General features: G+C 36.5%; 15 protein-coding genes across 26 annotated transcripts; 6 read left to right on the forward strand and 9 right to left on the reverse strand.

Annotated features, from left to right (window-relative positions):
* Positions 1-268: 268 nt before the first annotated feature.
* On the reverse strand, positions 269-15,614 carry LOC128672958 (armadillo repeat-containing protein 8-like). The gene is made up of 14 exons (XM_053750499.1): positions 15,477-15,614; positions 15,174-15,387; positions 14,537-14,743; positions 13,625-13,865; positions 12,782-12,916; positions 12,212-12,314; positions 11,521-11,736; positions 10,861-10,932; positions 5,813-5,948; positions 5,368-5,459; positions 4,753-4,932; positions 3,890-4,036; positions 3,261-3,430; positions 269-2,827 (listed from the first exon to the last, which is right to left on the reverse strand). The coding sequence occupies exons 1-14, from the start codon at positions 15,498-15,500 to the stop codon at positions 2,788-2,790; spliced, it is 1,977 nt and encodes a 658-aa protein (XP_053606474.1). The 5' UTR covers positions 15,501-15,614; the 3' UTR covers positions 269-2,787.
* An 879-nt stretch (positions 15,615-16,493) lies between these two features.
* On the forward strand, positions 16,494-18,063 carry LOC128672798 (ankyrin repeat domain-containing protein 54-like). The gene has a single exon (XM_053750199.2). The coding sequence runs from the start codon at positions 16,742-16,744 to the stop codon at positions 17,528-17,530; it is 789 nt and encodes a 262-aa protein (XP_053606174.1). The 5' UTR covers positions 16,494-16,741; the 3' UTR covers positions 17,531-18,063.
* Positions 18,064-18,090: 27 nt separating this feature from the next.
* On the reverse strand, positions 18,091-34,668 carry LOC128672797 (sphingosine kinase 2-like). Its single transcript, XM_053750198.2, has 3 exons — positions 33,775-34,668; positions 25,829-25,928; positions 18,091-22,534 (listed from the first exon to the last, which is right to left on the reverse strand). The coding sequence occupies exons 1-3, from the start codon at positions 34,647-34,649 to the stop codon at positions 21,683-21,685; spliced, it is 1,827 nt and encodes a 608-aa protein (XP_053606173.1). The 5' UTR covers positions 34,650-34,668; the 3' UTR covers positions 18,091-21,682.
* A 1,094-nt stretch (positions 34,669-35,762) lies between these two features.
* Mt2 (Methyltransferase 2) lies at positions 35,763-37,264 on the forward strand. Its single transcript, XM_053750200.2, has 3 exons — positions 35,763-36,055; positions 36,139-36,617; positions 36,800-37,264. The coding sequence occupies exons 1-3, from the start codon at positions 35,995-35,997 to the stop codon at positions 37,256-37,258; spliced, it is 999 nt and encodes a 332-aa protein (XP_053606175.1). The 5' UTR covers positions 35,763-35,994; the 3' UTR covers positions 37,259-37,264.
* Positions 36,138-38,844, reverse strand: JTBR. The gene is made up of 4 exons (XM_053750201.1): positions 38,666-38,844; positions 38,360-38,511; positions 37,903-37,996; positions 36,138-37,618 (listed from the first exon to the last, which is right to left on the reverse strand). The coding sequence occupies exons 1-4, from the start codon at positions 38,719-38,721 to the stop codon at positions 37,453-37,455; spliced, it is 468 nt and encodes a 155-aa protein (XP_053606176.1). The 5' UTR covers positions 38,722-38,844; the 3' UTR covers positions 36,138-37,452.
* A 1,035-nt stretch (positions 38,845-39,879) lies between these two features.
* Positions 39,880-54,184, forward strand: LOC128673294 (maternal protein tudor-like). Of its 2 annotated transcripts, XM_053751045.1 has the most exons (13): positions 39,880-41,984; positions 42,102-42,302; positions 43,366-43,544; positions 44,090-44,167; positions 45,080-45,226; positions 45,819-45,977; positions 47,020-47,286; positions 47,585-48,306; positions 48,503-48,651; positions 49,062-49,223; positions 49,697-49,863; positions 49,974-50,209; positions 50,805-54,184. In XM_053751045.1, exons 1-13 carry the CDS (start codon positions 40,080-40,082, stop codon positions 53,651-53,653), a joined length of 7,221 nt encoding a protein of 2,406 aa, XP_053607020.1. In that variant the 5' UTR covers positions 39,880-40,079; the 3' UTR covers positions 53,654-54,184. The 2 variants fall into 2 exon arrangements, with proteins under 2 accessions (XP_053607020.1, XP_053607021.1); XM_053751046.1 differs by lacking the exon at positions 45,819-45,977.
* Positions 54,185-54,303: 119 nt separating this feature from the next.
* On the reverse strand, positions 54,304-56,025 carry LOC128673297 (KRAB-A domain-containing protein 2-like). The gene has a single exon (XM_053751049.1). The coding sequence runs from the start codon at positions 55,982-55,984 to the stop codon at positions 54,515-54,517; it is 1,470 nt and encodes a 489-aa protein (XP_053607024.1). The 5' UTR covers positions 55,985-56,025; the 3' UTR covers positions 54,304-54,514.
* Positions 56,026-58,292: 2,267 nt separating this feature from the next.
* barr (barren) lies at positions 58,293-65,429 on the reverse strand. Of its 2 annotated transcripts, none has more exons than XM_053751048.2 (12): positions 65,136-65,429; positions 64,404-64,571; positions 63,931-64,131; positions 63,246-63,405; positions 62,786-62,894; positions 62,385-62,558; positions 61,880-62,004; positions 60,988-61,197; positions 60,220-60,454; positions 59,595-59,781; positions 59,053-59,145; positions 58,293-58,927 (listed from the first exon to the last, which is right to left on the reverse strand). In XM_053751048.2, exons 1-12 carry the CDS (start codon positions 65,250-65,252, stop codon positions 58,625-58,627), a joined length of 2,082 nt encoding a protein of 693 aa, XP_053607023.1. In that variant the 5' UTR covers positions 65,253-65,429; the 3' UTR covers positions 58,293-58,624. The 2 variants fall into 2 exon arrangements, with proteins under 2 accessions (XP_053607023.1, XP_053607022.1); XM_053751047.2 differs by having other exon boundaries at positions 64,404-64,574.
* A 1,448-nt stretch (positions 65,430-66,877) lies between these two features.
* Positions 66,878-74,304, forward strand: tral (trailer hitch). 8 transcript variants are annotated; one of them, XM_053750245.2, is made up of 9 exons: positions 66,878-67,117; positions 67,752-68,171; positions 69,302-69,408; positions 70,028-70,280; positions 70,601-70,812; positions 71,141-71,286; positions 71,551-71,691; positions 72,326-72,473; positions 72,873-74,304. In XM_053750245.2, exons 1-8 carry the CDS (start codon positions 66,997-66,999, stop codon positions 72,471-72,473), a joined length of 1,548 nt encoding a protein of 515 aa, XP_053606220.1. In that variant the 5' UTR covers positions 66,878-66,996; the 3' UTR covers positions 72,873-74,304. The 8 variants fall into 8 exon arrangements, with proteins under 8 accessions (XP_053606220.1, XP_053606219.1, XP_053606216.1 ...); XM_053750244.1 differs by having other exon boundaries at positions 70,610-70,812; positions 72,311-72,473; XM_053750241.2 differs by having other exon boundaries at positions 66,879-67,117; positions 72,311-72,473.
* Positions 73,891-78,437, reverse strand: LOC128672823 (15-hydroxyprostaglandin dehydrogenase [NAD(+)]-like). The gene is made up of 6 exons (XM_053750252.2): positions 78,227-78,437; positions 77,400-77,523; positions 77,011-77,117; positions 76,308-76,481; positions 75,848-76,002; positions 73,891-75,609 (listed from the first exon to the last, which is right to left on the reverse strand). Exons 1-6 carry the CDS (start codon positions 78,317-78,319, stop codon positions 75,504-75,506), a joined length of 759 nt encoding a protein of 252 aa, XP_053606227.1. The 5' UTR covers positions 78,320-78,437; the 3' UTR covers positions 73,891-75,503.
* Positions 78,438-78,695: 258 nt separating this feature from the next.
* On the reverse strand, positions 78,696-83,540 carry LOC128672820 (kelch-like protein 10). The gene is made up of 7 exons (XM_053750240.1): positions 82,623-83,540; positions 82,344-82,525; positions 81,386-81,597; positions 80,754-80,902; positions 80,173-80,359; positions 79,837-79,959; positions 78,696-79,542 (listed from the first exon to the last, which is right to left on the reverse strand). The coding sequence occupies exons 1-7, from the start codon at positions 83,463-83,465 to the stop codon at positions 79,352-79,354; spliced, it is 1,887 nt and encodes a 628-aa protein (XP_053606215.1). The 5' UTR covers positions 83,466-83,540; the 3' UTR covers positions 78,696-79,351.
* A 600-nt stretch (positions 83,541-84,140) lies between these two features.
* On the forward strand, positions 84,141-85,966 carry RpL18 (Ribosomal protein L18). The gene is made up of 4 exons (XM_053750253.1): positions 84,141-84,247; positions 84,376-84,462; positions 84,586-84,847; positions 85,741-85,966. Exons 1-4 carry the CDS (start codon positions 84,245-84,247, stop codon positions 85,938-85,940), a joined length of 552 nt encoding a protein of 183 aa, XP_053606228.1. The 5' UTR covers positions 84,141-84,244; the 3' UTR covers positions 85,941-85,966.
* Positions 85,967-86,118: 152 nt separating this feature from the next.
* On the reverse strand, positions 86,119-90,039 carry BHD (Birt-Hogg-Dube). Of its 2 annotated transcripts, none has more exons than XM_053750251.2 (7): positions 89,519-90,039; positions 89,026-89,211; positions 88,641-88,776; positions 88,058-88,320; positions 87,577-87,778; positions 87,010-87,112; positions 86,119-86,347 (listed from the first exon to the last, which is right to left on the reverse strand). In XM_053750251.2, the coding sequence occupies exons 1-7, from the start codon at positions 89,783-89,785 to the stop codon at positions 86,344-86,346; spliced, it is 1,161 nt and encodes a 386-aa protein (XP_053606226.1). In that variant the 5' UTR covers positions 89,786-90,039; the 3' UTR covers positions 86,119-86,343. The 2 variants fall into 2 exon arrangements, with proteins under 2 accessions (XP_053606226.1, XP_053606225.1); XM_053750250.2 differs by having other exon boundaries at positions 86,119-86,352; positions 89,519-90,038.
* An 819-nt stretch (positions 90,040-90,858) lies between these two features.
* LOC128673111 (cytochrome c1, heme protein, mitochondrial) lies at positions 90,859-95,852 on the reverse strand. The gene is made up of 7 exons (XM_053750727.2): positions 95,696-95,852; positions 95,339-95,389; positions 94,734-94,882; positions 93,500-93,626; positions 92,578-92,695; positions 91,824-92,005; positions 90,859-91,421 (listed from the first exon to the last, which is right to left on the reverse strand). Exons 1-7 carry the CDS (start codon positions 95,762-95,764, stop codon positions 91,191-91,193), a joined length of 927 nt encoding a protein of 308 aa, XP_053606702.1. The 5' UTR covers positions 95,765-95,852; the 3' UTR covers positions 90,859-91,190.
* Positions 95,853-96,253: 401 nt separating this feature from the next.
* Positions 96,254-102,134, forward strand: Art7 (Arginine methyltransferase 7). Of its 2 annotated transcripts, none has more exons than XM_053750709.2 (9): positions 96,254-96,414; positions 96,483-96,721; positions 96,882-97,127; positions 97,510-97,688; positions 98,149-98,374; positions 99,014-99,789; positions 100,415-100,563; positions 100,763-100,922; positions 101,630-102,134. In XM_053750709.2, the coding sequence occupies exons 1-9, from the start codon at positions 96,353-96,355 to the stop codon at positions 101,741-101,743; spliced, it is 2,151 nt and encodes a 716-aa protein (XP_053606684.1). In that variant the 5' UTR covers positions 96,254-96,352; the 3' UTR covers positions 101,744-102,134. The 2 variants fall into 2 exon arrangements, with proteins under 2 accessions (XP_053606684.1, XP_053606686.1); XM_053750711.2 differs by having other exon boundaries at positions 96,262-96,414; positions 96,497-96,721.
* The last annotated feature ends 41,106 nt before the right edge of the window (positions 102,135-143,240 follow it).

The following is a 143,240-nucleotide window of genomic DNA, read 5'->3' on the forward strand; positions in this document are numbered from 1 at the left end:
ATTTTTGGCATGGATGTTACGTTCGGGTTGAAATAAATCTTCATGTCCTTCTTGACTTGTTTAACAAAAGTTGAGTGACGATACACAGGGCTGAGGCAGACGGAGCGGCGAAAGAGTTCGCTATAAATAAGCCCCGCTCTTTACGTGACGTCTGTGCGCTTGGAATTTGTGTTTTTAACAGTTTTTATCAATATTCAATTCGAATTTAGGCTATTGTATTTTCTATTATATATTATAGAATTTTAATTCCGTAAATAAAACAAAAATATCTTGCACATTCGTTTGTATTAACATGAAAAATGTTGACAACTCTTTCAGTAATGCATAATATCGAGAGACATGTCCGAATATACATACAGAAGCAATACAGAAAAATCACAGAAAATATCTCAGTAACCATGATATTCGTATTTTTGTGACTAGAAAGTTATTCCTGTCTCCTTTCCTAGCACATTTTAGAGCAAGAATACTCATTTATAGTGATGAAGAAATAAAATCAAATAATCACAAAAATACTTGCAAATAAATAAAGGCTTTTGTATTGATAATTACTAAATATTTTCAAGTCAGAACATACACTAATAAGGCAAATGCAGACGAATCTAACCTGGTTTAATTCATTATGAAGATTACTATTAATTGTATTCTATATATACGTTTCCCCGGCGAAAAACACCAACTGTCTGCAGCAACCTTTGAACACTCATTTGGAGACATCAATCAAAAATGCATTAATTAATTTGCAACAAAAAATAAACCACATCGTCAAATATAGGTATATTTCAATTTACGTAAGTACACATGTCAATATTACTTTAAACAAAAAAATCCTTATTTATGAGTATTTAAATGTTATAAACATTACACAATGAACGGTGATTTATTAAAGGAAAATCAAAATGTATATAAAAATAATGTTCGCTACGTACTTCAATATCATAATCACAAAGTAATTAAATAACAATAGGCCCATTGAGAAATAAGCCTCAGTAAATCATTATACATAATATCGAATTTAGTTTTAGTCTATGTACTCGCCGTAGATATTATTATTTTTCCATCAGCGTGCGTATTTATTATTTATTGCGTGCGTATAACGACTTTTTTTTTTACATCTTACCATTGAGTCGATTCGCAGTGAGATGCAGGACACAGCTAACCAATCACAGTGTGCCATTGTGACGCAACGACAAGCACACTGTATTGTTTTGATTGGTTCGCTGCGTCTCACTTCGTATCGACTTTATAGTGAGATGTGAAATACAATGTTTGTAAGCTGAATTCCTTTCTCAACGTTTTCCTCGCCTTGTTACAATTTTTATTTAGAAATTAGTTGGATAATTTAAATTTTATCCCCGTACCAAAATATTCCAAAAACTACTCAACAACAAAGACGCATATATGACAAAAATTGACGATCATCATATCAGTGGATTTCTCAAGCTATTTTCCATTTCATACATTTTCTGTATAGGCTTAAAAAGATTTAACAGTTTCTGATTTCATTGAAAAACTTAATCGAAAAAGTTAAATCAAATGCATTGACTATTCGAATTATTCGATTATAAATTCACAATTTTATTTGAAAAAATAATACAGAAAATACATGAAATAAACTTCAATTGCGTGAGAATAATTCAATGAACTTGAGTGAGATTCACTTGAGTCAATAGAAAAGAGCGAGACACCTTAATATGTTTCGTCTTCTTGCTAAGTGGACACATGCCTTCATTCCACTAATTTTTGAGCCTTTCAAGTCCTCGATCATCCAAAATTTTAATAAATGAAATTACATAGACATAAAATATACATTTATGGAAGATAATAATAATATTGGCAATAGATGTTGTCCAGCGTATTTCATATCATTAATATAAATAGATAAAGACACGATTGTATATAATAATAATTCCGCGCTCCAAAATACCCTTTAGCGCGGGAAAAATGATTCCCCCTCTCTTTCCAACATGATTCGAGTGACAATGGCATAATAACGTTTCTTTATCCATTAGCCAACAACATTAATAAATTACGCTAGTGTAGTTTAACTACATTTTCTAGACTGAAAAATATTATTTAGCGAGGGGTTAGCACCTCCGTCGTGGGAATTAGTCCAAACTGAGAAGCGCATGATCAGATCACAATGTAATAGACGCGAATAATTATAAACACGTAATAAGGCCCAGGTCATACAGGAAGTCTGTTTCAGACATCTTTTTCAACTTATTATATACATCACTTGTCTCTCTCTGACGTCAACCCTCCTTGGGAATGCTATTGTTGTCTACCAACTGCCAAAGCCTTTAGTAGCTTCAAACGACATCCACGGCAGAATGTAGAGTAGACATATTCTAGGGCGGATCCACACGCAACACGTCATTTTTGTCATTAAATTGTGTTATATGCTGCAAACTTTGTTAAAAAGCTATTTGGACCTATCGACGGAATGTCTACAAATTTATAACCACCAATCAAAGATGCACACGTAAGATAGACGTGGTATATGAACCTATAAAACTGGACCTTATTAGAGCGATGCACCATACACAAAAACGCTCATTTCATGGACAACATTCGCGTTCAAAACATTCACCCTACTTTCGCAATTACAAAAAAAGAACTAAATGAAAAAAAAAACATGATAAATTAAAATAAATTATTTGAATCCTCAGATAACAACGTTGAGACCTAGCTATGTACATTACTTATCGTTACGACTCACTGTATCATCACATTGGTATAGAGTCACTATCGTTTCGCGCGCTTGCGCCGTCGGCCGCGGCTGTATTATGTCAACTCATTGAACTGAGCCAGAGCAGTCTTTACCCTGCAAAAGTAAATATAATTTACAGTAATCGATATAATCAATATGAGGTGTCACGGCCAACAAACCTACACTTAGTTTGTACAGTCGAATTTCGAATGCCTTCAAGTAAAGCAATTGCAATTGCAATTGTGGGTGCAGGTATTGTATTGGGCGAGAAGTAAATAAATATATTAGGACAAATCACACAGATTGTAGCCCCAAAGTAAGTTCATTTTCCATCATGACCCGTTCGGGGATCGAACCCGGGACCTGTCGGTTCAGAGACAAGCACTTTACCACTGCGCCACCGAGGTCGTCAAAAGTGCGAGTCAGCCTATTTGCGTTTCTGTGGCACATAGATATAAGTTAGTTTTATAGTCTGTTTAATGTTGTATAATGTGTATGTGTGTAACAGTATGTACATGAGGTTGTGAGACACCTGGACTGGACATACTTGTCGTGCAGATGCTGCGCGAGCGGACGCGCGCGCAGCACGGCGAGCGCGCGCAGCACGCCGAGCTCCGCCAGCCGCGCCTGGCGCGCGCGCGCGCCCGTCTCGCTCCCGCGCACGAGGTTACTGGCTACGAACAACGCCGCTTCTTGTAGCTTGCTTTCCGGGTGGGCCTACGACTCATAATACTTCGTTAACTCCTAGCCTCAAAACATTCAACGTGCTTAATGACATATACGCAAAACAAAGTAATAATTTCGCAAAATGCAAAATTTTACCAAAAAGAAAAAGTTTGACAAAAGAATATTTTGTTGTTCTCATCCATACTAATATTTTAAATGTGAAAGTGAGTTTGTCTGTCTTTCACGTCGAAACGGAACAATGGATTGAGGTGATTTTTGGTGTGGAGATTGTTGGAGAGCTGGAGAGTGTCATAGGCTACTTTTTGCTGCGAGCGGAGCCGCGAGCAACAGCTAGTAGAATTATAAATAAAACAATTTGACTCTTAACATTCGTGACGTCACTTGTGTCATACAAGCCCCATATATATGTTTTTGACACATGGAAAAAGTATCCAATTTGACTTGACAACCATACCCATAATAGTAACTAAATAACCAAAGAGTATTAACCAGATAGTCGACGAGCTTCCTGAGCACGTCCTCGTTGGCCATGATGCAGTCGCGCGCCTTCTCCCCGTCGCCGATGTTGCCCAGAATGCACAGCGCCTGCTCCTTCACCTCCGCGGGGTACGAGCCTTCCAGAACTACTATCACAGCCTGCAACAGGTAAATAGCGTAATTCTCTGGTAGCGAGAAACATTACGATATTCTCTGATAGAAACAGAGTGGCGTGGCTATAATCCTTCTAGAAACACTATTACAGAATGCAACAGAAAAATAGCCTAATTCTCTGGTAGCGAGAAACATTATGATATTCTCTGACAGAAATGTACGATGGCGTGGGTACACCCTTCAAGAACTACTATTACAGAATGCAACGGTTAAATAGCGTTAATTCTCTGGTAACGAGAAACAGATACATCCCGTTATTCTCTAATAGAAACGTAGTGGCGTGGGTACAACCTTTCTAGAATGCCATTCCATATCGCCAGATGGATTTTACATAACGCGTAGATATCCAAATGCTGCAAAACATATTTATGTCCTTACGCTTAATCCAGCATCATATTCTACGGCGAAAATCACATGCCAAAAAATATGTAACTATGAATGAATGAAATATTTCAAACTATGCACAATATACAAGTCCATATTATATTAGTAAGAGAATTAAACAACTATGTTAGCAAGAATTAAAATATAGGTTGTTTTGGACATGTAAGGATGACCAGTACTTCAGAATTGGGCTATCCACCCTTTCCGACAACACCCTCAGGAGTGTGTTGTACTGCACCTACCCGTGACCACAACGAACGTGCTCGGCAAACATTCCTGAGCCCCAACAGACCCCTGAAGCTGTTGTTATACTATACCTGCATAATTTGCGAAGAGTACTCGCTCATGATCGCGTCAATATGTTGTCTCGTCGACAATAGGTTTCTCAGCAAACCCAGGGTTTTCATGATAACTCTAGTGTCGCTGTCCCCGAGCAGTCTGAACATTTGTTCGGTACCGAGGCAGCATAAGATGCGCTGTTTAACTTTCTGTTCCGCCTGTCAAATAAACATTTCTATACAGTCGTGGAAGATTATAATCCGAAAATTTGAGAAATGGAATAGGTGATGATATTTTTCTACTCATCAAAGTTCCGGCGCGGTATTTTTTATTTGTTTTCATTATTTTTTAACAAAGTGATTAAGTTGACAGAAAAAAACTTGCAATGTTAATAGTTTTCTCGGACCACTCAAAAGTAAGCAGTGTTCGAGACAGTACTAAGCTTATCATATGTAACTAATCTTAAAAACAAAACTTCCAATCACTCAATCAAAAAAACGGATCTAAAAGATTATTGTCATTTTAAAGTTCAAGACAAATGAAACTTTACAGGAAGATATTTATTTACACTGACGTAAATAATATGTTTAGTGATTTCACAGGAAGACAATTTTCGAAAATATTTTCCAATTGTATAACATACATCAGATTACCTGAAAGGCCATATTCATCAGCGCCCAAATGCCATTCAGTCTTAACGCCGCTTCAGGCCTCTTTGTCAGGTTGCAGAGCATCTCCACGGCACCTGAAAGATATATAAGATACTGATCTCTATCTGGACTTTTTCCCAGTTTCTTCTAGGACCCTGGGCTCCAATGCTTAACGACTGGTCGTTAAGCATTGGAGCCCAGGGTCCTACTTTTCCGTCTCAACCTTTCACGGACGTCAGCATCCTTAGTTGTCAGGCCATTACCAAGCATATCATTGTTGATTCAATCAATATGTTCTGAATGAGACGACTTCAGAATCAGACAAGCCTTGTGAGAAACATGAGATTTTCTCCAAGTTCTTGGTGTACAAAGTAATTTTTTTTCCTTTGCGGATGAAATATCAGTGATTTACCTGTAATAAAGATTATATAGTGTTATAGTATCAAACCTTGATCTAACATTGGCTCTTTGGCTGGCGAGAACTCGAGAAGCAGATTGCACAAGGTCGACGACCCCACGGTCAAGAGTTCAGTTCCCGGCGAGTCGTTGAGGAGCTGCATCAGCGGCCGCCACACCGCGTGGTCCTAGGTTCACAAATGTCCTGGTTTTATTACAAACTTCTTTATTTATTTTATTTTACAGATAATTACAACCGCCTTCGTTTCTCAACTCGACGCACAATCAAATCACAATTATTTTCTAAATATCTAAAGGCGACTTCTGTGTTGGTATTTGGTAATAGTGTAGGAATATTGTAGTTTTGTGATAAAATAAACTCGTGATTTTCGGACAACTTGAAATTTTATTGGCGGCAAAACGAACGCTACAAAGTGACAGATGGCAATAGACATTCAGTCATAGATAAACAATACTACTACTGGTTGGTTGCGTTTCATTTCATCCAACACCCTCCCTTGAAACGCAACATCTTTTACGTTACATACAAATTTTCACATAAAATACAAATTAGCACAACCCCATTCTATTAACACAATACAAATGTTTCTCGGCAGTAGTGCCCTTAGTTAAACTATCTGCAATCATTTCTTCGCCTTTAACATAACAAAACTTTATAACTAAATCACTGACATGGTCTTTTAGAAAATGATAACGTATATCTATATGTTTAGATCTAGGTAAGTAATTATCATTAAAGGACAGTTTAATAGCACTTTGATTATCACTAAAGATGATGAGTGGGTTGATCTGCTGCTGTGAAAGCTCGCCATGCAGTTGCCGCAGATACAGCGCCTCCTGCGCCGCGGACGACATCGCCATGTACTCGGCCTCGGCTGTCGACAGCGCGACCGTCTGCTGTTTGTGTGAGCGCCACGATATGGCTCCGCCCTGCAACATGAAAATGTAGCCCGTGCAAGACTTGCGATCACGCACGTCGCTTGCCCAATCGGCATCACAGTATCCTGTGATCTTCTCATTTGCATCTTTGGTATACACTAGCTTCAAATGTTTGGTGCCCTGGAGATATCTTAATATTCTCTTAACTGCAGCCCAGTGTACAGCACTGAAGTTATTGTTAAATCTGCTCATTGTATTTACTGCAAAGGATATATCAGGCCGGGTGCCTTGAGCTACATAAAGCAAAGAGCCAATTGCCTGTTGGTAAGGACAATCAATTGCTTCTTCTTTGTTAGAATCAAACTTCATACCAACCTCAAATGGTGTCTTTACAGGTTTACTGTCTGACATTCTGAATCTTGCCAATATCTCCTTTATATATTTTTCCTGATCCAACATTATTTTATCTCCTTCTCTAGTTATATTCAAGCCTACACACTGGCTTATAGGTCCCATATCTTTCATTTCTAATTTTTGTTTCAATTTTTCCTTTATTAAATTTCTTGTAGATGATTGGCCAGTAAATAAAATTAGATCATCAACCCAAACTGCTATGAAAGTGTCTTTTTCTTTATTGTAATAGACACAAGAATCGGTTTTTGACTGTTGCAATCCCAAATCATATAAAACACTATTTAACTTAATGTTCCAAAGCCTACTTGCTTGCTTAAGGCCATATATAGATTTATGCAACATGCATACCTCAGATCCTTGTTTGTATTCTTCTGGTTGTTGCATGTAGATCTCTTTGTCTATTTCTCCTTGCAGGAAAGCAGAGACTGCATCCATTTGATCTATTTCCCATCCATATTTAGCCGCCAGAGCAAACAAATAGCGTATGGTTGTATATCTCACAACTGGTGAATATGTTTCTTCATAATCCGTGCCCTTCCTTTGTGTATAGCCTTTTATTACAAGTCTGGCTTTATAACATGCAATATTTCCACTATGATCAGTCTTTGTCTTAAACACCCATTTATATGGTAAAGCTTTCTTACCAGGTGGAAGATTTGCCAGACTCCAAGTTTTATTGTTCATCAAGGATTCATATTCTTTATCCATAGCTCTCCTCCAGTCTAAAGCCTGTGGAGAAGACAGGGCTTCTTCAACAGTCTGTGGATCCATAAAATTAGAAAAACATAAAAACCCTTTATTTACATTTTCTTCCTCATTTTCCTTGTTTCGAGATCTCAATGACCGTAGTGTAATATTACTATTATAATCCTGTGCCACTGAGCGAGGAGGAAGATAGGTTTCATCTAGTTCTCCAGTATCAGTATCATACTCACTTGAGTCGTTATTATCACCTTGTGTTGACTCCAGAGTGGGTAATTCTTGTTGCTGATTGATACACATGCTTTCTGACCTCTCGCTTGCTGGTAATTCCCTTTTCTGAGTGACACACGAACTCTCTGTCCTCTCACTAGCTGGCAGACTCTCCTGAACTGGAACAGTTATTTCAGTTGCATTCTGATTACAATTTTCAATAAAAACCACATCCCTACTCTTGATCACTTTATGGGTTTTTGGATCCATTAATCTATATCCCTTTGAGTGTTCGCAATAACCTACTAATATCATTGGCACCGATTTTTTATCCCATTTTTGGCGTCTCTCTTTTGGTACATGTACCATGGCAGAAGAGCCAAATATCTTAAGGTGTGATAGATTAGGTTTCTTACCTTTCCACATTTCATATGGAGTCTTACCATTCAATGATTTAGTAGGTGAACGGTTCACAATATAAGCAGCAGTTGCCAATGCTTCAGCCCAATAACTCTTTTCCAACTTAGCATAGAATAACATACATCTTGCTCTTTCTACCAGAGTTCTGTTCATCCTTTCTGCTAATCCGTTGTGCTGTGGAGTATAAGGTATAGATGTCTGATGTATTATACCATTAGCAGATAGATATTTCTCTAAATTATAATTGCAATATTCTGTACCATTATCTGTGCGGATCATTTTAATCTTAGCATTCAATTCATTCTCCACTTTTGCCTTAAAATCTTTAAAAACATTTAATATATTCATCTTATCCTTAAGAAAATATACATGGACCATTCTCGTGAAATCATCTGTGAAAGTGATGAAGTATCTCATACCTCCAAATGATTTGTTCTCCATTGGTCCGCACAAATCTGAGTGTATCAACTCAAGTGGTCCTGTTGCTCGAGAACCAACATTTTGAAAAGGAAATCTGGAGTGCTTACCTTCAAGGCAGTGAGGGCAGGTGACATTACCTTTGTCCTGAGCCAGAGTCACACCCTCGGCACACTCAGGCATTTTCTTAATATCAGAGAAGTTCAAGTGGCCCATCCGCAAATGCCATAACAAATCATAATTGCAACTCTGAGAACTTGAGGTTAGGTGTGCCACTTCTGTAACGGTATCCAAGATGTACAGATTATTGTTCAATATTGCTGTGCAGATTGATTCTTTCCTATTATTCTGAATTTCACATCCTTTATCATTGAATAAAACTTTATACCCTCCTTTTACAATTGTGCTGACTGAAAGTAGATTTGCAGCTAATCCCGGAACATACAACACATTTTTAATCTGTATTTTATTCTTTGGACTAACATGTATGTCCACACATCCTGCACCTTTTACAGCCAATGGTTCTCTGTTGGCCACTGTAATCTTCTTTATGGTAGATTCGGTGACATTATACATCCAATCGAGTCTGCCTGTCATATGTTTGGATGCACCGGAGTCAATAAACCAATCTTCACTAATATTTTCATTAATAGTTGCTGAGAAAGCTGCTACAAAACTGGAACTTTCTCCTTTGCCCGTTGTTTTCTTTGGTTGTTTGCAGTATTTGGCAATATGCCCATTTCTGTTACAGTTGTAACACCTAGGTCCCTTTGGTTTCATTGGCTGATTTTGACTTGTTGTTTTCTTTGAGTTTGTATAGAAAGCAGCTGATTTTGTTGTGTTAACCTCCTGGATAAGTTTTGATTTAACAGAGTCTGCGCTGATTTTAATACCAGAACTCTCCAGCCCCATTATCATGGGCTTGTATTCTTCGGGCAAGCCAGCCAACATTAATGTCCCGAGCCATTCGTCGTTCACATCAAAGCCAATGTTGCGCAGTTTGTGTGCAGTATTCATGATTTTGCTCACATATTCCTCAACACTACTACTCGATTCCAATGTTGTGTTTATTAGGTCTTTGAGTAGACCCACTCTTCTCGTAAGTCCGTTATCGTCAAAGGCTTTTTGTAAACACGTCCACACTTCTTTGGCAGTAGTACAATCCTGAACATGCACGTAGTTTTGTGGATCCAACAGTAGAATCAACTTCGCCTTTGCTTTGACATCCTTGCTAGCGTTGACCGTCTCATTTTCAGATGGCTCCACACAGCGCCATAAATCCTCGTGCTCTAAATATGTCTTCATGCTAAATTTCCAGGTAGCAAAGTTTTCCCTGCCTACCAGTTTTTCTATATTGAAAAGATTCGAGGAACCCATCTTGCAAACACCGCGTAACGAACAACGTCAGAGCTATTTCCAATAACTGAAGTTGTAATCACTTTTCGAATTTAAACTGTATCACCTCGGAAACTACGCTCTGCTACCATGTAGGAATATTGTAGTTTTGTGATAAAATAAACTCGTGATTTTCGGACAACTTGAAATTTTATTGGCGGCAAAACGAACGCTACAAAGTGACAGATGGCAATAGACATTCAGTCATAGATAAACAATACTACTACTGGTTGGTTGCGTTTCATTTCATCCAACAAATAGTTCTTTGGCTTGGTAGTATCAAATAAATAGGTAAATATTAGACAATAAATGTCCAACCTGTACCTAATATTAATAGGTACTTAAATCAACCACACATCAAGTTATCCTGGATAAAACTCTATGCAACAGTGACGAATTTGCAAAAATTATTAGAACTCGACACTTTAAAAATAATATGAGAAACTGCTGAGAAACACCGGAGAAAAAAGAGGTCGCAATATTTTTTCTATCAATTTTTGATCAATTAGGCTCAAATAATAATATAATATTGTATTTAATAAAACGAATTCAGTTTCAATTCTTCAATAAAAAAAATCGTAATGTATTTATTTCCCATTTCAATCATTAAATAAATTAATTGTGGATTATACGAATATTCACCTGAAAGGTGGTCCGTAATTGTTGAACTGATCTAGACAACGAGTGTAGACATCTGACTGCTGCCAATCTGATCTGTAAATATACAATTAATTTAAATTTATGAAACAACACAGGACATAACAATAGAGGTTAGAAACGATGATTTGGATGAGAAATTTAAAACAAACTCGTATATTTTAAATTTCTCGTCCACAGCTAACTATTAATATATCAAAAATTAAAGATACGTCAGTCTCTCGCACGACAACCACTCATTCGCACGGGCATAAAAAAGTCTACATTGGTGCCTCATTATCGCTTTTAAAATAAGTGACATTCGACATTAAACCTACGGCCCAACCCACAAGGCTCAAAATGTAACATTAAAGCGTCACCGTAAAAACGGATATTAATATGTATTAGGCACATATTAACGGATAATAATGAGTATTATGCATACATAATACTCATTATGTTCTATTCTAACTAATATACATATAAATTACGAACGAGTAGTTTTATTTTCATGAAGTTACACAAAAAAAACCTAAAAATCGTAATCTCGCCCTGGCCAACCCAAGAAGTGCTGGCTTGATGTCGAGAAGGATATACTGCCAATGGTCTGATAACTAGAAAAACCGATCCGTCGTTCAACGGCTGAGACAATCATAAATAACTTACAGAAGGTTCTGGATTGTTCATCCCGCTAACGATATGCATCATAAGTCCGTGCGTCTCGATGATCCTCTTTCTGATGTCCTCGTCATTGGCGCCTAAAGACGCGAAACATTTGAAGGCGCCTTGTTTGGCGGCCGCCGAGGGGCAGTTCACGATGTCGGCCAGGGAACTCATCAGGTGGTTTGATATCGCCGCCAGCCTTTGGAGCGATGTGTCTACCTGAAAGTTTTTTATTATTACCCTACTGTTGCCCGCAACCCCGCTCGCTGTAGTCTGTGTTTGACCTCGGGTCATTCATTTTATCAATTCCAAATTTTATCAAAATCGGCCCAGCTGTTTAGCCGTGAAAGCATGAAATGTATGTGTGGCTAGAATGGAGAAGCGCCATTGGCGACCATAGACTACATCAGGAAACGGAAACGACATCATTAATCTTATTTATCGTAATGGAAGTTATAAAGTTTCAACTTTCCAGTTAGAGATCTGAAATAGAAAAAACTATAGACATCATATCTTCAGATCTCAAAATATATAAAGAGAAACGCGTATTAGAAATACGTGAAGAATATGGACAGAGCACTAGTAACCTTTATCCCACAACATTTTCCACCTTGCCTGACCGGTGATAGTCTAACCCAGGACCTCCACATTAGGCTGCAGAGGTCGTCAAGTTAGGTGTCCATTCGTTACATACCTCCGCTAAATATGCTAAAGTTTCAGCAGCTTTAGCTCGAATTTCTTCCGGCATTTCCTTCGTGCACAGACGCGCTAGACACGGCAAAGCTCCGAACACCACTCTGTCAACAACAAAAAAACATTTTTTTAGTCAATTCAACAAATTCCGTTGGAGCCCAGAGTCCTGTTAATCCTACATTTTCGTTCATTATTATATCTATCATATCAAGTAGGATCCCATAATTTTTGAAAAAACATAGTATATACTGTTTATATACTCCGTTTTCTTACAAGTATTATGTAAACAATCTTACCAAGTCTATATTTATGATTTTACAGCATAATAAAACATTTTTTAGGAACTTTCTTTTAATGTTTATTTTATTTATTTATTTACACAACATAACAATGTAAATATAAAACTAACAAATAAGTACAAAGGTACTACTTGTATAGAATTTTCTTCCAGTGGACCCACGAAAGAAAAATGGAGAAAAAAATTGTTTGTAAGGCAATGTTTCAGTTAACATTTAAACTAAAACATTGCCTTACAAACATTTTTTTTCTTGTTTGTTTGTGGTGGACTCACTTGGGGTCTCTAGCGGGCAGCTGGTGCGCGCGGTGTATGAAGGTGAGGCAGCGCGCGGCGCCCAGCGACACCGCCAGCGGCTTGTCGCGCGACACCAGCCGCGTCAGCAGCGACGGGATGCAGTTGTCGCCGTGTCTACAGGTGGCGATTGTTTATTTGTTTGTCATACGGCGTTAAGTTAATAGTACTTAGCAGATTGTCTACAGGTGGTAGGATTTGAAAGGAGAAAAATATCTTAAAGCATATAGACTTATAGGTCAATCTCTCTTTCTGCTCCTCATTTTTGAGTTCACAGTTGCATCCGGGGCTGACAAGCCGCAAAACCAGGGGTCGGAAAAAAAAAACACAAAATGTTGACGATGTTCCTTGGGAATGTTGATCCATCCGAGGATATGGAGTGGTAATAGGGCGGGACAACTCTCCAGCCATAGACGGTCAATCATATTGTGCTATATAAATGAACAAATAGGATATCTGGCTCAGTGAAAGAGTGCTGCTGATGTACAAGTTTGATAAGACAATAAAACTTTTCATTGTAGTCAAGTATCCTCGCTCATTCAATATGATTGCATGTCCAAGGCCTAAAAGAACCTAATTAAAGTTGTCATCTACACTTTATTAGATTTGTGCTTTTGTATGTGTATTAAACTGACATTTTTTTAAATAAAATCAAACTTTTATGTAATATATTCCAGTGGTGGTAAATTTTACTCTCATCCTACCTCTATCTTTCGTCATTTCCCTCTATTTGCGTCTCCACTCCTCTAACTAGAACTGCCTCTTTTTCGTCATAAATAGTGATTATTACAACAAAAAATTGTAAAAATAATAAAATCCACCTACTTGGTATTTAATGCTACATGAGCCACATTACTGTTCTCAAAGCACATGTTAGCCAGGAGTTCTAAAGCAGGAGTGGCTCTAGCTACCGGAGGGCCATTCCTTCCATTGGACAACAACGCAGCGATGGCTGAACATGCCCCAGCCGCACACAGTGCTTCTTGCTCCAGTGTGCCCCCGCACCATATTGACAATATCCGAACAACACAGCAACGGGCTGTGGGTGAACCTTCTCGGGCGATTTCTGAAGAGACAACACAAATAAATGAAGTACATGTTTGATAACAAGATACAAAATATTTAATACAAAGTACAAAAATGATAATTTTGACACAAGCTTTTGTTTTATAGAGACCTTGTTGCATTAAATGCATAACAAAAAATCATATCTGTGCAGTAAACTGTTGAGGGGTTCCCTATAGCTAGTCTAGGATGCACCCTCAGGTCATGGTGACCATAATAAGCATTGTCTATCATGAACACTGGAGCAATATGGAAAGTTTAAACTCTTTAGTACAAGTGGAAGTAAACTCCATTAGGATTACAAATTTACAGCAACATAAATGAAAATAGTTTATATTATATCATAAACTAAATTTACTAAATTAATTTCATGGTTAATAAACATTTTATTTTCGAAAGTATATTTAACAAAATTTAACAATACATACTCATGTTTACATGTTAGGACTTGAATATAGGTAAAAGTTAACTAATGAAGATTTGGTTAGTGACAAGGCTTGAAAAAAGTACCCAGATTTATAATAAAATAAATCAAGAATCATAATGTTATAAATTTACTCCAATTTGAATATATATGTGCTAAATAAATTGTAGCAAACTAAAATCACTGCTGTGAGTGAAATATCTCCAATCACTGGACTATCTAAAAATTCATATGGGTTCTAAACTTACGTGTCAACTTCGTCAGGAGCCTCATATCCGCTGGTAGTGCAGCAACCGGTGCCGGCGGATGTAAGAACACACTGCGAAGTGCACACAACCCAGCTTCAGCCAGCTTTGCGGTCACCGGCACTGTCTTTAGTAATTCCACTAGTGCCGTTGCAGCTCCTTGATCTACTAGTGCCGATACATTCTCAGGAGTACCTTTGGCTAGAGACCCTAGAACACAATTGAAATTAAATTGCTGCTGTTTGATACATTTTTTATGTTCTGTCACATTCATGTCATAATATAGTTTCTAGAAAAACTACACACCCATTTTTTTAGAATTTTTAGAATGCTGTACTCAATACTTCAAAATAAATATCTGACATTTTTTTTCGAAGATAGGCTCTATAAACATATGGAATTAGTTAAAAATGATGAAATATGTATTTCATACAATTAAAATTATATATATCATATGCACCTTATGAACTACCGGAGCAGAATGGCACACCATCAATATATTTTTAAAATAAAAAAGTGATGGAACATCATATACATTATAACTTTATTTCTTATTGAATGTGTTATTGCTAAAACTGGTGTCAAATTTTCTTATTCAAGGCTATAATTGCAACTGGAATCAGGCAATAAAAGATGTTACCAATTATGATTGTAGCCTCAAGTCTTATGTTGGGATCGAGGGCCTCGTCTGACATCAACTGAAGAAGGCGAGGCACAACTCCTTGCTGTATGACGGAGCTCTTCTGCCGATTGCTGCCGATCACAGAGTTCTTCAGGGTCACCAACGCCTCTATAACCTTGGACTCATCCGAAGAGTACAACTCGTCAATATAAGAACGTGAGCTCTCGATATCCTATCGGCAAAAGGTTATAGGTTAAGTCTCACCTTGCTCCAATGCTTACTATATAAAACATCGCAAAAATTATATTTCATGCGCCTCACCATAAATACTGTTATCTGCTGCATTGTTTTCAATTTTTACGCAGAAATCTCGGTAAAAAATATCTTGGGGAAAACCATTCGAGGCCGAATACGCTGTCAAACGTTTGTCAAGATGTCAGTCAATTTATCTTTTACTTTACAACTGGCAAAAGAAGACGACCTTTTCGCTGATTCATATTCATGCAGGCCTGCCTGCCTGTGTGAATGCAATTCCTGCAACAGGAACCTTCCTACATTCCTTGGGCTTGCACTATACTATGCTACATTTAAATCCAAATGAAAACTTTTGCAGTTTTATGAATAAAAAACATATCATAAAAATATTTTAGCCATACTTTTGGATTTTTAACAAGTTTTTACATTTGTATCTAACTAACTGGAGCCGAGTTTGGCTTTGGTTTTTTAGCTGAGCACCGAAGCTCCCGCCTTCGTTTCAGGCGTTCGTCGCGCCGCTAGTTTTGCAGACACTTCGATTGTTATGGCTTAGGGCATTTGTCCACCGCCGCCGTCACAGGACCGTCACCGAGAACGAGATTATTTCGGGCCGAGTTTAATATGACGTAACGGCGATCGTTTGTCCACCGCGACCGATTATAATAATAACTTAGCTCGTGTACTGTGCGACGGCGACAGGACGGCGACGGCAGTGTGTGGACAAGTTCATACGTGTTTTGTATTGCCGGCACATCGGCCCGTCAAAATCTCGGGCCACGTTCTAGCGGTCACGCCGATCTACTCGCAATTTCGGCGGCCGGGTTGACGGCGCTCGAGTGACAGATGTGCGATGGACACGCGGCTAAGTAAATGTATGTACCGCTACTTGGACGCCGTCATCTCGTTCTCGGTGACGTGACGGTGACGGCGCCGGTGGACAAACGCACTTACTATACAGCAAATGCGGCAAAGTAGGGAGTACCTACTAATTCCATAGCCAAATGCAAACAACAAAAAAAGCCCAAAAAATATATGTCAATGTCATTATGTCAATAAGATAAATGAACCTATAGGAATAGATAGGTAGGTACCTACTTATTTTTTTTGTAGCTTAGTAGCTAGCTCCTTCCTTTGTGAGATTATCATTTTTCTCCGTCCGTATCTCTCAACTTATTATATTTATACAACGTTGTAGTGTTTAATTTGATGTTGAGACTATTTACAATAAAACGGCAGTGTCTTTGCTAACTAAATAAGTCCGCATAACAATCCCCAGCGATTCGCGAGAATGTATTTTTTGTAATCAAAGAACCTACTACAAAACTGATAATATGGCTGACTCTGGAGTGGATACAAGCAACGAAAGTAGCGATAATCCTATTTTTGATCATTCGCATTGTGTATTTGAATTCAATCCTCCAGCTATTCCTATCAACTTATCTGGACAAGCTATACCTGTTGACTATTTCGACGAAAGACACGATCATATTGGCAAAATAAAATGCACCACTAAAGCTCGACACTGTAGACTAAAGTACAGATGTGGATCCTCCAAGAACCAGCGGTTACGCGTTGCTGCGTCGACAAACAATGTAGAACTTGTTGAAACTCTTTTAATGGCTGGTGCTGATCCAAACTCGTCAGATGAGCACAAACGGAGTCCTTTGCACTTGGCGTCATGCTGGGGTTATGTGGATGTTGTCAAAGCACTGTTAAGACATGGGGCCAACCCTAACATTAAGGATTCTTTAGGCAACACTCCCTTGCATCTTGCTGCCTGTACAAATCACATTCCAGTAGTCATAGCTCTATTAGACGCTGGCACCGATGTCAGTTCAAACGACAGGAATGGGCGTAACCCTTTACAACTGGCACAAAGTAAGTTAAAGATTATAAGAATGCGCCCTAGTAGCACTGGACATTCAGAAGAAACGAAGCAGCTTATCAAAGAAATATGTTTAGTGGTGGAAATGATGTTGAAATACATGAAAATACAGAAAGCTGATGCTGGAGACCTGGAGTCTCTCCGGGAAAGGTTGGAGAGGGTCAGCACGAGGGAACAAGTTGACACAGAAGTACAAAACCTGCTTGACAGTCTTGATTCTTTAAAATTGAGATAATTATGTCCCCTGTTGTCATCGTAAATTGTAAGACTGTTTAGGAAATGTACTGCCCAGTTAATTTAAATTTTCTATTACAACTCACAAATAGATTAATATGGAATTATAAATATATAGGTAAGTGTATGTCTTTGGACAATTGTTTAGCTTTCATATGTTTCATATTACTTTGTTTTATTAATGCCTATGCAATAATCATTTGGTTTGGTGAATATTGTGTAAGATGTGAATAATAATTTAATGTTAAGATAAGTACTACACATTTCAATTTAGCATAACTACCATACACTGACATTCAAAATGAACATTGTAAATTATTATGACCACTATGTATTTGATGGTTGTTTTTGCATGAAATTTAACATATGGAATATTCTTTCCTTATATTTACTAGTAACATATGTTCCCCCACTAGAGCAGTATTGTGTGTAAAAGCAAGTGTCACTTTCAAGAGTAGCTCTTAACCAAATGATAAAAACAAATATATTTAAATGTATAATAGTTATTTAATTATAATTTTTTGATTTGACAAATGTAGTTTTTCTCCAATAAGACCCAAATTTTTCATGTAAATTATTTATTAACAACATTTCATAAACTTTCATTTATAACAATGCAAGTGATTCAATACAAACAAAATATTATAATTATGTCTCCACCAATGCTTCAAACATGGTACATTTAATCTTATACATGTGTTATTATTATACAATTTTGAAACAGAAGAACAAATCACTTATTTTAGTGTCTAACAGCACTGATGACACACATACTTTATGCAGCCTCTCTTTGAAAGTGAAACAAAAACATTGTATATTTATTTATGTTTAGTCCAATTATTATGATTCTGTTGTTGATATTGGGCTAATAATATATTATGTAATGATAGAGAGGATACAAGATATGGAGATACAGATTAAAAATTTATGGCCAAGATTTGACTGTGCTTTCCAAACAAGACCACTTCTCATAATAACTTTTAGAGTAGCTTTGCTGTTATGGCAGTGTAGTTAAAAGTTAACTCATTTTGAAATATTGGTAATTTGGCCAAGTACCAAAAATAAATGCAAATAAATAATAGGTATTGATTGATATAGTTAAAATTAGACATATATATCATCTACCTTTCTCCTTGAAAGAACATACCTGTCAAATCAGTTCTACTAATTTTAAAATACTTATTCTAGCCAATTTCCATATTTCAACAGAAGAAAATAAACCTCAACCAAAATCTTTCAGCAAGCTTTAGACATTGCATTGAAATGCCATAAGTGAGCAGAAATACATTTTGCTATTTATGGGGCTAACACAACAAAATGATTTACAAATGTTACCGAAGTAAAGGGGTTACCTTGTGATTTTCCGTCTTTGTATTGTAATACCGCTTTTATTTTTTAAATATCTACAATATAAAGGATGCTGCTTTATAAATTGGCATGTGCGAAAAAGATGCAAATCTATTCTTTCTAAAAATTTGATTAAAAGCTAACTTGTTTTCTTTGTAAAAACACTACTGACCTAAGTCTGTATGTAAGAAAATAGATTGTGCTCTATGTACTGTGCTTTTCAATAGAATTACTATAATCTAGCCCGGCTATAAGAAACAAGCACTCAATACAATACAGCATATTTGTGTAGGTACTCTGTCTGCATTGTTAGTTGGAAAAATTAATTGTCGTTAGATATCGACTTATTTAATATCGTTAGATATCGACTTAGTTATTACACAGTAAGTGTATTGTTACGAATTTGGGAAGCCCGAATTTTGAATGTTTTAGAGTAAAAATCCGCTTTACAAGCAACATTAAACTTTATTGCCAGGTGCATAAGATTCATAACCGAGAATTATAGATAAGGACGGTTGTAAGGAGCATAGCTTATACTGTCCCTGGATCGGTGTTCCTTTTCCTATTTAGTATTGTCCATTGAACATCTAAACAATGACATTGGGTACTGAACTGACTGGAGCAACTTGTAAGTTTAGGAGAGATGTTCTTTACATAATGTGAGAGCGTAGAAAGTAATTGTGGAAATATCAACCCGAGGATGGTGAAATAGAGCGAAAACACTATCGTTAGTATATGAAAAACAAGATATGTAATGAACTTATTGACGGAGGCGCGAGCAATCAATAGTCAAATTCAGACTAAAGGTCCTTTATAGATCCTTTACAATATTATCTTCATATTAAACAAATCTATCACAAAATAAATTACATAACATCATAAATTAGGCATCAACTGGGGTTATTATGTTTTACGGGACTGCTAATGATTATGGCAAAGTTATTGTTATCACAGAAAGTTTACAAATAAAATATACAAAATAACATTTTATATCTGGCAAATACTTGTACATTGATAACACTATGATATACTCGAGAAATAACTGTCTCTATGGAAATTCTTGAAATTTACAACAGCATGGCGGTCGAGCTATGTTGATAGATAATAACATATTTACAATACACACACAGATTGAGCCTAGTTTGCGTTGTGAACGGTTGTTTTCATAGAAAATTTGCAAAATTAAATATTCTTAATTTAATTGGTAAAAATTGGCTTTCGTCTTCATGTTCCAAACCGCCGCCGTAATGAAATCATAAGAAACTGAAACAAAGCCAAAAATTACATACATTTTGCCATGTATTTGCTGTATGAAAAATAATGATAGCAACTAATTTTTTTTATGACAACAGACAATAATGTTTTATGAAATATACTGGCAAGAACAAAGTACACGCCTTACTCCTTCGGCGCAGGCATTGTCAAGGGTGATATTATATCACCCTTGTGGACTCATTCTTGTTATAAATAAGCTTGGTAAATAAGTACTAAGTAGTTAGGACCCAAACCCAAACAATATACTTATGAACTAAAATTACATTAGGTAATAAAGTTATTTATACCAAACACATTTTAAGTTAACTAATATATGAAACAATAGGAATCTACATTATTTGTTAGGAATGTATCTAAATACAAACTAATTAGGAATGATAGGATTTATCAGGTCATGGACTGCATACTAGTCCATGACCATGAAATAGAAAAATAATTTCAAAAAAATATTTTTTTCTGTCTATGGTTTGGACACGAAATAATTAAAGTTTGGTTGTCATATTGATCCTCTAATCTAGTCCAATTAATAAGACTTTTATTCATAAGTAAAATATTTACAGCAATAGATTTATTATATTTGTAAAAATGGTTGCATTGTTTTTAATAATAAAAATATAATTATACAAAAATAAAAACGCTAAAATAATTAGACAGCAAATCTAACTTTTAGATATGTAAAAAGTTTAAATGGTACTTATATAAAATAGTATCGAAGAATTATTTTAAAATCTAGTCAAACGAATCTTACTATCGTACTTATGCTGCCTTTGACAGCGAAAGTAATAAGAATCATCAGATTTGGGAATCAACACGTAATTATATTTTTGCGCACATCAAACAAAAATTACATAATTTTTGTTTGCTTGATGCAATACGAAGACGAAGTTCACATGCAATATCATTAAAATCACTCTGATACTAATAGATAAAATACAGTTCTGACGTTTTTGTTTAAAAAAACGAAGATAACATCCTAAATAAATAAAATATCGAAATGCAACAGTAAAATAATTCATAAGATATGTATAGTTGCTTCTAGCTAAGCAAAATAAATTAAATAGGCCAAATACATTAAGTAGGAAATTGCTCTAATTTGAGCATATACGACGTAAATCTTATCAATTCCTTTAAAATACAACATTTTCAAATGTATATGTTTTATAGTGCGAGTATTTGGCACTTTTTGTTTGCAAAGCTTGACTAGTAGCTATCGTAGTGAATTCAAGTATCAATCACTTAAAATAATATTATCACATCAAAATAAACCAATCAAAACTTAACTTATCCCCATCACAATAAAATTGGAAATATTAAATTACAATTCTAACGGAATGATCTTACACCAATTCAACAACAAATTTTGGTATTTAGCTAATTTATTTAGATATTATTGTGGCACAACCATTACTTATAATTCCTTTAATGGCAATATTATTATTATATTCCTTTGTATTGCACTTTCGTCGGCTCGGTTTTGTTTCCATTAAATAAAATCAGTCAATACTTCACATTTGAATTAATACTGTGGACGTTATTGCGTGTCCGGCACTATGAGATTAACTATGTTGGGAAATATTTCCGCCTGTATCGGGCCGTACTCAACGAGCTCACCGTCTACGGTAAGCTTGCCCTCCGTGCCCTCAGGAACTATCCTAAACGCACTGACAGGAACCATTTTGATGTACTCCGTATTGAGTTCTGCGTGGAGGCCTTGATCGGCGTTGAGGAGGAACGACAAGAGCTGGGATCGGGAGATGCCCGCTTTGATGATCAGCATCCACATGATGCCATCTGACATCTGGGATTGCGGGGCGAATAGGAAGTCTTCGCCGATGTAGGACTCGTAGGCGACGTGTACCATGATGAACTCGCCTTCCTCTTTGACCCAATGCGAGGGCAGTTGAGACATGAGCGAGGGCAGGTGCGAGGCGGGGCCGTGCATACATACGTGGATCGGGGATCGCATCTCTGAGTTGTCGCTGGTCACGCTATGGTACTCCGAGCCGCGGGTGCTGAAGAAGGCGCTCCTCCGCGAATTGACAGAGTGCCAGGAGTCAACGCGTTGCCGCCGGGTGTGCACGGCATTCGAGTACAAGTCGGAGTTGCGGTCATCACAATCGATATAAGTTTCGGCGTCAGGAGAGTCCAGCGCTCCATCCTGGCTGACGCTGTGGCTGAGGGTTACCGGCATTTTCGGCTTAGGGAGATTGCTCAGGTCCTTGATCCTCGCGTAGCTCACGACACCTTTGTACTTCCTAAGGCCGAGTATCCTGGCGAGCGCGTACAGGGCGAACCTCTGGCCGCCAAGAGCTCGTATCCTTTCGCTTTCTATATCGATGTCCGACACCAGTCCCCAGCCGACGGTCAGGAAGGAGAACATGATCTGAAGATAGAGAAACGTACTTTTTTATTTTCGCTAAATTATATATCAAGTCTGCTTTTAGGATTCTGAAGCCACAAGTACAGTAAGAAAACTACCTATACATACATATAATCCACGTCGTTTCGTTTTATTTTTATATGAGTATTCATAATTTCATACATTTAAAGACCAGGTAATGCAAGATATGACAAAATATTCTTTCTTTAACATCATAAGATTTGTTACATAAGTACTGTCGCAATAAAAAATAAGGCAATACATAAACATGCAAGAATGATAAAAATTATGAATTCCGAGAGTTGCACTTTTCATACTAACACTAATAAGGTTATATCAATGTCATCGAGCAATGGGTTAATAGCACAGCGAATAGGATTCAGAGGGTCCCTTGTTTACTGGCGGACGTAGACAATTGGCCGGCGTAATACAAATCAGTAGTAAACATGCCTATCAGACTATCAGAAGATAAGTGCTGAATGCTATTTTAGTACGGGAAATAATTTATTACGTATCAAAATTTTAATTAATTTTTATAGCTGAAATGCTACACAGGTATGGCACTTAAGAATTGTATGATTAGTGTACTGTATGCGAGTGAAATACCGACGAATTTGTAAAATGTAGATACTGTCGGTTGCAAACGTCCATACTTACTTTTGACTTTCACACACCGTACCTACGTAAAAGAATAAAACTGCAAATTAGCCAGTTGCAACATATCCTTGTGCTTTAGACCTAGACCTTTCATTCTAGGTCAACAAGAAATACTGTACTTAGGTAAGAGTTTTAATCTTGATATAATGTTCGTAATTGTTTAAATTGCTATTACTACAAAATTTTCGAAACAATAAGTGAGAGAAAATCAGTTTATTTTAATATTTTGTTCACATGATTTGTGAATGAACAAAATCAAAAGCGACATCTTTTATCCTCCAGTAAAAGTAAAAAGTGATAAAATGAATCATTAAGATTACGTATTGTTTACGTAAACCCGCTTTCAGACCGTTGCGGTTTGTGACCACAATCAATTTGGTAAGCCAATCGCGATTTGACTGATTTCGTGACAAGTGTTAAAGAAGTCTTACACCGTAGACTGACTACAATAAAGCACAAAAATATAACTGATGTCCGTTGTATTTTATACAATAGTAGGATTTAGGTCATCCCTAAAAGGTACAACATACATTGTACCTTTTAGGGATGACCCTAAATCCCTTCTGAAGCTTCTCACTTCAGAAATATGTGTGAAGTAATTCTGTGTTACATCTAAACTAATAAAAAAATGCAAAATTTTATCTTTTAAAATACTAATGTGCGTACCTATTAGGTACAAGATTTGTTCAACTGCTTCAAATCACCAGTAGTAGTAATTATACAGGTACTGTCTATTAAGTATATACATTCAATACATTCAATAAAAAAATAAAATTCATATCCAAAACCACGTCAATGATTTTGGATATGAAAGTCTTGAGGAAGGTTCATAAATAGAATGCAAACCCGTGCGAAGCGATTAGTAAAATTATAAAGCTAATTTTGTCTGCTTTATCTTGGCGCGTCATGAAAATTCGATATCGTATATTTTTACCACTTCCAATATTTAATCTGCTCAAGTTTGTGTATATTTAAAGAACGAAAAAAAATGCTTTGGAACACTAACATTGAAAACTATAAGTCAATGACAAATGATTAAAAGTGTTGGTAAATAACATTTCTTTAAATGTAAACATCGGTTAATACGTTAAGGAAAATCCGCTACCGATTAAAATAAGGTAATGAATTTATCTTTGTAATAAAGCCAACCTGCCCATATTAATGACTCACTTAGCTCTCAATGTTCGCCCACAAGTTTTCCATAGTACAATACAAAGTACAATCATATTTTCCATAGTACATTTACAAAATACAATCAGAAACGTATCATGCTTTATTAACCGCACCATCATGGCATGGTTCAATCTAGTTTTGTGGTCAATACGTAGTGAACTTGTAGTAAATTAATAATATACTCGTATGGTCTGTGGTAACAGTAGCATATAGTAGATTAGATTCTAGCTAGTGTTCAACGTACAGTCAGCTATAAAAAGGCACTTAAATGACCTTTTTTTAACAAGAAGTGACCATGTGGTCTTAATATATTCATTAGTGGCTGATATTGGTGTAGTAATTCAAGCTTCAAATCTTATTGCTGAGCTACAAAACAATAGCGATAGCTTTCAATATTGGTTCTCTGATTGCGGATTTTATTATTATTATGTTCGATAAGCATTCAAAACCGAATCACCATAGGTTTCTTTCTTTATAACAAGCCAGCAATGATAGTTTTTTTTTTTTTGAAATTTTTATTTATTATTTATTTATTTATTTAGCTAAATACATCGGTACACAATATGTATCCTGTATTTATCCTTTTAAAATATTGACGAACGGTGAAATGGCAAGCTATGGACGGACATAGTTATATCAATGCCAAACGAAGGTTATAGAAAAAAGGTCGCTTCAATCCTGTCAATCTGGATATACATATATAGTGGATTTCAAACAGCGGGTTTTACTTAGATATTCGTGTAAGCAACACGTGCAAAAGCATTAGTAAATAGCTTAAGAGGCCAAGGAGTCTAGCCTGGGTTTCTTGACCTATTACGATATTATGTAGCAGACTGTATCTTGATTAACAGGTATATAGTAGAGTAGCAAGTGCAATGTAGGTTAACAGGTAAATAATAGACTAGGTCAGTGGTGCTTATTAAATTAGTACATACATAGCTACATTCAAGTACCTAATTATCGTCAGATAAATTATTCCACTAATATAGTTACGTACTACTTCGTATTTGTTTGTTTAAACTTTAATTATGAACTCCGTAGATTTCCAAATGGATGAAAATGAAATTTTCAATCTCTTTCATAAAATGTGGGTTTTTGCTAACACTGGTGTCTGATTTTATTCAAGTCGCCTAAACGTATCGAACATGAGTTTTGCAAAAATAATTCGCCAACTATTGGCAAAGAGATACACAGTTAAGAATGAAATACTCTAGCACAATGCATGCATTGCGGCTATTAAAATACATGACAAAATCATATCTCCAGACCCTTGGGCCAAACAAGAAAGTGGATTCCTACGAATGGCAAAAGATGGCCGGTTCGTCCACGGATGCGGTGGAGTGATGAATAAATTCAACAAAGGATGGCGCGACATACCACTGGACCGAGCGTCGTGGAAGGTGACCCAGAGGCCTTTGCCCAGTACATACTGAGACGACATAAATGACTTAAATAATAACATCTTACTTTTGTCTTTGTCTCAATCCTGACGACATCGAGCGGCGTGGTTTTGCCTCTTGCTAACGCCATGGATAGTCCGATGAGGTTTTGTTGTATGTACGGTTCACTGGAACAAAAATATGCTATTTAGATACAAATATGTATTGCTGCGTAACTATAAATTAGTAAGTGAAAAGGGCGCCCTTCTTAAATATGGGTGAAACTGAAAACTGGAAGACATTGCCATAGTTCTATAAGTCAATGGGCGAACAGTTAGGGCTAGGTAAAAAACTAACCCACCCCAAACCGCAATGTGGTAAAGTGGTAAATACCTTACTATCTAATTATTAATACTGATGGGTCAGGATTATCTGCACTCGACTGTACATGGGTATGAAAAGCAAAGGACAGATGATGGGTTAGCGTAGTGACCCATATTCAACATGAATAAAAAACATTTGAAATAATGATGATGAGTCTTAGCCCCCTTAAATTTTAATTGTAAATAGTAAAACATACATTATACAAAGACAAACGATACTGTATAAATATATAGTATAAAACTTAAAATAACATATAATAGTGAAAAGTTACTAATAATGTAAAGTAGCTTATGTAACTCCCCATTCTATCCAACTATCTCCACGCCAAAAATCTCTATCCAATGCCCAAAGGACAAACATAGTGAACAACTTCTATAGTTTAACATGAATAATTCATATAACCCAGGGTAGAACATATGTTACATTTTAATATCTTATCAAGATAAGAGTCGGATTTGCAGCAGGCAACTAATATGTATAACGGACTTCGTGATAAAATGTGATTAGGTACTACTTATAGTTCGTAATCACGACAATTGTTTTTGTTAAATGAATCTTGGTCGTCTTCGACCAAATAATTCGATTCAAAATAAACTTAAAGATTATAATAGGGTCAAAAGAGCAGTTTAAAATTAGAATTCTCATGACGTAATCTTAAAAGATTTTACTTTTTTGCAAGGATACTGGCGACCATGTAAATGGCTTGAGGAGATTCCGTGTGTAATAATAAATCTATCGTGTAAAGGGTTTGTTAAATATAAATAAAAAAAATATCTTTCTCCTCCCTGATAGAAGATTAACTTTAAGAAATACGCGGTTAAACATAATATACAATATTATTTGTTACTAAGGATAATACAAGCATCTGTAAGTAGATAAGTACTTCAAGATTTTTGCATTTTAAATAGCTGTCACTTTTTATAGGAAAACAAAAAGTGACAGTAAGACACTGATATGACGTTAAAACAAGTTTATAATGTGAATTATTTTTGTGTATCCGATGTACTTGTTTTGTCCTAAAATTTTAACTTTATTCTGGATTCAGTTACAACCTTTTTCCCTTACAGGAAGTTATAGTGATGTTTAAGAGGATTTTTAGGCATATTTAATCAACTGGTAAACAAAACCGTGAAATAGGTATGTATTGTATAATTATTAACAACTATTGTATTTCATCTAGATCTAGGGCACATATTTTATTGTTAGCATTTGGCAACACGTAAACAACGAAATGTGTCTCCTTATTCGCCATTGCCTTAAAATATTAAAATAGTACTAAGACTTATCTAGAAACTGCATTTTATTCGTTTCATTGCCACCTAATAATTGCATGGAATACGTTAGCTACGGCCTTGGCGGAAAGAAAACTGGCCACTTTTTCACGAGTAGCGGTTCCATTTAAATACAAGCGCAGATTTGGAGCGTTAATTTTTTTTTATAGTTACCTATCTCACCAACTTAACAAAATTGGCTATTCTCCAACTAATCACATCAGAAACTTTTTCTAAAATAAAATTTTATATGGAGTTTGTATGATAGTAATGCATTATGACGTCACGAATTTTGGAGTCTAAAGTTTCAGTTTTATTTAAATTTCTCATGAATTTAGAAATATATCTCGTATGGGTCGGGATGGTGGTCGGGATTTACTCTTGAAGAATTATTAAAATATATATATAATGCTAAATGTATCATTTTGTGAAAAATAATTTTATTCTTTTTAACGAAATATCTTACCTGCCCTTACAGTCGATCTAAGGGATACAATCCCTCGATTTCTCCAATATCCAATCAACAGATCTGGACGTGGTGACTATGGAACCAAGTAATAAGTATACCCTTTTAAACAAAAAAAGGATTTTTCATATCGGTCCAACCGTCTCCGAATTGAGGACCTCCTCTTTTTTTTAAGTCGGTTAAAAACTACTTTTGTGTTTAGGGTCCGCCAAAAGGCGAAATTTACTTTTAAAAATATGACGGAAAATTTAAACATAGAATAAAACATTACACTTTCCTTGTATTCATCATCTCATGAATATAAGATAGTACATAATTAATATAGAAAACATAAATTTGCATAACATTAGAGCATTGGCCTTGTGACAATAAAACAGAGGTTCTCTCAATGTCTCTTTCAATCAAATCTTTATTTTTTTTTTATACACATTACGCTGATTTACTATACAACAGCGGTCACATTCATACATCAAACTTCATCAAAGTGACAAGAATGTCACAACTGTCATGCGTATTCTCGGCTCGGATCATTGTTTGACACCAGTTCGTGCATACAATACTAATTTATACATATTCAAAAAAACCAAAACTTTATGTAACATCTTTTTGTTAAACAAATAGATAAATTAATTAATGAAAATTTATTCAAACTGTAACAGAGTATCTAATTGAGATTGCAACTATATTTTAGGATTCTGAACCGTAAAAGAAAAAACTTTTTTTATTTTCATAACTACTCAACAGTCAAACCTCATTTTGAAACAGATCTTTTAAAAATATGAGAGAGTGAAAAGTCTAAAAATGTATATTCTTAATAAGATATTTTCGGTAAAGTTGCCATTTCAACAATAACGGCTATAAAAAATATTATTTTTACTTTATATTTGCTATTCTCAATGATTTCGCTAATCATAAATTTGCTATAACGGAATCCTTCATCGACGAGTCTAAGGCGCTATCCACTTTTCCGGGTCAGGACTATCCGTGTTCCGAGTCATCAGTTTCAGTGTTCCCTTCAGGAACGTGCCATCCGTCACCCGCATGCACACATATCAGGGAAATCGGTGTCAGTGTAATCTGTTTCTTTAGCTGATACGCATACAACACGATGTATTTATTTAACGAAGAAAAATTAGCAATTATTGCAATAGTATAGATCGTAAAGTATATTATTCTGTCGAACAAGTTCTATCAACCTTTTGGAGTTCATTTTGTACCTACTTACTACTACTGTCAGATCGTCCGTGCCTCTGCCAGCTGTGTGTTCATACAGATTGTACGTAACCGATTTTTTAGCCGGACGGGGTCCCGGAAATGTGTCCCGGAAGTGTGCCCCCTTTACACGCAAGTTGGGGGTATAAATATAACAGACTGGTATAATAATAGGAATAATAATAGACGATAATTTTTATTGTAGTTAGATGATCAACATCACAATGAGGAAGCCATCTTCATCATCATCGGAGGATGCTACCATGAATATACGTACTTAAGGCCCGTGTTACATCATCCATACTAATATTATGAACGTGAAAGTCTGACGTGTATGTCTGTCTTTTAGCTTTCACGTCCAAATGGCTGGTAAGATTTTGATGAAATTTGAAATTGTTATAGTTATTGACCCGAGTCAAACAAAGGCTACCAAAGTTTCCTCAACCAAGTCTTAGTTAACATATGATGACGACTTATTGATGATTGGAATCAATATAGATTACCTGTCATCATTAACCTTTATTTAGAATCTAATCACAGTGGAAAACAAACACAATTATTCAAAAGTTCAAACTTCGATTGAGAGTGCATTATTTGTTATACAAAGACTGATTGAAGGGAAAATCGATATATATTCCTGAAATATATGATGCCGCTTTTTCGAGTCGACCAACGACTTGGGAGGGCACTGCCGTGCAATCAGATATGACAGGTCTAAATAAATTTACCCTATAATTTAAGGGGCATCGAAGTACCTGCTCAACATGAGTCTCCAATCCACGGCGACAGTTTGATTATTAAGATAATTCTTTGATAAGTCCAGATAAAGCCGAATAATTATGCCGTTACTTGCGCAATGGCAATATATCAATTAAAAGTGTTATCAAGATATCTTGTTTGTCCATAAGAGCTTATAATGGTAATCTTAGAAGGTTATACTTGTAAATGAAGTCGTCGTATATTTTCTGGATAGATGGGTATATTTTTTTATAACTTCGTTGAAGTACTAAAAAAAATAAGACTGTTCATTGTGTATAGGTTTGATTCCCAAGGTCAGACAAATTCGACTGACAAACAACTAAGTACAAGTTTTTGCAAATTAACGTTAACTTTGACGCAAACTTATAAGCGATCGAAACAAAAACGCCCGGTTGCCACCTATATTTTGTCGATCTCATAGAAATATGCGTTAAAAACAGTTTACTACAAAAATTTGTACTAGGCAGTACTATGGCTTTCTCCGACAGTGATAGTTCCCCATATCTGCATATTTGCCGTGATTCTCTGCGATTCTCGGTGTATTGTTAGCATAAACTGTTGTCCATTTATGAAAATAAATTAAAGCTTGTGCCCGCAGTTTTGCCGTACTCCTAACTTCATGTGTATGCGAAATTTCAAAACGTGGATGTGTGATACATAATAGGATTAAGATTTTATTTTGTAAAAGACTTAGCAGATCTTGAACATGTTCGTTGTTTTATTATAGATGTCTTCTTATACAAGTTTGAGATATGACCTTTGATCACTTTTATAATTAATGACTTAAATAAAAGTAACAGTGTACTGATGACTTAAATAAAAGTAACAGTGTAATAATCCCTCAAGTCTATCTTAGAAATATAATTACACTTTTACCGACTTTTGTGACATTCTAACAATTTTGGAAACTTTAGAAGTAAGTAATAATGAACTTGCCAGGCACACGAAATATCTCTTCGAAGAGACAAGGCGAGTACGAGAGCGAGGGTACTACCTAAGTGATAAGAATCTTTAACAGCTGATAGGCAAAAAAATGGTGTTTTTGCGTCATCCAGATTCTTCAAAATGTAAAATGAACCTTGACATTCTGAAGAATCTGGACTTCGCGAACTCCAGGTTTCGAGCAAAGCAGAGAATGAAACGAGAGATTTCTAATTCGATCTGTCGCTATCTCCGGCACTAAAATCATTACCTTATAAAACTGTTAAATAAATAAATAAATAAATATATTAGGACAAATTACACAGATTGAGCTAGCCCCAAAGTAAGTTCTACACTTGTGTTATGGGATACTACTAACTCAACGATACTATATTTTATAATATATACATATATAGATAAACATCCAAGACCCGGGCCAATCAGAAAAAGATCATTTTCCATCATGACCCGACCGGGGATCGAACCCGGGACCTCTCGGTTCAGAGGCAAGCACTTTACCACTGCGCCACCGAGGTCGTCATATATATACGTTATATATAATCAAGCAAATATTACGCAATTTAATCTGTTGTATTTTTCTGAAAGACAAATGAAATCTTTTTATTATACCTAAGGTTAAAAAAAAATGTAACGTTTTGATTTTCATAATAATACGATTTCGTTTCATGCTTTGCGTGACATTATCCGGTTACGGCTCCTCCGTGCTTTATATTAGAGGTATAATCTACATATTGGTACATTATACTACCTACCATTACCACGAAGGCGGGTTTGTTTTATTTTTACAAGATTTTATTAACTTGCAATGTATGTATGTCGTAAATATGTTTGTTCGAATGACATCAATTTACGAAATTCAATTTTGATATCTTAAAATGATTGAGCTTTAATTTATAGAGATGAAACGGATATCCGGTAACTATCCGGTATTCGGCCTATATGCCCTTGTTTTCACCGATATTCACCGATTATCCGACCGGATACCGGATTTAATACTACCTAATTAATTAACGGATTTAATTTAATTTACTGGATTCAATATCCTGCCGGATTCCGGATAGTAAAACTAAAAATAATATCATTACACTAAGCAAATCCTACAATATTATAAGTTATGAACCCTGTTTATTTTTATAATGGCACGTAAAAAAATATTGATTTATTATTGATGATTTAGTACTCAAAATCAACAAGTGACAAATTGTGGTGAATGAACACCAAGTTTTCCGCATTTGCTGGTAAGAGCGTCATGTAAATGACCGTATATTCAGCAGCCGGATATCCGGCGCTCCGGTCTCGTACGGCTCGTAGCTTCCCGAATATCCGGTATCCAGCCAAACCATCATCATCTTTTCATTTCTAGAAATTTAGTATACATGTTTAGTTTGGATGACGACGCATTATTATGAAATGCATGTCCTGATGGTTGAAGGTGCAAACACAGTGCAGGCTCTCGACACAGACCATTTAAAGGCTAAGGTCTGTGGCTCTCGACAACTTTTCGGTTTAGTGCACGGACATGATTTATTGCCACGTTGAATAAAACAAAATCTCTCCGACGAAATAAAATCTTATCTATACTGTTATTATAAAGAGGCAAGCGTTTGTGAGTTTGTATGTTTGAGGCGGGTAATCTCCGAAACTACCGAACCGATTTAAAAAATTCTTTCACCATTAGATAGATTGATATAGGCTATATTCCCACGGGAGCGAATCCCCGGGCAACATCTAGTTTCAAATATGTTTTTGCATTTTCCCACATGGCTGGCATAGCAACTGAAGGCTCGCAAAAAAAAGATTTTAAAAGAGTTTTTATATGTTTTTTTTATACAAAATCTTTTAATTTACAGATGTTATCTATCGCGACGCGACGTAATAATAAACCGGCCAAATACAAGATGCAATAAACACCAAGCACAATGGTTAAAGACATAATCGTGATGATGAATCATATTTTTTATTCATGTTTTATACAACCTTTTGACTGGTCAAAGTTTTCCTCATAGGTACCTTACATTGAGGCCTTGGGTTTGTAATATTAAAAATAGGCTGGTAGATATATTAGCAGAAGGCGTGTGATTCCGCCCTAGAATAGGACCACTCCATATCCTCCCGTGGATGTCGTACGAGGCGACTAAGGGACATAAAGCCTTGGCAACTGATAGGCAACAATAGCGGTCCCAAAATGTACACAATTCTCTGGAATTTAGTGGTTTGGAACTTACTAGCTTTTGCACGCAGCTTCGCCAGCGTTAATTCCCCTATGTGCCTCTCCATACTTTAAACTACACATGCAAAATTTCAAGAAAATTGGTTGAGTACATATATCGTGAAGAGGTAACAAACAAAACAAATAAATAAACGAACAAACTTACTTTTGCATTTATAATATTAGTTAGGCTTAGGACTGGAGCATGCTAGATACAATATCTGTGATTGTCATTTGTGAATGTGAATTAGCATATATAGTAAATATTGTGGATCACCTAGGTGAATTCACTGAGGTGAATTAAGTCTACAGTGTAGATTATTCAGATTGAAGGTCTTTGGACTATTGAATTAACCAGAGGTCACAAATGCATTTTTCAGTGTATGGACAGTGAGGTAACTAGTTACTAATCTAATACAGAAATGCTTTTGAAACAATGGAATAACAATGCTATTAACATATTGTTCAACAACATTATTACACACTTACATATTCAACCACTAGCAGAAAACTTAAGCTCATAAACTGTATATATTACAAAGTTTTATCAATCAGTGCCATTCCATGAAAGAGGGGAATGCCTGTAACTGGCTCCCATGGTTCATTTCTCAAACTCAAGCTCAACTCAAAGCTTCATGCCAATTGGGCTAAAGGTAAAATCTCTTTCCTCAGTTTTTTTAATTTTATGGCTCAATCGTTTAGCCAATTGATGATTTTGCTAATGTTAAAGTTGAGAAGGACACTGTGATATCACCAAGAATTATAATCAGTAATTCTACTGCAGGACTTACTTGAACTGATGACAAATTGTTTTTGCCAATCCATTGCCAGATCCACATGGTACAATAGCCAAAGGTACTTCAGACAGGGCCTGTTGCCAGTCCAGTCGTTCGAACATCCCGTTAAGGACCTCGAAGAGGACTCCATCGCCACCCACAGCGACGATTCCCCGCCAAGAATAGATATTCCTTGTTCTGACAAACTCCCGCGCGTATTGAGCGTATTTTGTCACGTGTAAATCGTAGGGGACCTCTGCCTCCTGCAATATCGGTGCCACTTTCGTTTGGAACAACTCTCTAGCTTTCCCGGTCCCGGATTTTGGATTCAAGAGAACCAACAACTTCTTCTCGTTTATAGGCGGCGTGTATGTAACTGGATGTCCCCCAATCAAACACTTCAAAGTAGCTCTCCACTTTTGCGCTTCTTTATTGTTATCTTCATACTTATCGTACGATCTGAAACGCAATGTTATTGTAGTACGCTCTCGTTTCTGGGTACGACGACTGTGTTTCAAGATGTAAGCATAAATATAGAGATATGCGCTAATATCATTTTCGTCTAGATCTCCGCTGTTCTCGTCCACAACTTTTAGCTGGTCGGGCCTTACGAGCGAACTGCAGACACAAGATCCTGCACCGGGACGACGTCTTTTGCTCCTCATGCATTTGCTTCCGACGATATCTCGTAGTAATATCGTTTGCTCTTTTGAGCTACCATCAGTTTCCTTTATCAAAGATAGCCCTTTTGATGTAAGTCTAACTCGAAACACTGAATTCTTTTTGGAGAGAATATAAAACGTTTCCTGAAGGTAAACATGTTCTCTTGAATCGGAATTATTACCGTTAACAACACCAGGCACGTCTACTCCTTGTTGTGAATCCGCCATGACTGTTTATCATCTTTTTTTTTCCTTTGTCATTGTTTCCAGCAAAAATAAAGTTCAGTCTTGCCATGTCTTGACCAAAATGTATTCCAATTTATGCAAGCATGAATGAAGCTATCAGAGGCGGAGGTTGGGCTTCCGATGAAAAGGAGAGCAACACATGTATCTACTTTGTATCAAAAAGTTCTTGGGAGTACTGGCTCCACTCCAGTACATTTTGTATGTACCATATAAAAACCAAGAAAGAAGCTACTAGCCTTTCTGTCAACGGGTACACTTCATAGCACCGCTGAAAAGAAAACTATAGACTTCGTTATAGACAAAGTAAACTAAAGGCGACTAGGCGACGCTAATAGTTTTCTTAGTCTTTTTAGGGTTCCGTCCAAAAAATGGAAGACTTATCATCATTATATCGAGTGTGATATTGCTAACACTGGTGTCAGATTTTATTCAAGTCGCCTAAAGGCATCTGACATGACTTTTACGACTACTGAACTTTACGGAAAATAAATTGGTTTTTATATGACTACGGAACCCTTATAGGACCATTCGTGTGTCTGTCTGTCCGTCCGCCTATCACAGCTAATTTTCTCCTAATCTACTGGACCAAATTAGGTGATATTTAGTACGATGGTGTAATCCTATGACCTAATCACAGACGTGTACAATAAATAAATATTTCAAAACAAGGCAGAAATCAATACATTCTTTTCTTTTTTTTCTTTCTTCAAATTTCATTCAAATCCGTCCAGTAGATCCAGATATTAGCGTGTGCAAACGACAGACTTTTTTTTATTCTTATTCTATTACTGATTCTCTATCAATCTCAATTTTTTTTATTTAAATATGTTCAATGTATAGAAACACTTTTTTTACTGTTTTATTATATTTATTGATATTGATGGATGAAGTCCATGGTACAGGTAAGATCTGCAGTCAAAATCAAGTTATATCAGTTTATGACCATAGTTGACCAAATAATGCAGAACATGACTAACTATAATCTTGTTATTATTTTCAGGATAATCCACTAATTCCTTCCTTTTTCCTTACCAGTAGCGCCATCTGCGCTGCGCTTTGCGTAATATGCCCTATTACAATAATAGTAGGTGTACCTACTCCGTACTTATTCATATTCAAGCCTTGCCAGCCAGCTGTCAGCCAGCCCAAAGTGCCAACCAACTTTTGTGATTGTAAAGTGAACCAACCAACATGTTTGTTTTGGTTAGGTACCTATATTAGTAAGGGTGGGATTAAAACAGAAAGACAAAATATTTTAGTTTAATATGTATTTTATACACATAATCTTTCTAAACGAATTCTATAGATTACTAAACATTTGTTATTCATGATGCATCGTATTTTAGAACTGTACAGCGGCATAGGGGGCATGCATTGCGCTTGGAATGGTATCATTACCTAATATAATACTTTAAATAAATATTTCAAGAAAATATCTCGCAATAAATCTATGAACATTCATATTTTTCAGATTCCAAATTGCCAGGCGAAATAATAACAGCTGTTGATATCAATACTGTGGCTAATGAAGTTTACACCTACAATTTTCCCAAAACGAATTTAATAACTAGGAATATTCAAGCCCTGACCTTATCAGAACTTAAGGGTTATAATGTAAATACTATCTTAATGTCCCCACCATGCCAGCCTTTCACAAGAAATGGCAAGTTCCTTGATCATAATGATCCAAGAACAAATTCGTTTTTGTATTTAATTGGCATCCTAAGTGAATTAGACACAGTTGAATATATTTTAATGGAAAATGTAAAGGGTTTTGAGAACTCCACTGTGAGGAATTTCTTTATTGAGAAGCTCGAAGAGATTAAATTTGATTATCAAGAATTTCTTTTATGCCCATCTTCTGTTGGTATACCAAATAAACGTTTGAGATACTATTGCATTGCTAGAAGAACTGATGCTTTATGGAATTTCAAGAGAAAAGGAGAACTTGTAAGTTGCACAAATTTGATACAATTATTTGGTCCCCCCTGGGGACAAATGGGAATTTATGTAAAAAATAATCCCAGTTGAAAAATTTCTAACATTGATTAAAATGATAATTACTTGTCTGCCTCTAGCATATAGGTTACAAAAGATTACATTGAACATAGGTTCATTTTTTCTTTTTGCAGATAACCCAACTTCCACAGGAATTTGGAAAACCATATGCATTGGATGATATTTTAGAAACTGTTGTGCCTGAAACATTCTTAGTTAAAGACAAATTCTTACGAAAGGGGAATGTATTTGATGTTTGTCACAAAGAGTCCAGCAGAACATGCTGTTTTACAAAAGCATATACTCATTATGTTGATGGTACTGGATCAGTGTTCACCGAGGCAGGTCCAGAAGCAATAGAGAATTGTTTTAAAATGGCAAATATGCATGAGTATGGTAGTGAAGAGTATGTGAAATGCTTACAAACATTAAAATTACGTTACTTCACCCCCAAGGAAGTTCTAGCATTAATGGCATTCCCGAAAAACTATGCCTTTCCAGATAATATCACTATGAAACAGTGTTACAGGTTATTAGGGAATAGTGTCAATGTTAAAGTTATTTCAGAGTTATTAAAAATACTTTTTGATTAATAAATAGTTTTAATATACCTAATTCTTCAATAGTCTCACTTGTTACATTGAATCACCCAATTGCTTTTGGCTTTTAAACACAACAACTTAGCATATGTTATAAAAAACTCATATGCCTTTCAGACCATTTATGAACATAATATTTTTTCAGATTCATATGATTTGTAATAAAAAAAATGTTAATGATTAAAGAACTATATTGATCCATTGCTCAGGATCTGCCGAGCTCTCCTCTTGGCCCTGTAGTTTAGTACTCTCATCCTTAACATAACAGCGATGGAAGAAGCTGCTCCGGTCACAAAAGACCATATAGTGAACTTCCAATAGGCTCTTTCTTCTAAGTATGCAACTCTGTCACAGCTGAAAGAAATAAAGTATTAGTCATATTACTTGTATTCAAATATATTCACAAATAATCTGTACACTGGTTAACTTACAAAAGCTCCCTATTTCACATATCCCAACTGAGCTATCCCCATTGGTACTTTCTTTTTTCACCACCATTGCCCTAAAGTTAAAACTTCAAAGAAGTCTTAGGTGACTAGCTTATTTCTTATTGCAGTTTTCAATGTAACAAAATTATATAGGGCTGTCCTTTCTTGTGACAGTCTTCAGAAATCTAGAAACTAAGTTCAAATAGTTACCTTCTGGTTACCATTTCTCCATTATCACATTGTAAGATTTCCTTGAAACTGGTATGTTTACATACACCTATGCTCTCACTTTTGATTTCAAAGTCTGAAACGAAAATACCAAATGTTCAGAATAATTAAGAAAGCCAACATACTTGAAATAAGTTAATAAGATATAGTAATAAGAAATTAACAGAATGGGAGGGCTAACAGATCTAATGCCTACACTCGTGTCTTCAACTTAAAAAAAAGATGTAGGTACATATTGTTATTTACATGTTGTTCTGTAATATATCCAGTGCAAAGGTGCCTAATACACAAGCGGCATTGCCACACTTCCCTTTGTACCAATACAAGAATAATTGAACAAGATTTCTTGTAAATTGAACAATTTCATATTGAATTTTTTAACAATTTATGTCCATATGGTCACATCACATCATTAAGTTATCTGAAAGGCTATATTTACCTGAACAAGGATGACATTCACTTATTATCTTATATGGCTTATGTTGATAACAAGTTGAATTTGTTTCTGTTGGGAATGTTTTATTTCTCCTCTGGGTACCAGAAAGCGTATCAGCCAGATGTGACTCTAAAATCAACACTACTAGTGTCAAGCTAAAAAAAAACAGAAATTTATATTACATTTCGAGTCGGGATAGCAAGAGTAATTGTTGACTAAGATTAAATTAATATTCTAATAGAACACTGAATATGGAGTAATGAAATGATAATGGAACTATGGAAATAATTATTTCATTGCAACACTTACATTCCCAAACTTACAGTTCCTAGCAACATGCATCGTTTAGAGCAGGTCTCAATCATGTTTTATTAGATTGTCAAGAATTGTTGTATTTATTTGTAATAAATCGCTATATATCACTGGGTAAAACAATTATTTATTATATTCAAGGAAGGTACCTACCTACCTACTGTTTGACTACTTATCTGCCAAAATTATGTGGCAGTGGCAATGACAACTACTTGGTCCCATTCACGGTCGCACCAAACAAAATCGCGTTGTCTCGACCATCCATGATACAGGTTAGTCACAAGCATGAGGACAAAATCTTGCTAATATTATATGCGCAAGTTACTCTGTATGTTTGTTTGTTACTCTTTCGCTCAAAATCTACGGGACCGATTGTTATGAAATTTGGTACACGGGTAGAATATAACCTGGAATAACACATAGGGTACTTTTTATTCCGACGTTGCCACGGGAGCGAAACCCCGGAGCGCGGCTAGTATTATAAATGCGAAAGTTTGTGAGGATGGATGTATGTTTGTTACTCTTTCACGCAATATCTACTGGACGGATTGTTATGAAATTTGGTACACGGGTAGAATATAACCTGGAATAACAAATAGGATACTTTTTATCCCGAAAAAAAACAATTAATCAGCCAAAAAGGCGACCAACTCAGCATGGTGCCATGGCTGTGGGGATACATAGGTTAACGAAAAGAAAATAAATACCCCCCTTATAATATTATGTCTGTTATATCACTAATATAACAGACATAATATTATAAGCACATATTTATAAGAACATTGTAATGTTATCTCTAATCTGTGATTATAAGCATAAGATATGTTTAAGAATAATATAAGAATTATGGAACGGAACATAAAAAATATGGAATAAATGTTCTTATAATATAAGAATGTTTAATGTAGTAGGTAAATAACACATATATTATATGTGTTATTTATCTACTACATTACACATTCACATTCCTGCCTACATTGGACAACAAAGCCAACTGCCTCGTGGATAGATCCGGCAAGACAGATAAAATAAGTTTAAAAAAAAAAGAAAAATCAAAGCACTGTTGACGTTTTGTGTTGACGTCGTTGTATGATTTAACCCTGATTTGACGTTTTTATATTGTGGCCAATCAAATCCAAATTGCGTGTAATATGATTGGATATTTATCATAATTTCGTTAAATATGATTGGTCATTATCGATTCATATCTTTTACTTTTGTTTAAAAACGTCCGGTCGCCATGTTTGTTTAAAACGTAGAACGTAAACGGAAAAGGTGCGGAAAAGAAAGCGGCTTTTTTATGTAAGTCTGACAAGATTACGTTTTACACGATTCTAGCTTCTGACAAGAGTGATATGAAAAGGTTACAGTCTTTTTTTAACATTCGCTATCTTCTACGAAAATAGTAATCATGGCATTGCCAGCAGAAGTTTCACGATCTTTCAATCTTTACGTGACCCATGTGCATGGAGATGGTCATTTTCTGAAGATAAGTGGGCAACTCGATAAACAAACTTCGTTGATGCTGGAGTCCCTCTTCGAGAATGCTCGAGAAAGCTTGGAGAAAGGCGTGGGTGCCGTGCCCCCGGCAGCTATTCATGAAGGTATTATCTGTGCCGCTAAATACCGAGATGGTATTTACTACCGGGCGAAGATAACTAACACGACAAACCTCGCAACAGGCCTGGTTGGAGTTCATTTTATCGACTACGGTAATAAAGATACGATTTCGTTGAGCACTATAAGATTCCTGGACAATTACGATCCTATGTTTCTTCAGCTCCGTGGCCAAGCTACAGACTATTATCTATCTAGTCTCATGCAGCCATCTGGAAAATGGGAAGAACCTTTGATATTAAAACTACAAAGTCTTATCTGCTATGCTGAATATCCAGCCACCATAGAGGTACACACTCGTACATTACCCATAATATCTATACAGTATAAGGGTACAGACTTATCTACTCATCTAGTCAATAACCGCTTGGGTGTTCCTCTGCCTGTGACTAAACAAGAATTGTTGCTGCTACAAATGTCAGGAGATACCCAACAAGCTTCCAATTGGCAACCTAGTTTTATAAATGAGTCCACATCTTTTCCTGAACATGTGCCTTTTATTATGAATCAAAACTTTCCCTCCAATCCAGCATCTGCCATGAGATTGCAACAGAATGTGTCATTGCCATTTAATGGTGCCCTTCCATCACCCTCTATGATTAGTCAACGCCTAGTTGTGAATAGAGCAGCTAGGAACTCTGTGAATCTGAAACCACTGTCTAGACAGCCACAACATGCTGTAACATCCCCTATCTCAGTGCCAGCTACACCCCCGCCATTGACACCACCAATTAATCTAAGTAAACCACAGTCGCCCAAGAAATCTGCCACTTATAAAAGCAGACTGTTGGAACAGAACTCTCAGCACAAAGTTTGTGTATCGTTTGCTGATGAAGGACCAGAGCTATTTGCTGTGCAGTTGGTGGCTGATGGCAAAAAATTTCAAGATATGATGGATGACATAAACAGAAGGCCTCACAGCAGTCTGACAGAGCCTCCTATGATTGGTACTGTATGCCTAGGCCGCATGTCTGGAGATCGCATTATATGTAGAGCAATAGTTATGAATTTGTCCGGTTCCCAGTGCAAACTGTTCTTTGTTGATTTTGGTGATACAGAAATGGTATCATACTATGATATTTTTGACATACCTGAAGAGTTTGTGAAACCCAATGTGTTTGCCATGAGATTCTGTTTGTCTGGAGTGAAGAAATTAGAGAAGGGCCCACAGTTAACAGAGACATTTAAGCAGTTGGTCCACAATAAAGTTCTCACTCTCAGAGTGGTGGCACCAGAGGGACCTCCACTCATTCAGTATGGAGAGTTGTATTTAGATAATAAGAATTTGTTGGAAATTTTGATGGCGAATATGAAGGACAAGTTGCAATTTAAATGGATGGAGATGTTGCAGTTAGGATCGAGGCAGTCTGTGCTGGTGTCTTATGTGGATAGTTGCATAAAATTCTTTGTGCAATTGTCAGACAAGATTGATGAATTGAATGCTGTGATGGATGCAGTAAAGATCCATTGTGAGAGCAGTTCTTCTCCGGGAGAACTACCAGTGGGTGCCGCATGCTGTGCCCGATTCCCGGATGATGACAACTGGTACAGGGCCCGAGTGAGGGAGACTAAGGGAAGCAAAGTGGTAGTTGCCTATGTGGACTATGGTAATGAGCAAGAAGTAAATGTATCAGACCTAAGGACAATCACACCAGACCTCATAAAGCTGCCTGCTCAAGCTATGAAGTGTGCATTGAAGGTAAGTTTTTTTTTTTAATGAATAACATACCTTAACCCTTTGCTCTAAATCAATATTGTTATTATTACTTAATTTACAGTTTTCCGAATGTAAAATGTGTAATGCTTCTCTTGCTAGGGCTTTGAAAACAAACCCATAGAGACAAAGACGTCCAACCTTCTGGAAATGCTAGCGTTAGAGAAGACCCTAATGGCGCAAGTTGTGGGTGTACTGTCCAGTGACACGATGCTGGTGTCCCTTGTCGACGACACTGTCAGTCCTCCCCTGGATGTGGCTCGCAGGATGACCCAGCTTTCTCAACCCAGGAGCAATACTGAAGTAAGTATATATTTTAGATTATGGTCGTAATCAAATATGAGATCTCTATTTTAAACTTTGTTTTATTTTAGTTTTGAGGTATTTTACTAATATTAGCCACCACTGTAATGGCGATAGCATGTGTTTTTCCAAATACATATTTAGTTAAAATTGCATCACTAGACTCAAGTCTCAACTTGGAATAAGACATGAAAAAGTTTGTGTGAATGTGTGATTTCTGAATAATGGTTTGTTAAATATTACTGTACCACTTACTGGAGTACCATATTTACTGGTATGATAAATGATTATATAATAAGTAGTCTATATAAATCAAATAAAGTAATAATCAGAACAAACTGTGCTACAGTTTGTTCTGATTATTACTTTATTTGATGCAGATATAAAATAAAAAACTGCTCATTTTGTACTTTCATCTGCTATGACAAATTGTGCTGAATTCTTTCTAATTGCCATCCCAGCATTCTTGTGCTCAATTTATAATGTATGTGAAATGGACTAATCAATAAATGGTCTCGAATGCACACTAGTATCTTCATGGGAAAATCTGTAGTTTTTTATTTTGTCTTGATTAAATAGGTCAATTTGAAACGAAAACAAAATTTACCCAAAGGGTAAGGGTAGAATGGGACCCTATTACTAAGACACCGCTGTCCGCTTGTCTGTTTGTATGTCTGTCAGTGTATGTCATTTGTGATCATGAACCATATTTTTTTTAATGAGCCAATTTTTTACGAATGATTCTATTGCTGTCGCCGACGATAAGAACAAATACTAAAAAAACCTATTAAAAAAATACATTTTGACTTCGCTCGGGTAAAACATAATAAATTATGCACCTTAACCTTCCTCTGGAATCACGCTATCTATTGGTGAAAACCGCATGAAAATCCGTGCAATATAGTTTTTAAGTTTATCGCGAACAGACAGATAGACGCGGCAGAGGACTTTATTTTATAATATGTAAGGATAGTACGGAACCCTTCGTTTGACAGCGCGACTCGGACTTGGCGGTTTTATTTTAATGATGATCAATGAGTACCTAATAATGTTTTTTACACAGCCGAAAGCAACGACGCCGATCCGGAAAGAGGCTCCAGAAAGCTTCAGTTCTCCAGAAGGCAGTGTGCCCGATGATAGTCGGAAGAAGAGTTTCAAACGTGAGAAGAGTTTCAAAGATGAGCGAAGGGCTAAGGAGGGCAATGAGGAGTTTGGACAGCGAGGCAGCAGCTTCCGTGGCAGGTCAGCTAATGACGAATTGAGAGATTGTTATGATTTGTCACAATTATTTTTGGGTATAATCATAAAAAGGCCATCCCGAGATAATAGGTGTTATTCAATGACATGAACATGACCATTTTTTAACGTAAGTATATACATTGCGGCTAGATTCTTGCTTGTTTAAATAATATTTTACTTTTATTTATTTATTTATGTACATAACATAATAATGTGTCTCATGTTCTAGTTATCCTAATAATTTATCTCAAATGTGATAAAACCTTCAAACTGTCACAAACATCTTCAAATTTCGGATAAGTGAAGGTTGATTCCTACTTCCTAGACTAGCGCGCTATTTGTAGTTTAGTTTTTGTGTAATCACAAAAAAAGTAATAAACTGACTCATGATCTTGACCTTCAAATCGGTTCTTTGAACCCCATTCGCCATTCCACTTCAGTTCTGTGCTAGTAAATCATGTATAGGAGGTAATCTAGTATTTAGATAATTTCTTAAATAGACGATAAATGTTTAGTGTTGATTAGTAAATGTTACGATATTTGTGCAGGGATAAAGATGGTTTCGACAGATCTGGTCCAGGGCGTCACAGCGAAAAGTTTGGCGGGAAACCCGACAGAGGCGAGAGGTGAGCTCCATTTAGATGCAACATTGTTAAAAAGTGGGAGAAATATGATCGCAATTATTTTACTGACTACAATTTTTCGGAAAAATTGTGTTGTTGAAATATAGGCTAGTCTATTTATAATATGTTTATTTTAACTTTATACATATTATGGCTATGTAATTAGTGTTGTGCACAAGTCAGGTCAGAAATCCAATCAAAGGTTAGATAAAGACTCTATTTGCAATTAACCATATTTGCTCAAAATGGCACACAAACTAAAACAATTTTGTCTCAGTTAATACAATATTCAATGACCTTATACAATACAATATAAGGCTCCTTTAATTTGGTAGTAGTTTAGAAACTCTTATGTGTGATGCAAGCATTTTTTGTTGACTGTATTTTGATTGGTTACGATGTGTAAATCAGGCAATAATTTTCTAAGAATTACTCTCGATCTGTCAGTAACAAGAAAGCATTAATTATAGTGTTAACAACAAGCTCATAAAAAACAAATCGCTTTCGAGCGTGAGATAAGCGTAATTTTATACGATCTGACGATATGCATTTCCACATGTCGTTTATTATTTTAATGTGTTATGACCCATTGGCTATTGTTGTTAGCGATACGATTACTATGTTCAATGTTTTGTAGCATTATGCCCCATGTCGCATTATCCCAGCAGTGGGACAATAACTAGGGCGACTGAGGATGCTTAATGATAATTGTTAAAAAAAAAAATTTTAACAAGTGGTTAGGCTCTTTTTCAGATTTCTTAAATACAAAATCGCATTGAATAAGTCACATAGTCATTTTATTACAAACGATCTCATCGATCGATCGATCATCGATAGATGAATATCATATTGACGACATCAAGCCGGTTACAAATTGACATATATGTATTTTTAACAGTAAAATATTAATTGTAGACGCGGTGGGCCGAAGCCTTGGGAGAGTTCTCCTCCAGCGCCGGCGCCGGTCGCCGCGCCCGCGGACGACGGCTGGGACGAGACCGCCGCCCCGACCCCTGCACCATCAGCCCCCTCCCGCCCCTTTAACAGAGACAATAGGGATCGGTGAGTTTATTTGCACTAGTGTTAGCTGTCCATGGCGTACTATTTATAAATACATATCAATACATATAATGAAACAACATATATCAATATAATAGTTGTTATCAACAATGTCTTAAGGCTCTATCGATAGTATTACATGTGACGACACTATCGATCCTTATTGAAGTATCTTCCCATCAATATCCTGACTAATTTTCGAAGCAAATTTACACTATTTTACATACAGGTACACCTTAAAGGGTTTTAATAAAAAGCAGTATATTTATGTATTTATACAATACACTATTTAAGTAAGAAACTGTTGGGTAAGTTAATGCAATTTGCAATTGTTGCAAAAATACCTAAGGCATAGTCGGAATTGACGATTGGGTAAAATTATTATTATATCTACAGGAAATTTTTTGAACTGTAATATTTTGACATATAAAAACGAATAGTGTAATTTACACTATTGCTTAGCGCTACGTACACCACACGCAATATCCTAAATAACGAAGGTAATAATATTTCCGCCAAGCTACACTTCAATTAGCTTTAGATTTTTGCTTAGGAAAGTCAGGACCACATTTTGAAACTGAATATAATTCAACAGAAGAAAACCTAAGCCGGACCACGAAAAGTCTGGTCAAAGGCCAGGTTGGAAGAACAAAGATTCGACGGGCGTTGGCAAAAGGCTAAGGCAAGCGGCCGAAGCCGCCTCGGCTGACGCCCAAATCGTGTCAAAGGGCTCAATTCAGGATCGGCTGAAACGGTACCGTGTTGTGTGATGGCCGTTGTGTAGTTCTCTTTACCACATGTCTGTTTGTTTGCTTCATTTTTGCCCTATACTGTGATCTTGCCATGATTCTAATGAAGTTTAAAAATTGTTTGCTTATTTTGTAATTTTGCACATGCCTTTTAACTGAATTTAAAAATTAGAATAGAATCAGGTTTCGGGTGGAATTCGAACCCACGTTCTAGCTGGTTAACTGTAGCATTTTTTGTATGGAAATTGGATGTCAAAATTACAGTATACGGCTCTTTAGATTCCATATTAATGCCGATTAAAACTGGTCCTTCCTGGTTAAACTATCTTGTGATTAATTTTAACAACAAAAACACAACAAAAGTGAAATTGAATTAGATAAAGCTAATCGATCGATTAATAAAACAACAACACAACAACATGCTTTTCCCTCCAATAAAAAGTACAAAAAAATAAATACCAACGACTGCACTGTTGCATTAAATATCCGTTGGCATAACAACTAATCAGCCAGTACGCTGTCTAGAGCATTCTTTAAAAAAAATATCTAGCACGCCAGAGCAATTAAAAAGAGCTGCGGTGCGCCGGCATTAATATTTGAATCGTTTCCCCGCCCTATTTGCTTGCGGTCACGCTTGCCTAGCTCACATTATATCGTATTGGCCGCGTTATATACTCGGCTTTCGTTTGGTCACATTCCATCGATTATAGACTGGTTTTGGATGCGATTCTCTATTCCAGCACATTTTTGTTTGCTATTTTTATTTTTCGCTCCATTGCACAGATTTTCGTTTTCATTGTTATTTTCATTGATGCTTGGTGTGGTTTTTTAAATAAATTAGTTCTAAGAGTTGCACTCGTCGTTTAAGCATTAAGTTTCACTGTAACATCTCACATTCAAGATTGTGTAATCAGCTGTATAATCATACTTCGACAACACATTTTATGATATAATTTCTATTTAATATTTGCAATTTAAACATTAAACCGGAATTAACTTGCCATATTGAAATATTCCTTACATCTCATACATCATAATTTCTTACAGTGAAAACAAATTCAATCAAGAGGAAAATAGAAACGATGACTGGGGAAACAGAGGTCGCGAGAACCGACCGGAACGGCGGGACAATCGCGGGGACAGAAGGGATAATTGGGGGGACAAAAAGGAGAACTTCCAAAAGCGAGAATTCGTCCCCCGCGAGAATAGAGGGCCGAGGGAGGACAGGGGACCTAGAGAGGACAGAGGGCCCAGAGAAGACAGACCACCGAGAAGTAACTTCACTCCGAGAGATCGTGCTGAAAGAACTGACAGGTATGATGATTTCTTTGGGTGTTTCTTAGCTTTGGTAAAATACCTTTTCTTATTAGTAATTTGTAACTTGAAAAATTTCATATTGCCTAGTGGTGTCAGTATTCAAGTCTGCTTGTGACGTTTTTTATGGTGTGGTATAAATAATTGTAAGTTAACCAGGCAAAGTGCGTGTTTATGTCTAAATATAGAGAAGGACCCAGTGTATGAATTTGTGCACAGCTACAATGAACGGTGTGTACCAGGTGTGTACGTAAAATTCACTCAGGTTCAGGAACTAAACCCAATTGTATATCGACAGATCCTTCGGTTCCGACGGCGACAGGAGATCCACCAAGAGCTGCGGCTCCCAGGCGGGCGCGGCGCGCAAGAGCCGCAACAAGGTGACGCACGCGCAGTACCGGCAGCTGCCGCGCCCCGCGCCCCTGCACTCCGCCTTCGCCGAGCCCAGCGTCGACGTCGGCGCGCAACACGAAGTGGCCGTCACGTGGATTATATCCCCAGAAAGCTTCTACACCCAAATCTTGTCGCTGCAACCGAAATTCTTAGAGATGATGCACAAAATACCGGAGCTGTATAAAGGTGTCAAGTCCTACACGGGAATGGTGCCGGTTGGAGCTTCCGTTTTAGCGAGGTACCCCGCTGACGGTGTTCTATACAGAGCCACGGTTGTGTCGGCCCAGCCGTTCTCCAAGTTCATCGTTAGATACGTTGATTTCGGTAATAAGCAGCTGGTTGACGCTAAGGATATATGGCAGCTGGATGAGGAATTGATGGATTTGCCGAAAATGGCGGTGCATTGTTCGTTGGTAGGGGTGGTACCGAAGGATGGGGAATGGAAGGCGGATCCGGAAATTGATTTGTGCTTCAACGCGCCGCGGTACCAGTGTGTCTTCCACGAGAGTGTGGAAGAACAGCAATATAAAGTTTCCCTGTGGAATAACGGCGCGAGTGTCGCGGACATGTTGGTTGAGAAACAGTTAGCTGTTTTGAGTGAGCACCAGTCGTCGGTCACTTTGAAAGGTAACTTTCCTATAATTATATTGTTGTTACACTTCTCCTGTGCGGTTTCTGTTCAAAGAACCGAGAAAAAGAAAAAAATATATGATAAAATTCAGACAACTTGAAATTTTAGTCTACACGATAATCGCCGAACTGGAATTAACTTTATTATTAGTTTCGAGCGAAGGAAAGGCATTAATAAACGATACATTTTTAGACGAAGCCATCGACCTGACCATAATAGTTGGGCAGCAGATTCTGTGCCGCGTGACGTACGTGGAATCCTTCGAGAAATTCTACATCCAACTGGATTTGGAAAAGGCGAAGATGGTGGAGGAAGCTATTGCTAATTTCGATGCTGCTAAGGTCAGTTTTCATAATTAACAATCAAACATATGCGGATGTTATGAATCAATTAGTGTTTTTTTATATGCGGCGATAATTTGACGGATAATATAAAATCGTGTTTTGCGGTCATACACATACAGGTTTGGCATTTAACTATTGTTTAAAAATGAATCTTACATTAGCCCCCATTAGCTAGGTACTCTCCTAAAACAATGACTCCTGCCTCAAATTTTATAAATGCGAAAGTAAGTTTGTTACCTTCACTTCACGCTCTATCTACTAAAAAAAAACAATCTTCTTGAAATTTTGCATACATGTAGTTTGAAGTGTGGAGAAGGACATAGTGCCCTTTTATCCCGGAAAAATTACTGTTCCCGTGGGAAATACACAGGCAAAAGCTCGTATTTGATAACATTAAAATGTTGTAGCTGACGCCGCTGAGTGCGGACACGGTGGCGGAAGGCGTGCACTGCACAGTGAGACACGACGGCAAGATATACCGCGCTATACTCGGCGATGTCGCCGACCGCGCTGCCGTCACCGCTGTGTTGCCGGACTACGGAAACACCATCACCACTTCTGTCGGCAACGTGAGTAAATAAGACGACGCACTTGGAGTTAGACTATATCATTAATTATTTTTAAAAGATTTGAAAAATAATGTTGATGCGATTAATAATTATGGACCGAAAATGTAGATATTATATATTAATAGTACTGAACTACAGGTAAAGTTATTTTCTACTCGTGTACGAAGTTCTAAAACATGGTAATCACAAATACCCTCATCACACATGCATCCAAACTTCTTGTATATAGCGGCTCGTCCCGGCTTCGCTTGCGTAAAAACATAGTGAATTATACACCTAATTCTCAAGAACCGCCGAATGAAAATCCGTGCATTCGTTTTTGAGTTGCGAACAAACAGACAGGCACGACGGAGTACTTTTAATAATCCTAGCACAGACATATTTTTATTAAAAGGAGGTTCCAACACCTTTATTGTTAACACATTTAAGTAACCTAATAAAGATTTTTTATATGTTTATATATCGACTTTCAGCTAATGATCCTACCCAGTGAACTGAGTGTGTACTATTACCAATCGCTGATATGTCAACTCAACAACTACACAGCCGAGTCCAAAATGTTGCTCTCCATCGAGGAACTGAAGGAGAAGCTCACAGGCAACAAGTTTATTATTTACGTAAACGATGTCCAAGAAATCAGGTGGGTAATAGAAATTCACATAGTAGATGTAGATCAATTTAGTCACTAAGCATACATGACAAAAACATTTTTAAGTGATTCCTTTGAACTTTATGTATTGTTGATTTCAGCTTGATAACAACACTGTACGATAGCGTCACTGGCCAAAAAGTAGCTATATTTGAGCCAGATGAAGGCGCTTACGATGAAGTTGTCCAACTTTGTACACGCGCTGTGTTCAATTACAACTTTGGAATGGCCTATATTTCCCACTCGCAGAACTTGAACGAAATATATCTGCAGAAATCATCTGATGGAGAAAGGATTGAAGTGCTATTGGAGGAATTGTATAAATTCTATGGAGAAGGTTAGTTTATGATTAGAACTATATTTATATGCTGCTTTGCAAAATCAAAATCAAATCATTTATTCAGAAATTAGGCCTTCACAGGCACTTTTTCACGTCATATTCTAAATTAAATGATGTTTACCAAAGCTACAAACTACTAGCATTTTGGAACGACCACTGCTGAGAAGAAATGCCGAAAGAAACTCATTCAAACAGTGTTGGTCCCTATTATGCCAGAAGGGCTTACCATTTTTTAAATATAAATTTATGTATAATTTTTTATCAGTAATATAACATGTAAGTACACAATAAAGTACATGGTCAAAAGGTATACTGAAACATATTATGATTGTGATCAAGTGCTGATGAAAGGAAAATATATATCTTATATATATATGTATAATTAACCAAACAAAAAAACTTTTAATAAAAGATCGAGCTGAGCAGTACCCCCGGCAGCACCCGTTCACGAGTTGACGCGTGAGTCAGCCATCGCGAAGCTCAACCACAATAGAGGGAACCTCCCGACCCAATCCACGAAATTAAAAGCTATTGCTAAGTGTTATTTATTGTAGTTACTTAGTACATTGAACTCTACCTCTATTTTTTGCAGGCACGCCCGAAGATCTCACCACGTTCGAAGTAGACGGCCTTTGCGTCGCCAAATCTTCTGACGGCAACTGGTACCGAGCCACCATCGACAGCATCGAAGATGATAAAGTCAAGGTTCACTTCCCCGACTACGGAAACATGGAGACGGTGCCTAAGAGTAGTCTCAAAAAACTTGACACGAAATTCTATGAACCTTGCGCTCTTGCGTTAGTCGCCAGTTTGGGTTTAGTAGCGTTACAAGACGATGCCTTGGCTAAACTAACAGAATGGACCACCGAAAAGGAGGTACAAGTCACCCTAACTTTCGGAACTGACGGCTGGCTCGCCAGTTTGCATTTAGATGGCGTTGATCTCGCCATGAAGTTAGTCAACGAAAAGCTGGCGACTCCACAAGTGACGTCCACTGAAGAACAGAAGGAAGAAGTGGCTGTCGAAGAACCAGTTTCTCTTCCAGTCGGCAGTACACAAGTATACATCAGCCACATCGACACACCTGGACATTTCTGGCTACAAATGCTCGACAAGATAGAGAAAATTGATGAAATCCAAGCTGAGCTTCAAGCTAATGCAGATTCATATGCAGAAATCGAAAATAGAGATATGGGCACTTTGTGTATCGCGAAATATCTGGCCGACGATCAGTGGTACCGCGCAGAGATTCTCGACTCAGATTCTGACATCACGACTGTCCGATTTATTGACTATGGTAACACCGATGTTTTGGACAATCAACCTGGTCTAATAAAGAACATGCCGGGCAATATGAAGGAGATTGAGCGATATGCGGTAAAATCCAGTGTAAATGCCGTCCCAACTGGTACTGGGCAGTGGTCCGAGCCAGCTTCAGATTGCTTCACCCAACTTGTGGGTGATCTGTCGAATCCTGTAGATGCGCTCATAGTTCTCAAAGATGTCACAACGTATGTTGATATTTTCGTCAATGGACAAAATCTCACAGATAAATTAGTGTCAGAAGGTTATGCTACCAAGTCTGAGGAGACGACCGAATGTGGCGATTTTCCATCTTGTTTTGCGAGTCACGTCAACTCGCCGTCTGAATTCTGGATACAGTTAGAAACAGCCGTCCCCGAACTACAAGCTATGGAAGCCGCCATGGTAGACGCCGAAAACTTCCCACAGCTCTCTGAAAAAGAAGAGGGAGTCATTTGCGCAGCTAAATATCCTGAAGATGGTGCTTGGTACAGAGCTCAAGTTATTGTCGATGGTTCTGAAGGTACGGAAGTACTCTTCATGGATTATGGCAACGCTTCAATAGCTAACGAATTACGAAGTCTTCCTGAAGAGTTGAAAGTTAAACCAGCTCTTTCGAGAAAGTGCGCGTTACAAAAACCGCGAGACATTAAATGGTCACGGAAATCAGAAGTTAGGTTTAATGAGCTGGCTGCAGATGGAGTAACTATTTTTAATGTGCAGTTCATTGCCTCAGGGGATATTTCGATAGTAGAACTTTACTTGGAAGGTAAATCTGTGACAGAAGAATTAGTAGAACTTTGTGAGGAGCAACCGGCAAGTGAAAGGCCGACACCAGTCGGGCAAGATTTACACGGCTCTGGAAAAATTTGTTTCGTCAATTCGCTAGACGAGTTCTATGTTCAACTTGACGAAACCGAAACCAATTTGGACAAAGTACTGGACGGTATGGTGAATGCGACGGAGTTTGCACCTGCTACTGACTTAAAAGTGGGCTCAATTTGTGCTGCATTTTGGACAGAAGATAAACAGTGGTACAGAGCAAAGATTTTAGAATTTTGCGATGCCGGCAGTCATGTACAGTTCATAGATTATGGCAACAAAGCGAAATGTGAAGACTTCAGGCTGCTCCCAGAAGATTTATCTGTAATAGAACCTCTAGCAAAGTGTTGTAAATTGGCTGGTATAGGAGATGACAGTTCAGTTAATGAGATTATCAAGTGTAAACTTGACGACCTTGCAGCTGACGAAGCAATAACATTCCAAATAGAATTCTTAGATAGCACCAAGGAGCCGAATCTAGTCAAGTTATTGCTAGATGGTAAAGATGTTAGTGTAAGTCTTGCAACTGAAGTAACAGTTGCCTCAGATAAAACAGAAAATGCCCTAGAAGATGCATCAAATACTGTCGAAAATGCATCAGATAATGTAAATGCTGAGTCAATAACAGTAACACTAGATACACCCAAAGAGGCAGCTGTAGTAGAAGAAACTTCACAAAAGATAAAAGAAGTCTCAGAAATAGGTAAAGAAATATCCCAAATTAATAAAGACAAACCTGAAATTAATGAAAATTTAGATATAACGAAGAAAGAATCCGAAAATATCCCAGAAATTTTAATGACACCAACACAAGCTGTTGTAACAGTTGATACACAGTCTACACCCAGAATTAGTGCAGAAACAGTAAAGGAAGATCGTGAAGACATTATAGATGGAGAAACTGAACTTAATACATCACAAGGAGATCTCGACGAAAGTATGGAAAGCACTCACACGGTAGTTGAGAACAAGTCATTCGCTAGCGACGATTTTGTCCTAGCACATGAAGAACCTGAAGAGATAAATAAAGAATCACCAGTAAAAGATTCTTCCTCATCAACACTTGAAAACTCAAATAACACCATAAAAACCCCAGAGAGAGATGAATCTAAGGAGTCTCTTACTACTGATACGGGATATACCAGTGATCCAGAAAAAGCAGCTTCACCTGTGACAGTACAGCTTTCACCAGATAAGGATTCACCTACGAAGGAAATTCCAACCAAGGAAAAGGTTGAAACAAAAGAGATTGGACAAGGAGATGAGAGTGTTGATAAGAAAGTAGAACCTGTGAATCATGCAGTTCAGTCAGGCTAACACATGGAACTTTATCAGTTTACTCTGTATTATATAAAATCTCATGTATACTCAGCTATTGCCAAGCAATGCTTCTTTGTGATTAATACTGTAACTAAAGTTAGTGCTTACTATATTACAGACGTTATTTTTAATTAGTGATTAACGTAAAATTTTTACAACTTTTTGAAACGGAACTAGTGTTTCATTCTTGTATTATAGCGGCGACAGATTCTCTGTTTATAAAAGTTATATTTGTTATAAGTTTTTTTTACTTGATTTATTCAAGAGTATTTATGTGTGTTTATGTTGTGTTTGGAATAGTGACACCAATGTGTGCGAAATTCTGTACGATGTTATTTTCTTGAAGTTTTTTGTTGCACAAGAAAATCTTTTCGACAATAAAACTTATTATATAACATTTCCTTTTTTCTTGGTACATAGAGGTACTGATGAAACGTAAAATCCAAGTTTTATCACATACTATTCTATATTATTAAAAATTTCTGTTTTCAAACAAATAATGTGTATTTAATAAACAATATACAAAAACTTGAAACTTTCAATAATTTTGTATTTATAGTATGGATATGTACATATGTATTTCCTCAAGAGTGTGAATCAGCCTTATTCTTGTGGAGGCCTCAATAAAATGTGGTAAAACACAAAGGAAAGGTAAAAAAAACTTCTGTTTTCTTTATTTATTATTATAAATAATTCACATTCATGATTAGTTCAATGACTGCTACCTGCGTTAATGGCACTTATGAGTTGCATGGTTATTTATTTATTTCCTTTGTGACAGCTATATTCTGAAATGTAATCATCATAGATCAACAAAAAGCCTAGTATAAATCAACAAACAAAACAACAATAGAAATCCTATTTTCTAATATGCATGTCATTTCGTTGCATTTCGTCTCCAGACATTGAATTGAAAAATGAAGTTACTTCACATTTAATATTTGAAATAGATGGCAAGTCTTCAGATGTGGAATTTGAATATGGAGTTTCTTCATGTTTAATATTTAAAATAGTTGGAGAACATAAATTGGCAGCATCTTCAGACATTGAATTGGAATATTGAGTTTCTTCACACTTAATATTTGAAACAGATGAACTTAATTTTGTAGCATTTTCAGATGTTGAATTTAAATATGGAGTTTTCTCATCTTTAACATCTAATATAGTTGGTGCATATGAATGGGTAGCATCATCAGATATTGAATTTAAATATGAAGGTTTTTCACATTTAATGTTAAAAATATGTGGTGAACTTATATGGCTAGCATCTTTAGTTATTGAATTTAAATATGGAGTTTCTCCAGACTTATTTAAAATAAGTGATGAACATAAATGGGTAGTTTTGTTAACTAAATCAACATGTTTTTTTTTAGGGGACTCTACTTGATTATTTGTAGATAAAAGTTTTTCTAAGTCTTCTTCAGAATTAACATCGAGCAAAGCCTCATTTGGTATAGAAGAACTTTTAAGTCCTATTTTTAACCTCTTCCCAAACATGGCTTCATATGGGCTACCATTAATGCCTGTATGATACTCTCTGTTTTTTATTATTTGAACAAACCGTAAACCATCCGACCATTTATTGGTATTGTTAACTTCCATCCACATACTGAGAATGTTCTCTATATCTTGATAGGCCCTCTTTAAAGTTCCTTGGCCTTGAGATTCCCTTGGTTTTCCATTTATAATTTTCAATTCGGGCCATATCCTACAAGCTTCCTCAGCAATTTTTGTTGCAAACTCTCTTCCATTATCACTTTGTAGTATATTTGGTGCACCAAATATTGTAAAAATGTCTATGAGCGCATGTGCTACTTCTTCAGCCCTTTTAGTCTTAAGTGGACGGAGCTGAACGAATTTTGTAAGATGGTCTTGGTACACTAAAATAAATTTATATGGACAGTCTTCTTGTGACTGCATGTCGATTAAGTCCACTTGACATCTTGAATTCATTTCCCTACTATCATGTATAGGTTTGACACTACACAGTAATCCTTTTTTCGAAATGTTACCTTTCTTTTCGCAGTTATCACCACATAAATTTAAATAAATGACAATCATTTCCCTCGTAATATTTTTGTAGCGCAAATTTATCTCTTTCTCCATAAGGTTCCTTCCTCCGTGTCCAAGTTTCAGATGGGTCTCATGTAGAATCTGAAATATTTCGCTTTCACTCACGTAAAATCTGAATGTGTTGTCTTCTTTCACCGGGACAATTAACTTCTCAGCCTCTCCAATAGTAATGACATCGAATCTCCGCAAACGCTGATAATCTTCAGGTTTTTTATTGGACATTTTTGATTTCGCTGATTTCACCTTTTTTATCATCTCTGCATAAGTTTCGTTACTAAAAAACTGAGTATTGTGTCCTTTAACCGATTCATTGCGATGCCTAATTTTGCAAACTTTTACTAATGGCGTTCAACAAAAACTATGTGACACGGCTGCCGGGTCAAGCGCCATACGATTACATGACACGCCTCCTGTGTCTTCAGCCATGTGGAAAAGAATACAGTATTTCAACCAGTTTTTACATGTTTTAGGCTTACATACTTTTAGTTGACATTCGAAATCTAACGCGAACATACAGAAACGTTGTTTCAAGTGATTATAAGTGGCATAACAAGTGTATTTTTGAAAATGGAAGGTAAGTGACATTTACTACTAGCTGCTCGCCCCGGCTTCGCCCGAGGTACATACATTTTCTCGCCGTAAAAACCATCCTTGAGCTACGAAGAATATTAAAAAAAAAGAATTGGCCAAATTGGTCCAGGCGTTCTTGAGTTATGCGCTTACCAACACATTTAGCGATTTATTTTTATATTAAAGATTATTTGAAGTTAGTTGGGCAAGTCCATTTTAAAACTATAGAAAAAGCAAAAAATTGTATTATCATAAGGTAACTTATTAAAATCAAAGCAACTTTTATTATGAGGCCTATACCATAAACACAATATTTTACATAGTTATCATATAAAGTTCACGCACGTGTCCTACGAAATACATATTATTTAGAAGTGACGTCACACCTAGGTAGCCTTCTCTATGGAACGTTTTGGACTCGCCAAAAAAGTGTGACTTTATGTCAAAGAGTTCTTCAGTAATCATGGTATTTCTTTTACTAGTGGGCTTATTTTTAGAGGTGTTTCCATATTTAAACAAAACAAAATTGAGTCATGTAGCCTAGGTATTATTAAATTGCAATTTTAAGCATCTGAAAAGGTTGGTTACACCTGCTTTTAATAAAATCATACAATTACCAGAAACGAAGGCTACGACCTTGATTTAGATGAAAAATAGCGACAATTTTGTTCTGGGTAGATCTCCCTAAAACCTAATTTGAAGGAGTTATCATCGATTTAAAAATGACACGGCTCCCGCGCCCTACGCCACACGTAAAAGAAAGTAATGGCACGGCAGGCGTGCCATCCGCAATGAATCGGTTAAGTGAAAACAATTCTTTTAATCTTTCGTTAAATCGACGATTCATGTCCACTAATTTAGATTCATCCATGGCGAACAACTAATTACCAACAAATACACGAAAACTAGAAAATTTAAATTTCCTCGTCGATCTATTAACTTTCAATCTGTGCTTTCAATGATTGCAAACAAAAACAACAAAGCAAATTAACATTGACAAACAAGAATAAAAACAACTAACAATACAGGCAGGGGACGTATGTTTACAGTTTTGTAACGTTACGTCAAATGGCGGTAACGTTATGCTGGGTAACGGTCACCGGTAAACTAGTAACGTTACCAAAGGTATGTAAGATCGTTAAATCTCTTTTTAGTAGCCAGTTAAAACTGTTTTAACTGTTTGGTTGATAAACCGCGCGCGGTCAGCGGCAAGGGTTTTGCCAAAATCGTTTTAGTATAGAAAGTACTCTGTGGTTTAAAAAAGTACCAATAGCACAGGTCTACAGTGAGTTTAGAGTGCCGCCAAAACTAATTCACTTCAGTATGGCCGTAAAAGGCGCTTTTCATATGTTTGATAATTCGCGCTCGTCCTAACACCCGCAAGCTTGGTAGTATAGCCAAGACCAGATTGATCAAATAATTATCAAAGAATTGGGAATATTACTGCAATGTTATCCCTTCAGCCGGCGGCAGTACTGAGAAGTAACGTATTGGTACATTATCAGTCTTTAGTACTAATGCAACAGTACAACTTTTTTGTACTTGTACCTAATGTAGGACAGATCCATCTGCATATTATTGTTAAAAAAATACCCGGATTATTCCTTATTGCCAGCACATTTTTTTTTTTCATTTTGTTGACGTGTTTGCGTTGCCATATGTGGCCAATGTACAGGACATTGGCAACATTATATTATGGTAACGCATGTAGAATCTAGGTAACTTTGAATATTATTTTTTCATGATAGAGTTATTTCTATTACTGCTTGTTACGTTATATGATATTGAATTTTAATATACTCGTATTGTAATTTGTCCAATTAATTAGTCCATTTGTCACAGATATGTGGAAATGTAGGTAAATTTTGATTTGAAAGCTAGGCTAGACGTGCCAAAACCTCTCTATAGGGGCGTCAACTGTGGTATATCCTGAGGTTAACGAAACATTCACGACACAACAGACAGTTTTCAGGTATAAATAAATAAATGTATGTATACGTAATAATCTTATTTTATTCTTATTACAATAATAATAGAGCATAAAATATCCTTACAAAACATCTGTACAATGTTTTATAAAACTTACTGTTATATTTATGGCGGAATCTAAAAATGCATTGTCTAATCTTTATTATTTACAAGAATCCATGTCCAGCATTAAATAAATTGGTCCAAGACAAAAATTACACCGGCATTCTATGCAAAAGTAATTCATACTAATTAATGTAATTTCTAGAAATTATTGTAATTTCCGATCACTTACACATTTCTTCCTCAGATAGAATATTTATATAAATCTGTGAAGATTTATTCCTCATCAACATCTTATTTGATAAGTCCCAAAATGCCAATATCGTTCAAATCGTCCCGTTTTTCCAGCACCAAACCTCTCTCATTGGCTAAATGTAGAACAGATAATAAAGCTAATGGCACACTGAGTGACTCTCGCATATTTGAAGACAGTTTGTTCGGTAATCTGGAATAGACAGTGAAAAATGAAGTTTCCGAAACTTCTTCCTTGGCCCCTTCAGGCGTTTTCTCCGTTAGCATCTTCCAAGTGCAATGCTTCAACTGCTTCATATCCACCTTTTTCGCTCGCATCGCGTAGGGTATGAAGATTTTTGCCACCTTTAAAAATAAGGAATCTCCATTTAAGTTTATCACAAATTAGTCATATTAATTTTTATAATCGCTTAATCATTTCTAAAAATTAAAATACAAATAAACCATAGATATACGGCACACAAGCAGACCTTGGTGGGGGGCTCCAGCATGTCTCCGAGGAGGCCGTCGCGCGCGTGCAGCGGCGCCGCGCCGCCGTCCTCGGGGCCCCACGAGTCGCCCTCCTGACCAAATTCACATTCTTATGAATATCAATATCAACGGTAGAACAAACTTATGGTACTATTACGTATTACTATTACTACGGTAACGGTATTACTAAAAAATATGATGGAAGAAATTTCTATGATAGTCTTTGATACAAACTTCATAAAAATTATCTGATTGAACTGGTTGGAAAATAGCTAGTTGGTCAATTTCCAACAAGTCAATACAGACACTTTTTCTAATGTCAAAAACAAATTTTTATATGACAGTAATGAAAATCACGGATTTTTGAGCCCAAATAAACCGAAAAAATTGTAAATCTCGTAATTAATAAAACTGATTAATTATAGTAACATTTAATTATTGTATTTGGTTATGTAAATACCCATATGCATTTTATTTGAAACCCAGTCAAGAAGCCAATTATATAAGGTGTTTTGATGTATAATTTGTTTTATATTCCCACCTGCATATTGTTAGAGCAGTAGTCAGCATCGTTCTCGTTGTTGTAGTCGTAATCTTTGGTTTCCTCCACGGTGAGGGGCTCGGGCGGGGGCTGCGACGCCTTGCGGCTGGCCTCCAAGTCGCGCTTGCGCAGCAACATCACGTTCCGCCGGATGAACAGTTTGCGGAAGTGGGACTCGTCGAGACCACTGAAAATAATTGTCATAATCTAAATTGAAAACAGATATTTAAGTAATAGGTATTACAGGGTAATGTTGCACAATAAGTGACTGCAGTGACTTACCATCTGAAGGGTCGCATATAAGAATTTTAAGTAGACAACATTTTGTTTTTTTAAGATCACCATTATAAACCTAACTTTATTGAATCGAACACCACAATCCAATCAAGTTCGGTTGACACTGACGCGCGTACACGTGCGCTTTTCTATAGGGAATTGTGATGCATGCGTGCATACATGCGCATTTTACAATCCCATACAAAAATAGCGCATGCATACGTTTATTATGTACTAACATAATAGTACGCCTATTACTTATATTTTTTTGCAGGGGGGGGGGCGGAACAGGTTAAAAAAATGTACTCTATGGATAACTTAATGTTTTCAATCTAAAATCTATACTCACCGATCAATGGGCGTTTTGAAGTTTGCTTCATTCCAGGTGTGACCCGTAGCTAAGGTCTTACGACTGATCATGATCTTGGCGGGTTGCGTGGGCTCGTAGTCCCCGCTGGGCTCAGCGCGGGAATCGAACGCCAGCCCCGCGCCGAGGAAGTCCAACTGACGTTTTGTTCGCGCGGGCTTCTTGCCTTCCACCGTCAGGCGGCCGGTCGACTGTGTGCGTTCTGACTGTCTTGACGCTGCGATCATAAAATTAAAATTTACAGTCTCCATAGAGTATATTAGTTGAGTATTGTGTCCTCTTGACTGGCAATACTGGGTGTATATCAACCAATATTGACCATTAGATTTGGTATTGCAAATGTCAAAAATTATAGTAAAAATGGACACAGGTTCCTTAGATACCAGATTTCCACCACTTATTTTTCGCGTCAGACCGACTTTCGCGTATTATTTTTGGCAACTGTCTCAATCCTGAGTTTTTATTTGCTACCGAGCATGCAGTATGTACTATGGTAGAATACACAATTTGCCATATGTTAATAATATTCAGTACTTGAATGTATTATTGCGACAATCGTAAGTAAACCAAACAAATAACATTCAATTCTATATTTATCAAGATCAAAGAGGACCATTTGGACGAGCGTAATTTTTACGTCCCGTGTGTTTTTACAAATTTAAAGGTATTTACGCAAAAAGTACATTCATGTACTTTTTGCGTCACGAAGTTATTTAGCTATAGCATTAATGGTATGGATTGTCGCGTTACCGGTGTTATTCCTCAGCCGCCAATGCTGCGGGCCGGCCCACGCAGTCACAATGGCCCCACAGTAGGAGTACTCCAGCCGGGTGTCCGTCGCGGTGTGAGGCCTCATGTCCGTGAGTCTCGCCACCGCCGCTTGCGGAGCTTTCACTGCGCAAGCGGCGAGCGCCGCTTCTGCTTCTTCTTCACTCTCTATGCCGCCGAGGGGCTCGTCATCTGTAGTAAACGAAAATGTAAACAAATGGACAACGAAATGATTTTATAAGGAATTACGATTTGAGATACGGATAATAAAAAATAGCATTGATGAAATATTTCATTGTGAAATATAAAATTATATATAATACTCGTATATGCTGGATTCATATTATGTACAATGTGCTGCTGCTATGATGTGTTTGTGTCAATATAAGTAAAGTAATGAGGGGGATATTTTGCATGTCCTGAACAGAACAACCGGTGTGCCTATTACCATTATAGGTTATTTAAAATAAAAGCGACTTGAGTAAAATCTGACACCAGTGTTAGGAATAATACACTTGATAAGTAGTAAAGAAGGATTTGAAATGTCGTTTTTTTATAAAACCTATACTTATCAGCCATGACAGTGGGAATTGAAGTAGGTGCTTAGACAATATGGCCCATAAATCGTCTACTGCACATGAAAACTATAGATAGTCAGGTCATAACTCTCGTGGCACTTTCTATCTATGAGGATTTGAGCGTGATTTAACAACCAGCCGTTGCCGTCTGCCTGACGACAATCTTTCTTGGGAATGCTTTGTTACTTATTGCTACCTAGACTATCGTGCCAGTCGCACGAAATCCACGGGAGGACATGAAGATGCTGTCCTGTCCTAGGACGGAATCACGAAATGAAAGAGAGAGGATGTCTCACCAAACAGATCGTTGTTAGGTTCCTCTTGCGGTATAGGCTCGACGTCGGCGTTGACATCAAACGCAAGCGCCTGTTGAGACAAGTTCAGTCGGTTGTCTTCAACCCAGTTGTTCACACGTGTGTTACTGCAATAATAAAAATATTAGTTGGTCCAATTAAAAATAAATCACACAACATATCTGCTCATAGCCAAAAAGGCTGGTCGCAGGATCTACATACCTATAATTAAAAAAAATATTTTTTTTTTCAGTTAGTTCAATAAAAATGCTTGGTAAAATAGCGTCTGCTTTCCTCATTTTTCTTATCCACTTCACATGGTCGGCATTCCTAGTTGTCAGATCATTGGCACGCTGAACATCCGTGATGACATCAAGCCGGCTCTACTTTGGTTTGCTCCTTCTGCCAGAGCCAGGTGGAAACGGCATGGCCACACATTTGTGCTCTAGGTTCAAGGTCTATACAAGTTGGTCAGTGTATATACTGATAAACAAATAGATAAACTCACGTGTCCTCAGTGTCGGGGTCCCAGTTGGTGATGGAGAACCCGGTGAAGGGTTCACAAATGTGGTCACCCTCAGCGAAGGTTGGCAGGAGCTTCGCTGACAGAGTGATGCTGGCTTTCAGGTTGATGTGCTCCGGAATGTTCTCTTTGATTGGCTCCAGAAATTTGTCATCGGTCCTTAAATTGTATGATTGATTTTTACATAAGTTTTTTTTGGCAACTGTCTCGATTCCGAGTTTTTATATCGAGCATGCTGTATGTCTATGATAGAATGTATTGTACAATAATATGGATTAACACATAGGGTACTTTTTATTATCCCGAAAGTTCGCAATTCCGGTAGGGCTTGGTCAAAAAGTTTGATAGTCTATAATGGAATTAAATGAGATAGAAAACAATTATACCTCAAAATTAAAGCTAATGTTGTGTCGTGTATGGGCAGCGTCGCGTTGAACGCTCGGTTGGAGGACGTCACGTCGCCCTGCGTCGCCGCCAGCCGCTCGAAGAACGGGTCTGCTCAAACATTACCATATTTCACATTGAAGGGAATATAAGACTAGAAGATCAGATCATGTAACACATGCTATAAAACCCACGGAATACAACAAATGACGACAATGTGAAGTGAGCGTTCATTCGGCGCATTTTGTGTTGTATCGCATAAATCAACTTCATAGCACCTTAGTCATGACAGTTAGTCACATATTATTTTAGACTGCTGCCCCACCTTGAGCCCATGCCTGGCTACGCCCATGACCCTGTCACTAAGTGCAGCGGTTGTCTCTTCTGTTTTCTTTTTATGTGTTTTCTTTGTGCAATAAAGAGTTTACAAAGAAATCAAAAATTTTAAAACAATTATTATACCAATATAGTCGTTAGCATCGAAGTCGCCATTGAAGACTTCAGGGTTGGCCGCGACGGCGCCCTTGGAGCGCTTCTTCTTGCTGCGAGCCTTCGCTGGCGCCGCGCCCTCCGTCGCCTCCTCGGCCACTGCGTCATCATCATCCTTCTTGCCTCTCTTCGTCTAAAATACAAAGGTATTCATTATACTTATCTCTCTCTCTCATCTGAGCAGTTTCGCGGTTTCTTCCTCAGCCGTTGAGATTCCTTCCTCAGCCATTGAAAAGAGGCAATAATCTTATTTATTTCTTGATCTCTCAATCTCCATGAATCGATACACAAATGCATAATAATGAATTTATTGTTTGTATACAAGAATTTTAAAAATTGATTTTAGTACACACTAACACATATGAAAACATTACCATCATCATTGATAACTAAAATTTATTTTGAAATTTTGTTCTAGTTACGTGGGTTTATGTATACTTAATTTGTGAAATAAATAATCATTGTATTGTATTGTTTATATAAGTATTTACTTTTTATTGTAATTAATATATTATGTGTATGGTAATTAATTGTTCCAGTGATTTTATCCCAATAAATATGTACAAATATAATAAAAATACAATACATTATAGTAATGTTCAGCATTGTAATTTAGCTATGGTGCATTCATTCATAATCACCATAAGAATTATATTACCTGAGCAGCTTTACTGAGTCCTCCAGCCATCTTGAGGACATCATAGTGGACAGCATCCACTCTAAACGAGTAGATCCTGGCCGAAGCATCCACCACAGTTGACGCGGTCTGGAGGTTATCCATTCGTGAGTCGTGTCGACGCAACATTGTCGTCATGAAGTCTATCAGTTGGAGGTTCCATGCATTGTCTTTGTTTATTTTCTGTAAAATGGTTTTAAGATGACCACATCTTTGTATACACCACAAGATTTAACAAAAGAAATTTATTAAATATTAAATTTTTGGTAATTTGACCAAAAATTTTTACTAACAAAAATTTGGGTGAATTGGCTTAAATTTTAGAGCTAAAGAAAACACTGAAAGTTGGTTAAAAATGTATTTATTGCACTGATTCAAATTTTATATTCTACCCGTATACCAAATTTCATAACAATCAATACAAGAAACTACATTTTCAGGTATATTATACTCACATTCTCAGCATAGAGTTTGAGGCAACCCTGGAAGTGTTCTTTTTGGGGAGAAGTAGACATGGTGTCCCTTCCCCGCCTTGGAGACGATGTAGTGGGTGTGGACGTAGCCACCACACGCTCTGAAGCCAGCAGTGAAGACCTCTCCGCATCATCATCATTACGGTCTTGCTGCTAAGATAAATAGGAAATTTCATAGGAATATAGCAATTTATGTCAATAAAATTGACACTGTCATGGAACTGAGGTTAAGACAAAAGGTCCCATGTTTGTATCCTACTTGTGCCACATGTTTTCAAAATGGTATAACTGTTCAACTAAAGTATGAAACTTTTTAATGACCTGGGCTATGATGATAAAACAGAGGATGCAACTAAGAAAATACTTACATGAGAGAGAGATGGTATATTTCATGGACCACCCCTTGTTGAGGAAAAGAAGGAAAACATTATGTAAAAATACTTATTGAAAAGTTGTCTTGGAGCACATCATATACCTACATAGGAAAATTTAAAATATTTTACAAATATCCCTGTTATTAAAAAGAAAGTTAAAACATATAAAACATACTGAAAGCTAAATATGTTTTGTCAATATCGCACTTTTAAATTATTTGTAACTGACAGTAAGAGACAAAATAATTACCTTTATTTAAACACTTTGTATGTAACACTTGGTAGCGATTAAATAATATGAATATGAATAAACATAGCGTAGTAAGAATTTAATACGAACCTCATCCCGAGATTTGATTTTTGGTATTAGACTTCGTCGTCTTATCGAGCTACTACTGCTCCCGCCAAGACTGAGCCTCGTTAACCCTGGAGTTGATGATATGGAAGTTTCTATCATCGTGACAATTGTAAACACTTAATGATTATCTTTCTTATAAACTCTGTAGGTCACAGTAAAAACATCGCGCAATAATACCAAGAACACAACACAATATTTGTATTGTAAATTCAATTCAAACAACAAAATTACAACCGTTTAAGTTTTTGACGCTTGATCGTTTGACAAATGCAATGTCAAATAGGACAACGACAGTTATGAGAAATGCAAAGGTCGCCAGATCAGAACATAAAATACCATAGACAATAAAATAACTTCTAACTAGCTTTGCCGTTCGTGCCAGTTGCCACTCGTATGCAGGACAGGATTGATTAAATATGTACTCGGAATGTATCTATCATCGGCGGCGGCACCAGCTAACATAATATACCCGAATGGTACTTACGGCGACTACACGTGGCAACATACATCTACATGAGATTTTCATAAAGTTATTGGGAGAACGTATTATTAAATGGATGGATGGGTGTCAGTTATCAGTTATCTAAGTAGGCATACCGTGAAACCCAGTTCGCATATTTATTAGTGTTATGTGCGAGCATTAATGCAGAGGTGTTAATTACTAATACTGGGACTTGCACTAATGAGTTCCAAATTACGCTTACACTAGGTAATCAAAATGCGAACCGAGCTTCATGTGTGTAATTCCCACCCGAGGATATATTTGTTTCCTAATTTTACTTCATTTTGTATTATTATTATTATTCTTCATTTTATACTCGTTAGAGTATAAAATTGGAAATAAATGACAATTTAATTGTTATATTTCATAAATTCAAAGTTGGTAGGTGGTAAATAGGCAAGAAAGGTTAAGCTTGTGATTTACTACAGCACCACCGCCGACGCCGCCGCCGGCACTCCATACCAAATAAGATGTAAACTTATAGGGCATATTACGCTAAGCTCAGCGCAGATAGCGCTACTGGTATAACTAAGGTACACAAACATTGCCAATGGAGGCAAAAAGCGCCAATTTTCAATATTGTTGCAGATTTAAAACCAAAAATACCTTCTACGCAATCTTGGTGCGAGTTTAAAAAAAAAGGAAGGATTTAGTCGATTATCCTGAAAATAATAATACTATTTTAGGTTATGTTCTGCATTATTTGGTCAACTGTGGTCATAAACTGATATAAACCCGATTTTGACTGAAGATTTTACCTGTATGAAGTCCATGATACAGCGTGAGGCATATTCCATAGTTTTCGAAGTTTTTTTATCTTATGGAAAACTTTTATATTTTTCCCAATATTTCGGCACCCGAATATGCTAAATTGTTGTACATTTTCACAAACGAATGCTTACATAATGAAAGGATTAATAAAGTACTCTAAAATAAACGTTTTAATCGACATAGCAAAAGGCGGCAAAGCTTTTGTGTACCTAACATACAGTGCTGTACTCTGGCGGGATAAATGTGCAGTAATACTCCCTAATAGGTAAGGATTTCCACACCACAGAGTAAATGTACTCTGTGGTATTAGTTTGTCCACGATATACCAACCAAAAATTCGCTTCCTAATATAATGATATTATTGATCAATGCCATTAATATTAAAATAATTATAAATTGACGATTTTTCATAATTCATCTTGTCTATGGTGATTCGCTATCTCAGCTGTTTGTAAACGCTACGCTTGTTGCCAACTTCCCGTCAGTCATTTTGTTCGGTGGCTGAAAATTCACGGTCGGCGATATCCGTAAAAATCTTTGTCATCGGCAGTTATTTTCTAAAGTGACATTATGAGTTCTGGGATGCCTGAATTGGGCTCCAAAATAAGCCTAGTATCGAAAGCTGATATTCGTTACGAAGGCCGACTTTTCACCGTCGATCCTCAGGAATGTACAATCGCTTTGGCTAGCGGTAAGTTGACAAATGGATTCTTCTATGTTGTATTGTATTACAGGTCTATACAGGTCTATTCTCTGCTACATGGTTTATTGTTTGTTAATCGTCATGTCTTAATTTGCAGGCCCTTTAACAAACAGTAGATGCTTCAGTGACCATATAAATTTTCCCTCCCATAATTTATTTTCGACTGATTGTTGTTTATTGTTGTGAATGGGGCTGCAATCATTCCGTTAAAATTCGCTTTCCAATTAGTCTGAACCGAATATAACTCCCCTTTGTTTTAAACACGTTGTTTTGCATCTACCCTCTTCATAATCATATTAGAATGATTCTATATGACCGTAGTTTCACATTGATGACGTTGATAACTGCTGTAACACTACAAATACAAGGGACTACATCAATATTGGTATGCCATAATAAAATTCTAAAATAATACCCCTCGTAACTTTGTAAGAAGTAACTATTTTGTTACTAGATATTTTTCCATAGTAGGGAGCCAATGACCTGTTATAATAACAAAAATGACTCATTAATTGACGGAATTTTTTATCCCTGTCTACATTTTCAATACCATATGTTATAGAGAATACCATTATTTTTTAAATCTCAGGTAGATCTAAAATTTTATAATTTTTGTCCACAGTTCGGTCCTTTGGTACAGAGGACCGAGAGACGCAGTATCCGGTGGCACCTCAGAGTCAGGTGTATGATTACATTTTGTTCCGCGGTTCTGACATCAAGGACATTCGAGTAGTGCCTAATGTGCCGTCTTTGCCAAATGACCCCGCCATCATGCAGATGTCGGTGCCGCCGACTCTCGGCGGTGCCAATCCAGGAGCGCCAGGCTCGTTCGCCGGTCAGTTCAACCACCCGGTTGTGGGCCAGACGCAATATCCGCAGTACCACCCGATGGCAGGCTTCCCGGGTAGTGTGCACACTCAGCTCAACAAGACGAGTGAGTTGTCTCCACAAACTTCGGTGGAGCTGGCACCTCAGCCCCAGCCTACGACTGCCCCTATTGGATCTGGAGTGGCTCACCACTCCAATCAAGTGAAAGACCAAGGTTTTTCTTTATCTGATTAACTTCAGCTTCAGCTTTCAGGACATGCCATGTTGCGTTTTTTAGTACCACAGACAGGTACTTAAATTTAAAATAACAAATTAACAATGTAGGAAATAAGAGATTGAATTTAAAAGGGTGGTATGGATAAGTGCCTGTCTGTGAAGGCTCCCATTTCATTTCCACAACATTGCATGCAGGTTTTATGCACTATATTTTTATCACACTATTTATCACATTTTGTTAAGTATTTTGTACCTATTTACAAATTCAAATTTTATTAACATAGTAACTTCTTCTTAGGGTGGTGTGGATCACATATTATTCTATCTAAAAATAATTCTCACATAAAATTAAATGTCTCTTAACTAAGTAGCTTTGCTTTAAAAATATATTAACACATCATATTTATGTGTGTATCACTAATTTCTAAATTTATTACATGTAACAAAATAATTAACTAATAACACAAGAAATCCGCAACTTGCATTATCATTCCTTGGTCTGTTGCTTGTTCAACCATTTGATTGCCAAAGATTTCCTTGCCTTCAAGGACCTTTTAAAAAAGTTCTTTGGTGTTCAAAGGTTTCAATTGTATGGCTTCAAAAGTTTATTGGAATCTTGAACTCACCACTTGAAATCGTTCTGCTTTTCCCATATTTCATGCATTATTATTGATCATTCTTATTTTTGTTACTAGTTGAGTTGTAACATGTAGAAGTGAAACTAGTTTCTTTGCTATTCAACAAGTTAGTGTAGATTGGTGTAATCTTAGGAAATTGTTTCACATCCCACATTTTTCTATCACTTATTTATATTCTGTAACATATGATAAAAGTGTAATTAGTAGATAAAGGATACATTTTTGAAATAAATCGATTTAAACTGCAAGTACAAGTACTTGCAGTTTAAATCGATTGTTTATAAAAACTAATATTTGAATCGATTGGATATAAAAAAAGGGTATTGCCCAAGGGCAATACCCTTTTTTTATATCCCAAGATTATACATTTGGCTTGCAATCAATAAGAGATACAATAATTAGTTATCTATCTATTCCTAAATTAATAATACATATTAAGCAGTACATTGTGATATTTGAATTTATTGTAATGTTGAACTGTGTGAACTAGGCTCGATGTTGGATCTCATTGGGGGCTCTCAGCAGTCGTCCTCTCGTTCCAACACCCCGGCCGTCGGTGGGCACAGGAAAAGTCCTACAGCTGATCAGGGCACGCAGGTAAAGTACCATATTGACTCATGTTGTTTAGCAGTCTTGTGTTTCATGTTATGTACTTGATAAATGTGCATTGAATTTACCTAGCTACCCCTTATTGCAAATTCGCCACTATTGCTTCGACATAAAGATCAATGATGGGTAACTTGACATTTTGTTGATTGTAATGGCTGTTCTCTGCGATCAGTGGATTAGCTATACAAATACACAATGACTTTTATTACTTCTGCAATCATTTTTATACTATACCTTGTTACTTGTAACAATAAATTGTAGATTTATTTTGCGAGGCAAACTTTATAAAAAATAAGACATATTCATATTCTAATTGACTATAATATTGGATCCCTAGCTTCTTAATTAATCTCTCTGTTGACTGTAGAGAAGTTAAAACAATAGGAGGGTTCTACTCAATAAGGATTCACACAACAGATCTGCAAAACTAGCAAACTCTAATACTTCCATCTATTGCTGGTGCTATCCTATTTTTCTCTATTTTGTCATTGTATTTCCTTTATGTAATAAAGTTAAATGAAAGAAACAGGAAATAGTAGCTCATTATTATACTGTTGTGATTTGTTGACTTGTATCATCACTATGAATTAACATGGTGCGTTTCCAGCAGGCGGGCGTGGCGGGGGGCTCCGGACAGCGGGACAGCCGCCGCGGCAGCACGGGCGGCGGCAACAAGCAGCGCAACCGGACCAACTCCCGCACGCGCCAGCGCTACCCCAGCGGCGGGCAGGCGCCCCACCAGAACCAAAACCAGCACCACCAGCAGAATCAGCATCAACAGAATCTACACCATCATCAGAATCAACACCATCAGAATCAGCACCAGCAGCAGAACCAGCAGATGCATCATCATCAGCAAGGTATGATTTGATGATTACATATTTAAGCGCATTTTTTAACATTTTGATGATTACAAATTTAAGTACCATTTTTAATATAATCTTTATTTAATTAGAGGGAAAAGAACATTACTCAATGAAATAGTGATAAGAGGACAGATGTTTGGCTATCCTATGTGACAATTTCTTGAAACAGGTATATGATCGAAGGAAAATCCTGTGACAATAACATAATTCTTAAATTAATTCATACTTTATTTATCCATATCTTCCACATAATCATCATCTGTGGCTATCCAACACTCATTAGTCGGTTGTTTCTTAATGGATAAACTGGTCAGTTTTCCCAGGGCAAGGCTACGGGCGCGGGGGCTGGCGGGGCCGCGGGCGGGGCGGGCGCGGGCGCGGGTTCGTGCCTCGCAACAAGAACACCCTCAAGTTTGACAATGACTACGACTTCGAACAGGCCAACACGGAGTTTGAGGAGCTGCGGAGCCAACTGGCAAAGACTAAGATCTCGGAGGGCGAGGCCAAGCCGGAGATCACTGCTGCGGTGAATATTCTTATATATCTCTTTGTTATGCAAGTGTTTTTCCATTTTTTCTCTCTGCCATTAAGGGTCTGCTGATATTCTGATATTATTGTATTGTTTATTTAAATTTTTATGACACTATACACATTCAGTAAATTTGGAGTCTAAGAATTTTAATTATATATTTTTTATTTTTTATTATATATTTTTTTTCATTTACATCATTTCTCGTAATGATAGAGCATTGGCAGACAGTGACTGATTAAAAATTCTGTCAGAAACAAAGTTTTGTTTGAAAGGACTTTTCACAAAACCAGCCCACTAATAGTTTCTTTTTATAATTTGGCAGCAACAACCAGCAGAGGTGGACAAGAAGGATGACTCCGGTAACGAGACAGGGGCGGGCGAGGCGGAGCTTGACGACGACGCCAACTTCGCCGGCTACGACCGCAAGAAGAGCTTCTTCGACAGCATCTCCTGTGAGACCGTTGAGAGGTGAGCTAGCAGACTTTGATTTGCAACAGAGTGGCTTTTGTGGTTTGTCTGCAGTAGTAGTTGAGTTGATAATTTAAAACAAAAGATGCTTGAAAATTGGGCAATATTTACACGGCCGGCAATCATAGGCCTGTCCAGATTTTTCCCAAAAAATCTGATGCAATCCAACTAATACACGATAAGAAACTGGATAGGTAGATATGTATGTTCATACGTATTTAGGTGAGTTAGAGTTCTCGAATAAAGATACGTGTACGTTATCAGGTCGAAGGGGCGCAGCCAGCGCACGGACTGGCGCACGGAGCGCAAGCTCAACGCGGAGACGTTCGGAGTCGCGTCCGCGCGGCGCGGCGCCTGGCGCGGCCGCCCCGCCTGGCGCCATCACAACAACCCCATGCAGCAGCCGTGAGTACACTGCACACTACTTACACATGTCTATCCAATTACAACTAAATCAGATGACTAACAAAACTACTTTAAACCCTTTTCTACAGTTTTTAATAAACATAACTTACTACTTCTGTTGGATTTATTACTTGACGTTTTTTGGGAAATCTGTTGCATCGAGCATAACTATTTCTCCTCATATCAGTTATATAGTTTGAAGTCAACTGTGACTCTGTGATGGCTTCGTTTTGTCTCTTTCGCGTGTTAAGATTTGTGACTGATACAGATATAATCAATCTCATACTCCTGTTTAATACAGCGTTTGTTATTATTATTTATTAATATTATTCTTCTGTTTAATCAAATCCTTCATTTTATTTGATGCACAGCCTGGTCTTTGTTTTCTGTACATAATTAATGATTATGTACGCTGCGAAAAAAATCATTACATAGTATAAAACAAAGTCACTTCCCGCTGTCTGTCCATACATAGGGAAAGGCTTAGATCTTTAAACAGATTTATATGCTGGTTTTTAATAGGTAGAGTAAAGAGGAAGGTGTGAGGCCGGGATGAACCAGTCATATAACTTGTTAAATGTGTATTTTAACTATTGAGCGGAAGCTCACTGAAAGTCAGTACGTACTTCCCTAGTTGGCGGCCAATGCGGGGTGGGCGCGGACGGCCGGGCAACGGCCAACCCGGCCAACACGGCCAACACGCCAACCACAGCCAACACCAACAGAACAACCGCGCGCCCAGACCCACCAACACTGCGCCTGCGGCCGCCGCAGCTCAGTAGGTCAGTATCGTCAGCTTTCTTAATAACCTGTGTGATGACGGACAAAAACGAGACTAACGACAGCCAATACAAGCTGAAGTCTCTCATCTGAGTGTTTTCCCGGTTTCTTCCCAGATGTTAAATGTCGGAGCCGGAGGGCCCGTTTTCCCAAAGTCACCAAGTTGCATGCAGTCAACAGCAACAGGAAAACCACATTCAACAACATAATGTTTAAATCTGAATTGTATGATTGTATAGTTAATTTATTGCTTGCCAGGTTTACAAAACTTAGCCTAAAACGGTGTTGTTTCAAACATAAATGAGATCCTCTTGAGATGAGGCAAAAACAAAATTTTCTATGACTTGCTTGTGCTATCTCATGCCATCTTTATTGATTATTTTTTTATTTTTTTTTTACAGCTAAGTATGAGTGGAAGTTGCGACAAGGAGTATACACTGAATCTTAACTTATTATCGCAAGGACTGATCACAAATGGAAAAGTAACGGAAAAGTATAGTGATTGTTTAATAAATGTAATCAAAATGTAATGTCGTTGCGGGAACGTTGGGAGTGTGTAGTTTAAAGTTGAAGGACATAGTTTTGGTGAGATAGTGTTGTATCCAATATTATGGAAGGTTGATGAAGGAATTCCCGCAAGCATGCGACAGAAATGTCCGGCCGCTCACCTAGTGTAATGTAAGTATAGAATTATTAATTTGTGAGCGTTGTTTGTTCAGGCTTTAGATGCATAATATCAAATTCGTGTTTGATGTTAAGCGAAGTGTCATTTGAAAAAATGATATTACTTAAATCGTACATATCGCAGATTGGATTTATTTATTCAGAATCAATTTACGAATCGGATATTCTGCGTGTAAACCGTTCAGGAGCGGCAATGTCGTGTTGACATCGACTAAATTGGATTGTATAATGTCACAAGTCTGTTGACGACGATATTAGGCTATAAATTATGTGATTGGTGTCAATGTTGAGGTGAGACCCCGCAATCGGAGGCTAAGTAAGGAATCCTGCCTAGTGTAATTGAAATCTTCATTTCAATGGATTATATTTTCTTAAAAGCTTCTCACCTGTAATCCGCGTTTGTGCCTATTTAAACGTAAAAGAGGTTAAATTAAATATGTACATGTTTTATTTAATGGGGTCATTGCATTTCCAATATTGTATAATTTGCAATGATGCTGTAACAGCAGTCCTACTAAGTGTTCAGAGTGACACATTAGTAAATGTATTTTGCCGCATTGATTAATTTTATAGTCAATTGTTATTCTGCTGGCCAGAGAAGCTCCATATTGTTATCACAGGGTAGTGCTGGGTGTTGCAGTTGGCCCTAACTTTTATGGATGACTTCGATTTTATTGACTCGTTTGTTAGTGATAGTATAAATTGTGATAGTAGGACTGCTGGCGATAACAGATGGCGGCGCCGCTGCTGCGTCCGCGAGGCGATAGCGAACTCAATCTCCATTTAGTTTATAGTTTATTGTAGTGTTATAAAAACGCGGGTATATGAAATTATGCAGTCGGCGCCGCCATTTTGATTACTGCCAGAATTTATCGAGCAACTGATGTAATCCACTGTTTTATCACACAAATTTTAGTATGTTGTAAATGTTCTGGAAAAGGACTTAGTTTAATTAAATTTTCTTAAGTTGGAATCATTTGTTGTAAAATATATTGTGCATTAAACAAACTATTGGCAAAAAGTCCTTTTCAAATGATAAATTTGAGAGACAATTGACAAAATACATGTTTGTAAAAATCTGTAACTTGTAAAATCTGTACCTGGTGATTGTATTAATATGGAAATATACATTTACTACAAATCTTCCAATCTGTGATTTTATTTAAAAAGCAATTATTTTTTTATAAATATTTTATTGCAAATAAATGATTCAAATATGCAGCGTTGGTGGTCCCCAACGCTGCAAACACGTCAATTGGCCATAAAGAGCATTATAATTCAGTCAATAACTACATAACAAACATACAAAATTTAAAACAAAAGTAAAAATCTTACAACAAACACATGTACCAATCATGAACAAAATGTTACACATTCGTAACTTACAAGCATTTAACACACATTTCTCATAATAAAAGTTTACAATAAAAATTTTCTTGATACATACCTAGTAGTGTATTGTAATGGCATATCCGGCCCTCGAAGAAAAACGCCATCAAAAAGTTGGGGCTTGTTTATTTGATTAAATATTTAAATGTTGGGCAACTTAAGTAAATTAAGCTTTACTAAATCCCATTACGTACATATATTAGGAAGATATACTAGTGACTTATACCTAGGTCAATATATTACATATATGGTATGTATTTTTATTATAAAATATTTTCTTAAAATATAAATGCTGACTCTTATGAGGCTATTCCTACTGGAATAAAATATTTACACAACCACTTCTGTCTGAAGATTATTGAGTTATTCATAAGTAGTTTCACAAGCATTGGGTGGGGTACACACGCATTTTAAGTCTAAAATCCTCTTCTTGAGCCTTGAGATGGAAAATACATTACATAATAGAGTCCAAATTATTTAACTTAAAAAAACATATTATCAAAACAGAATACAAGATGATTCTTTCTCCAGCATCAAATTATCATCAATTTCATCCAAATAAAAACTAAACCATAATAGGTATTATATGAGTTAATAATTTGGACTGCAATAGGTATGTACGCAATAAAAATACCTCCTGAGAAGGCATACCTACTATATCCATCTCGTTATTTATTACAAGTGAATTTCAATGCTATTGCAAACATGCAATATTGTTTTTAATTATAATACATCGGAAAAATATCCTTGATAAACATTTTATTTTCAAAGTTTTATAAGTGTTTTTAATAGATAGATGGTGTATTATGGCAGTGGTGCGAGAGTGAGTCCCAGTACGTACATATTTGAGATTAAAATAAACACACATATCCGCTTCACCTGTATCAGGCCTGTCTGTACACTTATCAAGGATTATTCAGCCGATGGTATAATTAAAGCCGTTGACGCTAGTGGGCCAGTTAACCACGCCACTCCCGGGCAGGCTGCCCATTCTCCACTATCCATACCGAGCCACTCTGGCCTTTCGTCAGGATCTCTATTAGCGCTCGGCCGACGTGCTCCGCACTGGAAATAAGTAAGTGTCAAAAAAGGCTTCGCACGAAGAATTATTGCTTCAAGAAGTACCTAGACGGTAATGTACAAAATTCTCAAAACTCATCTGCACATTGGTGCGGCCAACAAAGCTGCTATACTTCTCACTAAGTCGCCTCTTACGGCATACATGGGAGCATATGGAGTAGTCATGTCAGATGGCAAATTCAAATTAAAATCTTACACCAGTACAAGTTCTGAACGTCCTCACCTCTGCGCCTTGCTATTGCCGTTGTCCCGCTGCCAGGCCGCCTCGTACTCCGATGACATGAGCTGCTTCCGGATCTCCTTCACCAGCCCCGTGTCCGTTAGCCCCGGGCAGAGCACCAGACTCCGCACTCCGGTCAGGTTCACGTGGTATTGGTCCTGGAAAATGATATTTTTAATTTAAAAATTTGGGAATGTTTAGTCAGGTAAGAAAGAACCTATTTCACTGATCCGGGCAAGGATATTATTTTGGCGCCATTTATAAAATTCGCAAAAATAGGGTATATAAAATCGGGAATGCGTTTCATAATTTTATTTTCACTTATAAATGTAAATGAAAATTATATCTGATCAAATTGATTCTCATATTTATATTTCATATTGATTTAAACATCATAACGTTTGGTAGACATAGGAATTTGAAAGTGTGGAATCTTTGATTGAACGTGCAGAATTTCGCTTACCCCATATGCCCTGGTGAGTCCAACAACAGCATAATTAGTTGCAGTATAGATGGGTGTGGATACTTGCGGCCTAGCGAAAGCCGTGGACGCAGTATTTACGATAGTGCCACCCTGGCCCCCGCGGTCTTTCCCCATGTACCGGTAAGCCAGGAGAGTGCCACGTATCACACCGTTCTGGGAAAGTATTTTTAGGTTATATCGCTATAAATAAATATTACGAAGACTGTTTTCCACTTCGAGCGAGTAGAGATCAAAAATAATTATGTCTTTGAAACAATGATTTTAGATAGTATATAGGTAGTTATCATATTAACAGTTGGCATTGTAATTTGATGGAATTTACAAATGCTGTTTTTTTTGTCAATATTTAACATTTTACTGAATCGTTTATATGTATATATGTATGTTTTAAAATCATTATATGCTCATTAAAGTTTTATTAGTTGTCTTTTTTATTAAACAACATTCCAAAATTCATACTACATAAGTTCTGGTCTGTTTGACGATTTTTCTAATATTCGTTAAGTTAGGTGTGAGTGAGTGAACTACGCTGCAGTAATAGGCACATAATATTCTTATCTATCGTATGAACTCGGCATGGGGCTCTGTCATCCGGAAATACTACCTACTTACATCAAATAAAAAAAAGTGATTTCGAGTTTTTTGTAGCCCAATTCGAAGCCAGCATTTGCAATAAACTTACCAAATTCACATCCACCTCGAGCTCCCAGAACCGGTCGTTCATGACTCCAGCGTTGTTGATCACGACGTCCAGCCGGTTAAACACCTTCATCGTCATTTCGAACGCCTCTGCAATACCATATTATTTTTTTAGGAATTTTATTTAATGTAAATATTATGGTAGTTAGCTGTAAACGTCATGAAGTATTTAGCCGACTTGAATAAAACGTAACTAATAATAACACACTTGATATGTAATATATATATGTGATATAAAAGTAGATGATTTTTTATAAAGTAAAATATTTGAAAGGGATTTCGGATTAAAGGATTGATACAGAATGTTAACATCTTCCAATCTTGGCCATTTCTCTTGAATATATTTGGTACAAAGTTTTACAGTAAACTTACCTTCATATTGCGGATAGTCTGTGACATCACACTGGCAAAACAATACGTTCTTCCGGCCATACTTGGCGCCCAGTTCATCAGCCACCTGTTCGCCGACTTCGGAATCTATATCGCAAAGAGAAACCTGCAAAAAATCAAGTCTATTTCAAATATGGTGATTGCAATCTTCGAGTTTCCATATACTAATTTTATTTCCAGCTTGTGTTTCTCAAAATACAAGTGCTTTTCTAATTCCTATTTCAATTTAATTACCAAAATAAGTTGCTTGTCGACCTATTGGAAAACAACTGGTTAGTCGTTAACTCAACTACCTAAGTACTTAGGTACCATATTACATCATAATATTACTAGATTCCTTGAAATCTGTCAGACTAAAAAAAAATTCTGAGTACAGATAAAAATGTGTCTGAGCCATGGAATTAGTAGGTAGGTACTTCGTATTTACAGTCCAGTCTGAGCAACCAAGTAGTACATCATTCATTTTGTAACTTTCTGCTTTGTTTCATAGGATTAACCGAATTCCATCACTTTTTTTCTTCCATAAAATGATAGGTTCGTTTGTACCTAACCACATACCTATCTAAGTATAGCACACGAGGATGAATGTAACAAAGAAAGTTAAAAGGAAAACAATCACCCGCCTAGGGCGCCGGTAAAAATCAATACGAGGCGCCACCGCCACCGGTATGACAAATACCTAGATTTCCACATTAATTGGCGAAACATGTATAGTCCTGCACTGCTGCCGTGCTTCTAGGCACTTCATTCAACAGTTATTTACCTTGAACTCTAAGATACTTGATAAAATAAGATACAGTATGACTCACCTTTGCTCCTTGTTTTAGTAATTCTTCGCTGTAAGCGAGCCCGATGCCCGCGGACGCGCCTGTGATGAGGGCTACCTTTCCTTTCAGCTCCATTTTATTCTATTTTGAGACAGCACTTCCCGAATGTCGCAGGGTTACTACGCCCCCGGTTTGCTTGCGGTTCGATCGGACGGGAAGGCGCGTTGGGGAGGGGGGTCTCCCGTTTTCTCCCCAATTCCCCCTCGGGTAGTAAATATGCGCACGTTTGCACGCTACTCTCGCCGGCTGTCGTGTACGTTGATTCACCGTTTGCGCACTACATGTGTGACTACGATGGTATGAACCATTATGTATAAAAATACATTATCTTGGGTTCGAAAATTTTAGGAGAAATGAATTCCAGGTAGTTTTCAATCTAAACAATAGCAAAGCTCTCAAAATTCCCATGACCCAAACTAGATAAGTAGGTACGATAAATTAAAAGCATGTGTAGATTGGTTTTTCTTTATTTGTCAATTTCTCAATATTTCAATCAGGTACAGTAAATTTTTCGAAATAAAAATATTAAATTTTACATTTTTTTGAACTTTCTTTTACAATTTATTGAAAATATCACAGGTACAACAGCACAGCGAATGTTTCGCTCACCGCAATATCGTACAAACATCCAAAACGCGGCCATCCTGATTTACCGGACGCGAACTATACACAAAAATACCAAATAAAAATTTGTCACAAACTACACAATAAAAAAAGACTTGGAAAATTTCGAGCAAACCCGTAGCTAAAACAGCGTCTAAATAATAAACATCTCACGGCACGGGGTTCCGATTCCCCTACTTAATTATAGCGCGCGCGCAATTAAATAAAAATAAAATACAAACATGATTAAGACCTGTACATTAAAATAACTCTATTAATTAACCATGATTTACGATAATTACATAAAAATAGAATAATCAAACGATAACTGTACAATCAAAATATCACAGATATAATGCTATTACTAAGCCGCCATTTAATTTTGTTCCTACGAATTTAGTCCAAAAAACCATTTATAAAAGTCGGAAAAATTTTAATATTAAAGTGTATGATTTTTCAAGATTTTATTTATGTATGTTTGTGTGTATTTTGTTGTTGTTAATATCAGGAATGGTGGGCTTGATCGGCGCCGGCGGCCGGTACAGCTTTGGCCAGGTAGGAGAACGAGCGCGCATTCGGGAGTCCCACCAGAACGCAGGCGCTCAGAGCCGAGCGGTTGAGGTTCATCGGGGCTGCGTCGTACCACTCCAGCGTGTCGCCGTCGTAACACTCCACGTGCGGGATTGTCGTGGACCCTAGACAAATGACAATTATATATTTGTTGACGACAATCCAAATATCAAGTTTTTTGCAAAATTAAATTTTTATAACAAGCTTTTATTTTATTCTATTATTTATTTATTCTCTTGTTGAGAACTGATCCCGGGTGCACTATTAGGTCATACTTATCGTAATAGTGAATTGCTGGAAAATTTCAACGCATTATGACAAACGGAAGTAGGTTAAATTTAACTTGCAAGATTTAATCACAGAAAAAAACAATGGGACAGGTGAAGCTAAAATAAAAACTTGCAAAACTATTCAGTTACCGTTAAAACCACCGATGACGAAAATCATATCGTCCAATAAAACTGTGGCGAAATTACTTCGAGCGCTGAACATCTCCGTGACTTCTTGCCAATCACCGCCCCGTTGAGGGTTGAACTTTTCTCCTGTTGAAAAAATAAATAGAAATTGTATTAGGCATCGATGTTGGTACAGTTTGGCGTCAGATCCAGGTGATGGGAAATATATGCTAACAATATAATAGCGGTTATAGACCTAACTCTATTAAAATATGAAGAGAAAACTGCTTTATTTGTGGAACGAAACATATGATACAAAATTAAAAATCACAACCATAATGAGTAGAGGTCTAAACGCACCAGTATTCAACCGGCTGTAGCCATTGAACCCTCCCAGCGCGTACAGACAGTCTCGGTACGCGATGAGGCTGACGCCGGAGCGCGGGCTGATCATGGAGTGGATGAAACTCCACTGCTTCGTGTCGGGGTCGAACACCTCCGCTGAACTAAGCACTTCCTGGCCGTTGAAGCCGCCCACTATGTATATCTGTTCGAGGGTTAACATTTGTTTGGTAACACGAGCAAAATTAAGGGTCTGTATCACCGCCTGATAAAGTGACTATTAGCCGTAACATATTGAACAATGACGTTAACGTTATAATTCACAAACAAGCATCCAGGCTATCTAGCAGTTTCTCAAATTACAATATGTTGTTTTATTAGAAAATGGTGAAACAGGTCCTAAATATAATTAACAACAGTTTTCTTCATTCGTGACGTACGTACACGAACAACGATAAAATTAAAAAAAAAAAAAGAAACAAGTTGCAAAATGAAATATCTCAAATACTTAATACTTCTTTTATCCTTCTTCACAGAAGGCACAATTTAATTCACCGTCTTCTATATATACCGATAACTAGAACAAGGTATCAACGTACTTTGCCTCCAAGAGAAGCAGCGGACGCATCAGACCTCTGTTTGTTCATAGACGTGGTCATCTCCCACTGATTCTTGTCCGGATAGTAGCGCTCTACCGATGACATTCGCGTGCGGCCATTGTAGCCACCCAATGCGTAGATTAGACCATCTAGAACATTACCATATCTAGTTCCAATGTTCAAGAAGCGCGAGATTTGCGAGTAAATATGTAAAACATTTAAATAATAAAGCCAGTAATAAAGGACGAAAGGGCGCCGAAAGAATATCTGCCCCTCTACTGCTCAAAGGCCTAGGGCCGGCATTAACGATCAGAGAGAAACAAAATAAAGCGCACCTATATAATAGGTAATTAAGTACCTATCTTCGATTAAGTCTGAAGGAATAATTTCCTATTCCATACATAATGTTTATTTATACAATGTAATAAGTATGCGTAGAGGCACAGATTATATAATACCTAGTAGAATGGACGAAGTAGACAAAATCAATTTTTATCAAATGTGTGAAAATGATTCATTCTACTAAATGGTCTCAGCATGTTCATGTGTTAGGGCGGCGCCATGGGTACTGACACTGCCTAAAATTCCAAATAGTTCAACTCCAATGTGTGTGATATATTTCTTTACTTTACCGTGAGCGACGACGCTGACGTAGCACCTCGCTTGATACATGCAAGCCCGTTCGTGCCACGTGTTCGCAACGGGGTCGTAACACCGTACGGTGTTGAAGTGATCACTGCCGTCAAAGCCGCCGATCATGTAGATCAGGTTGTTCAGTGAGCACAGCCCGTGGTACGCGCGGGGAGTCAGGTCCATGTGGATTGAGAGGAACCAACGGTCAGCCCTAATTGGAAACTATGCTTTAACGTCAGTTAAAAAGAAATCGTGCTAAAAATGTAAGCAATATGAATAAAACGATACTAAGTACATTGCTACCACTCTATAGCTTAATAACACAAGTTTAAAAAAAGAACGTGGATAATTTCCAATGCAACTCAATAGATGTTTTTATCAATATTAAAAAGTTTTGAAACAAGTTTCCAGATGTTTAAACAATACCGCGGTCCGACGCAAGCGCCGCCCATTCGTCAAAATCTTGCCATAGACAAGATCATATTATTTTTAAGTGATCACTGCCTTCAAATGATCTTCAACCCAACGTGGTTGTTGATGAAAATGTCGATGTTATTGGTTTACCTATTTCATATGAAAGCATTAATTTATTTTTACAATATAAATAAAGCAGTGAAACTGCTTTCTTTCTTTTCTCTTCACAGTCGTATTACTCATGGCTGAGGGTCACGACACGACTTTCTTGGCACTATTAGGTAATGGAGTGGTTTTCCATTGCCTTTTCCATTTTACGCACAAATTGATAATCGAGTGAAGGTGTAGAGTGTAGGTTTTTTCACGATGTTTTCCTTCACTAGAAGCAAGTAGTGGGCGATGAAAACTACTATACATATCAGTCAGATTGGTATGTAAACTCATGTGGCACGAAGAGGATTCGAACCTGAACCTTCACAGACAATCGTTCAAGCTTAATACTCATTGCTAATATTCTCCTTTAACAATCTTGTAACCGCTCACCTAGTATCATAAGTTTCGACAAAACTCGTAGGGCTGCCAGCGCTCCAACCACCAACAGCAAATAATATTTCGTATGGAATCCGAGGCCGCGCTAAGGGGTCATTAAGATCTGCTTCTGTTCCAGGCCTTGAATCCAAAACTGTGAGGAATACCACTGCTGGGTAAAGTGCTTCTTGGCATTTCTAGCAACAATACAAAAAATCAATAAACAAAAATTTTTAAAAAGAGCTCCTTATCAATTAATCTTTATTAATTTTAGATATCATTTTAAACAGTTACCTCGTCATCTATCACTGGCTGCCATTGTAAAATTTTAGATTTAAAATATTTGTAACTAATGTGACCATATCTGACGCAGGAGAGAAGCGATGGAATGTATTTTCTTCGGTTTTCTAAATCATGCTCTACCCAAGTTTTAACTGCTTGGAACACTATCTCTTCATTTCGAACGTTCAATTCATCATCTCTCAAAATATCTTCCAGTTCATCATAAGATATAGATTTAAATTCATTACATTCCTTAAGTATTCTGCTAAAATTCTGTCTTATATACAACTTCCCCTTCTTTTCAAGCTCTCCACAAAAATAATATCTAGCAAACTTGAAAATTCCAAGACAGTTATGTGGCCTTAACTCCTGTAGTAGGAATTGACAGCAAAGTTGAATAACACCGACGATGTCGAACTGGTCAGCATAAGGTAACAAATATTCTACATTTGCAGCCGTTACTACGCATGTACCTGTATATGCATAATCTAGAATGAGGCTCATGTAACAACTTGGAACATCTACAAAAATTTCCGTTTCCTCTGGTTCTCCTTTCTTTAGGGAATTTACAAATATTGCTTTGAAATAGGGACTAACGGCTGAAAGTATTGCCCTGTGCACTCTTATTGATTTCATATCCCTACAAACAATTTTCCCATCGCACAGTTGGCCATTCTGTCGCAATTCATTCCATATCGATGGGAATTCCACTACCGAATAATTTTCAGGAAGGCACACGCATTTTCGTTTTCGAGCTACAGTCTTCTTTTTGGTTAATCGTTGTTTTGTGGCTGCGGGAGTACGAACAGAATTTTTATTTTTGGATAATTTTCTATGTTTCGTATTAAATTCCATCCCTTTCGAAAAAACGGCGGTCGAAACTTGTTATCTGTCGCGATGACAGGCTTGGCCGTGCGGCGACATTTTTAATTCTTTCTGACATTTTTCGAATTTGACTATATTTATTTGTTTGTTATATTCTGCCTGTTACTTCAGAACAATCTAGCATTTACGGGCTGGCGGCGGTTACCATGAGAGCCGCTAGCCACGTAAAAATAAAAAATAGCTAGCCAAAAGCCTTTACGATTAACCGCAAAATTGAACTTGTTAGTAACTAGTATACAAAGTAATATTATACATGCGAAAATCTATAAGTTCATGTATCTGTCTGTCTGTTCCGTTTTCACAACAAATGCATGTATGTAGTTAAAGACTCCCGTTCAAAAATAAGCTACTTTTTGTAAACATCAACCCGCAATGGATGTGGGTGAAAGTTTATATCAAAATCTTGTTTAAAAGACGACCAATGACATAATTGGCTATCACACATTAATATTGTCCTAGAAACTACTTAGTAATCTGGGTAATGGGTAAACACATTAATCACACAAAATTATAATGTTATGTTGTCGGAAATCTACGCTGACGAAGTCGCGGGTAAACCGGACCAGCCGCGCTTGGGGCCCTTCTAATCTAAATATCTAGAAAATAATACCGCGCTAAGCAACACTGTGCTGGGTAGCCAGAATAATAAAATCGTATAAACATTTTGTATCTGGTATCAGGGCAACACAAATTTCCTAGCTGTCAATGTATTCTATTGTCTATGGTCTCTTTTTAATCAGGTTGTCAAGATGGTGAGTTTTGTTGTAAAGAGAAATAAATAAATCTTTAAAAATCTAAGTGAAAATGGAGTGCAGTGAAAGTTTATGTGTTATTTCCATGAAATCAGTGAATTCAGTATGTGTTCCTTTCTTTATTTCAGGGTATCGACATCAACCACAAACACGATAGGAAAGTTAGGCGCACGGAAGTAAAGTCTCAAGATGTATACTTGAGGCTGCTTGTAAAAGTAAGTACAAATAAATTCCCGTCTTACGACCCCAAAAACGGTTCAACAAATGTCTAAAGTTATTGATCCAGACATAAACAAACTTGAAAATTGTTTAGCATAACCTCAAATGTTTGTTGACAGCTGTACAGGTATTTGGCCAGGCGTACGAACTCCAAGTTCAATACGATCGTACTGCGCCGCCTGTTCATGAGCCGCATCAACCGGCCACCAATCTCTTTGTCCCGCCTGGCCCGCCACATGAAGAAGCCCACTCGCGAGGGTCTGATCGCTGTTGTTGTCGGCACAGTAACCAATGATGTTAGGCTGTACACAGTCCCTAAAATGACAGTAGCTGCTCTTCACGTCACGGAAAAGGCTCGTGCCCGTATCTTGGCTGCTGGAGGTTAGTTGACGTTTTAATATTTTAATAGGTTAGAGACTTTTTACATTTATTGGATATGAAGGAAGTGTAATTTGTAGCAAATGCAATGTGCTATATGACTTTATTTTTATTTTGCATTAATTATAAATTTTTATTTTTATTATAAGTTACTCTAAATATTTTATGTTTTCACATTATTTACAAAATCAAATGTGAAATCTCTTCAATATCACAAAAATAGAAATAAAGCACATTGTTGTGATCTTGTATATATAACAATGATATCAATTATTATTGTACATCAACATTGATATATTATAAATTGTAAAGTTTGATTCTGGCTAAAATGATTCCTCCTACAATGGGTGGATTAATTTGTAATAGATTTAGTACTCTATATTTATAGCTGTTTGCAATTAAGAAACTATAAGTAAACCTATGTAATGCCATTGATTTAGTGGATGAACTAAATCAATGGCATTACATAGGAACTAAATCAATGGCATACATACTTTTGCTGCATTACAGTAAAACAATGTCTGTCTAGCAAGAGACATCTTTCAAATCAAATCATTGTTTTATTGCATCCAGTTATAATTTTCCTGAAGCTACTCTTTTTATTGAGTGTGTTATTGTTAACACTCCTGAAGATCAAGCTGCCTAAAAGCATCTCAGTGACAGGGTATTCTCATATCAGAATACCCTGTAATGGTGAAAGAATTATCAAAATCAGTTGATTTGTTTCAAAGGTCCCAACATTAGCATAGACTAGATAAACTATGGCAGTAAATAACAGCTCTTCATGCAATACAAATTATGCAATTTCATTCATTCACATCAATATCATGAGTTCAGAAATGTGCTGCTGTGTAGCAGGCACAATAGATTTTTTATATTGTTGATATAATTTCCAGGAGAGATCCTGACATTCGACCAGCTTGCGCTGCGGGCGCCCACAGGCCGCAAGACAGTGCTGGTGCAGGGCCGCCGTAACGCGCGCGAGGCGGTGCGCCACTTTGGGCCGGCGCCGGGCGCTCCGCGCTCGCACACCAAGCCCTACGTGCGCTCCAAGGGACACGAGCGCGCGAGGCCCAGCCGTCGCTCCAACGTCTAATCTTTAATTATAAGGAGTACTATCTATTTTCTTGTTTTATTTTTGTTTCTCTGAACTCTGTTCCATAGAAATAGTCAGTCATGCTTCTTATTAGTCTATATTGATCAGATATATATACAGAATCGTTGCCCTTTAGAGAATTCATTGATGGGTAATACTTACATAAACTACAAGAATATTCACACTATCACAGCTTTATTTAAATTCTCTTGAGCTCAAGGCCCTTTTCACCAGTTGCAAATGAAGTTTAATGGCAGTAAAATATAAACAATTGATTTAACAGAATGTACTAATCCAATAATTAACTAGTAGTTCATCTTGGGGTGTCAAACCAAATACTTTCTTCAAATTAGCTACTGCTGCAGACTTTTCGCCTGATGATTCCACTGCAGCCTTCACAGCTTTAGCTATCCTGCAAAAAAGTTTAATAGATATTGCGAGCTTTATACCACAAGTAGGCACTCTGCATGGAATTAGCAGGTTCTCCGGTTGTACGAAGTACTTATTAAATCCATGGTACTCTTGTTATTCATAAAAAGTTACAAAGCTAAGGTATGTTTTTGTAGTCTGTTAATTTCATATTTGAAATTAACAGAACATACCTACTTCACATTTAAATTTTCGCACTTTATATTTAAAGTGTGATAGTGAGGCCACATATGACATGACTACATCAAAAAGTTATTGGTGCAGCCTCCAGTATTATCTATAGCTTCATGCATTACATATACCCATATTGTATGGAATTGTGGTTGCATTTACATGGATTTGGTCTGCACCGGCCTTAAAACTTATTATCATGAGGGTGTAGCCTTATGGCAGTGCTCATTTAGTAACATGTATCCTACACTAATATTATAAATGCGAAAGTTTATGAGGGTGTGTGTATGTTTGTTACTCTTTCATTCAAAACCACTGGACGATTGTTATGAAATTTAGTACACGGGTAGAATATAACCTGGAATAACACATAGGGTACGATTTATCCCGAAATTCCCACGGAAGCGAAGCCCCGGGGCGCAGCTAGTGTAATAATGGAAGGTTGAGAGAGAGATAGCTACAAATTTACCCGAGCCATTCCAGCTGTAACGACTTGATGTACTGGTGAAGTACAGCGTCGTCAATGTTCGAATTTTTCATTGACGCTTCTATCCTATTCATTATAGTGGGACCTGCAAAATCGTAAAAAATTAAACATCTTGTAAAGGCATAACATAAAATATGTATATCATGAAGTAAAAACAAAGAAGTCTTAACCCCAACCCCTTCAAGTAAAAAGTATAAAAGTACATCTGTGCCTAACACCGGGTCCTTTTCTATTTATGGTCCGTGATTATATTACAAAATTACTAATTTATTTTATTATAAGTGGTCCGACCCGGCGCGGCGTTGTCGCTCAAGTAAAACCATAATAAATTAACACTTAAATTCCCCATTCATGTGCCTAAACCTTCCTTACGAATCACATTATCTATTGGTAAAAACCATAGAAAAATCTGTCTGATAGTTTATCGCATTCATACAGACGGACGAGACAAGGGGACTCTTTTCATATTAGGTAGGTACCTACGTAAGGATGTATACTAGATATTGCTGGCCTTTGATTCGCTGTAATCAATTGATAGTTAAAGCTTACATTTCGGCGGCAGCACTCCAGGCCATTTACAATAAAAGTTGTTAGTCTCTGAATCCACGACGCACAGGCGCCCTGTACACTGCACTTGTTCACTATTATTACTTAACCTAATTCTAGTACTATTTATGTTGGAAAGAGGAAACAGTCTTGTGAGTCCTTTGGCAATGCTCGAGGCATTTTGATGTTGAGATTTAATGACTATCTGAAATTAACAAACATTATACTGATTATTCTTACATTGCAGTGGAAGTGATTATGTAACTACAATAAATTACGGAAATCCATATCCATGCATTCAAATCTTTCCATACTAATATTAGAAATAGCAAAGACTTATAGTTTTGTTTATAATTAATAAATTCAAAAACTACTGAACTGATTTTGGTGAAATTTGGCACAGAGACAGACTAGACATTCGTTGGCTATCTTTTATAGTGCAATAACTCAGCGGCTCTTTTGTAGAATAGTTTTATGATCTTACATCAATTCCAGTCAATGTGCAATAGAGCAGTATCCTGAATACTTCTTGTGATAGTAAATTCTCTAGAGCCCTCAAAGGCATGTACTCCTCATCACTTGGTACACTACAAGCATTTTCTTCAAATATTGACTGCTTGATGGAATTGGGGTTTATTTTCCTCAACATTTCTTGACTTGTATGAAGAGTCTCGGAGTATGTGAGAGCACCGGCTTTTAACATCCAAGTGAAATGAGAGTGGAGTCTTTTAAAGATTTCTCCATCACCTGTAATACATACATAATTAAATTGCTGTTCTTTCAGATACTTTTTACTTGAACAGCAGTGACTGTTGGTTATTCATAATGTATTTATGTGCAAGATCTCATAACTCCTATTGCTCTTGATATAAAAGCTTCGCTCACAGCTCTTATTCTTATTGCTTAATAAGGCTGATATTTCAGTGAATTTTAATTTCGGTTCCAGTTGTCACTGTAACTTGTAACTGCATGTATAGGTATAGTACATACATATGTGTACATGTGTTTAGAACTAGTCAACTAAAGTATAGAGTTAAGTCATAGGTTAAGTTCAAAGATCTGGTTACCTGACAACTGAATCAGTGATCTTGACTGTCCAAAGTCGTAACTTCCAGTTGTGAGTCTCAGTGCTCTTTGGGAACATATCTTTTGTTCCTCATTAAATACAGAATCAGCTAGACTTTGTAGTTCTTTTGATATTTTCTGTAAAAAATAACATGGTGGACTTAAATATAGATTTAAATGTTTTTTCCTTAGTTCAGATAGTTCAGACACAACACATACCTATTACCAATGAACACAGAATAATAGATAATACAACAAATTAATTTTTTATTGGAAAATGTTTGACAGATTTCCCAACTTCATCACAACCATGGCAAGGACAGAAATTTAAAATAGTTTATTACAATATTTTTTGTATTGTACAACTAACTTCAGAATAACACATACCAACATATGTTCCGACAGCACTGGTGTGATGTTCAGCAGCAGCATCTTGTCCCGCATGAGCACCACAATAGAGAACCACCGTCGGAGCCCCCGAGCACGGGTGTCTCGGAGCTGGAACATAAGACTGAGCACATGGCCCAGTGTCTCACTGAAGTATACCACTCCACCCTCTTTACTCCAGCTTACCTATGTGTTAGGAATTATTGTTAATAGGTATTTTTATTTACAAATTTCACAGTACTTAATGTTGAAAAGAAATCAAATATCTAAAGTAAAAGATTATTATTAACTGTGAAAGTATTTCGTAACATTTTAATTTATATTGTTGTAAAATCACAAAAAGACACAGTAAGGTTGATTACATTGACTTGTAAACAAAATAAACTTTACTATTGCTTAACTAAATAGAATTTGTGGCATAAAAACAAAAACTATTGTTTGTTTTTCTGTTTTGACTACTGTAAATGTGGAATAGATCAAAAATCATGATGACCTCACAAGTAATACTCCTTATAGCTGCTTGCCGCAAGAATGCCATGACATCCGTGTTAGGAATAGACTCCCTGCTGCAAAAAATGGTTCCACCGTCATCCCTGGACACGTACACGGTCTCAGGGCCAAGAGATGTGCAGCCCGTACATTCCACGGTAGACTTGGACGATTCCGTTGCGTGTTTCTCATCATCGGTCGTGAAAGTACAGAATAAAGGCCGCGGGCCATGGGCTTCACAAAAATGACACATACCGACAATAGCATTCATTTTTATTAGTTTTAGCTAGGAAAAAACACTTCGAAGAACCAAACCCTTGTTTGTCACAAGTTGAACATCGCTCTCTATTGTTTTGTTGTATTTTACATATTTTTAATTTTTAGATGTGATTAGATTAGATTCTAATGTGTGCCATTATAACCTGTGATTATAACTTAAGCTGGCTCGTTTCATTGAAAACTACAGAAGAAAACTCTTTAATTAGAAAGAAAACAAACAAGGTGGTTTTCTGTCATCTGTCACACGCAACTTTTTAAACCTGTCTATATGGCAAATAAAAATATGTGAATGATACTAATGATTTCAATTTAATACGATTTCTAAAACTGATGAGCATTTTTAACAATATATTGTTTTTATATATCTGTGGATTTTTTGTAAGTATTTAATATAATATATAAGATGAATTCAGATATAAGTTATATGTTCTTATATCTGTGATTTAATTTCTTATTTTTAATTTCGAATTTTCATACAGTATACATATATCCTACATTTTAATTGACAGCTTGCAAATTATGGTTAGTTAACGTTGTGAAGAGGAAGAAATTCAGATTAAATATGAACTCTGAAAACATAACATTCTTTCTTCCTTTAGGTAGTCGTGTAAAAGCAAATGTTATGTTGGCTTCACATTGGCTTGGATATACCTTTTCTTATGGAAATCTTTAATGTTCTTAGTTTTTATTGTATCAATGTTATTCCCTGCAGTGTCGATTCCGTGTGAATTTTAGAACTCATACGGTATTAAATTTCTGCAGCGAAAGTTCTTTTTAATATTTTGGCTGTAATTTTATGACCGGCAGTCGTCAACTCCCTTTGGGTATGATTACTTACCAACGAAGGAGAAATTACGATTGTTTTAGAAATTTGTTTCATAAATAATACAAAGTTCAATGACAAGAGTCTTTCAGCAACATCCTGCAGAGTAGTATACTACCAGTAGTGTCTCAGTTGTCCCTGGGTTGAGTCAGGGACAAACTCTTATTTACAAACTTTGGTATTTATACAAATTTACAAAAGGGTTTCACAAATTAATATAAAAAAAGAAACACTAATGAAACTCGATTTTCAATAACTCATTTATTCAACTGTACACTGATACTGACTGTACACACAGCTATATCTTCCCGAAACATCACAAGCACAGTTTGAACTGATCACCTGTGCTAACCCTCCGTACTTTGAGGTACAATCATTAAAATTACGTACGTTAACTCACTATATAATTGCATCGTTATCGGACCTTAGAGTATGGTAACAAGCGAAGCGACCGAAGAAAACCATGATGAAATATAAAATAAATTAATTTAATTATAAACAATTAACATGTTACTGTGCCTATCGAAAAAAAAATTGTCTAAAAGATTTTAATCTACTAATGTAGTCGGCGGCTTTATTTCTTAGAGACGGGTTTGTAGGCTAGCTTCCTGGACTTCATCGTGCTCCACTTGTGCCGCTTGTAGTAGTAGACGATAGCGGCCAGCAGCGAGAACATACCAATGGCCTTGATGGTCATGAGGCGGCGGTCGTCCAGCTCCGGCTCCGAGCACCAGCGCAGGAACGTGGCCACGTCCTTCGCCATCTGCGACGCCGTCGCCGGCGTGCCGTCCGAGTACTCCGCCGCCTGCGTCCGTTACCGTTACCGTTACCGTTATTTACATCATTAGCAATGTTATATTTTTGTTAATAATCTGTTAGTTCTCTCTCGTCATTTTACTTGTGTCCTGTCACATAGTTATATTTTTAGTTTTATTAAAATAAACGAATTTAAAAAAAACATTGAAACACCAATTGCTAACGGTGAAGGAAAACATCGTGAGGAAACCTGCACATTGGTGGACGGTTTAGTTCACTAGTGTATATCCGACTACTTGCCACTAGATGGGGTAGGCAGTCGTAAAATCAGATGCCTTTAGGCGACATGAATAAAATCTAGACACCAGCAATAACACTTGACATGACGATGATTGGAATGCCTTCGCTCTAATTCCAACAAACAAAAATTATCACTAAAATAAAAACCGACCTCATTGAAGAGGACCTGCGCCATTCCGATGGCGCCGCCGGGGAAGTAGGGGTTGTAGTTCTGGCCCTCGCGCAGCACCACGCCGGCGGGCGGGTCGATGTAGCCGGTGAGCAGCGCGAAGATGTAGTCCTCGCCGCCCTTGCGGCCCGAACAGATCAGCGACAGGTCCGGCGGGTACGCGCCTGACACGCAACACGTCATACAATAACCGTTTTATAGCCCGTTACCCCGCTAATGGGCGGATCTCATTAATATCATTCATCTGTACTATGGCAATGTCAATTTTATGAATGACTAGATGTTGCCCGGGGCTTCGCTCCCGTGAGAATTTTGAGATAAAATATAGTCTATAGCAATCTTGGATAATGTACCTTTGTAATGGTGAAATATTTTTTTAAATCGGTTCGGTAGTTGCAGAGATTACCCGCCTCAAACATACTCACAAACGCTTACCTCTTTATTATAATAATAATTTTATGAATGATTGATTTAGGAAATTATTCCTTCCTCAAGAAAATGGACGCGTCGTAATGACAGCGCGGCCTCAGCGATCGAAATGCTCCGAGAACCACCCTTTATCCCGACAACCCGTTAAAAGTCCTCTGAAATACTTGAACCTCTGAAACTCAAAAACTACTGAACGGATTTTCATGCGGTTTTCACCAATAGATAGTGTGGTGTTTATTTATGTATTATGTTTTTACCCGAGCGAAGCCGGGACGGGCCGCTAGTTTTTAATAAACAGATTAATTACCATTGTTTGCCGCTCGCGCCGCATTCTCATTGGGATACGGCGACGGGAAGTAGTCGGACAGCTTGCCTGGCCGATCGAAGAAGTTTCCTTCCTCATCAGGACCATCTCTAATCATTACCTGGGGAAAAATGGATCAATATCATCCACATCATATCCATATTTTCATTTCCACAAATGCAAATATTTTTGGTTATAACAAGTGGTGGAAATTCCTTTTAAGTATAAGCTATGTTAGGATGTGAGTCCAAATATGTATGTTGTTATATTACTAAAACTGGCATTATTGTTTTTAGGGTTCCGTACCTCAAAAGTAAAAACGGAACCCTTATAGGATCACTTTGTTGCCTGTCTGTCTGGCGTAAAGGTATCAAGTGGAAATTTATATCAAATGCCCAGGTCTATGGTCTCTTTCAGGCAACCATAGCATTCCCAAAGAGGGTAGACGTTAGGCAGGCAGCCGATTATAAAATCACAGCCGAATCTTCAAAATTTTGTACAGAACCCTTAGTGCGCGAGTCTAACTCGCGCTTGACCGATATTTTTTTGTTTTGCTACCTACTTTCGCTAACTTGTGTAAAGTTTTTATTTTAATTTAGAAAGCCTTTATTGTACAAAATCAAAATTCAACAGTAGTTCGGGTCAGTTATGTTGGTGACAGCAGTAGACATTATGAAATTTCAGTTTTGATTTTTACATCACTGCTATCTTATCGCATATTGAAAATTTACATGACAGAACTGAAATAATATGTTGCTGTCAGTTGAGTTGTCTCTCAGCAGGATGAGTTTCTCAATGTTGTCAGGTTTACAAAGCCCACATACAATGTATCCACATGACAAGCTGATGTTAGTAGGTAGTAGAATTATTTACCTTTGTGTGGAAGGATTGTATATTTCCGAAATTAAATAACACAGTGACTCACCTCATCTGCCTCAGCCTTAGCCTGTTCCTCAGTGTGGGTGACGTTAACCAGGTTTCGGAAAGCAATGTACTGCAGCGAGTGGCACGCTTTGCACACTTGTTTGTATACTTCATAACCGCGTCGAATGCTGCAATCAGATTATATATCTTTAGTTATAATTTATGACCTCTGTGATTTAAAGGTTATCATTCAAGATGGAAAATTATTTTAGTCAGATGGATTTTGGTTTATAGACGTCTCTCTCAACTTCGCGTGTTCCCTGCTGCATTTGGGGTTGTGACACCATGAATGTTATGTAATGTTAACTTAAATTTTGAAGATTTGATTGTGATTTTATTAATAATCGCCGGCATTATGTAGTCCCCTCTTGGGAATGTTATTGTTGCCTATTAGTTCATTATATATAGTATTGTTTGTTGGTAACTATATAAAAATTATAAGTCATAACTACTTATCCCTGACATCCACTCCTGTGGGAATTCTAGTATATGTATTCTGACAGTATGGTACTCATTTTTTCATTTGATTAATAATTTGATTTCATATCAAAATCTTATCTGTTTAGAGGAAAGTATTTTTGTACAAAGCAAAAGAACATTTTCTACAAGTGTTCTTTGTTAATTGAAATTTTCTTTTGCTATTGTGAGTGCTGTAGTAATTCCAATCAAATACTAAATAGTCTTATCTATGGTACATTAGGGTGTGATTGGATGATGTGAATTTAGGTGTATCTATGTTATGGTAATTGATACTGACTGATATGATAACAATTGATCATTATTAATATTTTGTGTATAAATTCTTAGTTATCAAGGGTTTGATTATAGTTTCAAACTTTATGACAATTTCTAATACACAATCTACTTTTAACATGTGTCACTTTTGCTAACCAAATTTAATGAAATAGATTTGTGTTTAGCTACTAATATGTGTTGTGCGGTTTATGAGTAAATATGTCTTATCACTTACAATATTTTATCAATATCAAGTACGTCAACATTTGCTACTGCAAAGCCACAGCTTTGCAGTAGCAATTTAAAAGATAATCAATATAAAATAATTATAATCAATTGCATTGCATGTGCATGCACTAACATGTGGTGTACACCTTAGAAGGTTGCACAACTAGTCTTAACAATTAAGCAAGAATTGTACTGATGTAGTAGGTATTCTAGTGATAACCAATGGTGAACTAAATAAATCAATTACTTGTAATTGTGCTTTTGCACTATACCTGGCATGATCTAGCGATTTGAACCAGCCGTCGTGACTCCATGGTAAGTGGTAAGGGTGCGCCTCACTACCACTTGCCTGCACTGATTGTTCCAGGGCAAACAGCAGTGCCCCTACTCCTCCTCCAACTACCCCTAATGTTGACAATAACTGGCAACAAACATTTAATTTAGTGCTTGTGTGCATTGAGGAAAATGTACATATATGTATAGCCACTTGTCCACTGTATAAGTACTAGTTTATTTAACAGATGACTTCTTTGATTAATATTCTCACATGGTAGGCAAATAATTAAGATTTAGAGAATTTAAATTTTTTACAAGTATCATATCTATTTAGGGAAATTAGGGGAGGCTTTTGCTCGGCAGTGGGACTCAAACAGCTAATAAAAAAAAATATCATATCTATTTATTACACAACTCAATAGTGTTAAAGGTAGGATAGGTATTCGAACACAGATGATTTAATAATTTATCTATAGGTTTCGAGATTTCCGTTGCAATTAATTTAAAAACAAAACATTCCTTCAAATGACTTTGTATGAATTAGAACAAGTGACCAATTTATATAGAATATTATGAATGAGAAAAGCAATGGTTTACTCACCAATTTTCTGTTTCTCGTCCATCCTTGAGAACTCGTGGACAGCTGACAAACCTGCAAGGTAGGTTTTCCATTAGATTTCGTGTACTTGTTACATAATGTAGAATAGGTTACCACTTGCCCGTGAATATTTTTTCGAAACACTGATATAACATAATGATAACTGGAGTTTTTCACACCCACTTCCTGCGATATATCCTATTAAATGGCCTCAAAAACATTCTTAAATAGGTAAAAATCACTTGCGCCCTCAGAACGTCGAGGCTGGATTTTAGACACATCATTGTCGTCATTGATAGGTAGGTCACTTCGATATTAAGTCTTATTAATAAATATACTATATTTAACTGGTTTTTGTACCTGAGGAGCTATTTGGCTATAATTTTTCAAAAGCCGTGCTCCACAAATCCTACCGACCGCGGCCGCCATGATACCAAAACGTCGAAATGAAAGACGAAATGGGTGACATCTACAAAATAACTGCCATTGAAAAAAATTAAATATGTTAAACTAGAATACACAATTTTATATTAATAATTTCTGCAAAAAATCACAAAATGTCCAAATACTATCTTATTTATCGTAAATTGACAAGACACTTAAAATGACACCAAATCCGTCAAAATTCACAAATATATTTTTTATGTCTGGATAATGGAAAAAGGACCGTAATAAATAAGGTTTTGTTATTTTATTATGATATACATTATGCGTAATCCCTTTTGTTGAACTAAATTTATCAGAATCATGAAGTTTTAGATGCTAAAACTAAACCAAAACCCTAATATGAATCCGGTAGCCTCTATATTACTTTACTAAAAAAGCGATCTACAAAGACATTATTATTTAACTTTTTTTTATGACTGTCAATGTCAAAAAATATTGACATTGACAAACAAATCAAAACAAAAAAATATCAATCATAGCAATGGTTTTATTTTATTTTGAGGTTATAAAAATGAGTTTCATGGTGTTATTGGATCGAGTGTCAAAAACAAATTAATTAAAACCCTATTAATGCTACATTTACATAGTTCTTTAAAGCTTTGTAGTGTTGTAATAATTTCGTCATTCAAAAGGTAACACACTTAAATTATTTTGTTTTCTGAAATAATAAGTTGCCGGTACAACACACTGATTATTTCAGATCTTTTTCTTCAGCAAAGGCCAGAATGCAAGTTTTTACGCAAAAAAGGAACCCATTAACGGGCAGCACCGAATGGGACGTGCAGCATGAGGATTATGATTATCACCAGGAGATAGCCAGGAGTGCCTTTGCAGACATGTTACACGATACTGAGAGGAATCAGAAATATTATAGAGCCCTTAAGCTGGCTATCGAGAAGACGCATGGAGCTGGCAAGCAAGCTAATGTTTTGGACATAGGTAGGGTTGTAAAAATCTTATATTACTCTTGTGAAAAAAAAAACATAACTATATAGGTAACACTTTTTCAGAAGTTAAAATCTTAGAATTTGTTAACATAAGGAAGATAGCCAAAATATTTTGCAACTTCACAATTTGTTTGCTTTTAATTTTTTTTTAGGTACTGGGACTGGTCTTCTTTCTATCATGGCTGCTCGATGTGGAGCAGACTCAATTGTAGCCTGTGAAGCTTTCAAACCGATGGCTGAATGCTGTGCAAATATACTAAAAAATAATGGAGTAGCAGATAAAATAACCCTCATTCCTAAGAGGTCTACTGAATTGACAGTTGGTGTAGATGGGGATATGAAGCAGAAAGCAAACATATTGGTGACAGAGGTGTTTGACACGGAGTTGATTGGGGAAGGTATAGATGAAATGTAATTTGAATATTATTTTTACATTTTACATACATTGAGCAAACCATTGTCATAAGCAGCCAGATCTACATATTATGGAGACATGGCACAAAGCTAGACTTTGCATCTTGAAGACTAAGTAAAGTTGATATTCCCTGAACTTAAAGGCTGGAGCATAGTCATTCAATGCCACTGATGTCACATCAAAAATGTAATAAAAATAGTTTCCCATCAGAAAGGCCACAAAACTTTGCTTGCTCAGTAGTATAAAAAAAACTTTTGTGGTACTTTACTGCAATAATGATTTGCTGGTATAGGTACCTAGTTACATAATTAATTATACAGATTTGTATAAGAATAATTGGAGAACATAACTGTTTCTATTTCTAGGAGCCATATCAACATTTTCTCACGCACACCGGCACCTCTTAGAAGAGGATTGTATTGTGATCCCAGATTCAGCAGTAATATATGTGCAACTAGTTGAGTGTCCCACCTTGCAGAAGTGGAACAAACTCAATGATTTGGCTGATGAAGATCTGCAAGTCATACTTAGGACACCACAGAAGGTATATTTCACACACTCTATTGTTGCTGCTATGTCTATTTTTGTAATTTCCCATGGAGTTTGAGGTACTGGAAGTATGTCTAATCCTGATTTTTTTCCCAAGTATCAGGATATGTGCTAAGATAATAAAGAGAGGGAGAGCAGAATAGTTAGAAAGGTATGAAATCAAATCAATACTTATTTATTTTGTAACACACTGGCAGTAAATTTGTTTGATGCACATTGCACATACACAATAAAAAAAAATGGTTTTAATAGTGAGGTTTTTAAAACAATCTATTTGCTAGGTGCTACTATGCCAGCCTCATGGGGAAATTCCATTTGACTTAAACATAGGCACAGGCTCTGAGGCATAAGGCAAACTCAGGATATACTCCCCTCCATCAACAGCTGCTTTTGCTGCGGAATCTGCCCCTTCATTAATCAATAGGTGAAATTCTAATTTAACAATTTGTTATCAGATGAAAGATTGTGCGGGCTCTGCAGCTGTCCATGACCTCCAGCTGTCTCAGCTTCCTCGGGCATCATTTCGTGAACTCTCCGACCCCATCCCGGTGTTCTACTACGACTGGTCCGGCCGCAGCCCCATAGATTTCAAGCGGACTGTCAAACAAACATTTACCGCTACTGGCACGGGCCGAGCGCAAATGGTCTTCATGTGGTGGGAACTCAATATGGACACTGAAGGTACACTATTTTATTATGTTGTTATTTTTGAATGAGATCTGGTGGCAAATTTATGAAAACCATCATTGTTCTATCTTCCACTTTTGAATTTGGTGAAATGGTCCCAGAATGGGAGGACTGATCACACCTCTGGTGCTTGTGCTGGTGTCCCCAGCCAGAATAATAATGTCCTCATTTTATGTTTTATTCTTGGCTGTTAAGCTTCGTTTCAATGTCACCTTTAAATTTTGAGATTGGGCTTTGGTTTTATGATCGGCTAATAGCCTCGCATCACCTCTGCTCTCATCTATGAGAATATTGTTGTCCCCTATGGCCTGCCATTGCTTTTTATCCTTTAGTCGCTTTGTACGACATTCACGGTATGCTATGGAGTTGTCCTAATTGTATAGGTCCGAAATTACAAGCCACAAAAGCCTTGTTCAAGATTAGATCAGGAAATAACTATAATTTACGCTAATTTAAATTATATAAGCATGAAAAAATTTGACATTAAACTTTATATTGTTATAATTATAGTTGTGTAAACACGCACATCAAAGTTCATTAGTTATATAACAACTAATGGTATTATTATTTATTGTTTGTTATCTTTTATGTTTCCCTAAATAAAAATAAATAAATTACATATATAAATTCCAGGTAGGATATGCCTCAGTTGTGCGCCTTGGTGGAGCCACCCTGACGCCAACATTACGGCCGAACGACCTCAAGATTCGATTCCCTGGCGAGACCATTGGATGCAAGCTGTCTACTATCTTCCTCAAGAAATAACGCTAAAAAACCACCACGAAGCCACACTCATTTCCTGCCAGGACGAATATTCTCTATGGTTCTACTTAGAAGACGAAAAAATCAAGCAAAAGCATTATAAAAGACCTATATGCGAGTGCGGAGTGCATATGGCTTTATCCAGAACGCACGTTTCGTATTTGAACGATGGAAGGCGAAGTAAAAAATTCCTAAGTAAGATGAAAGAAGATTTAACGAGGGATTCTGTGGTTTTAGATTTGAACGGCAGCAGTTTCCTTGGTTTAGCTGCGGCGAAAATTGGCGCGAAAAAAGTTTACATTCTAGAGAATCTGAATTTGAATGTTGGTTTTTTAAACGACTATATCGTAGAGAATGGCATAGAGAATGTGGTTATAGTGCCAGAGATTACGAATGACATTTTGAATGAGGTGACAAATGTGGTGGCTGATCCGAATTTCAGTAATGCAATATTGCCTTGGGAGAATTTGAAGATTGCGTATTTGTTGTATAAATTCTGCAGTGCGTTGTGTGGGCATGTGTCGATGTTGCCTGAAGGCTGTGAGTTTTGGGCGATGCCAGTGCATTTTCTGGACTTGCACAAGATAAGAATACCCCTAGGTAGGTGCGAGGGTATCGACATGACGTTGTTCGATGAACTTGTTGAGGTGAGTGCTATTTTACTTTGAATACATTTTTATGTGAAATACTCAAATAAGTCGAAAATATTGTCTGTTTAAATACTTTCTTAAATTTGTTGTATAAAGTAACGGTCTTTGGATCAGATCGGATTTGATAAATTACAATTAATATGGCAAGAATTTAAAAAGTCTTTGTGTGTGTTACAGCCCATAGCCATATTTGTAGCCTTTCCAAAACCTCGAAATTTGCATGAGTGTGAAGCCTTGAGGCCATTTTTAGGGTTCCAACTTTCGTTGGAACCTAGGGATAGACATAACAAAGGGATCCCTTCGTTATGTCTATCCGATTGTGAGTCTATCAAGCCTTGGTAACTTATACACGCAAAAACAGAGTTCCCAAGTAGGATTGACGTCAGGCAGGCGCTGGTAGTAAAATCACAGCCGAATTTCCAAAATTGTTATTTAACTCCGGACTTTTCGGTGTCAGACCAGCCCCGAATACAACCGAGCGCACGTAAAGAATAAAACTTAAAACTTGTTTTCTTGTATCTACATCAAGTGATTGTAACTTGTTTTGTGTGCTATTAAATTAAATACATAAATAAAAGATGGGAGAGAGATTTTTGATGCAACTTTTGCATGTGTCACTCAGAATTCGCGAGTGATAAGCGACGCGGAGATAGAGCCGCAGCCGCTGTGGGAGTACCCGTGCAGGAGCCGCGGCGTCCCCCGCAAGCTGCTGGACCTCAGCTTCACCCAATTACAAGCTACTTATGCGCACAATGACGCGCATCCGTTGACGTAAGTTACTTTAGACAACTTTTGCTTGCGTAAATTTCCCACGGGTATAGTAAATTTCGGGAAGAAAGGTACCGTGTATCCTTCTCCGCACTTCAAACTACGTCTATACCAAATTTCATGAAGATTAGTTGAGCGGATGGAGCGTGAAGAGGTAACAAACAAACTTAACCGAATATTTCATGATAAACTAATATTTCAGAGACACAGATAGCGAAGAAGAACAAACAGTGAACGGATTCGTGATATGGGCCGTTTGGAAAGTGGGGGGGAAGGAGATCAGCTCGGGCCCCAGCGAGTGGCCCACTGTTGGGGACTGGGTGCAGTGGGACATGCACACGAGGCAGGCTGTCAAAATACTGGTGAGGTTTTATTTTTTATTTCTTTTTTCATATAGCCGCATAATTGGCCTGATGGCTGGCGAAGAAAAGAGGACGCCCCAAAACAAGATTGTATTTAGGAGTTGAGTTGAGGAGTTACGGAACGGACCGGGTCGATTGTGAAGTGGAGGGTAGACAAAGGCCTACCCTGTGGGACACCACAGGCTAATAAAGAAAGCATGTGGCTCATCTCATGGCAAGTGGTCACCGTAGCCTATGAAGGCCAAAACTAGAGATGTGACACGCGGTTGTCCGGCCCTGAATGAATCTTTTCAAGTGCTCTTTGAAGAACTATATGTTGTATGTTTTTACTTGCAACAAAAAGTTTAATTCATATTAATATTAAAAATGCGAATGCCTGTCGTCTGTCTGTTCCCCTTTCACGGCAAAACCGCTGCCCGATTTTCATGAAATTTGATATGCATATACCACCTTTCAAACATAGGCTACTTTTTTTCAAAAATCAACCCTGAAAAGGCTTTAATGGGGGGTGCAAGTTCATGTTATAAAGACGACCAAAGACTACTTAATTGGCTATCACAAAAAATATTGGTCTTAGAAATTAGTAATCTGGCATGGGTCATATTAATAAAAAAAATATATAATTATATAGTAAAGAAGTTACTATTCTACGCTGACGAAGTCGCGGGTAAAAAGCTAGTAACATATAAATGTGGGTTTTGTTACAGAAACGTGACTACACAGTGATCTCTTCAGACACGTGGAGTCACCAGGCGACTTGTGACCTCGAACGCGGTCAGTTCAATGTAGACGTCAATTTGGTGCTCCGGGACGACTTATAAAATAGTAAATTAGCTCCGACCAGCTTTTATTAGTTCCGACCAACTGAAGCGACTATTTTAACAAGATTTTAACTTGTAATGTAACTATATGTTGTCCCTATGTCTATTCGGTTGGATCTTTCAACTCAAGTTGGAAGCAGATATCTTCAACAGATTGAGCTGAAATTTTGTACACACGTTTAGATTGGATGACAATTCATTATTATGAACATGACTTGATGGTGTACCCAAGAACGGCTTAAAACGTGGCAACTCCTCAGCGGTTTACTGCGCGGAAATAATATTTTTGTCACACATTGAATGAAATAAGATCTTTCTGGCAAAAATAAAATGCTTGTGTCAAAAATTTCATTTTTGTAAAGACATTTTTTTTTTTTCGTTCTGAGCTCCTACTATTCCGTAAAATCTGTTCGGATTATATAGCGTAATTTTTAATCACTGCACATCAATAAATAAATCTATTTCATAATATAACAATATTTTATTAACTTTCAATACTAAGTGCGGCCACTTAGTATTGAAAGTTAATAAAATATTGTATTTGAAAAACAGCTCAGGTTCATTATTAAAATCTGCTCAATTTTTTTTTGCATTGTGAACGTATTACCTGGCCCTACCTAACGGTACCTAGTATTTTTTTATTGTCTGGAGTGAGGCATTGAAAACACTATCTTATTTGTGATTATGAATTAAATACACAATTATTATTACAAACAATAATGTTTAACAATATACAAATTTACATGTTTTTTGGTTTTTTTTTTTAACTTTACAGAGAATATAATATGGTTAATACCTTAGCGGACGCAGTGTTGCTATAGCTGTAAGAACAATTAAAATGACAATGAAGGTAACACTCCGACATATCATATTCATTATCACGATACAATTCATTGAGTGTGTTATTACTAACACTGGTACAGATTGCAGTACCCACTGCGCTGCATGGGTAAACAGAAATTCAACCAACTGGTGGGTGAAACTGGTTGGTAGATTGGTCGCGGCTCATTTTATTCAAGTTTTAAAAAGTAATTACGATAAAAATGCATGAAAGTTTCCGTTTAGTATTCTTTTTATATTCTCATTCCATAAACACAAGAGTACGTGCTGAAGTTCCTTTTGAAGCGCACTATATGCGACGCCCAGGGGCTACCATAAAACAAAACACGTAGCATGTCATTGCCTTCACACGTTCTCTCTATACACGATACGGGAGAAAGAGACAGCATACATACACGTTACTAACGTGCTACGTGTTTGTTTCGTGGTAGACTTGAAGGTCGTTAGTTTCTGCGAGATGAAAGAGGTGTGATGATATAGTGTTGGTGTTGGACACATTTTAGTCAAATGGTTCCTCGGAACACAGCCCTTTATATTATACATAAGGTAAAAAATACAAGAAGGAAAAAAATAGCAAAAATAAAGAAATTAATTGTGAAAACTCAAAAATTCATTGCGAAATTAATTTTCATCCACCAACTGATATAGCCATGTGACGGAAACAGAGTTTGATTAAGACTCCCGTTACTGAGGGCTTTAAACCCTGAAAAATGTAAACACCGTTATTTAAACAACCATAACTGCCAGTTAGTCAATACAAATATATAATTATAGAAGCAAACATGTACAGATGTGCATAAAAGTGCTTGGCAACGAATAGGCATCAGGGTCGTAACAGCATCCATCAGCCTTGTAAGGCGGATGATATGTCACTGTAAGTTGAAGATTCTGCGATGAACGCTCTAAAGCTGGTGATACACTATGCGTTGTTCTGTATTTACACTGTGCAGTGTAATATGAGAAACACTGGCTAACTCTGAACATAAAAATAGGATAAAATAAAATTTTTATCCTATTTTTACTTCTGTTAGTTGCTGAGTCAAGCACGTGCAAAAACATTAACTACTTACCTACAACTCTGCTATAAGATTGAAACTATAGTCGAATAGTATTGCATTAAAAATGCAAAAGAAAATATATATTTTGCTTTGTTAAGTGACAGTGAGTGTTTTGTTTCACGACGTAACAACGCAAGGCATTTAATGAACTTAATTAGGTAATTATTTTTGTTTGATATCAATCTATTCTTTACAACAATTTCGCCAGTATAACCGCTATATAGATAAGGTTAAGGTTCATAGTGTTTTAACATGTAGTGTTGACTTGAGTGTACTTGTGTGAGAGTGGATATGGTACTAGAGAAGCATGGTGTAATAGAGGCATAAATAAGCTTGCACTTAGCCACGATTACTATACTAAACGTTTGTGCCTTCCGGACGCGGGTTGTGATGGAGATTTATGCTAGGTCTGGGTACTGTCGACGACTAAAGTGTCAGTAAAAGCCGTTGGAGAAAAGGCTGCTTCAAGTTTTTTTGCGTAGCTTCTTTGGAAGTCGGCAGTAGGATTAGTAAAATTCTTCGTGGCGTTATCGCGTGGGCGATTCTTTACAAAAAAATATATATTCCATACAGTTGGTGTGCAGCGGCGATATTTTTAGTAGGTACCATCTACTAACAATATCATTAGGTATAGTACTTACTTATTTTATTTTTTCTATATAACTTAATGATATTATCTATATAATTTAGGTATACAACACTACCGTAGCTTACCGTAGCGTACCGTACCGTAACTATCCGACTCGTAACGAATTGTTTTGATTTGGGCACCTTACCTTTATTTCCCTGTTTAGTTCGGCATGTTAAGATTTGTTCCTTGCCTAATCTGAGATTTCCGTGTCAGACTTGTGTACCCAACGATACCAGAGGTAGAATCCTACCTACCGCAAGCCACTAAAAAGTATCAACGCATCTTTGTAATTCCTCAGTCGTACATCTGTTTTTGCGACTACGTTCACGCTACTCATTACCACGCCAGTGAAATCCGCTAATTAAATATTTATAGTTTATCAGAAAATCTGTGCGGAGCCTATTGGTGCCAAGCTTGTTTTTTTTTCGTTTCTTGATGTGGTAGCTGAGGTATTGGATTAGGGTTGGCATCGACATATATTTCGGACATCCATAAAATATGTCCCTGATGTGACGTCACTTATAATTGATCATTTATTCTTTAGGTTTAATTTTAGGAACGCAAAATAAATAATTACATTCCATCAATCTTCCCATCCATGATGTTAACTCGTCGTTTAGGTAAGACGCTCACGTAAATTCTAAAGCCCGCTCTACACATTGGGCAGCGTGCTTTCAATCGATGTATCTACCCGTTGAGGATGTTGCTGACTGCTATCGAATAAATACAAGTCGCATTTCAGAATAACATTCGAAAGTTTCTTATTAATTTGTAGTTCGTTCTTTCCTCAAAATTCCCGAATTGGCCCTTTATTTAAATGTCCCTCGGTGTCAAGATCTTTCTCACAATGTTCTTTCCACAAAACGTCGTTATCTAAAAGACAGACAAAACTACCCATACCATTAGTAGCTTAGTCGGTGGATTGGTGGATTGTTTCGCAATATTAGACCATTGTGTAAAGCAGGCCTAACGTCTATTACCATAGAATGCCTGCGTATGTAAATTGAAGCCAAGTACGCTTCAATCTGACTATGTTTGTACATAAATCCTCGTGGAATGGTCTATTAGGTCGGGGCTGCCCTTTGTGGGCTGATGGAAATAAATGTTGAGGTCTATCAAGTCCTATAGGCTTGTGCCACACGAGATGACAGCGTGGAAAAATACCCACCTACATAAGACATTTCTTTAGCATTTCAAATGCGCAAGAGTTTATTTCAGTTGCACAGATATCCACGTGTAGCTACTTAGGTAACATAGCTCTTCACTAAACAAAGGGAGGAAAATAGTTTTTTGATGATTGAATTATGAATGTTCTTCGGACGTGTAGGTGACATAAAAAGATTTACCTTTTCTATGCCTATTAACCATGAAGAAAAAGGAATACTAACGTGAAAACCAGCTGAATAAACGCCCGAAGTGTGTCAAGAGCCTAAGATTCTGCATAGAATAAATCTCACTCGTCACAGCCTAGGAGATGAAGTCATGTTTTTGCCGCGCAGCGACGTCTCCTGTCTTGGAAATGACATTATGGGAATCACGGTTATATTAGCTTGAATGGAATTGATTTTATGACTTGTACGTATATTTAGGTACAGACTGCGTGTCAAGGTTAGTATGTAGCTTCTATACAGATTAGTTTTGGTGGTTTTATATATTGTGTTGACAGTACCAGATGTTACGCTGCCGGCTCAACACTTCTCCAACTTCTTATAAGCTATGCTGTGCGGTGGAGTATGCGCTATATCTATCTTCGCCTGCCTGCATGCATCACCGCAACCATTTCTCCAAAGACGATACGACAATTAACAAAAACGTAGGTTTTATAAGTACATTAAAACGAAGTGGAAGAATTTACATTATTTATAGTTTCACAATTTAAATTAGGTTTTTCACAATATTTTTAAATGTTAAATTAATTGCAGTTAAGCTTTCTCACACGAGAGTGATTATCCCGTCTCACCGCTGGCCTGGCTGCTTGACGGACAGCCGTTTAGCTCCGGTGATACGCAGGAGACGGCGATAAAATAACCACAGGCTAGCGTTAATCAAACCAGCCAATTATACTTTCAAGACCCGCGGACAAATTACTGATGGTTCAGAGAAAATGCATCTTCCGTTATTTACCTTCTGTTTTTGTTTATAATGTATCTTACAATCACCCATAAAGTTTAAAAAATAATTCTTCTATGTACCTATGTTTAGTTAGGAGACACCATGGAAAGGATACGTGGATATTTATTTATTTATATTAGCAACTAGATAAAATGTTACCGATTTCTGATCAACCGAAATCATCACGGTAGTCGGCTGATCTGTCCCTTAGTCGCCTCGTAAGACAACGGGAGGATATGGAATGATCATATTCAGGCCGTACCATACTCGTACGTCACTTTCTTTCTGACTACTATAATCTAGGACAATGCATAGACTTAATTTCTCAACTCTAAATGTTTTCTGGCAAAAGTACGAGGGACTGCGACATTCCATAACACTTTAACCTTTATTAACAATTCTTAGAAGTAAATAGACTGCCATAATTATGATGGTCTTTGCCATAAAGTCCAAATGCGGTAATGTCGTGGAATACCAGCAATTTGTCATGTAATGGGTACGACAATGATAGTTTTTCCGGTAATCCTAATACGGTGGCAGCGTGGTGTGATGGCTCGTACGGTATAATGCCACTTGGTCGGCGCTGATGATCAACTAAAGGAATAGACTACCAAGATAATGTCAATGTGTTATTTTAGCGCACTGCTCGCTTTGGGCAATAAATATGTAGTCAGTAACTTTATAATAAAGCGATTGTGATTTTACAGGAAATTATCAGTTGCTTGTGTATCGCCTCGTGTTTATTAAATGTCGATACCCCTAATTCAAGTTCGTAAACCTATGCCTACGAACTTCGATATATACTAAGAAAAAAACAATTTTTTCAACAAACAAAACAGACAACAACAAAAAAAACAGTTTTTTTTCTTAGTATATATATCTTCACAAAATTTCTGGCCTATTAAGTATTGAGAATACATGTTTCGACTTTTGCTAAAATTTTGTTATGTGCTCTTATTTAGTACTTAGCACTAAACATCTATTTAGCTGCAGTCACGGGCTACATGTTTGATGAACTTTGAATTGTCTCACCATACAACGTTCATATTATCCTGCTTTATATGTCGTAGGTACATATCAGTTAACTCCACTTTTCCCTATTTGATATTAACCGCTCTGTACTTTCTTAGAAATATTCTGCCGTACTCACTCCCACACGATCTCTTCTTCAGCAATTTTGAATAGTCTATTTGAATAGAAGTCAGCGGCGCACGGCAGGCGTGAGTGCCTGGTGAATAATGTAACGCGTTTATGCTTCTCGGCATGCCGAGGCTGCGACGAGCATAGTGGAGGTACAGCCGATAAGGAAAACTCAGGTGACCGTGCACAAAAACCTTACAAACTTATGGAGTTAATATGGTGTGAAAGGTCCATGTAGTTCCATCTTACGAATTGCGTCTCGATTGGACAACAGCAAATCCTCTGCGCTCTATGGTCAATAAATTGGTGAATTTAAACCCATTGGGTAAAAATGAAAAATTAAAAAAAATGAAAGGAAAAGGGTGAAATAACTTTAGTTTTAATGTTAGCTATGCGTCAATAACGCAATGTAGGTACCCACGTGTGAACAAACTGACATTTGCCAGGTGACGGCGTCGCTGCTGTTGAATAAATCTTCAAAATGTTGGTCGTCAAGTGTTCTCCGTGGCTACTGTACCGGTGACAGGCTTAACACTTAACGACGCTATTTAGCTCCGAGCTAGTGTTGTGTAGTAATGGACGAATAGCTCATTGTCTTTGAAAGAGTATTCTCGAATGCGAATTGCCACCGCCAGGTAAAGGCAGCGTCCCACTGCTACGTATTTCTGTGATAAGCTATGCTAGTGTATATTCAATGGCTACAAACGATTAATTATTTATTTGATCTCCTCTGATCATCTTGAGTAGGTTAAGTGGGATGAGATGACCCCTGGAATCCTGGAATCCCCTAATTTTAGACAGATTAGCCGAATATTATTATTTACAATGTCGATGACTCTGCTAGTGATGTGGGTGCTCTTAAACGCACCCACTTTCCCGGAAAGATTCTGAGATATGCGGGAATTTATTCGGGAACGTGAAAGGGAATTTCGAAACGTCAAGAGATAAAGCATGTACCTACCTACTTATCAAAATAAATATACACTAAAACATGACATTATTTTCGTTCTCCCATAAGAAATAATAATAAGTAGATAGTAACATATGTACCTATTTCACAATATTTTTTCCAGTACAAAAGCCACCCCATATAGTGGTATAGCACTGTTGTGCGTAATTTATCTTCTAGGTATATTATTATGGACATAGCTCAGTTGTGGAGGTGTGGCTTCGTGTCGCTGATCGATGCGGCTCGTTGGCAAAATTTATTTGCAACTAATATTGAAGTACTGGGTGCGTTAAGGACTGGCTTCTGTACATAAATAAAGTAAGACGTTTATTTTGCTTTAAGGGAAAAAAGACAATAAAAGATCTCGACAGTCTTAAAATACTGTGGGAAAACGAAGTAGTTAAATTAATTTTCTGAATAAATTGATTTTATTTATTCTATGTCTTGTGGATTTGCTGATCTGAATATCGGGATAACTCGCTCGATATCGATTACTATCCAGTAATCAAGCGAGTTTGGTTGTCGTCCACTCTGTGTTAAATATTGTAAAGACCGGTATCTCGCTACTGCCAAGGCATTGTCCATGACAATATGTATAATTAGATGCGCCCCGGGGCTTCAAACGCGTGGGATTTTTGGCATAAAAAGTACCTTATGTGTTATTCCAGGTTATGTACTACACCAAATTTCATAACAATCTGTCCAGTAGATTTAAGCGTAACGTAACAAACATACATACACACAACCACACAAACTTTCACATTTATAATATTAGAAGGATGTACGTACAGGTCTATTTCTTTATCTCATTTGAGGATTTTCCGGTTGCATCCTCATTGGTGGAATATTACTCGTGCAGGTCTATGCGTGTGCAGTAGTAGAGCATGCAAGACACTTCCGACGTACGTAGACCGTTGCTTGCAATGTATAAAAAAAAATGATTGGAAAGCGGAACCTGGGCTCCAACCGTTCAACCTATATCACGAATGACTAATTCACGAAACTCATCATTTGTTCTTTTTGCCTCATGGAATCTGGGGTTTGCATATACGTATTCATAATATATTAATGTTTATATTCAAGTATTATATTTAACAAGTATCTAACTATTTCTTGAAAACATTTAAATTGTCTCGTGCCCAGAGTCCACGACTAAGGGATAACTGGCGTACAGTCAATAGACCTGCCCGAATTCATTGCAAATTCACTCCTATTACCTTTGTGTAGCAAACTGATTTGAAATGCAGTTGACTGTACCATCATTAAAGGCAGGTACAGAAATCGGTATAATGCAAGGTCTATAGAAGTTGAAGGTATCAGTGTAAAAATTAGGTTTATTTTCGTTCCCGGAGTAATTTCGTGAAATACTCTCTTTGTGGTCCCTATACTCCTTAAATAACCAAAACACAAAATTTCAGTTTACTACGTCCAGTAGTTTCAAAAGTATGTCAGCCATCTACGCTGTGGAAAAGTGTGATAGACCTATAACGATACTAATTAATAAATTAATGATTAATTGTCATACTTTATATGACACTTAATGCTCGAGAGTGTTTCCCTGACTATGTTCTCATTGTGACAACTTTACAAGGACGTTTCATATCGTAATCGCTGTCTCAACTCACTTCTACATTCAACAGCATTTCTAGTTGTGTATTCCGACTTCTATGGAGGTATATCGAAGGCGAGAGGCGTGCTAAATCATAATGATTGATGTGGGCTCAACGTAGACGTGCTTCGTGGCTTAGACCGCTGCAACTTATACCAAATCGATTGTTAAGTTTCGACATAAGACAAATTGTAACAATTCCAGATTGATTTCTGATGATATAGGAATGATATCACAGAAGGGGCAAATCCAAGGAGTGCTAGCTTGATGTCGTCAAGGATATAGCCCATGGTCTGACTACTAAGATGCCGACGACCGTGCAAAGTGGGGAAGACAAAACAAGGAAGCGAACCCTGGGATCAGATGAGACAGAGAGGAATGATCGTGCAAATAATCCAGTTGGTTCTTTCTCATAAATACATCTATAGATTCTATTCTGTTTATCTCACATATATGATCACCTTCTCGGGTTCATTCTCCGTCATAGATTGTTAGAACCATAGATAAAAGAATAAGTAAAAATTATGGTTAGAGCTATAGGTCCGCCACACACGGTACCACAGACGCTACTAAACTTTATTATTTTCCCTTTTTCTTCCTTGTTTCGAAATGTTGACTGAACTGAAAGGAATTGAGTTTACCTTTGAGTTTTACACGACTGGCCAAAAAATAAGTGTCGTGTTTTTCAGTGTTCATGCATCATCATCAGTAATCCTAGCTGGTTTCGGTTTTCTAATTATTTTTGACATATATCATTATAAATAAATAATATATAAATTTTATTGCATTATTGTGACATGATATCAACGTGTTCACAGTCTTTAAGAACAGGTATCATCGTCATTAGTCCTAGCTGGTTTCGGTTTTCTAATTATTTTGCGCCATGTCTATGTATTTACAGTTATCCACTGTATGTTATCCACTGTACTATGGACGTACAAAAAGCGTGTAAATTGAAATTCTTATCCCCTAGTATTGGATGGCGTTTCGACAGAATCACAGACGCTATCAAGATATTATCGATATTATCGCCATTAGAACCAAACACCGTTATTAATCGATTCTATTGACCTTTTGTTTAATACATGTTTTTGTCGTTTCGTAAACTGTATTTCATTATCTTGTACGTGACTGAATCGTGGGCTGTACTAGAATTTTGATTAAAGATTGATTCGAAGTTGTATCTAGTAACCTTTGTCTGTTAAGATAGGTACCTATATATGAATTTTAACAGAAGTACGGAGTGGATGATTGTCAGCCTGAAAATTCGGAAAAAATACTAATTTCTCCAGATATGAGATCTAGGTAGATAGATTTTTTTGCCCCCATATGAAATTATATTTAACATGTCAAGTTAAATATAGTATCGTACGGGGGTTATTATATATCTACTATTAAAATTAAGTTATTTGAATATCCCAGGGTAAATATAGAAAACTGCGAAATTTGTTTATAGGTAAATAAACATCTTTTTAACGTTTCCAGTTATCTGATAAAAGTTTAACAAAACAATAACAAATCTAGATGCCCTTTCGCGACTAGAAGCTGTAAGGCAAACATCTGCAAAGTTTATGCATAGTAAACTACTCAAATTCACCGTTATTACCTTGCACAGTGTGGTCTATGCAGGGGTCATTTCAAACATCGTTTTAATTTTGCTAAAATCATATATTTACGATCATACTATATAATTTCCCTGGCGTTGGGGCTCGGCCACATATGAATTGGTCAAAAGGCTTTTCTGTACTTTCAGTTCATTATGTCTGACACCACTGTGGGTCACAAATGCACACGTACCTACCTACTTTGACTATCGCACTTGGCGATATAGCTGTCAAATGTCATTCTAACCACCCATAAAGGCACCCATAATCTCAGATTGGGGGCTTGTAAATGCCAAAGTGATTATTTTATCGCATTTAGAAACTATCTGCCTCATAAAATCAGGCGTGACTATAGCTCGGAGCTGTTAGATATTGAATTTATTATCACAAACAAGGGAATAAGGCTGCGCCCGCGGCGGGGCGAAAGGTTAATCGGAACACCACCGTACTTATGTCACAAGTGACGTAAAGTTTAGAATAATATCGGGATTTCAAAATGTGCAAGATGAATTGCAAATGTACATAATTGTGCATGCGCTAGCTAAATTATACTAACTACAGTTAAAGGATTTATTCGTACATGGGGAAGGCAATAAACTCGGCACATTAAAACAGCTACGGAAGGTGAGTTCATGGATTGACCTATTTTTTTAGGTGTTGATCATTTCTTTTATCTATGGTGTTGATACATAAATGTTTCCCATCTTCGAAAAGGATCACAACTCTCGTGATATAGTTTGAGACGACTTGAGGATATAAACTTCACAGGTACGTAGCAACGGTATTTCTAAAATGTGTCCCGTCAGGCAGGCTGAGGCAGCTAGCAAATATCTTTTCTTGGCGTTACGTCCGCACATGCAACTGGAAACTTTTTATTTTTGACATATATCATTATAAATAAATAATATATAAATTTTATTGCATTATTGTGGCATGATATCAACGTGTTTACAATCTTTAAGAACAGGTAGAACACGCACGCATTTATATATTTACGACATTTTTATCATAAGATCCGTTCCATTTTTTACTTATCAAATTCCCGACAGGGTTCATGTTGTACCAAACTGTAAACAGTGTGCCTAGTACTAAGAGAAATTAATTGATGCATAATATGAATGGCAATAAACATTTTGAATTTTAATTTGAAAACACGATCGTCTAAGAGAGAGAGAGAGAGAGAGAGAGAGAGAGAGAAAGAGAGAGGAAGTTACATAACGTGCTAATGTACTAATTTCGCCACACTTTCGTACACGCACTAAAATAACAAACATCTTGCCCAGTTCTCACCACGGTAACACGAAACCCTATGATATATGAGGTCTGACCTTACGATAGCCACTTTATATTTGGGCATATCGGCTGACCCTTTCACCCGGAGGAACTTTCTTTAGGGCTCCAATAGACATGCCACTTAGTATCAAAAAGAGTTTTTATAAGCGACCGTATTTTCTTAAGCTTTTCCCTGGTTTAGGTTTATTAGGAGAAAATGAATGGTATAGCTTCAGCTTTTATATGTAATAAACAATTAGGTTGCATAAATTATTACAAAATAGCTATTACAAAATACCACAGGAAATTGTGTTACACTATATTTATGGTTTTATTGCATAGTATCAACGTGTTTTTCCATTATACAAAATTTTCGACGAGGATTTTGGGTGTCACCGTATTTTTTCTAGTAAAAAACCCGCATCAAAATGCGTTGCTTAGTTTTAAAGATCTATAAGCATACCTAGGGACAGAGAGCAGCGGGGATTTAATAATGATAATACGATATAAGGTGGCGCTAGTGTGCCGGTTGGTTCACTTGGCCCAGCATAAGGTGTAGGTAGCTTATTTTCATGATGTTGTGTGTGTTAAGACCTTTATGTTATTTTGACCTCACTGACCTCGGTTTCTCGGCCGTGGGTGTAACGAAATTTGGACATTCTCGCTTGAATTGAGAATTCAATAGCTCTTTGTAACGTGATATGTAAACTTGATATCGTAGTCGCTTCATCTGAACAATGTCTTGTGAAATAAATACAAGTGACTAATCTAATCTATGAAATATTGGTTTTCAAATTCTAATCAGAGAACACTTCATTTCAATTCTCACTTACTACGCTAGTAGGACTGTTATATTTATTGTTTAACTAGGTGAGTAATATATTGTATTAAATGGTAGAGAATGTTTTTAGAATAATCGATCCCGCACGTTTGATGTTAAGGACAATATTTTGCGCCATTCCTAAATTTTTATTACAAGTCTTCTTCTTGTTCCCGCAAACTTTCATCCAAAACTGTGAATATTTTAGGGAATTTTAGGGCACAAGGCGAAAAACTAGTTTCAATCATAAATCAAAGGGTATTAAAGATAAAAACAATAAATTAATTCAAACATAACATAGAACTTTGCCTGCTGCAATGCTTCAATGTTAAATGATGTAAAAACATACCTACATACGGTCGCCTAATCCATTATTATTCGAATACAAAAGCAATCCGTATCTTCCCAACTCCAGTTCCTTTGAACAGTTCGAACCTGTATAACAGTGCTTTAACAGCTGCCGGATTTAATAACTAGATATTATATAGCATTCCCCGTTATCCAATGGCACCTAGATGAGCAATCAATTCCTATTATGATCCTAATTAAAGGTACAATTTCCACAATAAAGATGGGGCAGATACGGTCGAAGGGTCTCGTTCTCATTGGATTATCAAGATTCGGACCCAAAGCAAATAGTCTTTTGTTTATAACCCTACTAGCTTTCCCGGGGCTTCATGTGTTATTCCAGGTTATATTCTACCCGTGTACCAAATTTCAATTGAGCAACACAAGACTATTTGCTCCATTTGATCTACCTTAAAATTTTATATTGAACTAGCGATCCCTTCCCGGCTTCACACGGGTAATAATATAAAGGGTAGGAATAGTACATAGTACCTAAATAAATTGCGTAATAATTTCCCATACTCCATCCATAAGGAAGGCAAACCCCAGCTGTGGGGACGTTAAAATGACTGATGATGATAAATCCTACTTCTTCTGAGGTCGAATCATGGAAGTCCAGGTGGGCACAACTACCAGTCGAATGCGATAATATTACACCACAGCGTTAATTTACTGATTTCACGTCAAAGAGAAGGCAGGTATAGTTTGTTATATGGTGTTGTGCAGGTTTGCATCTTTTAAACTTCCCAGGTTATGACACTAACTGAATACAGAGAAAATAAAACAAAATTTTAACTTTCAACAGTTTTAATTTTTCCTTTTTCGTGGTCGATTATGAGACATTCGGAATTTTTTCGGGATAACAAGTACCTACCCTGTGTGCTATTCCAGGTTATTTTCTACCCGTGTGTCAAATTTCATTACAATCCGTGCAGTAGATATTGCGTGAAAGAGTAACAAACATACATATATCCTCCATATTAGTAGGATTGTATGGAAGTATGGATGCTGAGAGTTTACACTGGTGCTGAGGCACCAATGCCCTAACTACCTATAGTGCGACGAAAAATAAGGGCGTTGATTATGGACCGAGGGCTTCCGTTAAGCATGGGTAACCCGACGCTCGCAGCCGTCTAGCCATAATTTAGCTACGCCACCGGTATTTATAACTAATCATTAATCGTCTTGAATTATTGACATTCGCTGGTTATTTTCATGCTAATAAGACGAGCTTCAAGCCTCAGTTAGGGAACAACTCTCAGCAGTATATCGCTTTGTAGACAAGTCCAGAATAACCTGTTGCTTCGAAGATATTAATCTATTTGGTACCTAGAGAGTTCTAGTACAGTCAACAACAAAATTAAATTATTTTATATTTGGTTCAAAACTGGCTGTATAACGTATTATTCTTCCTACTCAACCAGTGTACCTTTCATAAAATATTTCGTCCAATGATACTGGTTTCGCTTAACCGAAGTCGATGGAAGTTATAATGTTTGTCATCATGTTTTATATTTAGTTAATATATTCCGCTGCCCAGTTCAATAAGGCCGTTAAATATGCCATACAGGTGTCTAACTTAACACGCAACTTTGAAATCGCTAAATAATGCTTAGTACCTCGAAGCAAGCGTTAGTAGCCACAGGACGAATAAATAATTATTTACACTGCAAACCGCGTATTTATGAGCGTTCGCGGTAATATTAATTGTAAGTAATTATAAAGAGTTGAATCTCACATTTCTCTTGCACAAGGGGGGGGGGGTACAGAAATGGCAGCGTATAATAGGAATTATATTTATAAAAATACCAGCAGCCTGGCTCATATCCTTCTTCTCTTCATAGTCGTATTCCTCATGGCTCACGACCCGTAGCCATTATGTGTCATTATGTGGAATGAAACACACAACAACTTTCTTGGCATTATTAATGGAGTGGTTTGCCATTGCCTTCTCCATTTCACCCAAGTTAATAATAATCAACCAGTGTGCAGGTTTCCTCACGATGTTTTCCTTCACCGGAAGCAAGTGGTGGTCGATGAAAACTACTATATATGAGTCAGATTTGTATACAAAATCATGTGGCACGAGTAGGATTCGAACCTGAGACCTTTCGATCCACAGGCGGGCATCTTAACTATTACACCACCACCGCTTCACCACCGCTCATATCCTACTAACATTATAAATGCGAAAGTTTGTGAGGATGTATGTGTTGACTGACCTTTAGAATAAAATTAAAAAGATACCTTTTAAGTGTTCAAAAGTCGTGACGTTGCAGCAGTCAGAATATACCTACTTAGTTTTTAATTTTGTCTACTTTTAATGTATAATTATATTAATTATTAAATTTATTTATTTGTAATGTAAAATTCTTTTTTTGTTTAATTCACAATTACACAAAACTTTGTTGGCCATTTTGTGTCGTCATTTCAGTTTATAATTAAATTTAATTTTTTTTTTTAAATGGTGTCCGCGGAAGTCCGTGGTGGCGTCGTGGAACACCGTGACATATGCTGAGCGTAAACCAATTTGGTACATATTCCACTTTTTATATTATATGTAAGATTGTTGTGTTATTGTCTGGTACCAAATAAATAGTCTTTCTTTTGTGTACATATTTTTGTTATTCTTTAATGCAAAATCTGCTGTCCGAATTCTTTTGTATTTAATAAATCTATACACTTATTAATTTCGACAATTTCGTAGACAAAAATATAAATAAATAGATATCTATCGGTAAGATACTAAACGCTCGATTTGTTAGTGTAGTTATAAATAACAGAGAGCAGAGAAAATCTAAGAGGGATTATCCAAGTTAGAGAAATTGTTTTGACTGATGTTGTGCCCGTGTAGATTTATAGCATTTATTATTTTAATTGTAGATAATGACTGTGTACATACTTGCAGGTAAGTACTTACATTAGTTCCCTTAGGATTTATATATATGGGAATTTAGGAAGTTATATTGTACTTGTGATTTTACAACCTCCTTTGAAATTACATTGTTTTATGAGCTGCCTATGCTCTTTAATCGTCTCGTACGCCATCTACGAGGATATGGAGTGGTCCTGATCTAGGGCGGAACCACGCGCCACAAAATACTGGCATCATCATCATAGCCATTTTAAAATTCCCATCTATTATTATCATAGGTATAGAAGATGGATGGGGGCACGCATTTAAATTTACAAACTTACAAAATTTACTTACAAAATTTTGGTCACCCATCTGACCGCCGAATGTTGCTTAACCGTTGCAGGACAATTAATAGAAACACAGCGACATCGAGCACCTCATCGAAAATAATAATGGTGTCTAAATTTTTAATTAAGACTACCAAATAAAACCATTTCGAAGTAAAACCTAATGAGCAACTCGGCTTAAAATCTGAAGGGATCCCGCCATCTTAATATTCACTGAGAACAGTTTTATGCCGGCTACACACCGCCGAACTCAGAGAGATGACCATGCTAATGAATGAACATTGCGCGGTCTGTATAAGAGCTTATATTTACCGCAATTAAAAACTAGCAATATAATGAAAGATAAAGTTAGGCAAACTGTAGAGCGATAGTGTACAGACGGCATCACAATTTCACCGTCGGCCGGCAAATGTTTCCTAATAAAACATCTGATTATCCCGGGAGATTATCTTTCTGCAAGTGCTATCTGCGAATATAGAGCCATTTACAGTCATTCAGAACCACCGTGTTATCTCTTATTTAATGGCGAATAAACTACTGCACGCAAACGCTGAGCCTTTATAAAGTTGACTATTTATTCACCATAAACGCTGGGCGAGCAATCTCTATCCATTTCCATGATAATTACATTCTTGATGGTTACTACTTGGGCGGTAGAAACGTTGAAAAGGCACGAATTTGATTCAACTAACAGCATGCGTGACTTTTAATGGTTATGGATTATAAAAGATGTAAGTAAGTAAAATGTAGGTAAGTATAAAACAAATGTAAAACATTTCAATTACACACCCTCCACACGATGTTTTCTTTGCCTATAAGATTTAGTGAATTCTATTGGTGAAAGCGGTGGTGGTGCAATGGTTAAGAACACCCTGTGAACTGAAAGATCGTCAAAGACATCTTCGAATCCTTCTCGCGCCACATGATTTTGTTCGTATACCAATCTTTCCCCCGCCACTTGTTTCCGGTGAAGGTAAACATTGTGAGGAAACCACACTCTTGTTAATTTTCAATTTAGGTGTGAAATAGAGAAGGCAAGGGCAAACCACTCTATTAATAGTGCCAAGAAAGTCGTTGTATGTGTTTATGCATTCCACGTAACGACCACAACCCTCAGCCATGAGGAATACGGTTATGAATTGATCATGAATACGATTATGAAAGAGAGATTATAGAGGCAGATGCGACAGGGGGACTTCGTTTTATATAATGTAAGGATTTTGACCTTTATTGATAGCTTGTTTGGCTGTTGACGGTATTAATAATACAGTATTTTGCTGGCATAGCCCTCAAAAACGAAGGATATTTACTAGAACCATTGTGGCGTGTGAAACACTGGCCCTAATTACACGATTTCCCGACATAACGGACGGTAGTATGCCACTTTTCACTGTAATTGATGTGAACAACACAAATCTTAGATCTTGGAGGAAACCGATGTGAATACAGGCTTTTTCTATGCGGACATTCTTGTCGTGTTGGTCTAGTCCTAGATTAAGTCCACTTCACATCTTCCGAGGCGAGTAAAGGACAATGTTCCAGGTAACAGTCACAACAGAATTATTAGTCAAATCGGTCGCAAAATCACAGTTGAATCAACAAAAGAAATATCTAAGGATTATATTTTTCCTCGTTTTTCCTTCATAATATACCGTTTCTCGTGGAACGTCACAAAAATACGAGATATGCAATTAGTTACTATTATTATATTATATATATGATATATGATACATAACAGCCATCTGAGAGTGGTGATGAGCGCAGGAAGCACAAGCCATTCAGACGCAGGCGCAGGGAGTAATTAAAAGCAATATAATTGCGTCGGATAATAGGCAATTTAAGTAGCTCGAGACGAAGTACGAACAACTTGTTTTGTTCGAAATGTAAAACTGGCGTGTGGTGCCGCCCTAGAATAGGATCATATCTTCTCTTGGGTTTCGTACAAAAAGACATGTAGCCTATAGGCAATAATATAATATTATTTATATGGATAGTATGAGATAATATTATTTTTATATGGAATTAAAATATAGTCCATTTACGAGATATATTGTATGTACAATCATTTATATTTTATCACAAGTCAAATATTTATTATCAAATCATTCATTGTTCGCAAACCATTTATCAATTTTGATATTTCATCTCAAAGTTTATGTGTAATAAATAACTCCGTAGACTTGTATTATTATTATTATTAATATTTTCATTTAACTATGTGTTCGCATTTCCTTACGACACATTTACTGTTCTCAACATCCCGTCATTAAAATGAAAACCTCGTACTTAATATAATAAGTAATATTATACATATTGTTCGGAAAGCATCTGAATATTTTCTTACATACTTCTACATACATAAAAGCCATTCATAGTGTTTAGTTTTTTTTAAGTATTTGTATTTTACTACACAATGGAACACGACTTTCTTCCAACAAAAAAGTCAGCAAACATTTAGTGTTACTACAAGAATATTTGTCCGTTTGTGAGTTTAATGAAAGAGCTTTACGCATTAACTCTTACCTACTAGTATTCGTGATGAAAACTCCATTTGAATATGAGCTCTATTTTCTCAGTGACAAGGTTGAGAAATGACAATCAGGCATCCCGGTAATAGAATATAATGTGTTTGCTAAGTTTAGAGTCAATTGACAGATCAAATAGAAAGCTTACAGCTAGTGATGTGGCACGTTTCGAAGACAGGAGTTTGTATTTTTAAGTATCTGTGTAATGATTTTCTCAACAACAGATTATGTTGATCGTGTCCTATTAGGTAGTTATTGTAAGTAACAGTCTGTGTGATTTCACATTAGAATATTTTAGATAGACCCAGAGACTAAATAAAGAAATCTGAGACATGGACGGTGGACAATTTTTTTAATTGTTTTACATATATTTTTTTACAAATCTTTGGAAACTTAGTCAAAAACCCGGTGCAAATGTGCCCATAACTTTATTTACTATGGGTTTGGAGTTTTAGGATTACATCTCAATATGATTAAGAGTAGACTAGACAGCTCTACTTTATATTTTTTACCCAAGTTAATGTACCGATGTTAAAATGTACATATGTTTTTCCTCAGCGATTATCATTAAGTTGGGATGATTACTATCCTATTATACTACTCATCCCAAGCCAAATTTCCCACAGCCGATTTAGATGACGATAACGAGCAAGTAATTCATAGCAATCTATAACAAAAATGTAAAAAAAAAACACATTCAAAAGAAATTCGCTAATCGCATACGTATTATGAAAATTTCGGCATTTTTTCTAAGCAGTGGTCGTTTCGAAATGCTAGTAGTTGTTTGTAGCTTTTAAAGCTTGAAAGCGTTCAATTAATCACTTGGTCCATGACATATATATATATATATATATATATATATATATATATATATATATATATATATATATATATATATATATATATATATATATATATATATATATATATATATATATATATATATATATATATAGGTATTTTTTACACCTTGTATATATCGTGATTGTGACCTACAACACTAGTGATGTGACCTTTAGGAGTGATTTGGAGCCCTTCAAATGTTGTGAAACCGTTGTGAATGCAGTAATCTAATACTGCAATATGATTCCGAAGTGTAGGGCTTGGGGCGATTAGTGCATCAGACATCGACACACTGTTGGAGATCTTTTTTAGATTTTATCATATACTCATGTGTTACAAACTAAAGTGCAAGCTCAAGTTTTTTTTTGAATACAGGAATGTAATATATCACTTTCAATCAATTATGAGTTTTTCACTGTTGGAGAATGAGTGGTGCTATTAAAACCTCTGTATGTTATCAAAATACTTAAACAATGTTTCTTTTAACTAAATAGATAGTAGGTACATTATATAAACACCATCAGCGCTTAGTTTTCTTGGGAATTTGTAAAAAGGCAAACAATGTTATTTTCCCGAATTTACTATATAACGTATACACACACACCTTTAATTAACTATATTCATTTTACCTTTTACGGTACGACTTTTATTTGTTTGTTTGTAGCCTTTTAGTTCCGCGCCTCGTTCTAATTGCGATCCTATTATTGTTCAATTTGTTTTTATTATCTCCAAGATCGAAGGGTTAATTAAATTTGTAAAACTGTAAATCTGCTTGTCCTATATAGTTGACATTTCTCACATCGCGTCCGTTTCCATGACAATGTATAATTATGATAAGCATGGCTTGATGCCCCTTGTGTAACAACAATGGAACTCTTCAACGACTTACTAAAGAAACATCTGTGGATGTTGTGTTGAATGCAATACGTCCCTCTGAAGGCAATAAAAGCTTGTGTCAAAAACGATTATTTTGTAAAAAAAACTTGCTAAATATCGAAACGTCCTAACCTCAAAACTGCAATTGAATGCAGCACACGGAGAGTTGACGGATATGAGTGGATACAATTGAAGTCTCAAGGATTTCTGCGGATGTGCCAGCGCAATAATGGACCGCAATTTAGGGTTATTATAGTTTCTTGAAATGTTAACTGTTACTTGTATGTTGTACTAATGTGTACCTACAGATCTTTGCAGATACGAATAGGTGATGTTCGTGTTATGAAGTTTGAAGCTCATGATTCGTCTGATACAAGCAGCCCATCCCGGTTTGCTCGGGTAAAACCATAATAAATTATACACCTAAAAATTTCTCAGGAATCACACCATCTATTGGTGAAAACCATACAAAAACCGTCCAGTAGTAGTAGTTTTAGTAGGTTTTGTCGTGTTCATACAGACAGACTTTTTTATATTTACTATGGTTATACACGAGCGAAGCCGTAAGATATGCTTTGTGATGTTAGGTACTTAATTATGCTCAAAATTAAAAAACAAGCAGGACAAGAACTTTTCAAAACACAAATAGATCGTTTGTATGGACGAGAGACGCAAAAACTTACGACTAAATGGGCAAGGTGCCTTTGTATGAAAATCATCGCAAGTTTATGTCAAATTAAGGTAAGCTACAGCCTTACATAGTTTATAAGACAGGCTTCAAATAGGCCCCTTAAATGGACAAACTAGTGGATAATTGCAAAAAAAAACTAACTGCATTATCATTTGACCGTTTTATCGTATCGTTAAATCCAATATATATTAATGTATGATTATTATACCTATTGTATTATAATATTCAACTGCTATTGAGTTATAAATAACAGTTTTTTTATAATAAATAAAATAAATAGAAAAAACATTATAAAACAGAACTTTTGTACTTGATTTCCTAATTGTAAGTATTTATTTATAGTACACAGTATATTACGTTCGTTCATAAATAAATAAACTTATCAACAAATCATTTATAGAAGACATTTATAGAATTCTAATTTTATTGTTAAACAATGTGATTATGTCTATACTTGCAGGAATATGAAAGAAACAAAGAATTTTCCCAGATCTAAATCTATCGAAACAGATTACATTTTTTTACTATTTTATTTTATTCTATTCATAAGTAGTTATGTTCTCTGGGTAGTTCTTTATAAGAGGTAATCAAATATTAACACTTGTGAGTGAAGTTAGTTGTAAAAGTTATATACCGTTAGGCTATTTGAATAAGATCGGAGACAAGACTTTATAATAACACACTCGATACTAAGAAAGAAGAAAAGATAATTAAAGTTTAACAAGCACTAGAGTGAATAGGCATTTTTCAGCCTTCGAACTAGACTGTGGTTAAACGCATTCAAATCCTAATCCTAACTAATATTATAAACGCCAAAGTAAGTGTGTTTGTTGCCTCTTCATATGCTTTATCTGCATAACCAATCTTCTTCAAATTTTGCACATATGTAGTTTAAACGGAGAAAGAAGAACCTAGGGTACCTTTCATCTCGGAAAAATAAATGTTACAGTGAGAAATTCACGCGGGCGAAGCCGCGGGCAAAAGCCAGTCACTAATGAAGAAATAAAAAACCTAACAGCAATTCCGTTATGTACCCTTTACAGTTTTGACAAGCAAATGAGTAGGTACATATGTGGCGCGAAGCACACAGTATATCACTCAGAGTACCCCCAACAATCCAACATGTGCCAGTAGCGGACCTGGCTTCTTAATTGGTCACTTGATGTAGGTTTGACGTCGTTGGTTTTTATCCAGCATTACCGGCTGATTGCAATGTTAGGTATACTTTTTTGTTCAATTAGCAATATTTGTTTGGCCATTTTAGCAATTATCCCTAGGCTGTTAAGTTAATTGACACTGGGGTGTACTCGTAAATAATGAAAATCGCGTGTTTTGATGGATTTCGGACGACTAAATTATTGTTTGTTTTCAAAATTGTCTTATTATCAAGTGTTTTTGTCTCTCGTATATGGAAACTTTAATAATCTTATTCGTATTGTTATAGTAAAGGTGTTCAAAATATAATTGTAAACAAACCGTGAAAAAAGTTGTGTTTCTTTTTTAAATTATATAATCATAAACAAGTTGAAAAAATAAAAAGAATACGAACTTCCATTCGGACAAGCTGTCTGAACTTAACAAATTTGTTATAAAAAATAACATAATTAAAGAGGCGCGCACCTTGCGAAATGGCTGCAAAATAAAATTGATCGAACACAGAATGGGTTGCGCCGGAGTCTATTTTATGAATAACCCGTGTTGTCACTGATGCATTTTAATTAACCATTAAAGAATACCGTTGCCGCATAAACAATACGGGTTTGACGTGGAAATATTTCGCGATGATTGATAACACACATTGTCCTGTGGTCATTAAACCGCCTCACACAAACGTGGCGGACTCCTTTTGCGACCCAACATGGGTAGGTATATGAGAGAACAGTATTTTTAGCATATTAGCTGTGGCTACGTACTGGCCTAGATTAATAAATTTATAATAATACTAGCGATTGCGCGCGGCTTCGCCCGCCTGAATATATCTGCGAAAGCGGAAAAGACGATTTTCATACAAACTTTTACCCCCATTATAGTCATTTGGGGCTTGATTTTTGGAAAAAAAAGGTAGCCTGTGTTATCTTTAACTACACGCATACTAAATTTCATCAAAATTGGTTTAGCCGTGAAAGCGGAACAGACCGACAGACAGACAGCACATTTTAATATTAGTATACAAATAATAATAAAATTCCTTTTTTCAGTTTAAATATATTTTTTTAGTTTTAGTATTTAAAATATAAACAAAATAATGTGTATAATTTATTCGCTATTTCCACACGAAAGAAGAATAAGCAGCGTTTCCCTGTTTCTTCCATCCAGCCGTTGAGAGTTCACTAGGGCCGGTCTTTGTGCCAAATTTCATTCAAAATTATTTTGTTGAGTAGTCAGTGTAGAAATAAATTTTCATGAAGATTCGTTGTGATTTTAACCGACCGACTATGTCGACGTCAATCCTCCTTATGCTATAGTATTGTTATCTATTAGCTACCAAAGTTATGTGTTGCTTTGTTCCTTTGTATCACATATACGGGAGGATATGGAGCGCGTTTATTCTAGGGCAACCATAGACAATTTTTTTGCGTAACTAACACCAAAAACAAGAATATGGCTTCGAAACCAGTGAACGCAGAGGGAGTCCACCTCAAATTCCTCAATGAATACATTAGGGTTGTGCCTAAATGGGTACTATCCGCTAACGGGTCGTAATGCAGTTTTATCTATCATCTGAAGGTATGGCTATGACCACATCTCGCCGTAATGAGCGGATCCTATCTCGCCCCGAGGTTAGAAGTTAAGAACCACTAGCTTATAGAAAATTATGTATTGTGATAAAGTAAATTGCGTTTGGCGGTAATCTTTGGGTATATTATGCGATTTTATAACAATTTTCTCGGTACATATCTACCGAATTTATTGGCATATTAATCTAAACAATAGAGATAAAGGGTTTCCTATAATGCAAATCAGTGCATACGGGTTCCGTCTTGGAATAAAATAATTTGTTATCTTATCGTGGATGTCGTACGGGGTGACTATGGAATATAGAAAGTTTTATAAATAATACCTGTAATAGCCCTGCCCTTTTTGAGAACGCTGTTGTTGCTGTTAGGCTATAACAGCGCTCTCAAAGAGGGCAGGGCTATTACACCGACGCTGGTTGTAAAATCACAGGCAATTCTTCGTATGTTTCTTACTCCGACATAGGGCTTCGTAGCGTCTACACATAAACCTTCCACTTGAATCACTCTATTTAAAAAACCCGCATCGAAATCCGTTGCGTAGTTTTAAAGGAAGAACTGGACAGCGGGACGCGACTTTGTTTTATTTAGTGATTCAGAATTATACCTTCAAGTACCTCGTAATTTTAATCCTGGGGTCAGGAGTCTACGAGGTTATAACTCATGAACGATAGCGTATACATTCACTAGAACTCCTATGAAGCCTTGTTATAAGGCGGAAGTCACGCATACATAACAACATCACTTGTAAGTATACGTACAGATATGTGGCAAGATAAATTTTAAATGTTTTGGCTGAAATATATTACGAGCTTTCTCTATTTATATGCAATCTAAGATTGAAGATAAAAATAAAATAAAATTTAAAGCCTTGTGTAATAACACTAAGGTTCAGTTGCATAAGGCATTAACCTGCGCACCACGCGCGGACGACGTTTAATTTCCTGCTTTGCGTTTTTCAGCGCATGTTAAAACTAACGTCAAAGTTGCACAAGTCGGTTGCACTAGTCAACTTTGATGTTAGTTTTACTCATTTCTACTTTTTCTCTTGGAGTTGAAATGGCAGACAAATTAAGTATATTATTTTAACATAGTAGTCGTCTTATCATCGGCCTCATACAGGATTGGAGCATGGAGCAGGAGGAGGGACAATTTCGGCAAGACAACAGATGAACCATGGATTAATCCGCTCCACTCACAATCACACAGAGCATTCGATAGAAGCTCCTCATTTAACTATAATTGTTTAAGCCCCATTTTTCGTACTACAGTGCAGGATGTGCATTGAAACTCAAAAGAGTGCAGTATAGATCAATGAATTCGAGATAAGGTTTTGGATAATTGGGACTTCGGTCCCATGAACCCATGAACTGAATCTAGATATTGTATTTACTTGGCCGATTGGGACTGCTAGCCGCAGTTCGGAGATCACGCGACCTCAATCGCAGATTAAAAAATATATATGCGTCATACAGTAATACAATAATGCACTTATAAACCAGCGAAACCAGCGATGACATAACGGCAACGCAAAAACAGATTACTACAAAGTTTTATTCATTTAGAATCCGATGAAGAGACACATTGGTGGAGAAAATTTGATAAAAATAAATGCCACGAAATAGTGGGCACTATTAGAGCATTGATCAATATTATTGTTTTTGAATAAAAAGTATTCCAAGTAGAATTGTAGTCGAAGCTATTCAAATCCGCACTCTCAGAGGAACAACTCAATGGAAATATACTCTCATCGTTCATAGGCGCAGTCAAGCACACAACAACTTATCTAAATTCAAAGCAAATTCCCCTCTATTACCGCAGCAAAGAGGTTATTGTGGGATAACTCAACATGCAGTCAGGTGTACCAATCTTGGCCACAACGGGTTTCTAATTGGCAAGTCAATCAAACAGTGAGTCTATTAAAGTTCTGCATTATCCCTTCAATGTCCGTCTTTGTGCTTAGCTTTCATTCTCATACATTATGCTGTATCATAAAAGTACTTAATTACTGAGTAAGATATAAAATAAGAATAATTATACTTGGCTTGACGAGCTCGATAGCGCAATGGCTTGCCAACTTTCTTAAAAGTACCTGCTATTGGACGGGTGACTAAAAATTCTTGTCAGAGTATATTTAAGCCAATATTTTGTAGCTTTTAGAGAAACCACGACAGAGTATAAAACAAAGACGCTTCCTATTGTCTGTTTGTATATATGTATGCTTAGATCTCAAAATTATGCAAAGGATTTTGATGCGAGTTTTTTTTATTAGATAGTGTGATTCCCGAGGTAGGTTTAGGTGTATAACTTACAAGCAGCCCATCCCGGCTTCGCTCGGGTAAAACCATAATAAAACTTTCTCAGAAATCACCCTATACAGACAATCAGATTTAATTACTAATTTCCATCAAGATCTAAAGCACTAGTGCTAGTAATATGGTTCAATATTAATTTAGCTGTCTACTAAACTAAAGATATGTTTAATTGACAAATTTTTAAACGGGATTGTTCGTTATTTCTTTTCACCCTCATTTAACTACCCTAAAGGTCATATTTTAAGAAATCCTGAAACGAGGGTTTCATTATTTCTGTTGTATAGCATTTATGCCAAGTTCCAAGTTCAGTAAAGATTTTCGTTATTTTTCATACAAACTTTACTTCCTATTTTTACCTCTTAAGGTACTCTAATAATTCAAATGTATTCGTTGATGTTATTGTAAACAAAATAAACAATTATGATAAAAAAAATAACGTAATTTTACCGTAAAACAAAAACATTCGTGGAAACTTTCGGTAATTTCCACCCCTAGCATATATATAGCATAGCAATCGAGATCTCAAAACCAAACAATCAAATAAATCCTTAGTTACATGTAACTGTCTCCGTACTTCTCATAATTGGCTCGTAATTCTATCTTCAGTGCGAAGAGTTAGCACCAACATGGTACGACCTCTACCACTAGTAGAGAACAGTTTCCACTCAGCATTACTCATTCACTAGTCCACTCATAAACCTTCGACCTCCGACCGCGAGGTTCCCGGTTCGATTCTCGTCACATAAAGCACTACACAAATGAACTTGCTCAACATCATTAGGAAACTAGTATAGGTATAGCGTGTCTTTTTTATTGTAGTAGAGCGCGCGCGAGTGTTGTTAATGATGGTGTCCGATTTTATTTATCGTTTAAAGGCATCTGAAATGACTTTGATGACGACCTAGGTGGCGCAGTGGTAAAGTTCTTGCCACTGAACCGAGAGGTCCCGGGTTCGATCCCCGATCGGGTCATGATGGAAAATGATCTTTTTCTGATTGGCCCGGGTCTTGGATGTTTATCTATATATGTATATGTTATAAAAAATAGTATCGTTGAGTTAGTATCCCATAACACAAGTCTTGAACTTACTTTGGGGCTAGCTCAATCTGTGTGATTTGTCCTAATATATTTATATTTATTTATTATTTATTTTACGACTGCCTATCGTCATCTACTGATAAGTATTTAGATGTTAATGTATATGGCCATAGATGGCGATAGGTGTACGGATAAACAATGGTTGATTAAATAGCTACCCAGTGTGCAGGTCTTTTCGCTCGCAAGCAAGTGATCTTTGAAAATAAAAATGTAATATTGACAATGGAATCATAAGGATAAACTAAACAAAAAAATATATTGCAATTTTGTTCTCGAGCTAAACTCGTGGTCTATGTACTTTATAGTTGCTCTAAGGAAACAAGCTGTACATTATAAATCTTTCGATGTTTATTTGTGATTATAGAAAAATATCCTGGACCATATAAATAAATAAACATATACTTATGGACAAATCACATAGATTGAGTTAGAGTTGCCCCAAAGTAAGTTCAAGGCTTTTGTTATGTGTTTAATTTTTATGACTTTCATCATAATCAGCAATATCGTGAAAGGGACTACTAGCTGTACAGTATTGTTTACGAAACTCTAGCGAGTGTAGATACGATTAAATCAAAAGTAATTCAGAATAAGACATCTTTCCACGTCTGTTTCATAAATGTAAATGATTCTCAAAACTATTAATATTTACGAATGACCACTGCTGAGAAGAAACGGCGAATGAAACACTTTCCAATGGTCCCTTTCGAACAAGCTTTTAGTACTACAACCCACATGTTAAAAGAGAAAAATTATGTTAATAACACGTTGAATTTAAAATAAATTACAAAGTTGATGGTTATAGCCTCATTTTAGGCGTAACTAGTAGCTGCAGTTGCAAGATTACCTCTAATAAGGTCCTAGGTGTCAATATTAGACGGTATTCTGCGAAGATTGAAGCATTAATTTATGGTTTAAGACCGTGGACAAATTGATAACTCTATGGTTAGAGGGACACTGCGACGTATCTTTGTTTATGGTCTCATGGGTGGGTAATTAGTAAATCTTGCGTTTTATGTATGTATATATATTTTTTAATTATTTTTATGGGTATAAAATGGTAACTAACTAGTAATATTAGTGCATTTTGGTATTTAAAAATATATTTACAAAAGCATTTTTTTTTAATTTGCCCGATTTAGTGCGTTTCGAATACGAGTACTCTATATTTCACCCATAAAAAAGATGGAAGAAAGTGTTATGTTCAATTTATTTGTTGTATATTAATACGTAGACCTGGGGCAGTTAAACACACGGTAAATTTTGTTCACTTTACACATTTAAAATGGATTCCAAGGATTCTATGTATAAAAATGTCTAAATTGTTTGTTCTCTGAGACAAATTGTATGATCGAAGTTTATATGAATGGAATGTCGAAATGTTATGTTCCTCTTTCACTGTATTTTTTTATGTCGTTGTATGTATGTACTGAGCATATTGTAAAAAATGTGCAGTCTCTATGTAGATCTTAGATGTAGATATCATTAATAATATTGATTAAAATCTGTAATTTTTACTATCCCTATTTATGGCCAATAAATTCTTCGTTTTGTCGAGATTTCGTCTTAGAATTACGTATTTGTTATTTAGGAGTAAGTAAATACACAGTTACTCAGGTATCTACCATAGCAATTATTAAATGTCTGGTAAGTACGGCAATGTATGTATGTATGTACGGCAATAAATTTCTTAGCGCTCTGTGACTTGTGACCTCACTTTTCTCTAATGATTATTTAATTTCTCACGTTTAAATTAACTGTGTACCTCATTAAATGCAAATACCTATGTAAATAATTTTATAATACTAGAAAATAAATTTTAATTTTAGCGATTTAATTTAACTGCTATTTTTTATATTACCAACAGGCAAACGGCCCTGATGGTAAGTGGTCAACACAACCTATCAAGGTCTGCAACACCAGGGGTGTCACACGCGCGTTAACTATTTACGCTACACTAACATGCTTGCGTTATAGTCACACATTCATGAAAAAATATATTTTTAGGATTCCGTAGTCGTACAGACAAGGAAGCTTTGTAGTCCATTTGTCCGCCCGGGCGCGAATGGACGGGCGTGCCCGACCATTCGCGGTCTAGCTCATTCATCATGCTGAGAAAGTGGTTAATTAAAATTTTGAAATAACTAAATTTTTAAGGTGAAGTGGGAATGATTTTTTTTCATCTTCATCCTATATTATTGGATGGAGGTCTTTCAAATATATTAGAGGTGTGGAAAGACTGTTTCTGGATCTAGTAAACTGTTTATAAATTTTTCAGCTTTAAAGTGTCAATTTTCTTTCAAGTTAAGTGTCCCCCCCCCCCCCTCTACCAACGAAATTGTTGTTGTTAAGAATTCAAAAGTTACGGCATTAGTACTCATATATAATGAATTTAAGAAGTGAAACAGTCACGCCTTGACTTTACAAGTTTACGAGTGACAGTCGACCAGCTATATTCTACTAAAACTTCGGATAAATTGCATGGTTCGAAACTTTCGGCCAGTGAATCCGACTCGCACTTGTTTGGTTGTAGTAGTAAACTACAGAAACTTACACTCTGTGTGGCCCGACTCGCACTTGGCCGGTAATTTTATGTAGAACATGGTATGTCTCAGTTAATATGCATTGTAAAATTTTCTATAGGCTGTAAGACAATAATCTGGGTATAATATAATTATTACCTTTACCTATTACCTTATCTATGCGTCTAGCATGAAAGTTTGCGAGAACGTTATCGTGTGAAAATTAATACATAGTTCTTTTTACTTACAATAAAGTCGCTGTTCATTTTCCACATACGTTTTGTCGATGACAATATGTTAAGGTACTCGCAAAAACTCGTACTAGCCCCTGCTAGTAGATTAATAATACATAATTAATACAAATAACTTTATTTACACGAATGGTAATGTCAATAAAAACATACACTAAAAATACACGTCATTAACACTAATTTGATTGACAAATAAATACATAAGTATTCAATAATTGTTAAATTGGCACTTAAATAAACCCTGTAATGTCGCCTGACTTTGTTGTCTTTATTGTATATAATTATTTATGTGTCACTATAAAACGCGCGTAATTTATTGCACCGCTTGTTCCACAGAAAGGACAATAAGTTGACACTTTGAAAAGTGTGTCATAGGTGCTTAATTATCTGCATAGGTACCAAAAATGACATATTTTCATTTCAAAGTGCTTTGAAATATTTAAATTTTATCGCAAATTAAGTGGTCATAGGTATTTATCATATCATTGCCTAATTAGTGTCTGTAATTAAAATACATATAACTTTTATTAGGTTGCTATATTTTTATTCTATGATTTAATATTTAATTGAGGACATATCCACGGATAGAAAAAAATTAATACAAAAAAATATGTTTATTTCACAGCAAAAGCCACTACATAGATTCGCCTTTAGATAGAAGATTATTATGTTTGAATACCTAGTTATTACTTGTGTTTCTTCTGTAAATCGTGTAAATAAAGATTTCCTCTATATACTCGTATCCATAGTTTCCTATAAAAACATCATCTGTGAGAGCTGACATTCTGGTCGACATGGTTATACAATATAAACAATAACAGAAAATTGTATAATTCGAGCATTATTCCGAGTGAGATTAGATCATATTATATATCTATTAGTTTGAATGCTTAATGGGCCTGAGCCCAAAAGCCTTTTCCGTTCAGCTTAGATATACATATACGTGATATACATATGTTAAGCGAAATAACAATAAAACTTATTAATGTTTTAGTAACTTTATTATAATTAAGACCTCCTTATAAACAAGCGAATTCCCCTAGGCCTTTGGGAGACGTCAGCTGATATTACAAATTGGTTTGAACAGAACTCAATATACCAACAGTTGCCGGCAGCTATGTTCGTTTATTGCAAATAAACGCCATGTTTTCTCGGGTATTGTGATATCAATATAAAAGTACAGTCAACACCACATAATTTTACCCAAATTCATTGCAAATTAATCGTTATCACAATCGCGAAAAACCGCAGAGTAACTGGACATCCATGCGACTATACAAAGTAAGTACTTATACGTGACAATGTTCATTAGTCGTAAAAGTCAAACCACGCCAGCAGCTAAACTTAGCATGTCAATTCTCTACAATTACTTAAAATAAAAGCAAGATAATGTTATGCACTATTACTGACAACCGCGCATTATGCGAGTTATAAATTAATAACATAAGCACGCAGAAAAGCGTATAACTTTCTTTGTAGTGGATTGCAAGGTGCGCTGCGCACACGCATGAGGTGATGTGTTGCGTGTAATAGGGCTGCGAGGCGTAAAAATGAGTGTTAGATTGTCTGCTGTCAACTTGTGACGAATTATATTCCATTTAATGCTAAATTGAACCAAGACTTGTAAGAATTTTAATTGTAAGTAGATATAATGCCTCAAGTTATAATTGTGAAGAATATTTTCTCAGGAATACAAGATAATATAATAATTTTATAGACGAATGTAAATTAATGAAAGATAATTATTTCAGCCTTAATAAGAATCTATATAACTTACCTCTACGTAAATCAACTTAAAGAATGGCCAAATGTTTAGTTTTTATTGCTATGTGCTATAATATGATCAAGCAATGTGACTTTATTTCATATTTTTTAAATCAATAACTATCACATAAACTTTCTACGACCATATGAAACATATGTATATAAATATCATTATATAAAAATAAAATATTTCGTCGTCGTCTTCATATTTTTGTGTCGTTATAAACAACAATTAAAAAAATGCTTATAAATATACATATTTATAAAATAGAAGTATGAATTATAGGCGTCCGCTTCGCAACAATAGACGCATTTATTTGAAATCATAGTACGCTGGTTCAATATTTTATCACAATAGTCGGCCGCAAACCATTGTTTTAGCGCGTAAATTTCATAAATACCAAAATGGCGGCAATAAAGAAAAGTACCGTCCATTGCAACTGCAAGTCACACGTCCATGCTATCAGTCAAGAAACGCAGCTGCACTCGCTTTGCCAGTGTGTGACAACCCTACCCGGCTTAACAGTGTAGCAACTCTCATTGAAATTCAACCATATTACGTTTGCTGCAAGATTCAAATTCAGTTGATTTCTTCCAGGCTTGTATGACATTTTTGATTGGAGTTTGACAATATTGTATAGTTAGATAGGCACAGCAATTGCGGTAGCCACTACCGATAGTAAAGAATACAAAACCGGAGAGTATTTTATATAATTAACCGCTAAACAGAGCCCCACTATGACAGTAGCATCCTGCGCATATTCAACGTATGGCTTTGATGCTTATCGATGCAAATCACTCTTTTGTATGGGACTTGTTTTGTATGTAATGTGTTGTTAGAACTTATGGTCTTTTTATCTTATTGGAGTGAATAAAAAGATAAAATCTGCAAATCTGCACGATTTCGACCCATTGATGATGAGTAGATCATGAATATGCTGACTTTTAGAATGAAGCCTTCAGTAGTCCAGAAGAACCTATAGAAAAGAAGTTAATCTAAGAATCTAATATCTTGACCTCTCTCTCATTTTGCCGGCTACTTCCTCGTCTGTTAAGCACTGGAGCCAAGTGACTATTTTCCTACTTTTCCTTCTCCAATTATCACAATCTTCGATTTGACCATTGCCACTCGACTTTTGAGAATATCGTATTTCGAGAATGTGCTATTTTGAGAATATAATGTCTTGGTCTTATGATGATTTGCGTATATCATATACTGTGACTAGGGGCCACGAATATTCTTCTTGACGACATCAAGTAAATGACATCTTTATATTATATACATATTTATATAAATTTGATAATTCATGACTGTTTTAAATCTTACTTGATATATGGCTAACAATAAATCTAACGTTATTATTTCTAGTACAGGAGCACGTGTTCATACGAAAAAAATATATGTAAAAGAACCTCTATCGTAAAAAGAACTACTTATCAAATTTTCATACTCGATTACTACAATTTCGATGTCGCAAATTTTCACGCTTGTCTCAGTGTACAGAGAGCTGTCAACTAAATTGGTCCTACTGTTGGTACGTAATTATTTTGAGAATGCCACAAATGCGGAACAGTCGTGAGGAAATAGGCATACCGACTAGTTTAGGAGTCGTTATTGTCGGTTGCATAAGATCCGATTATTATCCGTATTGCAAATGACCCGATGCAAATAAATAAATTGGACAGTCGGCTCTTGTTTGTCGACTCTACGGAATTTGTTGCAAATAAGATTTATTTTTATTATTATTTAATTTATCCCACTGCCGAGCAAAGGTCTTCCTCCATTCTTTCCATTTGATTCGGTCCTGTAATTGGATAATTATAAATATAAAATTTTTGACATAGATTTTCTAAATATATGTTAAAAATATACATGTTAGAGAAACGGTGGCTAGGCTAAGATGGAACTGGGCGGGTCACGTTTGTCGTATGCATTGCGAAAGATGGGCTCAAATTCATACCACCTGGACCCACTGACGGACACAGAAAACGAGGCAGGCCCATTTAGGACGAGATTGGTCGGATGAAATTAGGAATTTCGACAAAAGATAGATGGAAAAGACCAGAGACACGGATACATGGAAAGAGAGTGGGGTGGCTTTTGCCCAGCAGTGGGACATGTTGTAGCTACTTAAAAAATTATAAGTTTTTTTTGTCACAAAAATCCTATTGCATGTATTTGCATACTTAAAATGTCAAAGTTTGTCTGGCCTAATAACATTTTTCACTTTTACACCATAGAAGACATCTCGCTCCATATCAGTGTCCGCGTGCGCGCAGCCATTTCCATGCGTAATTGCAGTTGCCATGCGCCCGCGTCTTCCCCGTAACCCGTCGTCCTAGCTAAACTACACATGCGATACGCAGCTCGACGTGGCGTGATGCGACAATATCAAACTTATTTGTATACGTATTGGTGACCTCTGTGGCTTTGATCTCATCATGCCCGACTGCTACTTCGGTGGTCCTTGGTTCGATCTCCGGTCGGGTTAAGACGATATTTTTCAGATTGATGACCTAGGTTTTTTATTATATGTAAATAATTAATTTGTTTTAAAATATAGTATCGTTGAGTTAGTAGTCTTATCACAACTCTGGAGTTTTCTACATATTCATATATGCTTATGCCTGGGTCGCCAGTGTCGGCGTATGCTATCACTGTAATCGTCACACGCAAACGTCGCATCGTATCGTACAGCATTGCGCCGCTCAGTGAGGACTTATTATTATAAGTAACTTATTTAGTGTGAAATGAGAACGATTTGACTCGGCCAAGATTTACGGGCAGAGATAATGACGCTCAAACTCCAAATTGTTTAGTTTATGCTCCGAAATTGAAATTACATGTGTGGCAACCGGTCGGCTACATTGTATCCTTATTATCTTCATATTATTTGGATCGTCCGTTGAATTATTTATGTTGTTAATTAGTAAATCAATTTCGTATCGGTCGATTTAATGATTTTGTAATTTGGTATTAATTTGTTTTGATAAGTGCGCAATAAATTTTGCATATCAATTTATTTAATATTAATTGACTGGACGCTTTTTGGGGGGACATAATATCTGTTAATACTGACAACTGATGAAGTTTTCGAAAATGCTCTGAATATTACCTTGGATTTGTTGACGTCACAGTATTTTAAAGTTTTAGAATCAAAGTTATCCTTAACTTTATCGTTAGCATGATAACTATGATCCGCCATAACTACTCACCTTCAATACAATAATTAATTACTCACCTTCTTCTTCGTATGCAGCTTATTTCCTCGCCCACTGCAAGACTAAGCTTCTTCCGATGCACACCAAGCTTCACGATCATGTGCGGTTCTTCTCCATAATGGGGAGGCCCGTCTTGTCTTCTCACAATCTTGTCGATGTCGTCACTCCAACGGGCCATGTTATCTGCGTCCCATCCATGGTCTCCAGTACAGTAGTGTACAACCCCATCTTCAGTCCCCGGTTTAGCCAGTAGTTTCTTCCCTAACAATCCGGCGCAAACCCATCTAATATCTGGTCTTGTGCCACGCCTTTGCCCTTTTGTTTTTTTTTTGGAAGAAACTGTGAAAATACTGGAAGTAATAGCATCTATGCCGTAGCCATATGTGAGCTGTCATTTCCACTTCCGAATAGCGACTCTTTTGTCTATGTCAGTGTATTTGGTGCATCTTCTAATCTCGGTGTTAATCACACCAATCTGATGCCATTTATACTGACGAGAAATTATCCAAATCCGTCTTCAATACTGTCATCATCTCAGCCAATTCATATTACTCATTATTACAATCAGTTCGTCTGTTGTGTAATGTATCTATACTGATGTTTTATATGTTTGTATTTATCACAGTCTCTTGGTCATTATTTTGGTGCATTAACTAGACTTTCAGTTAATTAATTCGAGCTAAGAATGCCTATGTTCAGGCTTTTAGTTTTGCATATCTCTCCACTGACATATTTACCGTGTTACTGATTCAGAGTTGCAAATGCTCGTATACCATGCCCACAGTGCAATAATGAGTAGTGATGCGAATGAATGAATATGCGACTCGAGTTATTGTATTATTCCCTTGATAGTAATCGAGTTATCAGAAAACTTTTTCACTTTTCTTCTTTCATTGGGATTTGTCGAATTTTTTTTAAATGGCTATCGACAATATAAATGTAAGATTAATGCGATATCCGCATCATGCTGATTTGTTCTTTCTTTCTAACCATAGGTTGGCTGGTACAGATTTCTGAGCATTAAGCATGCCTTTTTGAAAATTTCACAAACAACCTACTTACAGGTATTTAATAAATAAATTTATATCCATTTTAGATGAGATGAGAGTTTTATATGTACACCTTAAACCTTTAGGTTTATCCGTAAAATTGCGGTTAAACCTAAACTATAAATATATTTTTACTATTGCTGATTATAATTAGCTAACTCTTCCATCATGGAGATAACAAAAACAATTGAACAACAATAGGATCTCAATCTAATTGGTAATATTCTTATATAAAAATCAAGAAATGTTAAGAATTTAGGAAACGATGAATATTCAACAACTCGAGTATGCACTAGTTCGAGTCAAGTTATATCGATACCTTTACGATAGCATCACTAGTACCTATGGATACATTTAGTGCTGGTTGTCTGTCGCTGTCAACATTAGTGCTTCCAATACAGTTTAGTCGATACAATATACAGTAAATTATTATAAAGGGAAATGAGGAATTATATACAGACAAAATTTATTTTATACATACTCGTATGTATGTAATAAATAGACCTATGCCCGTTTTTGTTCGTCTTGTAGTTACTTGGGGTCATTGCCATTTATGTGGAATGAAAACATACGACCTTCTAGTTTCTATTTCACATGATTTATTTTACATATATATGAGCGTATTAGTGTAAACAATAATACACTCGATAAGAAAAAAATAAATTAGAGCAACGATAAATAAAAAATGAGATTTGATGAGAGAGAAAATGAGACGAAAATTGAGATTTCCAAGGCAATTCTAACAAGATCAGCAAAGCCTTGATTGAAGGGTACACGCCCTGTGACACAAGACACACATGAGTTCGTGAGGTGAGCTCATTTTATGTAAATATGTGTTAAATGTTAGGCGTGCCTTTAGGTGGGAAGCGGGACATCCCATATATAGATAATACAAAAAAAACATTATATCAATATTCGTATTATTTTTTACATATTAATGTATATAACCTAGAAGCAAAATAATAGCGAAAAATGGAACCCAAGGGCTTATAGGACAATGGAGAGGAAGAGTGGTGAAGTTAAAACGATCGATGGCTGAAAATAGATAGAGATGGAAAGAACTCTACTGATTAATATTAATTTTTAATTCAGGAATTTTATTTGAATTTACATTTTATCTATAAAAATAAAACTAAATAATTTTAGGTGCTAAAACATAAAGTTATACTAGTATCATTAAGTATATTTTTTGTTGTTCTATGACTGGCATCTACCGGCTTTTGATATTAGTTTCAAGCTAGTACGTAGGTACATGTAGCTCTGTCTTTGTGTGTTTATCTATTAACGTAATGTCACCACCAAGAGTTTTACTCCCACGTGGAGTTTTATACCCGGAAATAGTTTTGTAGTTTCACAACGAAAAACATTGTTCGTCGAATGTTTGGTTACAAAAGAGTTTGAAATTTATGGCCACAATGTTTCGTAAAGCTTTTTTATATGGCTAATGCTGTATTTTGACGTTATATATTTATACATATATTTTATGACATTATATATATATTTATGTATATTGAATTAAAATTTGTGGATTCGTAGGTTTACTTTATAATTGTCAGCTGGACAGTTCTATCTTGCTCTGGGTTAAAGGCTTTGAATCGATTACTCAGATTATAATTCAAATTCAAAATTCTTTATTTAAGATGATAAACACTTATTGACGTCAAAAAAATAGATACTTAAAACTAAGTCTACAACCGACTTCTAAAGCGCAGGTGAACAAGAAGCGGTGCAATAAACTTCACCGCGGTCTTCTCTTCAAAGTAATTTGATTGGAAGGATTCGGACTGATAAGTTCTATCCGCAAAAACCGTATCACAGTACATCAGTGTAGCGGTACAGTATAATATAGTGTTTTCGAACTTTGATGTGATTACAGCGCAGCGTCATGTGCATTCCAATGCAATGACTGAATGGATATTCACCATATACCAATTGCCACAGAGTACCATGATCGGATCTCAAGACAGCTATAGCTATTCAATTTTCTAATAACACATCATCAAGCCACGACTGCAGACAACCCTCCATTCTATTGATTCCTGAGTTCAGCTGTAATCAGCAAAGTGAAAGCAAAAATTGAAGTGTTGAAAGCCACGGCCTTTGCTCTGGTGATAGAGAGAGACACCACTGTGGGTGCGATCCTTTTGTTACCATTTTATGAGGATCTTAAATAAATCTTAAATATAAAATACCCAATAAGAAACAACAAGACGAGACAGTATTTCAAGTATTAAATTTAGATAAAATCGTTTAAATAAACTACATAATTGCGTCACTCAAATATTTTAAAATCTATAACACAATTCATCAATCTAAAAACTAATAGCATTTTTTGAATAATCGCGGACAATTAATTTTACCGCCAAAACGTTGCCATTTCCGCGAGTTAATTCCATACGTCTATGGATCTTCTCTTATCAGCATTCCTGCGAGCCTCAAAACCTGAATTTATATTTACACCCGCGACCTCACGGGCTTTCGATTTATGCCACCTATTACTTAAGACTTATTGTGTAGAAATATACGTGGAGCCATGTAAGAGATTCAAACAGGTACACAGCGCGGGATTATCTGATTTCCCATTTATTTTAACCTATCATTGACCACGGGGTCAGCTGTAATGGTGCATTAGGGAACGACTGTTTACACAACGGCCGTCAGTACGCGGCACTGCATTCAATGTTTAAGGGTTATTGGATAATATCCGAGACAGAAAACAACAGATTTGATTTAAGTTTTACTACTTTTTGCTACTTATAGTGTTTTATTTCGATGCGATGATGGTTATTCCTTACTATTTTAGTAAGAATTTAGTAGGTGTTGGCGTAAAGGCCTGAATGTAGATTGTGACTGGACTGTATTTATAAGGCGCTGAGTTTTTAGATTAGAATTTATTCTTTGGACAATGGTCCGTACAAGATGTAAGTTAGTATAAGATGGCGAGCGAGTAAGTCCGTCGCGGCGCCTCCCTTCCTTGTGTTGTCAGGCTTTAGCCGCACCAGTAGGTTGACGTCATGGGAAATAAGGGTCATTTTATTGTGTCACTGTCGCATGGCTGTGGTTAGTTGCAGTGGTATAAGCACTTAATTTTAAAAAAAATGTCACAGATGATATAACTTTTATATATTTTTTTTCACCCACATAATATTCTCTGTATGACGCAATGGTTGACTGTTAGATAATTCTTTCAGCATTAAGTCAAAACTTACAGTTTGTAAAAGTAAGTACCATAGGTAGGATATGGTACCTAAGGTGCTGTACCATAGGTTGATGTTTGGCAATAAAGTTTAAATAAATGAGTAGATAGTACCTATATGAGAATGTAAGGATATTTATAAACTGTTAGTAGTCCGTAACTATACGCACTAGACGGGGCATCTAATGGAGCGGGCAGTTTTAAATGGAATTTGGAGAACTGATAGTCATAGCGCATGCCTACAGCCCACGGATCATCTGGCAAGACTTGAGAGCAAACTAATCAGATAGTGCCGACCGAATCACTACGGTTACCCAGGGCAGCAAATCCGCGGGCGGCAATATAGAATTTAAATAAGATTTTTTAAATTATGATATTATCATTAGAGAGATCTTGTATCATTTAACGCATGCAATCAAACCGTTGAGAAGTCCATCTATCGGAAGTCCAAAACGAATACTTATACCTACGTATATTCACTCAATTGGTTTTATTTTGGCGATATTTTGTTGCCTTGTATATCATAAATCACCAATGATTAATCAAAATGTTATAATTGCAACTGAACAACTTTCCATAATTTTTACTAAACTAATTTCAACTTGATATGGTAATAACTTGCATATATTTATCGATCGTAGTCTGTATCGGCCGTCGCCGAAGCATGCGGTCATTTGCGCTCTGAGCAACGCAATAAACAATACACCTCTATGTCTGTCCGAGGCTAATGACGGCAAAATGGAACGCGAAACGGAGCGGTGTGAGCAAAATTATTGGTTCCACCAGGTGTTCGTGATCGCTCACAAAGTATACTTCCTACTACTGCAAGAATAAGTATAATGGTCTATGGTTAAATTATATTTTTCTATCGTCCCATCAATGGGGAAAAGAAGGGAAGAAAAATCTGAATCACAAGCTTGATCATCGCTCTCGACAATCAAAAAAATTTGGCCACAAATTTTTCGATGAAATTTACATTCGATAAACGTGCGATACCAAATCGAAATTACGTTACGTTTCGTGTTGATATGATTTGCTGCGAGCAACTATATTTTCACGACGATCTTACCATAAATTTTGAACATTAGCGCAGCGGGCAACGTAATAATTTAAATGTATGAGCCGACAAAATAAAATACATTATTGTACGTGTACATTTTGTTACATGATTGCAGGTGATAAACTGAATTAAGTAACAATGTAAAGACGAAACATGTTTAATGAGCCAACAATGTGTTAATATTGCTTGTCTCTCTCTGTTGCGCCTGTTCCTTTCCGGCATTTGGAGCTGGGATGTCACTAAGGCGTCGTCAGCATAAAAAATAACCTAATTTTTCTGAAGATTCAGCTGTGATTTCACAACCTGACTGAGCGTTTGACTGACGTCTATCTTCTTTGGGAATGCTAACTTATTGCCTTGGCTATTGTCTTCCTTAGTCGCCTATTACGACTTCCAAGGAAGGATATGGAGTGGTCCTATTCTACTGTAAATAATTATGAATTATTGTAATCGTACAAATTGTAGATTAACCGTTATTTCAAAATTACAGTTGGCGATTTTCATTTCCGAGCCTAAAGAACATATGCGCTGCATGATGGCGACACAATAGCTGTCATCGCGCATGACATTTAATTTTAATTTTCTTTATTTCTGTACCTTAACCTATATAATCTAGATTTCTTTAAAATCTACACCATAAGATTCATTATTACGTGGCGATATCTAAGAATGGGTGAGCTAACCACCGACAAGGGAACGCAGCACGAAAGTTCGTGTTGTAAAATACCAATTTAGTTTAACAATATAGCGATTTTGTTGTTGCCTTTTATGGCTGGGCATTTAGGCCAGCGTCTCTGGTGCCCGACCTGAGACATCAACCTAAGGTCGGGGGTTAGTTGGACTATAAGTATAGTTCAGTTTGTTCTAAATCTTAGATTTACCCTGTTATTTATAAAAAAGTTAAAGCATATTGCAAGCTACAGTATGTTATCATACTTTGATCCTACTAATTTTATAAATGCGAAAGATTATGAGGGTGTATGTGTGTACATACACACATACACCCTCAAATCTAGCACAAACATACATATGTTTGTTACTCCTTCACGCAAAATGTACTGGACCGATTGTTATGAAATTTGGTACACGGGTAGAATATAACCTGGAATAATTCATAGGGCAATTTTTATCCTGAAATTCCCATGGGAGCGAAGCCCCGGGGTGTATAGCCAGTGATATATAAATCTAACAGAGTTTGGCCCAAACATTTAGCCGGCTAATACGCACCTATTCTATCTAATTGGCCAGAATGCACACACATTCTTATAAAATAAATTATGGGTGTATTAGAATAAGTGTAATGGCCGTATTCCAAACAACAAGCAAAGCTAAATCAATTTGAACAACAATAGCCGGAGTGTATCAGTTGGCGGGCAGCCAACAAATGCAATGTTGCATCGATGATGCGTTGCGTGGATGACGCATCCTTCCGAGGTGCAATTTATGGCAACTCGAACCCAAAGGAACTTTATTGTAAACATGTAAATCTCGGAACGTTCGTTCATATGCGGATAATTGTTATCTTCTATTTATTTAACAATGCAGAGTGTAATAGGAAAGAAAATCAACTATTTACGTATACTTGATTTTCTTTCCTGGTTTGGAGTAAAACCGAATTTTATGATTTTTTGTACAAATTAAGCAAGATACTATTGCCGAAGACCGTGGTTAACAAAGTGGGTGGTGTATGCCAGTAGTTTGTAGGTTTTTGAGAAACTGATCCCAGTTTGAGATATAATTGACTTTTTAATTTATCTTCTTTATAA

The sequence above is a fragment of the Plodia interpunctella genome, chromosome 10 (genome assembly GCF_027563975.2).
Source record: "Plodia interpunctella isolate USDA-ARS_2022_Savannah chromosome 10, ilPloInte3.2, whole genome shotgun sequence".
Taxonomy (NCBI): domain Eukaryota; kingdom Metazoa; phylum Arthropoda; class Insecta; order Lepidoptera; family Pyralidae; genus Plodia; species Plodia interpunctella.

Bases quoted from the DNA above. Each gene is read 5' to 3' on its own strand.
- LOC128672958 (XM_053750499.1), bottom strand. From the start codon at position 15,500: ATGCAGCAGATAACAGTATTTATG. The intron at 15,388-15,476 runs GTGAGGCGCATG...TTTTGCCGATAG, and splicing joins AGCAGATAACAGTATTTATG to GATATCGAGAGCTCACGTTC. The intron at 13,866-14,536 runs GTAAGTTTAGAA...TTGTCTCTTCAG, and splicing joins GCTCCTGACGAAGTTGACAC to AAATCGCCCGAGAAGGTTCA.
- LOC128672798 (XM_053750199.2), top strand. From the start codon at position 16,742: ATGGCTGACTCTGGAGTGGATACAAGCAACGAAAGTAGCGATAATCCT.
- LOC128672797 (XM_053750198.2), bottom strand. From the start codon at position 34,649: ATGGCGGATTCACAACAAGGAGTAGACGTGCCTGGTGTTGTTAACGGT. The intron at 25,929-33,774 runs GTAAGTCCTGCA...TTTTTGTTCCAG, and splicing joins ACAATTTGTCATCAGTTCAA to TGAACCGTACATACAACAAA. The intron at 22,535-25,828 runs GTAAGATGTTAT...CTCTATCTTCAG, and splicing joins GGATTGAGACAAAGACAAAA to ATCATGTTCTCCTTCCTGAC.
- Mt2 (XM_053750200.2), top strand. From the start codon at position 35,995: ATGATGCATCGTATTTTAGAACTGTACAGCGGCATAGGGGGCATGCAT. The intron at 36,056-36,138 runs GTATCATTACCT...CATATTTTTCAG, and splicing joins CATGCATTGCGCTTGGAATG to ATTCCAAATTGCCAGGCGAA. The intron at 36,618-36,799 runs GTAAGTTGCACA...TTCTTTTTGCAG, and splicing joins TCAAGAGAAAAGGAGAACTT to ATAACCCAACTTCCACAGGA.
- JTBR (XM_053750201.1), bottom strand. From the start codon at position 38,721: ATGATTGAGACCTGCTCTAAACGATGCATGTTGCTAGGAACTGTAAGT. The intron at 38,512-38,665 runs GTAAGTGTTGCA...GTTTTTTTTTAG, and splicing joins GGAACTGTAAGTTTGGGAAT to CTTGACACTAGTAGTGTTGA. The intron at 37,997-38,359 runs GTAAATATAGCC...TTTTCGTTTCAG, and splicing joins TGAATGTCATCCTTGTTCAG to ACTTTGAAATCAAAAGTGAG.
- LOC128673294 (XM_053751045.1), top strand. From the start codon at position 40,080: ATGGCATTGCCAGCAGAAGTTTCACGATCTTTCAATCTTTACGTGACC. The intron at 45,227-45,818 runs GTGAGTTTATTT...ATAATTCAACAG, and splicing joins AACAGAGACAATAGGGATCG to AAGAAAACCTAAGCCGGACC. The intron at 48,307-48,502 runs GTAACTTTCCTA...ATACATTTTTAG, and splicing joins GTCGTCGGTCACTTTGAAAG to ACGAAGCCATCGACCTGACC.
- LOC128673297 (XM_053751049.1), bottom strand. From the start codon at position 55,984: ATGATAAAAAAGGTGAAATCAGCGAAATCAAAAATGTCCAATAAAAAA.
- barr (XM_053751047.2), bottom strand. From the start codon at position 65,252: ATGATAGAAACTTCCATATCATCAACTCCAGGGTTAACGAGGCTCAGT. The intron at 59,782-60,219 runs GTGAGTATAGAT...AATTATTTTCAG, and splicing joins TTCAAAACGCCCATTGATCG to TGGTCTCGACGAGTCCCACT. The intron at 59,146-59,594 runs GTGGGAATATAA...GAATTTGGTCAG, and splicing joins ACTGCTCTAACAATATGCAG to GAGGGCGACTCGTGGGGCCC.
- tral (XM_053750241.2), top strand. From the start codon at position 66,997: ATGAGTTCTGGGATGCCTGAATTGGGCTCCAAAATAAGCCTAGTATCG. The intron at 69,409-70,027 runs GTAAAGTACCAT...GTGCGTTTCCAG, and splicing joins CAGCTGATCAGGGCACGCAG to CAGGCGGGCGTGGCGGGGGG. The intron at 71,692-72,310 runs GTGAGTACACTG...ACTGAAAGTCAG, and splicing joins AACAACCCCATGCAGCAGCC to TACGTACTTCCCTAGTTGGC.
- LOC128672823 (XM_053750252.2), bottom strand. From the start codon at position 78,319: ATGGAGCTGAAAGGAAAGGTAGCCCTCATCACAGGCGCGTCCGCGGGC. The intron at 77,524-78,226 runs GTGAGTCATACT...GATTTTTTGCAG, and splicing joins TACTAAAACAAGGAGCAAAG to GTTTCTCTTTGCGATATAGA. The intron at 75,610-75,847 runs GTGAGGACGTTC...ACTTATTTCCAG, and splicing joins GGCAATAGCAAGGCGCAGAG to TGCGGAGCACGTCGGCCGAG.
- LOC128672820 (XM_053750240.1), bottom strand. From the start codon at position 83,465: ATGGAATTTAATACGAAACATAGAAAATTATCCAAAAATAAAAATTCT. The intron at 82,526-82,622 runs GTAACTGTTTAA...TATTGTTGCTAG, and splicing joins AGCCAGTGATAGATGACGAG to AAATGCCAAGAAGCACTTTA. The intron at 81,598-82,343 runs GTGAGCGGTTAC...GTTTCCAATTAG, and splicing joins GTCGAAACTTATGATACTAG to GGCTGACCGTTGGTTCCTCT.
- RpL18 (XM_053750253.1), top strand. The intron at 84,463-84,585 runs GTAAGTACAAAT...GTTTGTTGACAG, and splicing joins ACTTGAGGCTGCTTGTAAAA to CTGTACAGGTATTTGGCCAG. The intron at 84,848-85,740 runs GTTAGTTGACGT...TATAATTTCCAG, and splicing joins CCGTATCTTGGCTGCTGGAG to GAGAGATCCTGACATTCGAC.
- BHD (XM_053750250.2), bottom strand. From the start codon at position 89,785: ATGAATGCTATTGTCGGTATGTGTCATTTTTGTGAAGCCCATGGCCCG. The intron at 87,779-88,057 runs GTAAGATCATAA...TGTTAATTTCAG, and splicing joins GCACATTGACTGGAATTGAT to ATAGTCATTAAATCTCAACA. The intron at 87,113-87,576 runs GTAAGCTTTAAC...ACGATTTTGCAG, and splicing joins TGGAGTGCTGCCGCCGAAAT to GTCCCACTATAATGAATAGG.
- LOC128673111 (XM_053750727.2), bottom strand. From the start codon at position 95,764: ATGGCGGCCGCGGTCGGTAGGATTTGTGGAGCACGGCTTTTGAAAAAT. The intron at 93,627-94,733 runs GTATAGTGCAAA...ATCTGATTGCAG, and splicing joins AAATCGCTAGATCATGCCAG to CATTCGACGCGGTTATGAAG. The intron at 92,696-93,499 runs GTGAGTCACTGT...ATTTTTCCCCAG, and splicing joins CTAAGGCTGAGGCAGATGAG to GTAATGATTAGAGATGGTCC.
- Art7 (XM_053750709.2), top strand. From the start codon at position 96,353: ATGCTACATTTACATAGTTCTTTAAAGCTTTGTAGTGTTGTAATAATT. The intron at 96,722-96,881 runs GTAGGGTTGTAA...ATTTTTTTTTAG, and splicing joins AGCTAATGTTTTGGACATAG to GTACTGGGACTGGTCTTCTT. The intron at 97,128-97,509 runs GTATAGATGAAA...TTCTATTTCTAG, and splicing joins CACGGAGTTGATTGGGGAAG to GAGCCATATCAACATTTTCT.